At 44.1% G+C, this 133,577-nt stretch overlaps 6 protein-coding genes across 13 annotated transcripts in view; 2 read left to right on the forward strand and 4 right to left on the reverse strand.

Moving 5' to 3' along the window:
- LOC121570257 (stonustoxin subunit beta-like) overlaps nucleotides 1-1,253 on the reverse strand; it is a gene marked incomplete at both ends in the record, with an annotated part of 14,295 nt that extends 13,042 nt beyond the window's left edge. The window contains one exon of the mRNA XM_045221646.1: nucleotides 1,102-1,253. Coding sequence (XP_045077581.1) covers nucleotides 1,102-1,253 — 152 coding nt within the window. The remainder of the gene's footprint in view (nucleotides 1-1,101) is intronic.
- A 33,870-nt stretch (nucleotides 1,254-35,123) lies between these two features.
- pih1d1 (PIH1 domain containing 1) lies at nucleotides 35,124-64,048 on the forward strand. 4 transcript variants are annotated; one of them, XM_041880951.1, is made up of 11 exons: nucleotides 35,124-35,209; nucleotides 43,915-44,003; nucleotides 48,355-48,415; nucleotides 48,526-48,714; nucleotides 59,551-59,612; nucleotides 59,689-59,770; nucleotides 59,954-60,050; nucleotides 60,337-60,369; nucleotides 60,523-60,601; nucleotides 63,690-63,833; nucleotides 63,952-64,048. In XM_041880951.1, exons 2-11 carry the CDS (start codon nucleotides 43,923-43,925, stop codon nucleotides 63,985-63,987), a joined length of 864 nt encoding a protein of 287 aa, XP_041736885.1. In that variant the 5' UTR covers nucleotides 35,124-35,209; nucleotides 43,915-43,922; the 3' UTR covers nucleotides 63,988-64,048. The 4 variants fall into 4 exon arrangements, with proteins under 4 accessions (XP_041736885.1, XP_041736886.1, XP_041736883.1 ...); XM_041880952.1 differs by having other exon boundaries at nucleotides 35,134-35,209; nucleotides 43,920-44,003; XM_041880949.1 differs by lacking the exon at nucleotides 35,124-35,209 and adding an exon at nucleotides 41,252-41,282.
- A 492-nt stretch (nucleotides 64,049-64,540) lies between these two features.
- LOC121570602 (troponin T, slow skeletal muscle) lies at nucleotides 64,541-74,770 on the forward strand. Of its 4 annotated transcripts, XM_041882070.2 has the most exons (14): nucleotides 64,541-64,684; nucleotides 69,302-69,329; nucleotides 69,481-69,497; nucleotides 69,959-70,024; nucleotides 72,075-72,098; nucleotides 72,614-72,635; nucleotides 72,772-72,832; nucleotides 73,001-73,117; nucleotides 73,345-73,422; nucleotides 73,534-73,647; nucleotides 73,863-73,975; nucleotides 74,115-74,205; nucleotides 74,348-74,388; nucleotides 74,541-74,770. In XM_041882070.2, the coding sequence occupies exons 2-14, from the start codon at nucleotides 69,304-69,306 to the stop codon at nucleotides 74,584-74,586; spliced, it is 816 nt and encodes a 271-aa protein (XP_041738004.1). In that variant the 5' UTR covers nucleotides 64,541-64,684; nucleotides 69,302-69,303; the 3' UTR covers nucleotides 74,587-74,770. The 4 variants fall into 4 exon arrangements, with proteins under 4 accessions (XP_041738004.1, XP_041738007.1, XP_041738005.1 ...); XM_041882071.1 differs by lacking the exons at nucleotides 64,541-64,684; nucleotides 69,302-69,329; nucleotides 69,481-69,497 and adding an exon at nucleotides 70,801-70,818 and having other exon boundaries at nucleotides 70,019-70,024; XM_041882073.1 differs by lacking the exons at nucleotides 64,541-64,684; nucleotides 69,302-69,329; nucleotides 69,481-69,497; nucleotides 72,075-72,098 and having other exon boundaries at nucleotides 69,991-70,024.
- Nucleotides 74,771-84,633: 9,863 nt separating this feature from the next.
- Nucleotides 84,634-102,964, reverse strand: LOC121569771 (synaptotagmin-2-like). Of its 2 annotated transcripts, XM_041880954.2 has the most exons (10): nucleotides 102,841-102,964; nucleotides 94,196-94,354; nucleotides 94,047-94,061; nucleotides 91,113-91,291; nucleotides 90,839-90,928; nucleotides 90,037-90,204; nucleotides 89,707-89,874; nucleotides 89,462-89,579; nucleotides 85,605-85,738; nucleotides 84,634-85,378 (listed from the first exon to the last, which is right to left on the reverse strand). In XM_041880954.2, the coding sequence occupies exons 2-10, from the start codon at nucleotides 94,347-94,349 to the stop codon at nucleotides 85,169-85,171; spliced, it is 1,236 nt and encodes a 411-aa protein (XP_041736888.1). In that variant the 5' UTR covers nucleotides 94,350-94,354; nucleotides 102,841-102,964; the 3' UTR covers nucleotides 84,634-85,168. The 2 variants fall into 2 exon arrangements, with proteins under 2 accessions (XP_041736888.1, XP_041736889.1); XM_041880955.2 differs by lacking the exon at nucleotides 94,047-94,061.
- Nucleotides 102,965-103,601: 637 nt separating this feature from the next.
- LOC121569773 (ferritin, middle subunit-like) lies at nucleotides 103,602-106,035 on the reverse strand. Its single transcript, XM_041880957.1, has 4 exons — nucleotides 105,730-106,035; nucleotides 105,340-105,486; nucleotides 104,442-104,567; nucleotides 103,602-104,105 (listed from the first exon to the last, which is right to left on the reverse strand). The coding sequence occupies exons 1-4, from the start codon at nucleotides 105,829-105,831 to the stop codon at nucleotides 103,950-103,952; spliced, it is 531 nt and encodes a 176-aa protein (XP_041736891.1). The 5' UTR covers nucleotides 105,832-106,035; the 3' UTR covers nucleotides 103,602-103,949.
- Nucleotides 106,036-113,431: 7,396 nt separating this feature from the next.
- Nucleotides 113,432-116,231, reverse strand: LOC121569772 (ferritin, middle subunit-like). The gene is made up of 4 exons (XM_041880956.2): nucleotides 115,740-116,231; nucleotides 115,148-115,294; nucleotides 114,018-114,143; nucleotides 113,432-113,682 (listed from the first exon to the last, which is right to left on the reverse strand). Exons 1-4 carry the CDS (start codon nucleotides 115,839-115,841, stop codon nucleotides 113,527-113,529), a joined length of 531 nt encoding a protein of 176 aa, XP_041736890.1. The 5' UTR covers nucleotides 115,842-116,231; the 3' UTR covers nucleotides 113,432-113,526.
- Nucleotides 116,232-133,577: the final 17,346 nt, after the last annotated feature.

Raw genomic sequence — 133,577 nt, forward strand, 5'->3', positions numbered from 1 at the left:
TTGAAAGTCGACACTGTGGAGGAGCTGCAGTGTAGTGGACTACATTCCAGTGTTATATTCTTTCTGTATTAATTTTTGAAGAATTATGTTTTCTGTTGTTGAATGCATGTGGGGACCTCAGATGTTTTTGTTTATTCCGATGATGCTTAGGGATATTGGGTCTAGGCAGGGACAGAGAGTATCCACAGGAGGGTCCGATGGGTCGACCAGCCTGAATGTGGACATTTTTGATTGTATTTTGTTTTCTGAGGTTTTCATGTGTATTCAATTGCATCATAGCTTGAAATGCATTGATAAAGATATATAAATTGATCTGGAGTACTTAGGTGGTCGCCTGGGGCAGAGGGGCCGTGAGAGAATTTTCCTGTCTTGATTGATTGATGGATATTTGGAATGAAAGCTGCCAGACAGGTTTTTCGCTCTTACACTCCATAACAATCTGTTTACACTCCACAAAAATGTGTCTATATAAAAATGTGTTTACTCTCCATACATTTTGGTTTATTGCTTAAGTTACTCAAGAAGAAAAATTGCTATTTGTCATAATCCTATTATTTTTGTTTTCGAGACTTAATTAGTCTCGAAGGGGGGAAATATGTAGTATCTGAACAGTTTATAATTTTGGCTGACGTTTGCAAATGGTGTGTTAGAGGAATTTGACTCTGCTTTGCTGAAACATCTGGGAAGCATTACTATAGGGGCCCCCTAAAACATAGGAGAGTTTGCTATGTGGAGGTTAGGGATTGGTCTATTAAGATCCACCCATATTATGTTACATAGGATATATATACCAGATTTTGAACAAAGAACGGAGAAAATAACATATTAGAGATTGGGTTAGTTGTTCTCCGGATTTCTGCAGAAGTTTGTAAATTGATACTGTAACCTTTGATGTAATGAACTTATAATCAAGGACAGTGTCAGCGGATTTCTTGTCATCACAGCATGTCAGCATCGTTGTCTCGACACCACAATATCACCAAATTTAAAACTGTAAGCTTCAGTGTCCAAACACATATGGTGTGGACTATGTGTGCCTGGTAAACACATGTGGATCTGGTGAACAGTTACCACTTGTTGACCAACTACAGGAATACTGACCTCAGAGTCTCCAGTTTACAGTGGGGATTCCCCAGTACATCAGAGAGCAGCTTCACTCCTGAATCCTTCAGGTCATTGTTACTCAGATCCAGCTCTCTCAGGTGTGAGGGGTTTGACTTCAGAGCTGAGACCAGAGAAGCACAGCCCTCCTCTGTGACTAGACAGCCTGACAGCCTGCCACAGTAAAATCATTTTAAAATCACACTGCTATTCTTCGGTGGTGAAAATATATTTTATTCAATATTTGCAGATACATCAGAGTCCTGAAACCTTCCATTTCTCTTCATACAGTGGGGAAAAAAAGTATTTAGTCAGCCACCAATTGTGCAAGTTCTCCCACTTAAAAAGATGAGAGAGGCCTGTAATTTTCATCATAGGTACACGTCAACCATGACAGACAAAATGAGAAAAAAAAATCCAGAAAATCACATTGTAGGATTTTTTATGAATTTATTTGCAAATTATGGTGGAAAATAAGTATTTGGTCAATAACAAAAGTTTCTCAATACTTTGTTATATACCCTTTGTTGGCAATGACACAGGTCAAGCGTTTTTCTGTAAGTCTTCACAAGGTTTTCACACACTGTTGCTGGTATTTTGGCCCATTCCTCCATGCAGATCTCCTCTAGAGCAGTGATGTTTTGGGGCTGTCGCTGGGCAACACGGACTTTCAACCCCCTCCAAAGATTTTCTATGGGGTTGAGATCTGGAGACTGGCTAGGCCACTCCAGGACCTTGAAATGCTTCTTACGAAGCCACTCCTTCGTTGCCCAGGTGGTGTGTTTGGGATCATTGTCATGCTGAAAGACCCAGCCACGTTTCATCTTCAATGCCCTTGCTGATGGAAGGAGGTTTTCACTCAAAATCTCACGATACATGGCCCCATTCATTCTTTCCTTTACACGGATCAGTCGTCCTGGTCCCTTTGCAGAAAAACAGCCCCAAAGCATGATGTTTCCACCCCCATGCTTCACAGTAGGTATGGTCTTCTTTGGATGCAACTCAGCATTCTTTGTCCTCCAAACATGACGAGTTGAGTTTTTACCAAAAAGTTCTATTTTGGTTTCATCTGACCATATGACATTCTCCCAATCCTCTTCTGGATCATCCACATGCACTCTAGCTAACTTCAGACGGGCCTGGACATGTACTGGCTTAAGCAGGGGGACACGTCTGGCACTGCAGGATTTGAGTCCCTGGCGGCGTAGTGTGTTACTGATGGTAGGCTTTGTTACTTTGATCCCAGCTCTCTGCAGGTCATTCACTAGGTCCCCCCGTGTGGTTCTGGGATTTTTGCTCACCGTTCTTGTGATTATTTTGACTCCACGGGGTGAGATCTTGCGTGGAGCCCCAGATCGAGGGAGATTATCAGTGGTCTTGTATGTCTTCCATTTCCTAATAATTGCTCCCAGAGTTGATTTCTTCAAACCAAGCTGCTTACCTATTGCAGATTCAGTCTTCCCAGCCTGGTGCAGGTCTACAATTTTGTTTCTGGTGTCCTTTGACAGCTCTTTGGTCTTGGCCATAGTGCAGTTTGGAGTGTGACTGTTTGAGGTTGTGGACAGGTGTCTTTTATACTGATAACAAGTTCAAACAGGTGCCATTAATACAGGTAACGAGTGGAGGACAGAGGAGCCTCTTAAAGAAGAAGTTACAGGTCTGTGAGAGCCAGAAATCTTGCTTGTTTGTAGGTGACCAAATACTTATTTTCCACCATAATTTGCAAATAAATTCATTAAAAATCCTACAATGTGATTTTCTGGAGAAAAAAAATCTCAATTTGTCTGTCATAGCTGACGTTTACCTATGATGAAAATTACAGGCCTCTCTCATCTTTTTAAGTGGGAGAACTTGCACAATTGGTGGCTGACTAAATACTTTTTTCCCCCACTGTATATGTATATATACACTACCAGTAAAACATTTTAACACATCTACTCATTCAAGTGTTTTTTTTAAACTATTTTTTACATTGTAGAATAATAGTGAAGACATCAAAACTATGAAATAACACATATGGAATCATGTAGTAACCAAAAAAGTGTTAAACAAATCAAAATATATTTTATATTTGAGATTCTTCAAATAGCCACCCTTTGCCTTGATGACAGTTTTGCACACTCTTGGCATTCTCTCAACCAGCTTCATGAGGTAGTCACCTGGAATGCATTTCAATTAACAGGTGTGCCTTCTTAAAAGTTAATTTGTGGAATTTCTTTCCTTCTTAATGCGTTTGAGCCAATCAGTTGTGTTGTGACAAGGTAGGGGGGGTATACAGAAGATAACCCTATTTGGTAAAACACCAAGTCCATATAATGGCAAGAACAGCTCAAATAAGCAAAGAGAAATGACAGTCCATCATTACTTTAAGACATGATGGTCAGTCAATAGGGAACATTTAAAGAACTTTAAAAGTTTCTTCAAGTGCAGTCACAAAAACCATCAAGCGCTATGAGGAAACTGGCTCTCATGAGGACCGCCACAGGAATGGAAGACCCAAAGTTACCTCTGCTGCAGAGGATAAGTTCATTAGAGTTACCAGCCTCAGAAATTGCAGCCCAAAGAAATGCTTCACAAGAGTTCAAGCCACAGACACATCTCAACATCAACTGTTCAGCGGGGACTGTGTGAATCAGGCCTTCATGGTCGAATTGCTGCAAAGAAATCACTACTAAAGGACACCAATAATAAGAAGAGACTTGCTTGGGCCAAGAAACACGAGCAATGTGTAACGATCCCGGCAGTCTGAGTCGGGTCCTGTCTGGTGACTAGTTTTTCTGTTCGTGATCTCCAGTTTCCCGAGGGTTCGGGAACGCTCCGGGGAGCTCTCTTGATTTCCGCACCTGCATCCCATCAGCAATCTGCACACCTGGTCCTGATCATCACCCTTCTTAGGCTCTGGCCTAACATCCATTCCCTGCCGGATCGTTAGCCATAAACAGTATGTTTTGCCAGCGTATCAGCCTCAGAGTACTAGCGTTAGTTTTGTTGTTTTTTGCACCTTGTTGACCTGCCTTGTACTTACCTCCGTTTGTTCTGTCTACAGTCATTCCCCCGGAACCTTCACCCAACCCCCTGCCGTGCCATCAGTTCATCTGCTACTTCACCACCACCTACTCATCTCCGCCACCCGCTCCGTCTACTGGACTATTCTGCACCTTTTGAATATGTAAATAAACACTCACCTTCGTTCAACTCTCCTTGTCCTGGTCTGCTTCTGGGTTCTGTCTTAGGGAACCGTGACAGAACGATCCGGCCAGTAATGAACCCAGCGGACCTGGACTCTGTTCGCCATGCCATTACCCATCAGGAGAAGATGTTGGGCCATCATAGCACGGAGCTACAGGAGATCGCGTTGGCAGTTCGGAACCTTTCTACCGGTCTGACGGAGGTCCAGGACCAGCGCAAGTTTCCGGCGGAGGATCCACTACCGGTTTCACCCATCCCGCCTGCCGCGTCTGGAGCGGTGTCCTTCCGTGAGCCCAAGGTTCCGACGCCGGATAAATATGAGGGGGAGCTGGGAAGATGCCGTTCTTTCCTCATGCAGTGTGGGTTAGTGTTCGATCTACAGCCCTACTCTTATGCCACAGACAAGGCTAGGATAGCCTTTGTGATTGAGTTGCTGCGTGGTCGAGCGCTGGAGTGGGCTTCAGCCGTTTGGGAACGACAAGACCCCTGCATGGCTTCATACCCGGGGTTCACGGCCGAGATGAGGAAGCTCTTCGACCATTCCGTCCGAGGGAGGGACGCAGCTAGGCGCCTGTTTTCGCTTCACCAAGGAACTCGCAGCGTGGCCGACTTCGTGATCGAGTTCAAGACGTTGGCTGTGGAGAGTGGGTGGAATGAGGAGTCTCTGCAAGCGGCCTTTACCAGGGTCTGTCGGAGCAGCTCAAGGATGAGTTGATCTCCTATCCGGAGCCTAGTGACCTGGACAGCTTGGTAGCCTTGTCTATCCGGGTGGATAATCGAGTCCGAGAGCGAAGGAGGGAGAAGCAATGGGGTCCGTCCAATCGATCAGCTTCTCAGGTTCCAGTCGGGTCGGGGATTGGACCAGAATACGTCGATCATCGTCCACCACACAGGATTAGTGGAGAGGTCCTGTCTTCCGATTCTGAACCAATGCAAGTAGGGCGGCACGGGTTAACCAAGGAGGAACGCCAACTCAGACGTAGGACTAACTGTTGCCTCTACTGTGGTGGTTCGGGACATTACCTCGCCACCTGTTCCCGGCGGTCGTCAAACTGCGCGGCTCGCTAAAGTTGGGAGGACTTTTAGCGAGCCAGTTTCGACCTCTCAATACCTCTGTCAGACCCCGTTTTCCGGCTACCCTTATGAACAGGAATCAGAGCTTAGCGATTAACGCTTTTGTCGATTCGGTGCCGATGGAAGCTTTCTAGATGCCGAGTTGGTGGAACAGCTGGGGCTTTCCAAGGAGCAATTGCCGGAAGCCATTGAAGCTACCACTCTGGACGGCAGTAGTCTGGCACGTATCACGATGAGGACTGAACCGGTTAAGATGCTGTTGTCGGGGAATCATTCTGAGATGATTTCATTCTTCATTCTGCCGTCTTCCCATGTTCCTCTGGTCCTTGGATACCCCTGGCTGAAGGAACACAATCCCACGTTCGATTGGGTGACGGGCAAGGTAACGAAGTTGGAGCCTTGATTGTCATGCTAACTGTCTCAAGACTGCCTGTCCCCATTCGGTTCCCAGTCAGGTGATTGAGGCTAAACCCCCAGATTTGTCCCTGGTTCCCGAGACATATCACGATTTGGGGGAAGTTTTCAGTAAGCAGAAGGCTCTGTCACTCCCTCCCCACCGACCATATGATTGTGCCATCAACCTGTTCCCTGGAGCTGTCTACCCCAAGGGAAGGTTATACAGTATCTCCCGACCTGAACGTGAGGCTTTGGAGACCTACATCAAGGAGTCCCTAGCTGCTGGTCTCGTTCGTCCCTCGTCATCACCCCTGGGGGCAGGATTCTTCTTTGTGGGTAAGAAGGATGGCTCTCTTCGACCGTGTATTGATTATCGGGGGTTGAATGACATCACGGTCAAGAACAAGTATCCCCTGCCCTTGATGAGTTCTGCCTTCGACTCCTTACAGGGTGCTACGGTGTTCACCAAGCTAGACCTACGCAATGCGTATCACATGGTCCGGATCAGAGAGGGGGACGAGTGGTTGACGGGTTTCAATACACCGATGGGTCGCTCGAGTATCAGGTGATGCCGTTTGGACTGACCAATGCTCCAGCGGTATTCCAGAGTATGGTGAACGACGTCCTGAGAGATATGATCGGTCTCTTTGTGTTTGTTTACCTGGATGACATTCTGATCTTCTCGAAGGAACCTTCCGACCACGTCCAGCATGTCCGGCAGGTTCTGCAGCGATTGTTGGAGAATCGCCTGTTCGTGAAGGCCGAGAAGTGCGAGTTTCACGCCCACACGACATCCTTTCTCGGGTACATCATCTCCAGGGGAGAGATTAGGATGGACCAGGAGAAGGTTAGAGCGGTTCTGGAATGGGCCCAGCCCGGTACGAGATTGCAGCTCCAGAGATTTTTGGGGTTTGCGAATTTCTACCGCAGATTCATCCGGGATTACAGCCGTGTGGCCGCTCCGTTAACTGCCTTGACTTCCAGTATCAGGACCTTCAAGTGGAATCCGGAGGCGGATCGAGCGTTTCTGGATTTGAAGAGGCGATTCACCAACGCACCGATTCTCTCTCAACCGGACACGGCCCGTCAGTTCTGTCGTTGAAGTGGACGCGTCTGATGTGGGAGTTGGCGCCATCCTGTCGCAGCGATGCTCCACGGACAGTAAACTCCATCCCTGCGCCTACTACTCTCGTCGCCTTTCGCCTGCGGAGAGGAATTACGATGTGGGTAACCGGGAGCTTCTCGCGGTGAAACTTGCCTTGGAGGAGTGGCGCCACTGGTTGGAGGGCGGAGCAACCGTTTATTGTCTGGACTGACCACAAGAATCTTGCTTACGTGCAATCGGCTAAACGTCTCAACTCCCGTCAGGCCAGGTGGGCGTTGTTTTTCGGACGATTCAAGTTTTCCCTGACGTTCCGACCTGGATCTAAGAACGGCAAGGCGGACGCCTTGTCCCGGATGTTCTCCAAGACGGAGGAGAGTGGGTCCAAGACCGAGACAATTCTCCCCCGGAACTGCGTCGTGGGAGCAGTTATGTGGAAGATTGAGGAGGAGGTGCTGGCGGCCCTTCGGACTCAGCCCGGTCCCGGTAACGGTCCACCCGGTCGGTTGTTTGTGCCTGAGTCGGTTCGTCCTGCTGTCCTCAAATGGTCCCACGCCAGCAAGATGGCTTGTCACCCTGGCGTGGCTCGGACAATGGCGTTTCTTCGCAGACGTTTTTGGTGGCCTGCCATGGCCGAGGATACTCGGGGTTTTGTTGCTGCCTGTCCAGTGTGTGCGCAGAATAAGAGTACCAATCGGCCCAGCTCTGGACTACTTCACCCCCCTTCCTATTCCCCGGCGACCATGGTCGCATCTGGCCCTGGACTTCGTCACTGGGTTGCCCGCTTCTGAGGGGAACACGGTCGTTCTGACTATCGTGGACAGATTCAGCAAGTTCGCCCACTTTGTGCCTATTGCCAAGCTTCCCTCTGCCTCGGAGACGTCCGAGATCCTGGTTAGGGAGGTTTTCAGGGTCCACGGTTTGCCCAGTGATATCGTTTCCGACCGTGGCCCTCAGTTTACCTCTGCTGTCTGGAAGTCCTTCTGTTTGGCCATTGGAGCTACAGTCAGTCTCACATCTGGTTTTCACCCCCAATCCAATGGTCAGGCGGAGAGAGCCAACCAGAAGATGGAATCCACGCTACGCTGCCTGGTCTCTTCCAACCCCACCTCCTGGGTCTCTCAGTTGCCTTGGGTTGAGTATGCCCACAATACTCTCCCCTACATCTGCCACTGGGATGTCTCCCTTCCAGTGCCTGTATGGCTATCAACCTCCCCTGTTCCCTTCTCAGGAGAAGGAGCTCTCAGTGCCTTCTGTTCAGGCCCATATTCGTCGTTGCCACCGGACCTGGCATCGGGCCAGAAAGGCACTCCTTAGAGTTTCGGACCGGTATCAGCTCCAGGCGAATCGTCGCCGGATCCCCGCTCCCACCTATTCCATCGGAGATAGGGTCTGGTTGGCCACACGGGATCTTCCGTTACGGACTGAGTCTAGGAAGTTGTTACCGAAGTTCATTGGTCCGTTTGTGGTGGAGAAGGTGATCAATCCGGTGGCAGTTCGACTCAAACTCCCGAGGACGCTCAGAGTCCATCCCACCTTTCATGTCTCCTGCCTCAAGCCTGTTTTCCTCAGTCCTCTGTTGCCTCCTCCGCCTCCTCCTCCTCCTCCTCGGATGATCGGAGGTGGTCCTGCCTACACGGTGCGTCGCATCATGGATTCCAGACGGCGGGGCCGGGGTTTCCAGTACCTCGTGGACTGGGAGGGGTATGGTCCTGAAGAGAGGAGTTGGATTCCGCGGCGACAGGTCCTAGATGCTGACCTCATCAGTGACTTCTACCGCCTCCATCCTGGCGCTCCGGGGAGTCCGCCCGGGGGCGTTCGTCGGAGGGGGGGTACTGTAACGATCCCGGCAGTCTGAGTCGGGTCCTGTCTGGTGACTAGTTTTTCTGTTCGTGATCTCCAGTTTCCCGAGGGTTCGGGAACGCTCCGGGGAGCTCTCTTGATTTCCGCACCTGCATCCCATCAGCAATCTGCACACCTGGTCCTGATCATCACCCTTCTTAGGCTCTGGCCTAACATCCATTCCCTGCCGGATCGTTAGCCATAAACAGTATGTTTTGCCAGCGTATCAGCCTCAGAGTACTAGCGTTAGTTTTGTTGTTTTTTGCACCTTGTTGACCTGCCTTGTACTTACCTCCGTTTGTTCTGTCTACAGTCATTCCCCCGGAACCTTCACCCAACCCCTGCCGTGCCATCAGTTCATCTGCTACTTCACCACCACCTACTCATCTCCGCCACCCGCTCCGTCTACTGGACTATTCTGCACCTTTTGAATATGTAAATAAACACTCACCTTCGTTCAACTCTCCTTGTCCTGGTCTGCTTCTGGGTTCTGTCTTAGGGAACCGTGACACAATGGACATTACACCGGTGGACATTTGTCCTTTGGTCTGGAGTCGAAATTGGAGATTTTTGGTTCCACCTTGTCTTTGTGAGAAGCGGTATGTGTGTGTGTCCAGTGTGTGTGTGTGTGTTTGTGTCCTGTGTCTGTGTGTTCTGTGTGTGTGTGTCCAGTGCAGTGTGTGTGTGTTCATTGAGTGATACAGGAATACTGACCTCAGAGTCTCCAGTTTACAGTGGGGATTCCCCAGTCCAGCAGAGAGCAGCTTCACTCCTGAATCCTTCAGGTCATTGTTACTCAGATGCAGCTCTCTCAGGTGTGAGGGGTTTGACTTCAGAGATGAGACCAGAGAATCACAGCCTTCCTCTGTGACTAGACAGCCTGACAGCCTTTAAAGATTCAATCATATTAAAACCACACTACTATTCTTTGGTGTTGAGTCATTTTCTTTCTAAGTGAGTAGATAACATGTTTCTAAACACTACTAAAGTAATCCTGATGATGCCATGATTTTGAAATATCATGAATGAATCATGAATAATAATGAGTGAGAAAGTTACAGAGGCTACAACAAAACATGCTAACCTCTCACCATTACCTTCAAATAAAAGGCGACATTCTGTAATGTCACCTAATATGAAACATTTTATCTCAAATCCAAAATGCTGGAGCATAGCACCAAATGTAAAACTGTAAGTTTCACTGTCTAAACACATATGGTGTGGACTATGTGTGCCTGGTAAACACATGTGGATCTGGTGAACAGTTATCACTTGTTGACCAACTACAGGAATACTGACCTCAGAGTCTCCAGTTTACAGTGGGGATTCCCCAGGAAGGCAGAGAGCAGCTTCACTCCTGAATCCTTCAGGACATTGTTACTCAGATCCAGCTCTCTCAGGTGTGAGGGGTTTGACTTCAGAGCTGAGACCAGAGACGCACAGCCTTTCTCTGTGAGTCCACAGAATGACAGCCTGCAAAGAGATCATCATGATTTCACAAACACACTGTTAATTTAACACCAGTAGTGTAGAAGGACAATGGCAGATGCATTTGGTTTATTCTCTTAAACAACATATAGATTCATCTTCCGTCTCCTAGAATTGCATGGTCATATTGTTATACTAATGTGAACACCAATGTACTGATTCAGTAAGTTCTTCAATTTAATATTATATATTATATACATATTATAATACATATATTTCTCTAAACTGAATATTTCTTCCTGATGATTAGTACTTAAATGTCATCTTATGTACTCACAGAGCAGCTCTGGAGGCTTTGACCACTGGCAGCAGCCTCAGAAGACCTTCCTCTGATCTGGAGTATTTCTTCAGGTCAAACACATCCAGCTCCTTTTCTGAAGTCAGCAACACAAAGACCAGAGCTGACCACTGTGCAGGTGACAGTTTGGCTTCTGAGAGACTTCCTGATCTCAGGTAGCTTTGGATCTCCTCCACTAGAGAATGGTCATTCAGTTCATTCAGACAGTGGAACAGATTAATGCACCTCTCTGGAGAGGGATTCTCCCTGATCTTCTCCTTGATGTACTTGACTGTTTCTTCATGGCTCTGTGAGCTGCTTCTTGTCTTTGTCAGTAGACCTCGTAAGTGCTTCTGATTGGACTCCAGTGAGAGGCCCAGAAGGAAGCGGAGGAAAAGCTCCAGGTTTCCCGTCTCACTTTGTAAGGCTTTATCCACAGCACTCTTGTAGACAGTAACTTCAGGCTTGTCTTCAAGCAGCGCAGAAAAGTTGCTGGATGTTGATTGCGGTTTGGCCATTAGATTCTCATTGTTGTTGATGAATGAGAGGAACACGTATACAGCAGCCAGAAACTCCTGAATGCTCAGATGCACGAAGCAGAACACCTTGTCCTGGTACAGCACACATTCCTCTTTAAAGAGCTGTGTGCACAATCCTGAGTACACTGAGGCTTCATTTACATTAATGCCAGCCTCTTTCAGATCTTCTTCATAGAAAATCAGATTGCCATTCACAAGCTGTTGAAAAGCCAGTTTTCCCAGTGACAGAATGCTCTCTTTATTCCAGTGTGGAATTGTCTCTTCTTTCCCAAGATACTTTTCATTCTTCTGTTTGGTATGAAACACCACAAGGTGTGTGTACATCTCAGTCAGAGTCTTGGGCATCTCTTCTCTCTTATGTTTCAGCATGTGTTCAAGGACTGTTGCAGAAATCCAACAGAAGACTGGAATGTGGCACATGATGTGGAGGCTCCTTGATGTCTTTATGTGTGAGATGATTCTGCTGGCCAGGTCCTTATCATTGAATCTCTTCCTGAAGTACTCCTCCTTCTGTGGGTCATTGAACCCTCGTACCTCTGTCACCTGGTCAACACACCCTGAAGGGATCTTATTGGCTGCTGCAGGTCGGGTAGTTATCCAGAAGAGAGCAGAGGGAAGCAGATTTCCCTTGATGAGATTTGTCAGCAGAACATCCACTGAGGTTGACTCTGTGACGTCACAACAAATCGTGTTCTTCTGGAAGTCTAGGGGCAGTCGGCACTCATCCAGACCATCAAAGATGAACAGAACTTTGTACTTGTCGTAGTTGGAGATTCTTGATTCTTTGGTTTCATTTGAGAAGTGATTGAGAAATTCAATCAAAGTGTGTTTTTCCCCTTTCATCAAATTCAGCTCCCGAAAAGGGAATGAAAATACAAATTGGACATCCTGATTTGCTTTTCCTTCAGCCCAGTCCATAATGAACTTCTGCACAGAGACTGTTTTTCCAATGCCAGCGACTCCCTTTGTCAGCACAGTTCTGATAAGTTTGTCTTGTCCAGTTAAGGGTTTGAAGATGTCGTTACATTTTATTGCAGTCTCTGGTCTTGCTTGTTTCCTGGTTGTTGTCTCAATCTGTCTCAGCTCATGTTCATTATTGACCTCTCATTTTCCACCCTCTGTGATGTAGAGCTCTGTGTAGATCTTGTTGAGAAGTGTTTGGTTTCCTTGTTTAGCGATCCCCTCAAATACACATTGAAACTTCTTCTTTAGATTAGATTTGAGTTCACGTTGGCAAATCACAGCAAGCTCATCTGAATCTAGAACTAACACAGAGGATATTAATATTACATCTGTTTTAATGACTACAGTATTGTAAGACTGTGTTATACAGTTTAAATTGTAATCATTTATTCTCTTAACTGTCTGTATAAATGTGTAAATGTTTTCATAATGCATTACGCACTGGAGTGAATGATTATATTATTATTATTATTCGATATTACTGATGGTATCATTCATGTTGTCTATCGCTCTCTCTGTCTCTTTCTGTCTATCCTCTTCTCTCTGTCTAAATTAATCAACACAACACATCCCTGCTGCTACTTGATGAGGTCACTAGGTGTTGTGTTAAGGCTGCTACAATATCATTGAGTTACACAGCTACTTTAGCTGTACTTTAGCTACAGCTTTTAAATGTTTGTTCTAAAACAGCATTCAACATGAGGCAGACAGCTCTTACTTTTCTCCAGTGTGTCAGCAAGCTCCTTCTGGTTCATTTTCCTCAGGACGTGCAGTGTGATCTTCAGAGCCCCCTCTCTGGCACTGCTCTCCTGCGTCTCATCTTCAGCATCCACCACTTCCTTATCCTGCTTCTGACTCTCAAAGCCTTCTGGGAGTTCTGGACTAAGAATCCTCTTCAACATCTTCAGCTCGTTCTTCACAAATGTTATAATATTCTCCTCAAGCAACTGAAATAAATAAAGCAAATAAGTTAAGCAAGAGAAGGGATGCTTTCTCATTAACACATTAATGAATGATTGACAGATCAACTTTACTTGAGGTAAACAAAAACAAATGTACATATAAGAGGACCACATACACTGAATATGGAGGCCAGGTCTGTTTGATGACTCTGGGAAGACTGACCACTGAGAATCTCTGACTCTGATCTCTCCTGTTGGTTTCTGTGGAGAAAACATGAGATTACATTTCCTCATCCAGGGAGTGCCACACACACACACACACACACACACACACACACACACACACACACACACACACACACACACACACACACACACATATACACACACAGGGAGGGAATGTTGTGTTTGTTTAATATTGTTTTAGGACTATGAAAATTGAAAAAATTATTTGCCTATGTATTATGAAAACAACCAAAATAAATGGGAAAATGGGAGAGGAGAAATGACTAGAGACAGTGTTTTTAACTCACTGACCTTGACCCATGAGTTCTTCTTACCTTTGTTCAATAGAAAAGTCTCCCTCTCTAAAGTTTATAGGTTCAGACATAGACCAGTCACTCTTCATGGACACACAGCTGGGTACAGGGGAGGCTGGTCTCTCCTGCTTGATTGGACTTCAACACAAGAGAAGAAAACATTTGATTGCTCATCTACTCTGAGCTCAGATGTGGAAACATAAGAAGCGTTTTATTCCAAAATGTTATATATCCATTTTCAGATATGTTATTAAATTAGCTTTTATTGTTTAAAGAAATTATTAAACCACTACAAGGCTTTATAAAGGCTTCTAAAGTGTCTAATTTGTGTGTGTAATATCCACTTAAAAATGTCAGACTTGATTTGCCCTAATGAAAAATGGATTAGCCCCTACAGAAAATGTCCCTTAATTATAATCCACATAAAAATCCACATTTGCTGTTGCTGCAGGATTATTTTCCTGCTGTGAGGAACTGGTTCAAATTAAGATATGGCATCTGTAAGTGTCTGTGTATACATTGAGTTCATCAGGAAGTATATGGGATGTTGTTGCCACTGTGACTGTTAAAACCTACCCAAACCAGAAACCGTGGATAGATGGCAGCATTCACACTAAACTGAAAGCGTGAACCACCACATTTAACCATGGCAAGGTGACTGGGAATATGGCAGAATACAAACAGTGTCACGGTTCAGACAGACGACAAGGAGGACCACAATTGCGTCACACCAGAAAGTTTATTTAAACTTAAGGGGAAAGGGATGTAGGGAGTGAGTGAAGGCTCCAGGGGTTATCCCGTCTGATGTGCTGGGTCTGTGCCTCCCCCAGTGGCAGCGACGTGCGTCCGATGACGCCCGGTGGTTGGTGGTCCAGAAGTCCTGGGGGGAGGAAACACAGACACAACGGGGCGGATGAAAACAGGCAGAAGTACAGTTCAAGGGAAATCCAAAATACGTAGTAGCAAGGCAGAAGGCTGGTCAGAGTTACCGGGATTGAAGAGTAGTCAGGAGTCGTAATGGCAGAAGCAGGTCTGGATCTCCTGAGGCAGAAGAGTATCCAAAAACAGGCAGGTCCGGGGGTCACAAAACCAGGGTGAGCCAGAAGCGCGAGCAAACAGGTTCCGGGTGTGAGCTTTGCAGACGATCTGACACCGGAGAGCTGAAAGACAGGGCCTTAAATACTGGGAGAGGTTAGTGGGTAATGCAGCGCAGCTGGCAGAGTAATTAGAGCCGAGCAGAGCAGGGACAGGTGGAGCTAGTTAGGCTGAGTAGAGAGAGGGAGGTGAGCAGAGTGGAAGATAGTGGAAACCAATTAAGGTGGTAACCCGGTGGAGTGAGAGGGCTCATGACAGAACCCCCCCCAAGGGACGGCCCCAGAAGTCCCAAGAGCAACACCACGCCGGGCGGGAGGAGGGGAGCCGGAGGAGGGCTAGAACTCCTCCGAACGGTCCGAGTGAACGTCCTCATCCTCGGAGGAAGCCGGAGGGCCGTGGTCGGGAGATGGGACAGGTCCCGAGACAGGATCAGGCACAGGACAGGAAGCCGAGCGGGCCGGACGGTTAGGGACCCTCTGGGGCGGCCCCCTACGGATTGCAGGTTGATCAGGATGCCGTTGGTGGAAAGCGGTGATGAGAGTCCTATCCACAATCCGACTAGCTGGCACCCAGGTCCTTTCCTCAGGTCCATAGCCCTCCCAGTCAATGAGGTACTGGAGACCCCTACCCCTCCGTCTGGACCGAAGCAGGCGGCGGACGGTGTAAACCAGACCACCATCGACGAGCCGTGGAGGAGGAGGACCAGGCGCAGCAGGGACCAGCGGACTCTCATGGATGGGCTTAATCTTAGACACATGGAAAGTGGGGTGCACCCTCAGGGAATTAGGCAGTTGGAGCCGGACAGCAGTTGGGCTAATCACTCTTATGATAGGGAATGGGCCAATGAACCGAGGTGCCAGCTTCTGCGACTCCACCCTGAGTGGCAGGTTCTTCGATGACAACCACACCCTTTGACCAACATGGTAGGTGGGAGCAGGAATTCTCCGACGGTTGGCCCCGGTAGTGTAGCTGGCAACGGACCTGAGGAGTGTGGCTCGGGCTTGTGACCAGGTGCGCGACATCGACGGGAAAAAGCAAGTGCAGATGGGCAAGTAACCTCCTCCTCCTGGCTGGCAAATAGAGGAGGCTGGTATCCATAAACACATTGAAAAGGGGACATACCGATGGCAGAGCAGGTCAGAGAATTGTGTGCGTACTCCACCCATGTCAATTGCTGCGACCAGGAGTGGGGGTTACGTGAAGTCATGCATCGCAGTGCCTTCTCGAGCTCCTGATTAGCCCGCTCTGACTGCCCATTGGATTGGGGATGGAATCCGGAAGTCAGACTGACTGTGGCTCCCAGCAGGTGACAGAACTCCTTCCAAAAAGCGGAGGAGAATTGTGGACCACGGTCAGAAACAACATCCCTTGGCAGTCCGTGGATCCGGAAGACGTGTTCCAGGACCACCTGGGCGGTCTCCTTGGCGGTTGGGAGCTTGGGGAGGGGAATGAAGTGTGCCATCTTGCTGAAACGGTCAACGATGGTGAGAATGACGGTCATGCCACTTGAAGGGGGCAGCCCCGTGACAAAGTCAAGGGCGATGTGAGACCAGGGACGTCTGGGCACAGGCAGGGGCTGCAGCAATCCGGCTGGGGGGCTGGCAGGACGACTTGTGTTGGTTGCAGATGGGGCAGGCTTGGACGAATTCCCGTACATCCTTCCTCAGAGAGGGCCACCAGAACCTCTGGGCGAGCAGGTTGTAAGTGCGGGTGGAGCCAGGGTGACAAGCTAGGCGGGAGTCATGTCCCCACTGAATGACCTGGGACCTCAGGTCTTCGGGGACAAAAAGGCGGTCAGCTGGGCAAGTGCTGGGACCTGGCTGGTTACGGAGAGCCTCCAGCACCTGTTCCTCAACAGCCCAGGTCAGAGCTGCAACGATGCAGGGACTTGGCAGAATCGACACTGGGTCCTTGGAGGGGGTGTCATCCTTCTGGAATTGACGGGAGAGGGCGTCTGGCTTGGTGTTGCGTGATCCAGGCCGGTATGACAGAGTGAAATTAAACCTGGTGAAGAACAGGGCCCAGCGGGACTGCCTGGAGTTCAACCGTTTGGCCGTGCGGATGTACTCCAAGTTCTTATGATCGGTCCAAACGAGAAATGGAATGGTGGACCCCTCCAGCCAGTGACGCCACTCCTCCAAGGCAAGCTTCACAGCCAGCAGCTCACGGTTCCCTATGTCGTAATTGCACTCAGAGGGGGACAACCGACGTGAGAAAAAGGCACAGGGATGGAGCTTCCTATCCTCCGCAGCCCACTGAGAAATCACAGCACCAACTCCCACATCCGAGGCGTCCACCTCCACAATGAATTGCCGGTCCACATCAGGCATCTGGAGGATGGGAGCGGAGGTGAACCTCACCTTGAGGGTACTGAAGGCTTTGTCGGCTGCTGGGGTCCAGGTGAAGGGTTGCTTGGTGCTGGTTAGAGCAGTGAGAGGGGCAGCAACGGTACTGTAGTTCCGGATAAACTTCCTATAGAAGTTAGCAAACCCCAGAAACTGTTGCAGCTTCTTTCTGTTCTCCGGAACTGGCCATGAAGTGACTGCTGATACTTTGGCAGGATCCATTTGGATACTTCCTTCTGCCACTATGTACCCCAGGAAGGCCACTGTCTTGACGTGAAACTCACATTTCTCTGCCTTGGCGTAGAGGGAATTCTCCAGAAGACGATGAAGGACTTGCTGGACATGGCGGGTGTGTTCAGACAGGTTTCTGGAGTAAATTAAGATGTCATCCAGGTAAACGAAGACAAACTTGTTTAACATGTCCCGCAGTACATCATTCACTAGAGCCTGGAACACAGCAGGAGCATTGGTGAGGCCAAAAGGCATAACCAGATACTCGTAGTGGCCTGTTGGTGTATTGAATGCGGTTTTCCATTCATCTCCCTCCCGGATCCGCACTAGGTGGTAAGCGTTTCTGAGATCCAACTTGGTAAAAACAGTGGCTCCCTGGAGCAACTCAAAAGCAGAGGTGAGCAGAGGCAGAGGGTAACGGGTTTTTCACTGTGATGTCGTTGAGTCCCCTGTAGTCGATGCAGGGGCGAAGAGATCCGTCCTTCTTCCCCACAAAGAAGAAGCCAGCACCAGCAGGAGATGAAGATGAACGGATTAATCCTGCGGACAGAGAGCCATTGATGTAGTCCTCCATGGACTTTCTTTCAGGAGCAGACAACGAATAAAGACGACCCCTTGGAGGAGCTGTTCCAGGGAGGAGGTCGATGGCACAGTCGTACGGTCGGTGAGGGGGCAGAGATGTGGCTCTTGCTTTGTTAAACACCTCTCTGAGACCATGGTAGCATTCTGGGACATTGGAGAGGTCAGGAGCGGAGTTAGTAGGTACTGGCCGAGGGGGTAGTGCGGCAGCAAGCAGGCAGGTTCGGTGGCAGTCCTCTCCCCACTCCCTGATCACCCCGGTCACCCAGTCGAGCTGAGGGTTGTGCCGGCGGAGCCATGGGTAACCCAGGATGAGGGGTTGGCCTGGAGAGGGGAGCAGGTGAAACTGGATAGTTTCTTGATGGTTACCGGACAGACCCATCGAGACCGGGGCCGTGACATGAGTGACCGATCCGAGTAAGTGTCCGTCCAGTGCCCGGGCAGGAATAGGAGGTGTCAAACGGAGGTTCTCCAGTCCCAGTTGGCGTGCCAGCTTGATGTCCATTATGTTGGCTTCGGCGCCAGAATCCACCAGAGCAGCCAGGGTGTGAGTTGAGTCAGAGAGGCGGAGGTGAACTTGCAGCAGGGGTTTGCGGTCGGAGGACTGGATGGTCATAGAACTCGACCGGACTCCCCCTACGCCCGGTGAGCTTCGGCCCTTTAAAGGGCAGGTTACCACACGATGTCCATCACCTCCACAATAGAGGCAGAGGTTAGAGGTGAAGCGGCGCTGGCGCTCTGCAGGAGTGAGGGAGGCTCGCCCAATCTCCATAGGCTCAGACTGATCAAGCTGACCTGGGTGAGTGGCAGTAGATGACAGGAGCCCAGTCGGATCTCTCCGAATGCCGGTAGTAGGTGGACCTTGGCGCCCCCTCTCACGACGACGGGTCTGTATCCTTCTGTCGATCCTGACAGTCAGTGCGATGGCTTCATCAAGAGTGGAAGGCAGTTCATGGGAGACCAACTCGTCCTTGATATAGTCAGCCAAACTATGGAAGAACGCGTCCCACCAACGGTGGTGTGTTCCAAGAACTTCGTCTAGCCAGGGTTCGGAAGTCGATGGAATGGTCTGCGACTGTACGTCTGCCTTGTCGAATACTGAACAGTTCACGAGACGCTCTGCGGTGGGTGAATCCAGGTCAAACACCTTCAGCATCTCCTCAGCAAACAGGTCGAAGGTTGCACATGCGGGGGTTTGACGTTCGAACTCTGCTGTTCCCCAGAGTCGAGCTCGGCCCGTCAGGTGAGTGATGGCATACCCAACTTTAGCCCCCTCCGTGGCGAAGGTCCTTGGCTGCAAGGAGAACTGAAGTCGGCAGCTAGTCAGGAATGGCCGGACCTGGGTTGAATCGCCGTTGAACCGCTCGGGGTTTCCAATCTTGGGTTCCGGAGCAGCGGCTGCAATGACCGGGGCAGGTAACTCGGGGGCTGGGCTGGTGGGCAGACTGGCTGGGGTAAGGTCGGTGAGGAGTTGAATGATCATGGCGAGTTGTTGTTGCTGCTGCTGGAACTGCTGCTCATGCTCATCGGTTTCCATGTCGGGGAAAGTGTGCGCTGAGTCCATAATGGTCAGATCGTACTGTCACGGTTCAGACAGACGACAAGGAGGACCACAATTGCGTCACACCAGAAAGTTTATTTAAACTTAAGGGGAAAGGGATGTAGGGAGTGAGTGAAGGCTCCAGGGGTTATCCCGTCCGATGTGCTGGGTCTGTGCCTCCCCCCAGTGGCAGCGATGCGTCCGATGACGCCGGTGGTTGGTGGTCCAGAAGTCCTGGGGGAGGAAACACAGACACAACGGCGGATGAAAACAGGCAGAAGTACAGTTCAAGGGAAATCCAAAATACGTAGTAGCAAGGCAGAAGGCTGGTCAGAGTTACCGGGATTGAAGAGTAGTCAGGAGTCGTAATGGCAGAAGCAGGTCTGGATCTCCTGAGGCAGAAGAGTATCCAAAAACAGGCAGGTCCGGGGTCACAAAACCAGGGTGAGCCAGAAGCGCGAGCAAACAGGTTCCGGGTGTGAGCTTTGCAGACGATCTGACACCGGAGAGCTGAAAGACAGGGCCTTAAATACTGGGAGAGGTTAGTGGGTAATGCAGCGCAGCTGGCAGAGTAATTAGAGCCGAGCAGAGCAGGGACAGGTGGAGCTAGTTAGGCTGAGTAGAGAGAGGGAGGTGAGCAGAGTGGAAGATAGTGGAAACCAATTAAGGTGGTAACCCGGTGGAGTGAGAGGGCTCATGACAAACAGAGTAGTTATTGCCTATGTAAGGCAATCAAACAGGCAAAACGTCAGTACAGAGACAAAGTGGAGTCTCAATTCAACGGCTCAGACATGAGACGTACAGTACCAGTCAAAAGTTGACACACCTACTCATTCAAGGGTTTTTCTTTATTGTTACAATTTTTTACATTGTAGAATAATAGTGAAGACATTAAAACTATGAAATAACACATATGAGATCATGTAGTAACCAAAATAGTGTTAAACAAATTAAAATAGATTTACCCTTGCCTTGATGAGAGCTTTGCATACTCTTGGCATTCTCTCAACAGCTTCACCTGGAATGCTTTTCCAACAGTCTTGAAGGAGTTCCAACATATGCTGAGCACTTGTTGGCTGCTTCTCCTTCATTCTGCCGTCTGACTCATCCCAAACCATCTCAATTGTGTAGAGGTCAGGGGATTGTGGAGGCCAGGTCATCTGATGCAGCACTCCATCACTTCCTTTTTGGTAAAATAGCCCTTACACAGCCTGGAGGTTTGTTGGGTCATTGTTCTGTTAAAAAACAAATGTCTCACAAAGACACGGCGGTTTGAACCAAAAATCTCAAATTTGGACTCCAGACCAAAGGACACATTTCCACCGGTCTAATGTCCATTGCTCGTGTTTCTTGGCCCAAGCAAGTATTTTATTCTTATAGGTGTCCTTTAGTAGTGGTTACTTTGCAGCAATTCGACCATGAAGGCCTGATTCACACTGTCTCTTCTGAACCATGAGGTAGTCACCTGGAATGCATTTCAATTAACAGGTGTGCCTTTTTAAAAGTTAATTGGTTGAGAGAATGCCAAGAGTGTGCAAAGCTGTCATCAAGTCAAAGGGTGGCTATTTGAAGAATCTCAAATATAAAATATGTTTTGATTTGTTTTACACTTTTTTGGTTACTACATGATTCCATATGTGTTATTTCATAGTTTTGATGTCTTCACTATTATTTTACAATGTAATTTTTTTTATATATATATAATAATAATAAAGAAAACCCTTGAATGAGTAGGTGTGTCCAAACTTTTGACTGGTAGTGTATGTGGCAGGGTTTACAGACAATCACGGATTACAAAGGGAAAAACAGCCACGTCGCCGACACCGACGTCTTGCTTCTGGACAAGCTAAACACCTTCTTCGCCCGCTTTGAGGATAACCCAGTGCCATCGGCGCGGCACACTCCGAAGGACTGTGGGCTCTCGTTCTCCGTGGCCGACGTGAGTAAGACATTTAAGTGTGTTAATCCCTCGCAAGGCTGCCGGCCAAGACGGCATCCCTAGCCGCATCCTCAGAGCATGCGCAGACCAGCTGGCTGGAGTGTTTACGGACATATTCAATCTCTCCCTATCCCAGTCTGCTGTCCCCACTTGCTTCAAGATGTCCACCATTGTTCCTGTACCCAAGAAAGCAAAGGTAACTGAACTAAATGACTATCGCCCCGTAGCACTCACCATGAAGTGCTTTGAGAGGCTAGTTAAGGATCATATCACCTCTACCTTACCTGACACCCTAGACCCACTTCAATTTGCTTACTGCCCCAATAGATCCACAGACGATGCAATTGCCATCGCACTGCACACTGCCCTATCCCATCTGGACAAGAGGAATACCTATGTAAGAATGCTGTTCATTGACTATAGCTCAGCCTTTAACACCATAGTACCACAAGCTCATCATCAAGCTCGGGGCCCTGGGTCTGAACCCCGCTCTGTGCAACTGGGTCCTGGACTTCCTGACGGACCACCCCCAGGTGGTGAAGGTAGGAAACAACACCTCCACTTCATGGATCCTCAACACAGGGGCTCCACAAGGGTGCGTGCTCAGCCCCCTCCTGTACTCCCTGTTCACCCATGACTGCGTGGCCACACACGCCTCCAACTCAATCATCAAGTTTGCAGACGACACAACAGTAGTAGGCCTGATTACCTACAATGACGAGACAGCCTACAGGGAGGAGGTGAGGGCCCTGGCGGAGTGGTGCCAGGAAAATAACCTTTCTCTCAATGTCAACAAAACAAAGGAGATAATTGTGGACTTCAGGAAACAGCAGAGGGTGCACCCCCTATCCACATCGACAGGACAATAGTGGAGAAGGTGGAAAGCTTCAAGTTCCTCGGCGTACACATCACTTACGATCTGAAATGGTCCACCCACACAGACAGTGTGGTGAAGAAGGTGCAACAGCACCTCTTCAAATCAGGAGGCTGAAGAAATTTAGATGGGCCCCTAAGACTCTCACGTACTTTTACAGATGCACAATTGAGAGCATCCTGTCGGGCTGTATCACCGCCTGGTACGGCAACTGCACCGCCCGCAACCGCAGGGCTCTCCAGAGGGTGGTGCGGTCTGCCCAACGCATCACCGGGGGCACACTGCCTGCCCTCCAGGACACCTAAAGCACCCGATGTCACAGGAAGGCCAAAAAGATCATCAAGAACATCAACCACCCGAGCCATGGCCTGTTCACCCCGCTATCATCCAGATGGTGAGATCAGTCCAAGTGCATCAAAGCTGGGACAGAGAGACTGAAAAACAGCTTCTATCTCAATGCCATCAGACTGTTAAATAGCCATCACTAGCCGGCTACCACCCGGTTACTCAACCCTGCACCTTAGAGGCTGCTGCCCCATATACATAGACATGGAGTCACTGGTCACTTTAATAATGGAACACTAGTCACTTTAATAATGTTTACATACTGCTTTACTCATTTTATATGTATATACTGTATTCTATTCTACTGTATTTTAGTCAACATTGCTCGTCCAAATATTGATATATTTCTTAATTCCATTATTTTACTTTTAGATTTGCGTGTATTGTTGTGAATTGTTAAATATTACAGCACTGTTGGAGATAGGAACACAAGCATTTTGCCACACCCGCAATAACATCTGCTAAATATGTATATGTGACCAATACAATTTGATTTGATTAATCTTAAGGTAGCTAGGTGAGACAACCACATATCACAGTCAAAATTACAGGATACGAACATTACATTCCAGCTAAACAATGGATATATAGCGTTTTGCAAAAAAAAAAACATTTTCATGCACATCTAAAATCTGGAACAGAAATATTGAAGGTACCAATAAGCAATCATTTCTGATGAAAAAACACACATGAATTTTCTTTGTATATAGCGTTTTGGAATATAAATTCTTCAACAATATTGTCCGCTCACCTCTTAGTTTTGGTGTCATGTCCCCCAGAGAGCCTCCTTTTAGAGGCAGGGCCCTCCTCCTCTCTCTCCCCAGAGAGACTCATTTTAGAGGCAGGGCCCCCCTCCTCTCTCTCCCCAGAGAGACTCATTTTAGACCACTGACCCCTAAACAGAGATCCAGCATGTTGGTTGTGGTGAACACAGTGACAACTCATTCTAGAATGTCAATTGTTCTCTTTTATTCATTATCTCTCAGAAATAAAACATTTACTAACAGACACATCCAAACAGTCAGGTTATTTAATGCAATTACTTTTTCTAGCCCAATGACTACTCAAAACCCGCCCACAAGGCCTGAAAACTAGGCCAAAACATAGCCCCTGATAGGCCTACATCTTATTTCAGATAGCCTCCAGTAGCCTGGGCAACATGTAGGCAAGATGTAAGATGAATGATTTAGCAGCTTGCTTAGTTCAAATTGACAGATTATTTTATTTAACATGAGTAGCAAGGCGATTTTGAGGTAGGAAGTGCTTCTGTTGCCCAGTAGCCTACTGAGAATGGGGTCGTAATTTCAATCACTGAATGAAATATTAATAATATGGATATGAACTGAATAGGTCCATGCTTGTCAACAACAGCAAGGTTATTTTTTTTACCTGTAGCCTAATCTGACTGACTGTTACCTTCAATCTAATGCATTCTAACATCTGATCAGCAATTACAATAGAACTGTGACCATGGTGACACTTGATAACTTCCAATTTAATTAACTAAACATGGCCATTAATAATTGCATAATAACACAAGGCTACAACAACAATAAACTGAAGTTATAGGCTTACTTTAATGACAATCTAAATAGCCTACCTCATAACATGTAGGCCTACTGATTAGTTTCCACTTTGAAAACTGCTGTCTGTCAGCAACTCAGCTCAAGTAGCAGTTCTACTAACTAGTAATATCTCATTCCAGGTATTCATTCTCTTACTCTGTCCTTTAGAATAGATTATTGTTCAGAAATACTTAGAAATACTCACTTTATTTTTTTGTTCTCTCCATATAGTGTTTTCTGCTCTATCGTCTCAAAATGGACACATTTACTTTCTGTTTCACTCAGCCATCTCTCCACCCTGATCTTACAAGTGTTTTATTGGTATCTTCCACTAGATGGCAGTAAATACCTGCTGTAACTAGACTTTACAACAGTAAGGGTTCGGTTTCTTGGTCCTGGTAACTCCTGGGAAGTGTCTCAGAGGAGGAGTGCTGACCTAGGATCAGGTCTCCCTGTCCATGTAATCTTATTCATTATGATTGTTTTGTCTCATGTCTCTTTATATTCATATACCCTGGGGACTATGTAGCTGAATTGAAATCAACTTGTTTTATAACCTTCTTTGTTGCTCAGTGGTACTTCAATTGGCCTGACCATGCCCAATTCTTTCACACAGTAATGCTCCAGCATCCACTGAGAGCTTATGCATCTAATGCATTCCTCAAATACTGCAGAGTTGTTTAGCAAGTCCCTGAGATCGTCATGTTCAACCATTTATTTGCTTTTTTGTAAGATGAAACCTGAGGGGATCACTGTAGTGTGTCATAAATGCATCAAAAATGGTTCTGAGGTCCTCAACAATGCTATTCTGTACCGTAGCTGGGATGCAGTATTCTTTCCTGATTTTAAAAATAAAAAGACAGATCGTTTTTGAGACCTTCAATTAGCTACTCAGAGTTGATCTCTGTGGCTTGAACATATTCAGCCTCTGGCAGACTCTCTACATCGCTCATGTCATCTTCAATGGGATCAGTCCCCGTCTCAAATTCATCATGAGGGCAATTCTCATCTAAGTTGGCGCTTAAAAGATCTGTGGTTTTGGTAGATGTGTGACCGATAGGCGCTGAAACATCTATTTGTTTTCCCACACCCATTAAGTCCACAGGTAATTAGACAATGTGGTTCATGCTGGTGATAGAGGCCAATATGTGTGAGTGGTCTGAAATCCAGACTTTTTCCACAAACGTTAATCAAATACAACCACCAACTTTTTGCTCCTTTCTGTTTCTTGAAGGTGGAAACTCAGCGCGAATGAGCATGTGTCAATTGAATATCCAATGACGTAGGCCTAGGTCTCCAAATACTCGTTGTCCAATCAAATCACACAATCTACACATCATGTCTTATGTGTATAAGGATTTGAAGACAGGTGCAGGAATAGGTAATAGGGGTTTTATTTTCTCCCCCCAACACAAGGTACGTCATGACCAACGACGGGGACGAAGCCCAAAACAAACACGTATATATATATATATAACACAGGGATGTAACCCAAACAAAAGAGTGAGGTGTAAACCTCTAAACAATAGACAGGACGAGACCCGTAATAACAAGAGCACAATACACGGTACTCAGGAGACCAACGGACATGGGACAATAATGGACAAGGACAATGGGGAACAGAGGGGACATATATACACATACTAATCAGGGGGAACCAGGTGTGGTAATGAGACAAGACAGTCCGGGGTTGGTGGTAATGATCCAGGTCAGTGGCGCCTAGAAGGCCGGTGACGTAGACCTCCGGAGCTGGTGAACGGAATGAGCAGCAGTACCTGGGGGGATCCGTGACACTACAGATGGGGTGTCAACCAATCAAAATTTCGCAGATCATTACAGGCGTCAGGAAACACAAAATGTGGCGCATAACTTTATTGACTTGGCACATTTTCTGTCCTGAGACACTGAGAAATAACAACCAGGAAATATATGTTTATTTTACGTATTACAATATTTGTATAGCCTAGGTTTCATTTACAAACAGACACATTAACTACATTTGTTTCATTATTCACTAAATTACTTATTATTTTCAGTAAACTCTTATTCTATAACATTTACACTGCTAGTTTTACACATTATATTCTATATATATATATATGTCATTTATATATATATATATACTATATAATGATCAATATATAACCATATAATATATATAGCATTTACTATATAGACACACACACACACACACACACACCTAAAGTGAAGAAGGTGAGATTGGCTGTTACACCAGCTAAGGTGAAGAAGGTGAGATTGTCTGGAAGACCAACAAAGTCCCCTGTCCCCGAGGTGAAGAGGACACCTCCAGTCTATGGGTCTGGTCCCCTTGCCAGGGCCAGATATTACCTGGATTGCCATCAATACCTCCATGCTTTGTTTATGAGGTCACATGTGAAGAAGTACAAAGAGGTCATCATCAAGAGGTAAGGTAGTAGAAGTATGTGATAAGAGTGATTGTTTTTTAGACTTGAGATTATAATTCAGTTGATATGCCATTCCATATATCTACAATGTAGGATCATAGGTTTGTGTGATTTCTATGTACTTTCAGAGAATGGAGTTAGTGCAGGAAAAATATGTTACCTTGTCCCAACTGGTGGAGACAGAGGTCTTTCGGACCTTTTCCTGGAGGGAGACTCTGGCGTGGGCAGAGGAGAAGGCACCTTTGATGACCACCTGTTAGAGGGCAACCCTTCCCCAGGCCAGAAACCTCAAAGTAGACGTCATCAAAGGTAGAGAAATCACCACAATGTGAGGATTAACCCAATATCATGTTCACACTAGATGTCCAATATCAATAATTTCACAATTGACATGTTGTATATAGTTGTACCGTTTCTACAAGTAAATTAGTAAAGTAAGTACAACTCTGACATGTAAGCCTTGTCCGAGACAAAAGACAAAACTAAGAGAAGAAACCTTCTAATGTCTCCTCTTTTCAGAGACGACTTTCAACGTAAGAAGCAGGACCTCTTTGACAGAGGGACATGGATGGTGCTGTCAATGGCCTTGTTCACCAGCAGGCAAAATAAAATGAAGTTTGTACCAACATGCCTGGAGATGGAGCTGTGGAGGGGAGGATGCTGTGAGAAGATATTCTTCACTCTGAACTCCATGGCCATCTGCCTATGTTCTGATGCCACTAGAGGACATGTTAACAGGTTGAGGGTCGGCAATGATACCAAGATCATGAAGTGGAAGAACAGGCTGAGGTAAGTGTGAGTCTTAAACATATGTAAACACAATTTGATTCAGCCTATTTCATAATTCTATTATTTCATTGAATTTCTCTTGGCAGTTGTGGCTCCCAGGTCTACAGCCAATCAAGGACTAGCTACCCATCCCCCACTGCTGCTCTCACCCCCCACCTAAGTATCTAACTTCCACCTCCTAACACTTCTAGCATGGGCTTCCTAGGCTAAGTTCCTTTTACACTATCCCATGTGTGTAGAAAACATGAGTCTGTCTCATGATCTGGTAATGAGGTAGTCCTGCCTTCAACTTCAAAATAAGTGTCACCCTCAGGTCAAGAAGGCATTACCTCTTGGCCTAATGGTCAAGACACTGGTTTTTTCCATGGGACACCTGGGTACAGATCCCGCCCATGAAATGTGCACACCTCTCCCAAGGCACCATTCCACTGCTTCCACAAATGTAGTGTTTTTTTGCAAACAGCAACGGTGTAATCCCCCTTTCGTCTCAAACCCGGGTCTCCCTGCCCGTAGGGAAACAAATATATTGTAGTGAATTCAGGGGGTAGCCCCAAACAGGTTTTGAACCTGGGTCCATCAACTATCAAGCCAACACCTTAAGCGTGTTAGGTTCTAAATGAACCTAGTAAAACTCAGGGACGTTTAGTAAAGATCAAACCAAGTTTATTCACCCATTGGATCATACAGCTGCATAAGACAAAGAACATATTCACACAAGCACTGGTATTTAACCCTTTCTCCTATGCTGAGCCCCTCCTTACACACCAGAAGATTAGTGATATATGTTCTTCCTCACTTCATCTAACCTGACCTCTGCCCAAATTGCTCACTCCTCCCCAACTCACGGCTGTCATGTTGACTTGTACCAGACTGTGTCTCTTCTCCTCCCATAGGATCCCTGATGACTAACAATAACATATCCTGACAGAATGGAAACGTTATACATTTCCCTGTCTCCCTCAGAGACATTAATAAGTATATTTCATGTTTTGAAGTCAGAACCCAACAAGCGCTAAGCCAAGAGGTCCGAACCTCTCGATGATGTGGTTAGGTGTTGGATTAAGGTCGCTACATTACCCCCTTCCTTGGGGAAAGCATGCCCCCACACTTCTTTATAGCAAGTCGCTCACGTGTACACACCTCTTTGATGGCCTCACAGGCACTATCCCACTTCTGACACCAATGTAACGAATTAAGGGATAGCTCCAACCGGGACTCAAACCCAGGTCCAGCGACTATCAAGCCAACACCTTATCCATTACACCAAGAGATCAGAAGGTGGTAATTGGTAGGTGTTGGGTTCAGCTTGCTACAGTATATACTTATATAGGGCAATGTGTGATCTTGGAGCGGCAGCACTACCACTAGTGCTCCTGACACAGCCTAACATAATCTTTACCTTCTGAACCTTAAAAACTGACCTAAAGTCAGATACATTTAGACAAACCACCATGTGAGCAGCAAGTGTAGGGTTAATGGAGTGAAGTGGGGGATGGGTAGGACCACCAGTATCAACTATATGTCTATGAATGCATTACTATTAATGCGTTACAAAACGGATGGATGCTCTTCATCAACACCATCTCACCTGTGAAACTAGATATCAGCAATCAATCAACAAGACTAATGAAATGGAGCAAATTAAGATATTAGAACTGCTAAAGGTCAGATATTATATTCTAACACCAATTTCCTACTGGTAGATTTTGTACATGATCTGTCAATCCTGAGAGCAACGCTCTCTCTCCTCCTCTTCCCCCATCTCTCTTTGCTGGGGTGAAGTTCCCCTAGATACAGATCTAGGATCAGCTTCCCCTCCCCCAAACCTAACAAGGATCATTAGTGGGAGGAATCTAAACCTGATCCAAAGCCAGTGTCTATTTGGGAAACTTGTCCCCTCCCCCACAACTCTACATGTGGATGCGGCTTCCTCCATCTCAACATGTTCACAAAGAAAACGGCAGTGTATTTCAGCTGTAAGTATTTTGAAGTTACTAGCTATATTATTTGAATTGAATTCACCTAGCTTCATTATTATTCAACAATAACTCTGCCAATGTAGCATGTTATATTTTGTCGAGGCATGGAAAAGTATTAGCTATGTTGAAGCAGGAATTAAACACAGTGGGTCAATTTCCACAACAACTAAGAGTGTTGATGCTCAAGGACAAACTTTTCCTCTGTTTTGGTCTCGTAGCTCCCACGTTGTAGCAGATACTCTGCTTGACTGTGTGTGAGCAACTTCCCACTGGGCACTGACGTCAATTCAACGTCTATTCTACGTTGAACCACATAATTTTATTGAAACAACATTGATTCAACCGGTGTGTGCCCAGTGGGATCTTGCACCGCACTCATTGCAATACCTGGTGTGCTGCTCATTACAACGTCATCTGGCTGAGTGAAGGAGGGAGAGAGAAAGACTGTTGAGGTGGAAGTAGAGGGAGAGAGACAGACTGTTGAGGTGGAAGTAGACGGAGAGAGACAGACTGTTGAGGTGGAAGTAGAGGGAGAGAGACAGACTGTTGAGGTGGAAGTAGAGGGAGAGAGACAGACTGTTGAGGTGGAAGTAGAGGGAGAGAGACAGACTGTTGAAGTGGAAGTAGAGGGAGAGAGAGAGAAATACTGTTGAGGTGGAAGTAGAGGGAGAGAGACAGACTGTTGAGGTGGAAGTAAAGGGAGAGAGACAGACTGTTGAAGTGGAAGTAGAGGGAGAGAGAGAGAAAGAGAAAGACTGTTGAGGTGGAAGTAGAGGGAGAGAGACAGACTGTTGAGGTGGAAGTAGAGGGAGAGAGACAGACTGTTGAGGTGGAAGTAAAGGGAGAGTGACAGACTGTTGAGGTGGAAGTAGAGGGAGAGAGAAATACTGTTGAGGTGGAAGTAGAGGGAGAGAGACAGACTGTTGAGGTGGAAGTAGAGGGAGAGAGAAATACTGTTGAGGTGGAAGTAGAGGGAGAGAGACAGACTGTTGAGGTGGACGTAGAGGAAGAGAGGAAGACTGTTGAGTTGGAAGTAGAGGGAGAGAGGAAGACTGTTGAGGTGGAAGTAGAGGGAGAGAGACAGACTGTTGAGCTGGAAGTAGAGGGAGAGAGACAGACTGTTGAGGCGGAAGTAGAGGGAGAGAGACAGACTGTTGAGGTGGAAGTAGAGGGAGAGAGATAGACTGTTGAGGCGGAAGTAGAGGGAGAGAGACAGACTGTTGAGGTGGAAGTAGAGGGAGAGAGATAGACTGTTGAGGCGGAAGTAGAGGGAGAGAGACAGACTGTTGAGGTGGAAGTAGAGGGAGAGAGAAAGACTGTTGAGGTGGAAGTAGAGGGAGAGAGAGAGAAATACTGTTGAGGTGGAAGTAGAGGGAGAGAGACAGACTGTTGAAGTGGAAGTAGAGGGAGAGATAGAAAGTATTCAGACCCCTTCCGTTTTTATAATATAATATAATATGTAAATATAATATAATATAATAATATATAATATAATATGCCATTTAGCAGACGCTTTTATCCAAAGTGACTTACAGTCATGTGTGCATACATTTTTACGTATGGGTGGTCCCGGGGATCGAACCCACCACCCTGGCGTTACAAGCGCCATGTTCTACCAATTGAGCTACAGAGGACCACATTTTGTTACGTTACAGCCTTATTCTAAAATGAATTCAATAAAATAAAAATCCTCAACAATCTACACACAATACCCCATAATGATGATGCGAAAACAGGTTTTTAGAAATGTTTGCAAATGTATTAAAAAAAAAATTTGAAATGCCTTATTTACATAAGTATTCAGACCCTTTGCTTTGAGACTCGAAATTGAGCTCATGTGCATCCTGTTTCCATTGATCATCCTTGAGGTGTCTTTACAACCTAAACTAAATGGATACGTAATACATCAAAATGTATGCAAAAATGTAATGCAAAAATGAAAATGAAATGTTCTCGTTATTTGAAATGGGTGCATTATTGTTATGGTCATCAAAGAGGCCAGAAGGATGGCTGAGCAGCTGATGAAAAACATGTAATATACCCCCTCTAACCCAGGGTCTTTGGGTGGGACGGAGAGGTTCCAGAGAGCTATAGCTGAAGAAACAGGCCGCAGGTTAAGCGATGATCAAGTGAATGATTGGCTAGCAGAGCAGGATGCTTACACTTTGCATAAACCTGTGCGAAAACAATTTCCTTGAAATATATATTTTTTCTATTCATCCCTTGTCACAGTTTCAGGCTGATCTATGTGACATGCAGACACTTGCTGATAAAAATAATGGAAATCTATACACGCTAACGGTTATAGACATTTTACTCTAAAATAGCTTTTGTAAGGGTCTTAAAAAATAAGAGTGGGGCAGAGGAGACCCGGGCCTTTGACTCTATCTTGGAGGAGGTAAAGAATTTTTCAGAAACTCATTAAGAAGCACAATATCGTGCATTTTGCTACAGTCTCGGATTTGAAAGCTTCAGTGGTTGAGCGCTTTAACAGGACTTTGAAGGAGAGGATGTGGAAATGCTTTACGGCTCACAACACCTGTAGATATGTGGATATAGTTCAAGATTTAGTAAAGGGGTATAACTACAGCTACCACAAGAGTATCCGTATGAAGCCCTATGAGGTGTCTTTGGATAACTCTTTTCAAGTCCTAAAAAATCTGTATGGGTTGTTCCCCCTTCGCCGTGAGAAAATAATTGATTTTAAATTGATAGTGGGTGACTTGGTACGTATCTCCAAGTTGAGGGGTGTTTTCGACAAAAAATATGACAAGGTTACAGTGATGAGCTGTTCACAGTTACATAATGTTTACCCCGCATACCTCCTATCTACAAGTTAAAAGATTATGATGGGGAGCATATAGAGGGGTCCTTTTATGAGAAGGAACTCCAGAAGGTAAAGATGGGTAAAGACAAAGTCGTTCATGTGGAGAAGATTCTGGATCAAAAGAGAGAAAAGTGGAAAAAATGGGTGTTGGTCCGTTGGAAAAACTGGCCCCAAAAGTTCAGCATTTGGGTATTAGAGGAAGAGGTAGTGGAGGCAGGAGGCGTAAACTTAAACCCTAATGCATGATAAAAACACTTCCATTCGAGTGTACACTAGAGTGCATCATGGAGCACAGTGGATTTTACCCGACTCTCCCCAGTAATTAGTCTGCAGATATATATAGGAATAACACAAGTTTGGATTATACAACCAATTTTCCAAAACCTATCGAGTTATCAGAGGCCTGGGAAGTAGGTCTCAGCGAGATTACATACCCCCATAGTTGGTATAATGTCAAGGGAAAAGACAGTGATCTTTATTTTTAAAGGATATCTGAACCCCCTAAACCTATTAAGCTTAAAAAAGGATTCTATAGAACTGTAGAGAGGATGGTCTTTGAGATGAACGGCCTCCTAGCCCTGAACCATATGAAAATAGTGTTGACCTACAACCCTATTCAAAAATGTGTATAAATCACAGGGGATGATGAGCTAGCTATACAGACCAGTGGTAATTTATCCTACATGTTGGGGACGACGCCCAATAAATGGGTGGCTGTTACAGATAGATTATTCCCATACCCTGTGGATATACACTGTTCAAAAAAATAAAGGGAACACTTAAACAACACAATGTAACTCCAAGTCAATCACACTTCTGTGAAATCAATCTGTCCACTTAGGAAGCAACACTGATTGACAATACATTTCACATGCTGTTGTGCAAATGGAATAGACAACAGGTGGAAATTATAGGCAATTAGCAAGACACCCCCAATAAAGGACTGGTTTTGCAGGTGGTGACCACAGACCACTTCTCAGTTCCTATGCTTCCTGGCTGATGTTTTGGTCACTTTTGAATGCTGGTGGTGCTTTCACTCTAGTGGTAGCATGAGACAGAGTCTACAACCCACACAAGTGGCTCAGGTAGTGCAGCTCATCCAGGATGGCACATCAATGCGAGCTGTGGCAAGAAGGTATGCTGTGTCTGTCAGCATAGTGTCCAGAGCATGGAGGCGCTACCAGGAGACAGGCCAGTACATCAGGAGACGTGGAGGAGGCCGTAGGAGGGCAAGAACCCAGCAACAGGACTGCTACCTCCGCATTTGTGCAAGGAGGAGCAGGAGGAGCACTGCCAGAGCCCTGCAAAATGACCTCCAGCAGGCCACAAATGTGCATGTGTCTGCTCAAACGGTCAGAAACAGACTCCATGAGGGTGGTATGAGGGCCCGACGTCCACAGGTGGGGGTTGTGCTTACAGCCCAACACCATGCAGGACGTTTGGCATTTGCCAGAGAACACCAAGATTGGCAAATTCGCCACTGGCGCCCTGTGCTCTTCACAGATGAAAGCAGGTTCACACTGAGCACGTGACAGACGTGACAGAGTCTGGTGACGCCGTGGAGAACATTCTGCTGCCTGCAACATCCTCCAGCATGACCGGTTTGGCGGTGGGTCAGTCATGGTGTGGGGTGGCATTTCTTTGGGGGGCCGCACAGCCCTCCATGTGCTCGCCAGAGGTAGCCTGACTGCCATTAGGTACCGAGATGAGATCCTCAGACCCCTTGTGAGACCATATGCTGGTGCGGTTGGCCCTGGGTTCCTCCTAATGCAAGACAATGCTAGACCTCATGTGGCTGGAGTGTGTCAGCAGTTCCTGCAAGAGGAAGGCATTGATGCTATGGACTGGCCCGCCCGTTCCCCAGACCTGAATCCAATTGAGCACAACTGGGACATCATGTCTCGCTCCATCCACCAATGCCACGTTGCACCACAGACTGTCCAGGAGTTGGCGGATGCTTTAGTCCAGGTCTGGGAGGAGATCCCTCAGGAGACCACCCGCCACCTCATCAGGAGCATGCCCAGGCGTTGTAGGGAGGTCATACATGCACGTGGAGGCCACACACACTACTGAGCCTCATTTTGACTTGTTTTAAGGACATTACATCAAAGTTGGATCAGCCTGTAGTGTGGTTTTCCACTTGAATTTAGAATGTGACTCCAAATCCAGACCTCCATGGGTTGATAAATTTGATTTCCATTGATAATTTTTGTGTGATTTTGTTGTCAGCACATTCAACTATGTAAAGAAAAAAGTATTTAATAAGATTGTTTCATTCAGATCTAGGATGTGTTATTTTAGTGTTCCCTTTATTTTTTTGAGCAGTGTATATACACACTCAATCACACACACTACACTGACACTCTCACACAAAACCCACACACATTCACATACACTACATACGCACACACATAACGCATACCGATACCACACACACACACACACATACACATACACGCACACGCACACACACATACACACACTTTCACAATCATCATATGCTGCTGCCACTGTTCTTAAAAAAAAAACTATTATTATTATCTACCTGATGCCTAGTCACTTTACCCTGCCTTTATGTACATATCTAACTCAAACACCTCTTACCCCTGGATATTGATCTGGTACTGGTACTCCCTGTATATAGCTTCATTCTTGTGTATTTGATTATTCTTTTGTTATTAATTTTATTAAAATTTGTTTAACTCTGCATCGTTGGGAATGGGTCATAAGCAAGCATTTCACGGTAAAGTCTACACCCTTTTGTATTCGGCGCATGTGACAATACACTTGGTTTTAAACACTTGGTTGTCAGTAAAATGTTGTAAATAACGTTCTCACAGTGCCATATAAACAAATATGTGTCCAGGGGTGAGGAGAGGCTACATGAGATACCATTCCTGTGATATGATAATATACAATTAATGACCCACTGATCTAGATTAACTCAGGCTGAAAATCTCCTTTTGCAATGATAAGTGTTTTTCTTCACATTAACACAGATTTGTATAACTAACACTGATTCTTCTATCTGTGATTATAATAAATAATTAATGCAAAAATATGCAAGAAAAACGGTACACATGCATTTCAAAAGCATTTGACAAATATAATGCATAATAACCCCGGGGGAAATGCATAAAAGTATAAACATGCATTTCTAGCTTGCACTGTAAACTTTTATTTTGACATTTAATTGTAGGATTTAGGTTCCGCCTCCCGGAAGTTGTAGCTAGCTTCTGAAATCAAGCATCACGTGAAATAAGGTAAGCGTTATCCTCATTTAAAACTAACTAACCCGAATGCATTGCATAGTAATCGCACACATTTGTATATACTGACGTTGAAATACTTATTGTTCGCCAGCTGTTACATAGCTAGCTAAGCGAACTAACGTTAGTTTATGCTAGCTGGGCTAGCATTAGCTAACGTTAACGTACTGTAATGACCCAGCTGGGTCATAAAGTAAAAGAGAGACGGGCACCAGGTGTACAGGCAGAACACAGGTTTATTCCTAAATGGGCTATTGTTCAGGCCACAACCCACGCCGCTAAACCTCGAACATACACAAATAGAACATGTCAAAATCAAGGGTCCCGAACCGAAGAGAAGAGATATGAGACCGTAACCCCTATTTAATCATTCCCAAAATCCCGCGGGATTACCCATCATACCCCCAACCTTTCCATCTGTCCTGGCATATTTAACCCCTGCTAGTACCCATGAGAACGATAACACATCCATGAACACAGAACACAATACAGGGTCGTTACATAGCCCCCTCCTTTCTAAACCCTAGCCCCTAGGGTTACAAAACAAAATCCTTAAAACGACCCGGAGGTCGCATCAGTCTCTTGTGCCTCCCTTGACTCCCACTGGTGGACCCCCAGAACACTCATCTGCCCCAATGTCATTTCCAGCACCCCCGAAGAGGCAGCCCCGTCCCAGGCTCAGCTTGCATTAGAGTCTCCTCGCTAGACTGTCCCCGTGTGCTCACATCAGAGTCCTCACTTCCATTCCCTACCGTTTTCCTCCCTCTGTAGGGCGCCAATCGGTCCCGGTGGACCACCACCTTCCTGCCCCGTGGGGGAACCTCCACCCGGTACGTCACCTCCCCCACTCTCTCTATCACCAGGCACGGCCCCACCCAGGCACTGTCCAACTTTGGGCACCGCCCCTTCTTGCGCGTGGGGTTGTGAAGCCACACTCGTTCTCCCGCTCCAAAGTGCCTCCCCCTAGCGCGTGAGTCATAGTGGCGCTTTTGGCGCATTCCTGCGTTCTCGAGTTGCTCTCTTGCGAAGGTGTGAGCCGCTTCTAACCGGTTCTGCAGTCGACGAACATAGTTCGGGCCAGGCAAAACCCTGTCGTCGTTATCAGGAGGGTGGCCAAACGTCAGTTCGGCTGGGGTGCGCAACTCACGACCTAACATTAGTAGCGCTGGGGAGCACGCAGTCGATTCCTGAACAGCCGACCTACATGCCATGAGAATAAACGGTAAGTGGGTGTCCCAATCTCTCTGGTGTTTTGAGGTAACGATAGCCAGCTGTTGTGCTAATGTTCTGTTAAATCTTTCCACCAGCCCATCACTCTGGGGATGAAGCGGAGTAGTGCGCGTCTTCTCCGCGCCTAACCGTCTACACAACTCTGAGAACACCCGTGACTCAAAGTTTCTCCCCTGGTCGCTGTGTATAGACTGTGGCACCCCGAACCGACTGATTATTCCCCCTACCAATGCATCAGCTACTGTTTCTGCCTCCTGGTCTGGGAGAGCGTAAGCCTCTGGCCACTTGGTGAAGTAGTCCATAGCAGTTAGAATCCACCTGTTACCGCTGTCTGTGATTGGAAACGGTCCAACTATGTCTACCCCCAGTCTCTCCATGGGCTCCCCTACTGGGAATTGTTGTAGGAGGGCGTGTGACTGACCTGGAGGTCCTTTCTTAGCAGCACACTCATCGCACTGCCTGCAAAAGTCCTCCACATCCCTCCTGTGCCTGGCCCAATAGAAGCCTTTACGTACGCGCTTTAACGTTTTGGAGACCCCAAAATGCCCTGCGCCTACTCCCCGTGAAGCTGCTGTAACACGCTCCCTTGCAGCCTTTTGGGAACCACTACCTGCCACGTCATTTCTCCAGTAGCTGGCTTTTTCCACCCCCCTCTGGAGCACTCCCTCAGCCACTCTAAGGACTGAGAATTTAGCCCAGAGGCCTTTGGTGACTGGTGATAGAGGGGCTACTTCCCCCCATGGCGGTCGTCTTCTCTCTTCCACCCACCCCAGCACAGGACGCAGCTCTGCGTCCTCCTCCTGGCGACGCCTCCACTCCCCGACGTCCACAGCCTCAAGCTCCCGGCACTCTGTCACCCTCAGCTGACTCACCGTGGCGGTGACTCCCTCCTCCATGCACAGTTCCCTCTCTCGCTCCACCCGTTTGGCGCAGTACCCACAGCCGTCCCTCAGCACACGGGCGGCGGGACAAGGCGTCTGCATTGCTGTGGCGAAGGCCGGCCCTGTGCTCCACCTGGAAGTCGTAGGGTTGCAGCTCCTCCAACCAGCGGGCGATCTGACCCTCTGGCTCCTTGAAGGAGAGAAGCCACTGCAGGGCGGAGTGATCCGTCCGCACCACAAACGGCAGGCCCCCAGGTAGTACTTGAAATGGCGTACTGCTGCCACGACAGCCAAAAGCTCCCCTCCTTGTCACGCAGTAGCGTTTTCCAGCCTTATCAAAAGTTCTGCTGTAATAAGCTACTACGTGCTCCCCGTCAGAACCACGCTGAGCCAGCACGGCCCCCAAGCCCTCATTGCTTGCATCGGTGTCCAGAATAAACGGACGGTTTGGGTCTGGTGAGGACAGGACAGGGGCCTCCACCAGGGCACGTTTGAGGGCCTCAAACGCCCGCTGGTGCTCTTCGGTCCACTGAAAGACAGTGTCCTTCTTGAGAAGGTGGTTCAAAGGAGCTGCTATCCCCGCAAACCCTTTCACAAACCTACGATAGTAGGATGCCAGACCCAGGAAGCTCTTAACCTCTTTTTTTTTCCTTTGGAATTGGCCACCCCCTCACAGCCTCCACTTTGTCTGGCAACGTGCTGATACCCTCACCACCCAGCTGATGACCCAGGAACGCCAACTCCCTTTGCATGAAATGGCACTTTTCCGGGTGTAATTTTAGCCCCGCCCCGAGATCCTCTCCAGCACTTCGCCTAAGTGCCCCCAGTGCCCCCTCAAACGACGTGCCGTGTACCAATATGTCGTCTAGGTACACGACACACTCGTCTCTCGGAACCCCCGCCAGCACTCTGTCCATGAGCCTCTCAAAGGTGGCAGGAGCATTACAAAGCCCGAAGCACAGCACCTTGAACTGCCAATGGCCCCTATCCGTGGAGAAGGCCGTTTTTCACGTGCCCCAGGCGAGAGGGGCACCTGCCAGTAGCCACTGCGCAGATCAAGGGAAGAGAACCACGAGGACCCTCTGACGTGGTCTAGCGACTCATCGATCCTCGGTATGGGGTAAGAGTCTTTAATGGTGACAGAATTTAGGCCCCTGTAGTCCGCACAAAACCTAAGTTTACCCCCCTTTCTTAGGCACCATGACGACCGGCGCGGACCACGGGCTGTCTGATGGCTCAATGAAATCAGCCCGCAACATGTCAGCAATAGCTGTGGCTGCTGCTTCCCTCTTGGCAAGGGGAATGCGACGGGGCCGAATTTTAATGGGTTGGTTGTCCCCAGTGTCGATGTCGTGCTGAACCAGGTGCGTTTGCCCTACCTCATCTTCCCCCCAAGCGAAGCTATCTTTAAAGTCAAACAGCAGCTGCTTTAATTGTCTCTGTTGTCCCTCGTCCAGACCTTGACAGTTTTTCAGCCACACAGCCTCAACGGCGTCGATAACTTCCTCCTTCCCCCGTCGGGCTGATGGGGTGAAGGAGCCAGTGTGTTTTGGGCTACTGGGATGCCTGTGCTTGCACCATTATGGGGAGTGAAGGTCGTTGCCGCCGGAGACAGCTGCTGGGATGGAACAACGACCAAGGGAGCAGCCGGGACGACCAGTGGAGTTTCGGCAAGCTTGGAGGAAGACGGAGGGACAGCCCTGCCCCCTGCTGGCCCTCCCGTAGGCGACATTCCCACTGTGGGCCCCCCGACAGCCTCAAAGTGCCCGAAGCTAAGTCCAACTGAGCCCCACAGTTTTTCAAAAAGTCCATTCCTAGTATACAGGGGTCCTGTACCGCTGCTACCCACACCGGACACCCCACAGTTCTCCCCCCACAGTCACAGACACCCGACACTTCCCTAACATGGGGGCTAGCTCCCCCGTGACAGTCCGTAGCTGGACAAAGGTCGGCTCCACCCGCACCCCAACAGGTAGTATGTCTGGTCTCACCAGGGTTACTGTAGAGCCCGTGTCGACCAGGGCCAAACATTCCACCCCCTCTACCTTGACGATGACATTGCAGAAGTCCCCAATGGTGGTACGTCCCACCACAACTACCGGACTAGGAAACACGTTGGCACTACACCCTGGGGAAGCAGGTCCCCACCCTCTTGCCTGCACTGCTGGGTACATCTTCTGCTTACTGTGGGTTCGGGGGCGGAGGAATGGGCCCGCGCTGCCCCCTGCGCGAGAACCCGCTGTCGTTTCCCTGTTGACTGGAGAATCTGCCACACTCCCGCTGAATGTGGCCAGTCTGGCCACAACCCCAGCAGACAATGGAAGTTGAGCTGACACTGCGATGTTGTCTGGAGCCCTTCTCAATGACAAGCGAAGCGGTCTTGACTAACCCTCCCAACTCGTCGACCCACTCTGGTTTGGTGACCCCCAGCACCCCGGCCGCCGCTGCTCTCACCTCTGGTTGACTGGCAACCTCCACTCTCACTCCCTCACCCCAGATCAGCTCCCTCTTCCTGGCTATCTCCACTGCAGCCCGCAGAGATGCTGGGTCCGACATCTGCACATGCTTACCCAGTTCGGTGGAGGAGAGCGCTCTAATGAAACTGTCCCGTGCCAGCTCGTCTTGCACCCCAATCGACATATTTGCATAAGCCCGCCTGGTCAGGCTCAGAATATCACTTGCCAACGCCTTTAATGATTCCCCCCTGAAGTCTCTTTTTGTTATTCAGTTCAATCCGCAGCATGTTGGGCTGTGCATCGCTGCCGAAACGGCCCCCAATGCCTCCACTAGCGCACCGTAGTCGCCCCTCTCGTCCGGGGCTAGCGTTAGCAGGCATTCCGACGCCTCCTCTGACAGGCTCAGGGCAAGCTGTAACCCTTTCGTCTCGTCAGACCACCTCCCGGCTCTAGCCAACAACTCGAATTGAGTGAAAAAAACTTCCCATTTACCTTGTCCATTGAACTTTGGAAGTTTAGCCGCTACCGTGGCTAATGGCAATAGGGGCGCTGCCATCTCTGTTTACATAAGGAGGTCCAGCCATTTCGCACGCGGTGACGTCGATATCTCCGTCGCCGTGACGTCTGTTCTGGTCGAGCGGTTTGAAGGAAAACCCGCCCGTTCTGCCATCTTGCTGACTGACAATTTAACTCCCGCCATGTGGCTCTCCAGCTCCTCTACAGCCGTCCTCGCCTGACCCTCCCGACCGGGTACACCCGAGCCCCCAACGGCCACTTTGTCCGACTCTTCCTTAACTTTCCGCCTCGCCCCGATCATCCTGACCGTAGATGCGAGTCACGCTAACGCTAACCACGGCCTATACTGAAACAGCTAACTCGCCTAATCTCGATCTATCCCGTCGTTCGAAAGCACTTCTGACACCAATGTAATGACCCAGCTGGGTCATAAAGTAAAAGAGAGACGGGCACCAGGTGTACAGGCAGAACACAGGTTTATTCCTAAATGGGCTATTGTTCAGGCCACAACCCACGCCGCTAAACCTCGAACATACACAAATAGAACATGTCAAAATCAAGGGTCCCGAACCGAAGAGAAGAGATATGAGACCGTAACCCCTATTTAATCATTCCCAAAATCCCGCGGGATTACCCATCATACCCCCCAACCTTTCCATCTGTCCTGGCATATTTAACCCCTGCTAGTACCCATGAGAACGATAACACATCCATGAACACAGAACACAATACAGGGTCGTTACAGTACATTGCTAACTTGTCCCTAGCAACGCTCTCATGTGATCCTCATTTATAACGGTTGCGTAGATTTTACAGTAATCTGCTCGCGCATTTTCTGAAAAGACTGTGCACGCACACACATATTGAGATTTATAGACGTGATAGCGATGTTGTGTTTCCATAAGTGGATGAATTGGTCTAATTTATGTATGGTAAAGCTTCAGCCTTAGCTATCTCTTCCAATTCAAATGAACTCGAAAAAAAGTAAATGATGACATTTTTATTGTTTTGTGTGACTACAGCTAATTGAGCGAGGAGTCAAAGGGGACAAACCGCCCGTCCGGCTTCGGTTGGGTCATTATAATTCAAAAACAATGCTTTCTAAATTATAAACTGGGTGGTTCGAGCCCTGAATGCTGATTGGCTGAAAGCCGTGGTATGACAACATTTCTAATTACGTCGGTAACCAGTTTATAATGGCAATAAGGCACCTCGGGTTTGTGGTAGGCTATATATACAAAAGTAGTATGTGGACACCCCTTCAAATGAGTGGGATTCAGCTATTTCAGCCAAACCCTGTTGCTGACAGGTGTATAAAATTGAGCACACAGCCATGCAATCTCCATAGACAAACATTGGCAGTAGAATGGCCTTACAGAAGAGTTCAGTGACTTTCACCATGGCACCGTCATAGGATGCCACCTTTCCAACAAGTCAGTTTGTCAAATTTCTGCCCTGCTAGAGCTGCCCCGGTCAACTGTAAGTGTTGTTATTGTGAAGTGGAAACATCTAGGCCACACAAGCTCACAGAACGGGATCACCTAGTGCTGAAGCACGTAGTGTGTAAAAATCATCTCCTCGGTTGCAACACTCACTACCGAGTTCCAAACTGCCTCTGGAAGCCACGTCAGCACTGTTCGTCGGGAGCTTCATGAAATGGGTTTCCATGGCCAAGCAGCCGCACACAAGCTCACCATGCGCAATGCCAAGTGTCGGCTGGAGTGGTGTAAAGCTCGCCGCAATTGGACTCTGGAGCAGTGGAATCGCGTTCCCTGGAGTGATGAATCACGCTTCACCATCTGGCAGTCCGACGGACTATTCTGGGTTTGGGGGATGTCAGGAGAACGCTACCTGCCCCAATGCATAGTGCCAACTGTAAAGTTTGGTGAAGGAGGAATAATGGTCTGGGGCTGTTTTTCATGGTTCGGGCTAGGCCTCTTAGTTCCAGTGAAGGCTATATACAGGCTATATACAAGGAGTACCGGGTGATTGATTGAGGTAATATGTACTTGTAGTTTTGGTTAGGTGATTAATTGAAGTAATATGTACATGTAGGTAGGGGGTGAAAGTCCGGGTAGCCTTTTAATTAAATGTTGTGCAGTCTTATGGCTTTGGGGGGGAAGCTGTTCAGGAGCCTTTTGGTCCTAGACTTGGCGCACCAGAACTGCTTGCCATGCAGTAGCAGAGGGAACAGACTGTGGCTGGAGTCTTTGACAATTTTTAGGGCCTTCCTCTGACACCACCTGGTATAGAGGTCCAAGATGACAGGGAGCTCGGCCCCTGTGATGTACTGGGCCGTACACACTACCCTCTGTAGCGCCTTGCGGGCGGATGCCGAGCAGTTGCCATACCAAGCGGTGATGCGTTGTTGGGCGGCAGGTAGCTTAGTGGTTAAGAGCGTAGTGCCAGTAACCGAAAGGTCGCTGGTTCTAATCCCCGAGCCGACTAGGTGAAAAATCTGTCGATGTGCCCTTGAGCAAGGCACTTAACCCTAATTGCTCCTGTAAATCGCTCTGGATAAGAGCGTCTGCTAAATGACTAAAATGCTAAATGTAAATGTTGTAGGCCTATAGGCTATTTCGCGAGTATGAAACTATCATAGTCAGAATAGGTGCAGAATTTATTTTGCAATGATCATGGAAATTAAATAAATAATAGGAAAATGGATGCCTAGTTCTAATTATTTTAGAATGCAAAGATATAATATATAGATTTTCGCTCTTCTCACTAACGGCAAATTATTGCATTTTGTTAATATATTTATCTACCAGTTTTTTTGTTATGAATAAGAGTGTCATATATTCCTGCACAAGTGTACTTTTGCCTTCTTGCAATGCAGTACTTTAACCACTAAAAACGGTTTCTACGCATGCTCTAAAGCTTGTGGGAGGATAAGCACATTCTCATGTCATGTTCAGTTTTTATAAATGCCAACTTTTGTGTGAAGTGGCATGTCTTCGGACAAATTCTGTGCGTAAGCAATTTTTATAAATGAGGCCCCTGTTGACAGCCTTTGCCCATGTTTGGCCCAGCTAATAACGCTTAGAAATGAAAACTTAGCCTATGTAGCTAACTAACTAGCTAGCTACTATAATGCCATATCTTCTAATAACAGTGCTTGGACATGTTAGATTCGAAATAAACAGAGTAAAACTCACGGACGACAAGTAAAGCTCAAACCAAGTTTATTCACCCACTGGGTCACACAGCTGCATAAGACAAAAATATGTTTCCACCATCACAAGTATTTATACCCCCCTTTAGGCGGAGTCTCCTCCTTTTCTAGGCAGGAAGATAAGTGATGTGGGTAATAAACTGTTCCTTCTCCCTTCATGTGACCTGACCTGACCTCGGCCCACATTCCTCACTAATCCACAGCCATCCACCCTTATCAGTGACCGCAACCATGCGATTGCCTTTTCCCTTACTTAGTAACATTCCAAGCCCCTGGCTCTTATCCAACCTCCAGTGACCCCACCATATACATTCCTCATACATGTACCCATTAAGTTCTAGTATAGCAAGTATTTCAAACTAGAACCCAACAGACCTAAGAAGTAGACTTTTGGATCTTGTGAAGATTCTTCCAGATTAATATCTTGCTCTTTCTTCGTAGAACAGAAGATGGAGGCAGACTCGTCTCTCCTGAGCTCGGAGATGGATCTGCAACAGCAAGAAGAGCTCTACCAACAGCTTTTGCTACAGGTTTGGATGAATGTGTTAAAAGCAATTTAAAGTGTGCACCTTATGAAAGATGAACAGGATTGACATCAAATTGCTGCCAAGAGGGCATACACATTGGGTAGGCCCAAAGTCAAATATGACTCTGGCCTACAGTGCCTTCAGAAAGTATTCTCATCCCTTGACTTTTTCCACATTTTGTTGTGTTACAAAATGGGATTACAATGTTTAATTGTCATTTTTTTGTCAACGATCTACACAAAATACTCTAATGTCAAAGTGGAAGAAAAATTCAAACATTTATACAAATATATATGAAAAATTAAATGCTAATATACCTTGATTAGATAAGTATTCAACCCTCTGCGTCAATACATGTTAGAATCACCTTTGGCAGCGATTACAGCTTTGAGTCTTTCTGGGTAAGTCTTTTAAGAGCGATGCACACCAGGATTGTACAATATTTGCACATTAGTCTTTTAAAATTAATCAAGCTCTGTGAAGTTGGTTGTTGATCATTGCTAGACAGCCATTTTCAAGTCTTGCCATAGATTTTCAAGCTGATTTTAAGTAAAAACTGTAACCAGTCCACTCAGGAACATTCAATGTCATCTTGGTAAGCAACTCCAGTGTATTTGTCCTTGTGTTTTAGGTTATTGCCCTGCTGAAAGGTGAATTTGTCTCCCAGTGTCTGTTGGAAAGCAGGCTGAACCAGGTTTTCCTCTAGGATTTAGCCTGTGCTTAGCTCTATTCCATTTCTTTCTATCCTAAAAACTTCCTAGTCCTTGCCGATGACAAGCATACGCATAACATATTTTTATTCTGTACAGGCTTCTTTCTTTTCACTGTCATTTAGGGTAGTATTGTGGAGTAACTACAACGTTGTTGATCCATACCCAGTTTTCTCCTTTCACAGCCATTAAACTCTGTAACTGTTTTAAAGTCACCATTGGCCTCATGGTGAAATCCCTGAGTGGTTTCCTTCCTCTCCGGCAACTGAGTTAGGAAGGACGCCTGTATATTTGTAGTGACTGGGTGCATTGATACACAATCCAAAGTGTAATTAATAACTTCACCATGCTCAAAGGGATATTCAATGTCTGCTTTTTTTTACCCATCTACCAATAGGTACCCTTCTTTGCTAGGCATTGGAAAACCTCCCTGGTCTTTGTGGTTGAATCTGTGTTTGAAGTTCACTGCTCAACTGAGGGACCTTACAGATAATTGTGTGTGGGGAACATAGATGAAGTAGTCATGTTAAACACTATTATTGCACACAGAGTAAGTCCATACAACTTATTATGTGACTTGTTAAGCACATTTTTACTCCTGAACTGATTTATGCTTGCCATATTGACTCAAGACATTTCAGCTTTTGATTAATTTGTTAAAAATTCTAAAAACATAATTCCACTTTGACATTATGGGGTATTGTGTGTAGGCCAGTGACACAACATCTCAATTTAATCCATTTAATAGTCAGGCTGTAACACAACAACATTTGGAAAAAGGCAAGGGATGTGAATACTTTCTGAAGGCACTGTATATATTGCCATGTGTTAAAGTAAATCCACATAATGTAGCTAAGTGAGGAATCTTACCTATTTTCAGCCATTTGTGATGTTGGTTTGACAGCTTCTATCAAGATTATGACTTGCTTTGGCTCTCAATTAAGCTAGAGATGAGGGCCTAGGTTAAATGCATTTGTGGCCATCCCAATTGTTCTTCAACCATGAGCATAGGAAGGATGAAGTGAATGTGTAATTGAGCTGTAGCTCTTGAAATTAGAAAAACAACTGTTGAGAATTGTAATTTTAGCATCATACCCGAACTGTGCTTCCGCAGAGGTAGGGGAGCCAGTAGGCCAGAGGTGGATGAACGCAATGCCCTCGTTTGGGTGTAGGGACTGATCAGAGCCTGAAGGTACGGAGGTGCCGTTCCCCTCACAGCTCCGTAGGCAAGCACCATGGTCTTGTAGCAGATGCGAGCTTCAACTGGAAGCCAGTGGAGTGTGCGGAGGAGCGGGGTGACGTGAGAGAACTTGGGAAGGTTGAACACCAGACGGGCTGCGGCATTCTGGATGAGTTGTAGGGGTTTAATGGCACAGGCAGGGAGCCCAGCCAACAGCGAGTTGCAGTAATCCAGACGGGAGATGACAAGTGCATGGATTAGGACCTGTACCGTTTCCTGTGTAAGGCAGGGTCGTACTCTGCGAATGTTGTAGAGCATGAACCTACAGGATCGGGTCACCGCCTTGATGTTAGCGGAGAACGACAGGGTGTTGTCCAGGGTCACGCCAAGGCTCTTTGCACTCTGGGAGGAGGACACAACAGAGTTGTCAACCGTGATGGCGAGATCATGGAACGGGCAGTCCTTCCCCGGGAGGAAGAGCAGCTCCGTCTTGCCGAGGTTCAGCTTGAGGTGGTGATCCGTCATCCACACTGATATGTCTGCCAGACATGCAGAGATGTGATTCGCCACCTGGTTATCAGAAGGGGGAAAGGAGAAGATTAATTGTGTGTCGTATGCGTAGCAATGATAGGAGAGGCCATGTGAGGATATGACAGAGCCAAGTGACTTGGTGTATAGCGAGAATAGGAGAGTGCCTAGAACTGAGCCCTGGGGGACACCAGTGGTGAGAGCACGTGGTGCGGAGACAGATTTTCGCCACGCCACCTGGTAGGAGCAACCTGTCAGGTAGGACGCAATCCAAGAGTGAGCCGCGCTGGAGATGCCCAACTCGGAGAGGGTGGAGAGGAGGATCTGATGGTTCACAGTATCAAAGGCAGCAGATAGGTCTAGAAGGACGAGAGCAGAGGAGAGAGAGTTAGCTTTAGCAGTGCGGAGAGCCTCCGTGACACAGAGAAGAGCAGTCTCAGTTGAATGACCAGTCTTGAAACCTGACTGGTTTGGATCAAGAAGGTCATTCTGAGAGAGATAGCAAGAGAGTTGGCTAAAGACGGCACGCTCAAGAGTTTTTGAGAGAAAAGAAAGAAGGGATACTGGTCTGTAGTTGTTGACATTGGAGGGATCGAGTGTAGGTTTTTTGAGAAGGGGTGCAACTCTCGCTCTCTTGAAGACGGAAGGGACATAGCCAGCGGTCAAGGATGAGTTGATGAGCGAGGTGAGGTAAGGGAGAAGGTCTCCGGAAATGGTCTGGAGAAGAGAGGAGGGGATAGGGTCAAGCGGGCAGGTTGTTGGGCGGCCGGCCGTCACAAGTCGCAAGATTTCATCTGGAGAGAGAGGGGAGAAAGAAGTCAAAGCATAGGGTAGGGCAGTGTGAGCAGGACCAGCGGTGTCATTTCACTTAACAAACGAGGATCGGATGTCGTCAACCTTCTTTTCAAAATGGTTGACGAAGTCATCCACAGAGAGGGAGGAGGGGGGGAGGGGGAGGAGGATTCAGCAGGGAGGAGAAGGTGGCAAAGAGCTTCCTAGGGTTAGAGGCAGATGCTTGGAATTTAGAGTGGTAGAAAGTGGCTTTAGCAGCAGAAACAGAGGAAGAAAATGTAGAGAGGAGGGAGTGAAAAGATGCCATTTCCGCTCGGCTGCCCGGAGCCCTGTTCTGTGAGCTCGCAATGAGTCGTCAAGCCATGGAGCAGGAGGGAGGACCGAGCCGGCCGGGAGGATAGGGGACATAGTCAAAGGATGCAGAAAGGGAGGAGAGGAGGGTTGAGGAGGCAGAATCAGGAGATTGGAGGGAGAAGGATTGAGCAGAGGGAAGAGATGATAGGATGGAAGAGGAGAGAATAGCGGGAGAGAGAGAGCGAAGGTTGGCGACGGCGCATTACCATCTGAGTAGGGGCAGAGTGAGTAGTGTTGGAGGAGAGCGGGAGAGAAAAGGATACAAAGTAGTGGTCGGAGACTTGGTGGGGAGTTGCAGTGAGATTAGTAGAAGAACAGCATCTAGTAAAGATGAGGTCAAGCGTATTGCCTGCCTTGTGAGTAGAGGGAGAGGGTGAGGTCAAAAGAGGAAAGGAGTGGAAAGAAGGAGGCAGAGAGAAATGAGTCAAAGGTAGACGTAGGGAGGTTAAAGTCACCCAGAACTGTGAGGGGTGAGCCATCCTCAGGAAAGGAACTTATCAAGGCGTCAAGTTCATTGATGAACTCTCCAAGGGAACCTGGAGTTTGTTGATTAACCATGTCTATCCCATAGTCCACTGAACAATCAAATGGTTAAAATCTAACAGAGCCATTTCCTGGCACTGTTTCAGGCCTCTTCTTGTCATGTTGTGATAAACTATTTAACCATACATTTTTAGCTTGTCATGATGTAATTAACTATGCTTAAATGGAAAATCTGCATTGAACTAATTTGATTCTCTCTTTTTTTCTCTCTCTCGCTCGTCTTACTCTCTCTCTCTTTCTCTTTTAGACGATGGGAAAAATGCAAAGTGAAAATCCTCCTGATTCTAGAGTCATTCGGCCACAGCCTGGTCAGTCTCCCTTTCCACACACACACACACACACACACACACACACACACACACACACACACACACACACACACACGTAAATAACAGCTGTGTGTGTGTTGAATCCGTAGGTCTGTGTGTGAAGACTCTCACCCTGCCTGACAAACGGAAGGTATTTGTCAACATCTGTCAGTCTGCTGCCGTCCCGCCCCCGCCCCACCTCTCCAGGGAGGCACTAGTGGAGCTCCTCGAATCAGAAGACCCCACAGGATACAGAGTACCCATGAGCATCGGAGAGGCCCACACAGAGGTGGACAACAGTGAGTGAATGGCTACTTTCTGAGGATGTCTTGACTTGACAGTTAATGCAGTTTCTGTATTTTGATCATGGAGTTCCGAACATATCATGCGTCTACACCTACACTACCGGTCAAAAGTTTTAGAACACCTACTCATTCAAGGTTTTTTCTTAATTTTTTTACTATTTTCTACATTGTAGAATAATAGTGAAGACATCAAAACTATGAAATAACACATATGGAATCATGTAGTAACCAAAAAAGTGTTAAACAAATCAAAATATATTTTATATTTGAGATTCTTCAAATAGCCACCATTTGCCTTGATGACAGCTTTGCACACTCTTGGCATTCTCTCAACCAGCTTCACCTGGAATGCTTTTCCAACAGTCTTGAAGGAATTCCCACATATGCTGAGCACTTGTTGGCTGCTTTTCCTTCACTCTGCGGTCCAACTCATCCCAAACCATCTCAATTTGGTTGAGATCAGGGGATTGTGGAGGCCAGGTCATCTGATGCAGCACTCCATCACACTCCTTCTTGGTAAAATAGCCCTTACACAGCCTGGAGGTGTGTTGGGTCATTGTCCTGTTGAAAAACAAATTATAGCCCCACTAAGCCCAAACCAGATGGGTTGGCATATCGCTGCAGAATGCTGTGGGAGCCATGCTTGTTAAGTGTGCCTTGAATTCTAAATAAATCACAGACAGTGTCACCAGCAATGCACCCCCACACGATAACACCTCCTCCTCCATGCTTTACGGTGGTAAATAGACATGCAAAGATCATCCGTTCACTCACACTGCGTCTCACAAAGACACGGCGGTTGGAACACAAATCTCACATTTGGACTCCAGACCAAAGGACAAATTTCCACCGGTCTAATGTCCATTGCTCGTGTTTCTTGGCCCAAGCAAGTCTCTTCTTCTTATTGGTGTCCTTTTAGTAGTGGTTTCTTTGCAGCAATTCGACCATGAAGGCCTGATTCACACAGTCTCCTCTGAACAGTTGATGTTGAGATGTCTGTTACTTGAACTCTGTGAAGCATTTATTTGGGCTGCAATTTCTGAGGTGCAGTTAACTCTAATGAACTTATCCTCTGCAGCAGAGGTAACTCTGGGTCTTCCATTCCTTTGGCGTGCCTCATGAGAGCCAGTTTCATCATATAGCGCTTGATGGTTTTTGCGACTGCACTTGAAGAAACTTTCTTGACATTTTCCATATTGACTGACCTTCATGTCTTAAAGTAATGATGGACTGTCGTTTCTCTTTGCTTATTTGAACTGTTCTTTCCATAATATGGACTTGGTCTTTTACCAAATAGGGCTATCTTCTGTATACCCCTCTACCTTGTCACAACACAACTGATTGGCTCAAGCGCATTAAGAAGGAAATCAATTCCACAAATTAACTTTTAAGAAGGCACACCTGTTAATTGAAATGCATTCCAGGTGACTACCTCATGAAGCTGGTTGAGAGAATGCCAAGTGTGCAAAGCTGTCATCAAGGCAAAGGGTGGCTATTTGAAGAATACATTTTTTTGGTTACTACATGATTCCATATGTGTTATTTCATAGTTTTGATGTCTTCACTGTTATTCTACAATGTAGAAAATAGTCAAAAATAAAGAAAAACCCTTGAATGAGTAGGTGTTCTAAAACTTTTGACCGGTAGTGTACATTTAGATGTGTCTACCTGGTCCACATTGTGTCCGGATTCACTTTTCCCGCGCTATATTCAAATGCCAGTATGCATTCTGCAAACGATGGAATAGGCAACAATTGCTAATAACACAACAACAACAACAACAACAACTTGATAGCAGTAGCTAACTAATGTAGCTAGCTAGCTAGCCAGATAACCTCTGTAGCTAGCCAGCTAGCTAGCAAAGCTAAAGGGATAGCAAAAGGGTTAGCATAACTGTAGCCGGAGAAGGCGGAAGTGGGGGTGCAGACATTTCTGTATTTCATTTTCAACAAATTAGAAAAAAAATCTAAAAATATGTTTTCACTTAGTCATTATAGTGTATTGTGTGTAGATGGGTGAGAACAAAATGATATTTAATCCATTTTGAATTCAGGCTGTAACACAACAAAATGTGGAATAAGCCAAGGAGTATGAATACTTTCTGAAGGAACTGTAAGTGTAAGTTGTAGACATGCGCTGATTCTCTACGCTTCTCCCGATGTGTGCACTCGTACACTGCCCCTCTTGGATTTAAGAATGGACTGGTGTGAGGAATATGGTGGAAACTATCTCCAGCCTTCCTTGCTTTTCAAAGCAAGAGTGGAGGGAAGGAGTGCACACTTCTGGAGAACAGTAGAGAATTGGAACGCAGCCATGTAGCCCAATATTCCTGCATGACTTCCTCTCCTTGTTTAATATTCTCCTTTAACCCGCTTCACTTATCCCTGAAGTGTGCACTTGTACCAGAACAGTTTTTCCCAACCATTAGTTATTTTTTCACCCAAACCTTTACCCTAAATCGGGGTTATTCAATCGGCTACACCATATACAGTATAGCAAAATAAATGCTGCAGTAGCTGTTTTCAAAGTTTTTCTGTCGTTTTGTTTCATAGTTGGTTACTAATCACACAAAGAACTACGAATCTTACAATATATCCCACCTCGCGCTATGCGCAGCAACAAACTGCCTGGCAGGGGAGCTGTGCGCACTGTGATTGATTCATTTTTAGAAGCGCTGTGCACAGGCATAAAAGTTGGTCTAATTTACTTGAAAGTCTAGTAAAGTGAGACTTTGTCCTTGTTTCTTGTCAATTTACATTGCTTAGGTTGTTTTTCAATGTTTGAATTTGCTTCAACTGCTACTAGTCAGAATCTCACAGGCACACTGTCACTGATGACTAGAGCTGCTCGAATGCCCCTCATGGCCACGGTAACCTTCTGCCCTTAAAGGGGCAGCTGAACATTTTTGTCTCATCTGTGATATTTTGGTTAAAAGACTCAGTCACAAAAATATGAACTATAATGTAGCAATATACCACATAACTTTTAACTAGTAACACATTTATTGGTTTAGAAACATTACAAAGCATTCTCATCTTTTTTTGTTATGTAAAGAAATGTGAGTGGCTGGTGGACCAAAAAGTTAGTTTCAGGCCCTGAACTGACTTATTGCGGATAAAAGGCTGTGCGTGATGACATGGTGCACATAATAACTTTTGCATGTCAATTCTCATGTACCTAGTTCTCAAGTTACATCAGTTTTCAACTCTACTGATGATTTTGTCACAAACTGTTGCATTATCAGTGCATTCGGAAAGTATTCAGACCCGTTGACTTTTTCCACATTTTGTTACGTTACAGCCTTATTCTAAAATTGATTAAATAGTTATTTTCCCCTCATCAATCTACACACAATATCCCATAATGACAAAGCAAAAACAGGTTTTAAAACCCCCCTGAAATATTACATTTACATAAGTATTCAGACCCTTTACTCAGTACTTTGTTGAAGCACCTTTGGCAGCAATTACAGCCTCAAGTCTTCTTGGGTATGATGCTACAAGCTTGGCACACCTTTCTTTTTTTTTCTTTTTTTTTCACCTTTATTTAACCAGGTAAGCCAGTTGAGAACAGGTTCTCATTTACAACTGCGACCTGGCCAAGATAAAGCAAAGCAGTGCAATAAAAACAACACAGAGTTACATATGGGGTAAAAAAACAAAGTCAAAAATACAACAGAAAATATATATACAGTGTGTGCAAATGTAGCAAGTTATGGAGGTAAGGCAATAAATAGGCTATAGTGCAAAATAATTACAATAGTATTAACACTGGAATGCTAGATGTGCAAGAGATTATGTGCAAATAGAGATACTGGGGTGCAAAAGATCAAAATAAATAACAATATAGGGATGAGGTAGTTGGGTGGGCTAATTTCAGATGGGCTGTGTACAGGTGCAGTGATCGGTAAGGTGCTCTGACAACTGATGCTTAAAGTTAGTGAGGGAGATAAGAGTCTCCAGCTTCAGAGATTTTTGCAATTCGTTCCAGTCATTGGCAGCAGAGAACTGGAAGGAATGGCGGCCAAAGGAGGTGTTGGCTTTGGGAATGACCAGTGAGATATACCTGCTGGAGCGCAGACTACGGGTGGGTACTGCTATGGTGACCAATGAGCTAAGATAAGGCAGGGATTTGCCTAGCAGTGATTTATAGATGGCCTGGAGCCAGTGGGTTTGACGACGAACATGTAGTGAGGACCAGCCAACAAGAGCGTACAGGTCACAGTGGTGGGTAGTGTATGGGGCTTTGGAGACAAAACGGATGGCACTGTGATAGACTACATCCAATTTGCTGAGTAGAGTGTTGGAGGCTATTTTGTAAATGACATCGCCGAAGTCAAGGATCGGTAGGATAGTCAGTTTTACGAGGGCATGTTTGGCAGCATGAGTGAAGGAGGCTTTGTTGCGAAATAGGAAGCCGATTCTAGATTTAACTTTGGATTGGAGATTCTTTATGTGAGTCTGGAAGGAGAGTTTACAGTCTAACCAGACACCTAGGTATTTGTAGTTGTCCACATACTCTAGGTCAGACCCGTCGAGAGTGGTGATTCTAGTCGGGTGGGCGGGTGCCAGCAGCGTTCGATTGAAAAGCATGCATTTAGTTTTACTAGTGTTTAAGAGCAGTTGGAGGCTACTGAAGGAGTGTTGTATGGCATTGAAGCTCGTTTGGAGGTTTGTTAACAGTGTCCAATGAAGGGCCAGATGTATACAAAATGGTGTCGTCTGCGTAGAGGTGGATCTGAGAGTCACCAGCAGCAAGAGCGACATCATTGATATACACGGAGAAAAGTGTCGGCCCAAGAATTGAACCCTGTGGCACCCCCATAGAGACTGCCATAGGTTCAGACAACAGGCCCTCCGATTTGACACACTGAACTCTATCTGAGAAGTAGTTGGTGAACCAGGCGAGGTATTTGAAGAGTTTCTCCCATTCTTCGCTGCAGATCCTGTCAAGCTCTGTCAGGTAGGATGGGGAGTGTTGCTGCACAGCTATTTTCAGGTCTCTTCAGAGAAGTTTGATCAGGTTCAAGTCCGGGCTCTGGCTGGGCCACTCAAGGACATTCAGAGACTTGTCCCGAAGCCACTCCTGCGTTGTCTTGGCTGTGTGCTTAGGGTCGTTGTCCTGTTGGAAGGGGAATCTTCACCCCAGTCTGAGGTCCTGAGCACTCTGGAGCAAGTTTTCATCAAGGATCTCTCTGTACTTTGCTCCGTTCATCTTTGCCTCGATGCTGACTAGTCTCCCAGTCCCTGCCGCTGAAAAACATCCCCACAGCATGATGCTGCCACCACCATGCTTCACGGTAGGGATGGTGCCAGGTTTCCTCCAGACGTGACGCTTGGCATTCAGGCCAAATAGTTCAATGTTGGTTTCATCAGACCATGCACTGTCAACTGTGGGACCTTTATATAGACAGGTGTGTGCCTTTCCAAATCATGTCCAATCAATTGAATATACCACAGGTGGACTCCAATCAAGTTGTAGAAACATCTCAAGGATGATCAATGGAAAGAGGATGCACCTGAGCTCAATTTCGAGTCTCATAGCAAAGGGTCTGAATACTTATGTAAATAAGGTATTTGTTTTTTTATTTTTAATACATTTGCAAACATTTTTAAAAACCTGTTTTTGTCATTATGGGGTATTGTGTGTAGATTGCCGAGGATTTTTATTTATTTATTCCATTTTAGAATAAGGCTGTAACGTAACAAAATGTGGACAAAGTCAAGGGGTCTGAATACTTTCCGAAGGCACTGTATACACAATTATGCCCATTCTGGGCCTGGCATGGGTAGTCTACCTACATGATGAGATAATTATGGATGAGAGAGATTATATTTTTTTGTCAAAGGCAGCCAAGCATCAATCATCATGTCACCAGAATAAGACCCCTCGATATTTATTATAACTTTTTTAAACTATATAAAAATAGCTTACATAAAGCCAACAAAAACATTGCATCCTGCAGGAAGAAAATATCCTGATAAAAATAAATAACCTATAAATCAAATTAGGTACGCGTGGCCTATCTGCAACGAACTTGAAACATTGTATCAACTATCAAATGGGTCCGACCCTAAGCTCGCCCTAGCAAACTTGGAACATTGTATAAAATATTCTGGGGCCCTCAGAGTTTCCGTGCAAGCGATAAGAAGTAATCAGGTATTTTATGACGTTTCCACTGGATCAGAGCATTACATTTTTCCCTTTCATGCAGAATGGTTATCAAAAGGGAGAGAGATTTAAAATATTTTTCTAATACATTAAGGAACTATTGTCATTCTCAATGGATTCTAAAAACCGACTTTGTTTACTTGCTGTTTGAGGTGAAGAAAAAATTACTGAGAAGCTCCACAGCTCATTAGTGGTGGTGAATTAAGACAATCATAAATACTTTTAGACATCCCCAAATGGGCACATTTATAGGCCTACATTTGCGCGCAGGTCAGGTAGCCTAGGCCTACTTCAATATGCGTAATCAGGTGCGTGTCCTTACTCAATATTGACAGGAGCACTCCAAACAAAAGACAATTAATAAATTGACAAAACTCGTAAATGGAATGAAATAAACCAAAACTTGTTTCTCACAAGTATAGCATGGGTTGTGAGCTCTGCAAACAACATGTCCACTCCGACAATGGGACTGGTAAACGACTTTAATAATAATATATATTGAATGCATTACCAGAAATTACCGTAACCAAACAAACATTGTACATTTGAAATGATGGGAATTAACGGTAAATGTAGTACTGGTGATATGTAATGGGGAATTGATAGACACTAACAATCAAAGGGCAAACAATTCACACAATGAAGTGATGAAACAATTAATTAATTAATTAATATGCAGTTCCAAAAATAGTTTGGTGATCAAGAACATTAACTGTTTACTTTGTAAGCTCACCCGCAATGGAGCATCAAGCAACAATTAGGCCTACTAGCATAGGCCTACTGTTTTTTTGGTATGTCAAAATTGCCATAGACAAAGTACCCATTTGTCATAGTGCCTTCAGAAAGTATTCATACCCCTTGACTTATTCAGCATTTTCTTGTGATACAGCCTGAATTCAAAATGAATGAAATGCAGATATATATAATTTACATAAGTATTCACACCCCTTTGCTGTGGCACTCCAAATTGAGCTCCGGTGCAGACAATTTCCTTTGATCATCCTTGATGTCACTACAACTTGATTGGAGTCCACCTGTAGCCAATTCAATTGTTTGGACATGATTTAGAAAAAAACACCTGTGATGGTCTCCATCATTGGGAAATTGAAAAAATATGGAACTGCCTAGAGCTGGTCGAACGACCAAACTGAGCAACCGGGCAAGAAGGACCTTGGTCAGGGAGGTGACCAAGAACCCAATGACCACTCTGACAGAACTACAGAGTTCATTGGCTGAGATGGGAGAACCTGCTAGAAGGGCAACAGTCTCTACAGCACTTCACAATCTGGCCATTATGGGAGAGTGGCCAGACGGAAGCCACTCCTGAGAAAAAGGCACATGACAGCACGCCTGGAGTTTTCAAAAAGGCAAGTGAAAAACTCTGAGGGTGGGTTGCACCAACATGGATTAACTCTTAAACTGGGTTAAATCAAGGTTTATCTATTAATCTTGTTGCACCAAATTTTAAACCTAGATTTTAAATTAATCCTAGTTAAATTAAATCATTCCTCTAATCTAAGTTTAGTTTTCACTTTAAACCTAGATTTATTTTAAGCCTGTTGCTAAATTTAGATTGGAGATTAATTCTAAACTGCCACTTGAGGTGGTTTAACTGATAAAATGGCAGCATATCTACTGTGGAGAGACCAAAACAACAGAGTTCCTCAGAGAATAATTAGAGACTGGTTAAATCCTGTTGAATTTTATGATGATAATGAGTTTAAGGCGATACCGCTTCTCCAAGGTCTGTAATGCAACTGGAAAGAAAGGTTGGACCAACCATTAAGCATGGGAGTGATAGGAACGCGGCTGTACCCCCACTACTTCAGCTCTTGGTGACCCTATGGTTCTACGCAACTGGATGTTTCCAGATGGTGGATGGGGACCTTTTTGGACTCCACAAGTCAACCGTCTGCAGGATTATAGTCAGTGTCCAGTGCTATTGCCAGTCTGAGGAATCAGTACTTAAGTTTCAAGCCTACAGAGGAAACAGCAGCTGGATTTTACAGGAGAGCTAGATTCCCGGGTGTACTAGGGGCAATAGACTATACACACATTCCTATTCCCAACCCTGGTGGTGAGAATGGAGAACTATTCCGTAATTGGAAAGGTTACTGCTCACCAACATCGTAGCTAGATGGCCAGGATCCACCCATGACAGCATAATCTTTGACAATAGTTGTCTGTGTGCAATGCTGGAAAGAGGGGCATATGAAGGCCACCTACTAGGTGACAATGGATATGCCTGTCATGAGTACCTTATACTCCCCTTTTAAACCCCCAGACACCTGAAGAGAGAGAATACAACACCTCTCATATCCTGGCAAGAGGTCTCATAGAGAGAGATTTTGGAGTGTGGAAAAAAATATTCCTGTGCCTAAAGGAGGGGCTCCGCACGAAGATAGACACTACACTGACAATCATTATTGCAGTGGCAGTTCTGTATAACTTTGGCAAGAGACAAGGAGACGAGCTACCTGAGGAGGACCTACCTGAGGAGAATGCAGAAGATGGCCAGGTGCAACATGCTGCCAATGCAAATGGGAATGCTGTGAGGAGAACTTTGATTGAGAACCATTTTGCAGCCTAAGGTTTATAAAATGTAACATTGGTAACATGTAAAAAGCAATATTATATTTTGATCGACACATACAATTCCTAATTAGGCTATCTGTATTCAAAAGTATTATTTAGACTTTGTTATTCTCAATACCATACAGGGTGGAACTGGAAGCACCAGAACACAAGAGTGGGGACAAGACAGGAGGACACCAAATTGCTTGGGAAAGCATTGTTTTAATAAATAATTGCTTAAATAAATAAAAAGATCAGCATTCTTTACTCAGTGGGCATTTGTTTCCCTGAAGGAGTTTCTGTTTCTGAATTTGCAGTAGCTCTTTTTGTAAATTCAGGACCTCAATCTGCAGTAGATTTTTCTCTCTCTCCAGCTCCAAAACATAAATATGAGCTTGGTTCATGTCAGTTCTGGGGCGTTTGCTTGGCCTGTCTGGTGTTTTTGCTGCTGGTTCAAGATCCAGGCAATGCTGTTTCTCCACGGCACAGGGTGTCAGCTCAACTAAAGCAAAGGAAAGAAAGAAAATTAACTCATTATTAGTAGGCTATTTACGTACAACAATTGAATTGGGGCTTATGATATGCCCAGCCTTGGTACGAATGATGATGTTATGCAACATGCTGTAATGGGCATGATAACGGTAACATTGTAGTGAAGTAGCATTAACGTTAGTTTTAACGTGCATTATAGTAATTGATATTTACCAGTTATTTATGCGTACTAAATATTGGTGGGTCGAGTTGTCCGTCGTCATTATAGGGGTTAAGGAGAGGGGCAAACTGCTGGGAATCATCTCACATATCTTCTGGGAGAGAGGATCAATTCCCTTGGACGGAGGCTCGGTCTGAAATAGCCCCCGCCTCTCCTTTGCCGCATCCTTTTTGGCTTTCGCTTTTAATTTTTTCCAGCATGCCTTCATACGATTTTGGTCCCTCTTCTCTTTTAATCCGTGTCGATCCATTAAATCTGTCGCATAAAATGGCCCAGGTGTCTTCCTTCTTTTTGACAGTCGTGTTGTCTGTCTTTTTATCCTCCAGTACGTTACTAAATTCCTCCATCAGCTCCGACAAGGTTTTTTTTTTAAGCAGAGAAATTTGAACTGCTTTGACGTGCCATGATCAGGTGGCTAGCGGACAAATTAATTAATGGCTAAATAAGTAATGACAATAAAAAAAAATATATGCTCGCTAACTTGGTTTATAAACTAACTAGCTAGCTACAGTAGCTACATTAGCTAACAAAATAGTTTTCTGTCTAGTACTGGTAAATAACGGAATTTATTTCAAATCAGCCAACCCATGAGAACCTTTCACAATGGAGTTGCGGTAGTTCTAACGTTACATTGTTATTATTTTATCAAGGAACAGCAACTTTGTGGCCTCATTTGTCAAGTAGGCTAGCTAGTTCATTTCAACTCACGAAATACCTCTTATATTGGTGTGACGTCACTCATCATAGTTTAAAACCGTTAATCATAGATTTACTGATACAGATTTAAAATTAATTGGTGCAACACATCTCTGATTTTAATTATAAACCTAGATTTACAAAACCTAGATTAGCTCTAATCCTAGATTAATAAAAAAAAATGGTGGTGCAACCCACCCTGAGAGCATAAGGCAAAAGATTCTGTGGTCAGATGAGACAAATTGAACATTTTGGCCAGAATGCAAATGTCTGGAGAAAACCAGGCACAGCTCATCACCCGTCTAACACCGTCTCTGAGCACGTCAACCAGCCTTGCCTTCTGCTGATTTCATGCCCCTACGACTGCTACAAGGCCCCTATTTTACAATTACATAATCAAAATGTGTTGTGGACAAAATAATGAAAAGGCTGGTCTGGTAGCCTCAGTAAATAAAGAGTTTCAGTCATTGCATGTATAGATATTTTTTTTACTTGACTTGAGACTAAAAAACGTGTGACTTGACTTGCTCTTAGAATGCACGACTTGGACTTGACTCGAGACTCGACCTGTTCTACTTGGGACTCGACTTGAGACTCTGACCTTGTGACTTGAGACTTGCTTGTGACTCGAATAATAGTGACTTGGTCCCACCTCTGGTTCTGTCCTGTCCCCACAGACTCCCAAGGCTGCACAGCCTATGACGTGGTCATCAGTGAAGAGTTCTTCCAGAAATGCCAGGTGTGTGTGTTTTTGCGCATTTGTTTGCGTGTGTGTGCGGGGGTGTGTGTGTAACTCCTGTTTGTGTGTTTTTTAGAAGGATCCTCTATTCCAGCAGTTTCTGATCGCTGTGTCATTAGAGGGGCTGGAGAACAAATACAACCTGGAGCTCAGCCGAGGTGTGTGTGTGTGCGCCTGTATCTTTAGTGTGTGTAAGCTTGAATATGGATCTATTTAATTTTTTCATGTCTGTGTCTTGGTGTGTGTGTGAGCATTAATCAGACACGTGTTCTGTGCCAGATGAGGTAATATCCCTCAGTTTTTCTCCTTACTTCATGTTTATTTCTCTCCTTCCCTCCCAGACTGGAAGGTTCTGAAGAACAGGAAGTTTCTGGGCTCTGTGAACGAACAGAATATTCGCACCAAGAGCAAACCTGTGATTCAGGAAATAGACCCCAAGTATGTTTTCGCTTGCTCTTTCTTTCTCCCGCTCTCATTCTTTCTTGCGCGCGCTCTTTCTTTCTTGCACTCTCATTCACACACACACACACACACACACACACACACACACACACACACACACACACACACACACGTCACTCAAAACTCACTTCTGTTATCAATACTTCACCACTAGAGGGTGGTGTAGAGTTAGCTACAGTCTGTATGTGGAAGAGTTCAATCTCCTCTCTCTCCCTCCCTCCCCCTTCAATCACTCTTTCTCTCTCAATCTCACTTTCCACAGGGATACTCACACACCCCCAGAACCAGCCAAACGGTAGGTCTGTCTGAGTTGTCCACTGTGGATTTGATTGTCACATACCAAACTGGAACATATTTATTTTCTCCTTCTTTCTCACTCTTGCTCTAACCCACCTCTCTCTCCCTCTCCTCTCGTCTCATCTCCTCTCCTCTCTCCATCCATCTCCAGGCCAGAGTTCTGTCTGCTGGTGGAGCCCCCTGTAGGTGATCCAGAGTTTCTGATAGCAGAGATTCAGCTGCCTGGAGTGGTGAGACACAAGCCCAGTCCTAAACACATCCCTCTCCACCTATACTCTGTGTTTAACCTCTTCCCCTTCCCCTATAGCAGGGGTGTCAAAGTCATTTTGCCCCAGGGGCCGCATTCGGAGGGCTGCACAGAAAATCGGTTATATTTCCTCACCTTCAAAATGTGCAAAGAATAGTCCTCTATCCATTGTTTTTGGAATTTTCGATGCTCCCTGACTATCTAGTGATTATTAGCGAGCTGGACAGTCAAGAAACTGTATGAATGTAGGTCCATTATCATTTCTACACAGTTTCGATTTGGTTTTAGTCATTTTAAAGTATATTGAGTTTGTTTTTTATTTAACTCAAACCACCCGGGGGCCGGATTACACCCCCTCGCAAGCCATATCATATCATTAGCATTTATACCGTTTCGACACCCCTGCCCTGTAGACTATGTCCTAAACGCATCCTTCACCACCTATACTCAAACCGTTTCCTCACCCTGTATCTATATACTTTATTCTTAATTCCATATACTCAATGTGTTAAACTGTTTCCTCACTCCCTCCCTATACTCTATGCCAGTGTTCTTCTTAGCTGGTCCTGGGGACCCACAGGATGTGCTGGGGTTTGTTCCAGCCCAGCACCAACACAGCTTTTTCAAATAATTATCCAATCAACATACAGTGCCTTTGGAAAGTATTCAGACCCCTTGACTTTTTCAACATAAAATGGATTAAAAATATATATATCCTCAGCAATCTACACACAATACCCCATAATGACAAAGTGAAAAACAGGTTTTTAGAAATTTTTGCAAATGTATTCAGACCCTTTGCTTTGAGACTCGAAATTGAGCTCAGGTGCATCCTGTTTCCATTGATCATCCTTGAGATGTTTCTACAACTTGAATAGAGTCCACCTGTGGTACATTTAATTGATTGGACATAATTTTAATTGATTGGACATAATTTGGAAAGGCACAAACCTGTCTATATAAGGTCCCACATTTGACAGTGCATGTCAGAGCAAATACCAAGCCATGAGGTCGAAGGAATTGTCCATAGAGCTCCGAGACAGGATTGTGTCGAGGCACAGATGTGGGGAAGGCTACTAAAACATTTCTGCAGCATTGAAGGTCCCCAAGAACACAGTGGCCTCCATCATTCTTAAATGGAAGACGTTTGGAACAACCAAGACTCTTCCTAGAGCTGGCCGCCCAGCCAAACTGAGCAATCGGGGGAGAAGGGCCTTGGTCAGGGAGGTGACCAAGAACCTGATGGTCACTCTGACAGAGTACTTCTGTGGAGATTGGAGAACCTTCCAGAAGGACAACCATCTCTGCAGCACTCCACCAGATGGACGCCACTGAATACCAAGCGTCACGTCTGGAGGAAACCTGGCACCATCCCTACGTTGAAGCATGGTGGTGGCAGCATCATGCTGTGGGGATGTTTTTCAGCAGCAGGGACTGGGAGACTAGTCAGGATCGAGGCAAAGATGAACGGAGCAAAGTACAGAGAGATCCTTGATGAAAACCTGCTCCAGAGCGCTCAGGACCTCAGACTGTGGCGAAGGTTCACCTTCCAACAGGACAACGACCCTAACCACACAGCCAAGACAACGCAGGAGTGGCTTCGGGACAAGTCTCTGACTGTCCTTGAGTGGCCCAGCCAGAGCCCGGACTTGAACCCGATTGAACATCTCTGGAGAGACCTGAAAATAGCTGTGCAGCGACGCTCCCAATCCAACCCGACAGAGCTTGAGCGGATCTGCAGAGAAGATTGGGAGAAACGCCCCAAATACAGGTGTGCCAAGTTTATAGCTTCATACCCAAGAAGACTCAAGGCTGTAATCGCTGTCAAAGGTGCTTCAACAAAGTACTGAGTAAAGGGTCTGAATACTTATGTAAATGTGATATTTCCGTTTTTTATGTGTAATAAATTAGCAAAAATGTCTAAAAACCTATTTTTGCTTTGTCATTATGGGTTATTGTGTGTAGATTGATGAGGGGGAAAAAACAATTTAATAAATTTTAGAATAAGGCTGTAACCTTAACAAAATGTGGAAAAGGGGATTGCAGTGATTGCAGCTGTAAGTCTTTCTGGGTAAGTCTCTAAGAGCTTTCCACTCCTGGATTGTGCAGCATTTTCCTATTATTCTTTTCAGAATGTTTCAAGTTCTGTCAAATTGGTTGTTGATCATTGCTAGACAACCATTTTTAGGTCTTGCTATAGATTTTCAAGTAGATTTAAGTCAAAACTGTAACACGGCCTCTCAGGAACATTCACTGTCTTGGTAAGCAACTCCAGTGTAGATTTGGCCTTGTGTTTTAGGTTATTGTCCTGCTGAAAGGTGAATTCATTGCCCAGTGTCTGGTGGAAAGCAGACTGAACCAGGTTTTCCTCTAGGATTTAGCCTGTGCTTAGCTCCATTTCGTTTCTTTTTTATCCTGAAAAATGTCCCTTGTCCTTAACGATTACAAGCATACCCATAACATGATGCAGTGGTACACAGTAATGTGTTGTATTGGATTTGCCCCAAACATAATACTTTGTATTCAGGACGAAAAGTGAATTGCTTTGCCAGATTTTTTGCAGTTTTACTTTAGTGCCTTGTTGCAAACAGGATGCATGTTTTGGAATATTTGTATTCTGTACAGGCTTCCTTCTTTTCACTCTGTCAATTAGGTTAGTATTGTGGAGTAACTACAATGTTGTTGATCCATCCTCAGTTTTCTCCTATCATAGCCATTAAACTCTTTGCGAGGCATTGGAAAACCTCCCTGGTCTTTGAGGTTGAATCTGTGTTTGAAATTCACTGCTCGACTGGAGGGACCTTACAGATAACTGTATGTGTATGGAAAATGTATGCACTCACTAACTGTAAGTTGCTCTGGATAAGAGCGTCTGCTAAATGACTAAAATGTAACGTAAATGTCAAAATATTTTCCGAAGGCACTGTAAGTGGCAGTGACTAATAGCGCCCAGAGTTTTTTTCTGGTCAAGTCAAGCGCAGTCAGGGAAAACTTGGGGTGCTTGTTATGACATTAATACGTAAGCCAGCAACCTTCTCTTGTCCTCACTCCCTCCCTCCCCCTCTTTCCAGGCCTCCTCTCTCTCCCTCGTTCTGGACCTTGGGGAGGACAGGCTGGTTCTGAATGCCCGGCCCTCCCTCTTTCATCTAGACTGTTTCATTCCCTTCTTCATTGACCAGGAGGGCAGCGTAGCACAGTACAACACCAACACACAGGTACACACACATTCTAAAACACAGTACAGCTATTCCCTTACACATGATGTCTGATATTGACACTCTTTTCTTCTCATCTCTCTCTCTCTCTCTCTCCCTCCCCTTTCTCTCGCCACAGATTCTCACGGTGACAATGCCAGTGGTGTCTTCATGAAGAAACTGAATGTCAGATGTTTATCCATTTGTTGTAAATGAAAATAAAACTGTTATTATTATCACGGTCTGTGACTGCTTACGTTCAAATCACTTCAGTTCATCTTTGATAAATTAAGAGTTATCACACTAAACATTAGCCATGCATTATCATTATCACACCAGCCATATTAAGCCGTAACAATCATTCAAACACTCAACATGTATCCCAACAAATACCCCATTCAACTGTCTCTTTAGTATGGGTTTTACTACTTGTTTCCCGGAGTCCCTCTATGAACGGAAGACCCTATTCGTGGAAAGAGAAGGAAGAAAATACTCATCCCACCTATTTCTGGCCTGTTATTTCTGGCCCTGGTCTGCTCCTCTCATCCCCCTTTTGTCTCCCCTTTCTCTCTCTCCCCCCTTTCGCTCTCTGTGTGTCTCTCTGTCTCTCCCTCTCTCTCTCCACCTGCCCCTCTTTTGTTCAGTGAGGTCATTCCCTCGTTCTCTTAATCCCAGGAGGTGGTTGTCTTTCTCTCCCAAAGTTCTCTCCTAATCCGCCCATGGCCCTCTGCCCTACACCTACACACACTGCCCATCACCACCCCTCCCCTGTATAAAGCTCCCATTGTCTCTCACTACAATTGTCATTCTCCTGGGCTCCTCTGTCTGTCTGTCGGTATCTGTCACACCATTGAAACCTCACCTTGCTCTCGGTAAGTCTTTCTCCAACTCTCCTCCTGTACATCCAGGTTCTGAATGACCTTTCACCTCTTGATGCTGCTCTCTTTGTTTAGTCCAAGACTCCGTTTAAGCTGTGTCTGGGAAACTGGCGTCCTATGTATCGTTTTGCTAGGAATATCTTATCTGTCTGTCTGTGGGATCAGTTTTTGTACCTGTTAGATCAAACTTATACCCTGTCAGTGTTTTTAGTTGGTGCATATATTTCTTGCATGTACTGATCAATGTCAGTCTGTGTGTTTTTTATTAGGCCTGGTCATGAATGATGGTTTGTGTTTTGAGTATATTGTCTTCTGTGGATGATTATAGATTGTACTTTAATAGCAGCGGCTGGGATAAGGCCAGGACCCTCGCACTTGTAGCCATCCCTAATGTCCAGTCAGCTAGTCAGTCATACTGTGCAAACTGTCTCTTCCTCCCTCCTCCTCGTTCCCACCAGGTTAGATAGATAGATTGATAGATAGATAGATAGACAGACAGATGGCTAGGAGCAGTGATCCCCGCTCTCCCTCCCTCCTAGGACTATTAATACGGTCCTCTCCCCTATAGCAGTGAAAATGAGCCGGTGTGACTCACCCTAATCTCCCACCCTGCCTCCCATCCTCTCTCAAGGTGTCCTTGACTAAAATTAACCCATCAGAATTCCACCGTTAATGCTCCCTCCGCTGATATCCCGGAGTAACTTTACACTTCCCTCAAATCCCGGCTGTTAGTCTTGGCAGACCACTTACCAACCATCTGCCATTTAGCTCCAAATGGTGGGCTTCTGCTGCCTCGCCTGTTAGGTCTACTGCTAGGCTGGCATTCTAAACCCTCCCTCCCTCAGCTGAGCTCACACCCTTTTTCCATATCCATTCTAGCTTCTCCTGGGTCGGTCATTGGGGCACGCAATGGAAAATGTTTTTAAATGTTTTGCAACAGGAAACCAAAATGTATGTTTCTTATTGGACAGTTCCAGGTTGTCTCTCCCTGTTTGTCTGTTTTTTACCTTGTTGCCTAATGAACATGACCCTGTTCCTGGTTGGAGTGGAATAAGCTTGGGTATAGGCAGTGGTGTAAAGTACTTAAGTCATTTTTTGTGGTATCTGTACTTTACTATTTATATTTTGACTACTTTTATTTTGCTACATTCCTAAAGAAAATTATGTACTTTTTACTCCATACATTTTCCCTGACACCCAAAAGTACATGTTAAATTTTTTGAATGCTTAGCGGGACAGGAAAATGGTCTAATTCACACACTTATCAAGAGAACATTTTTACTTAGGAGTCATTTTTTATTAAGGTATCTTTACTTTTACTCAAGTAGGACAATTGGGTACTTTTTCCACCACTGGGTATAGGCCTAGATCTATCATAAGTCAGGTCTAAAACACTGGTGGATTTAATATGTAGGCCGGTAAAAACAGGGAGAACTGATTTAGCATTGATAATTGTCTTAAAGTGAATGTGGTAATGGTTAGGGAGAGGGAAGCAGATCCAGGACCAGCTTTTAGGAGCACATCATAAAACTTAACCTAATACATTGAAAAAAGAAAGGACGTCAATCAACTCATGACAATGTAGTACCACAAACTAACGTGAGCAGTTAAACAGGACACAGTGGAGCTTTGGAAGCAAGGTAATGACAGGACCAACTCTATCAGCACTGGACCTCCACCAATGTTGTCACCCGCCATGTGTCCCTTCGTCCATCCGTCAGTGCGTCTCATTGTCCCTTCTGTTGGCGAGGTAAACACACTGAGTAACTCATTAGCCGTGACACCCGTTGGAAAGGGGGATGGATTAATCTCCGCGAGGCGCCGATGGCATTTTAGGATGGCCGACATTGTTTCAGGCACAAAATCAAGTGAGGGAGAGGCGCGACAACAGCTATGTGCACTAAAAATATTTCCTGGGCAATGCTATGCTATATATTGTTTCAGGATGACACCATTGTGGAGAGACCTCACCGGGAAAAGAGAAGAGGGGTTAATAGACAGACGAGGAAGAGAATAGGGGTTGATAGACACAAGAATGAATAGGGGTTGATAAACACAAGAAAGAATAGGGGTTGATAAACACAAGAATGAAAAGGGGTTGATAGACACAAGAGGAAGATGAGAAAGAAGGAATGGGGAAAGAAGGACCAGGAATCAATCTAATTAACTCCGATATGTGCTGGAACCAACCCCAGGCCACAAGTGTAAAGTTTTATAAAGCTATTATATTCAATGACAGCATGTATTGCTGAGGACTAGACCTATAGGTTTTGATTATACAAACCCAAGTATAACCAACCACGACTATCACAGTACATTTTGCAGTATTAAATCAACACTTAGAGTACATTTTAACACTACCTCAGATAACATATGGGGCCACTCTACGGAGTGTAAAATGTATTCTGATTATAGTGTTACATTTTGTGTGTTAATGTAACACTTGGTAGTGTAAAAAATTAACACATTTGCCAGTGTTACTCAAATGTAACACTATGGGGTAATTAATCCTGTGTTATTTCTATTCAACACTAGTGTTGATCTAGAGTTAACTCCTATTAGTGTTAAATTCTTGTTGAATTCTTTCTATTTAAAGGCCTGTGGCTTTCACCAAATGAGTACCGAGGTGAATGTTTTACAAATTTAAACTTTATGACACTACATTACATATATTATAAGGCCTTACTTTGATGGCCTAGTTTTACTCCAACACAGTGTTAGGAAATTCCTGGTTTACAGGCCACATCAGGCCTGCAAGTCCTATTATGCTGGCTGGCAAAGTAATGTGTAATTCCTATTGGAATCCAGCCAGAGTTAGGATATCCTACAGTTTGAATTTGTATTAACCTGCATTCGTAATGACTGTCAGGGTTAGGAAGCTTGATAAAATAAAAATAAAAAGACTAAACCAGAACAACCATTTCAGTAAGGAGTGCAATAAATCCTACTAACTGATTGGATTAGTTTAGTAAAATATATGTTATTTATATTTGTCCAGTTTAAGATTAATCAATCAATCAATGCAAAGACACAGATATTAAAAACAATCCTAAAAAAATCTACCTGCAGTATAGCATGCTGGGAAATATAATAATGATAGGCGTGGTTTTGATGGAACTGTTTAACTCTCCACAGTGTAAAACAAAAATGTTGGTTATTAAAAACCAATGCTGGGGATTACACCACTGAGTGTTGATTTCACGCTTACAGGGTGAATTTAGTTCTTGAATCAATGCTAAAACTTTTACACAGAAATATTAACACTGGCCAATTTGCTGTGTACCATCAAGTTTACTCTTTACTCCTTCACACCAAAGTCATCTATTGGTCTATTGTTCAAGATGACAAATAGGAAGGGAAAATAGAGGAGAGAAATGAAGAAGGGGAACTGAAGAAAGTGATAGAAACTGTATCTCCCTCTGTGTTTAGGGCCGTAACATTCTCACCTGTTCACACTGTCAATCTCTCTGCTTGTCAGCCAGGAAGATGTCAGCACCATGGGATAATTTATAGCAGAAACCCCCATGGTCCAACATGCACAATCCCTTTGTGAGTGTGTGTGTGTGTGTCTTTCTCTATGTCGTGTGAACACCCATTATTTTCTTATATATAGATTTTTATTGGAAATATAAAGGCATACAATTTACAGTTCGTGGCATAACTACAAATATATCATTTTCTTATTGTATCAAGACCCCCACCCCGCCCTCCCCCACAACAAACAACAAAGTGAAAAAAAACAAAAGGAACACACACAAAAAAATAATAATAATATGAAAATAATATTAAAACACATCACAACATATTGTCCCCTCCCTTCCCCTGTCCCTTGTTGGCCCAAATTCTTACTCCTGATCAACAGAGGGTAATTGTTTAAAAAATGAAATTAAAGGTCGCCATCTCAGGAAAAAGTCATCAGTACATCCTCTGAGTGTATTTAATTTTTTTCTAAATGAATAAAATACATTAGGTCCTTCAACCAGGCTGATACAGTGGGTGGTTTGGAGGACATCCAATTAAGTAAGATCTGTCGGTGGGCTACAGCATGCTACAACATCTGCTTTACTTTTGGTGAGACTGCAATTACAAAGTTTTGCTTTGATGTAGTCCCGAGTGGCGCAGTGGTCTAAGGCACTGCATCGCAGTGCTAGCTGTGCCACTAGAGATCCTGGTTCGGGAGACCCATGGGCGGCGCACAATTGGTCCAGTGTCGTCCAAGGTAGGGGAGGGTTTGGCCGGCAGGGATGTGGGTTTGTTTCCCACAGGGGGCCAGTATGAAAAAAAACAGAAACAAAAAAATGTATGCATTCACTAACTGTAAGTCACTCTGGATAAGAGCGTCTGCTAAATGACTAAAATGTAAATGTCAAAAAATGTAGTGAATTCTGTGCAAGACTTTGAACTGAATTAAACCTAAGTGAGCACAGGGGGGAAATGGTTAAGCCATCAAATTGACTGTCAAAAGAGGGCGGAAATCACCTATTTAATTTTTTTATAGTGGTAGTGTGTGATAGTTGCTAGATAATCAGTCAGAGTATTGTCTTGTAAAGAGGTTGGTGATTTATATATGACATTTATATTGACTCTCCTTTCGGTCTTCTTTTAATGCAGCCATGTCTGATGTAGAGGAGGAATACGAGTGAGTATGGAAATAGTATACACCACCGATGTAATGCTGTGATGGCCACTTTCTTGGTTTAAATGTAAATACTGAATTGGTAACTGAATCTCTCTCGCTCTCTCAAACACACACACTATTGCCCCCCCTTATCTCTCTCTCTCTCTGGTAGGGGGGAGCAGGCAGAAGGTGAGTGGGCTGCTGTGCTAAGGCGTTAGTGTTGTTATTAATGTTGGACCACACCTGGCCTTGCATGTGGAAGTCTATGACCCTGTTATTATTAGCTCCTATTGCTTTCAACACATGGTTTTTAAGGCCCCAAGCCTCTGCCATCTATTAGCCACACACTCTCCATCTCTCTTTTCATCTCCCTCCATTCCTTTAATCCTCTATCTCTTTCATTATCATTCTAATGTCTCTCTCCATCCCCTCGTCTCATTTGTGTCATTTTCTTCTCCACACTTGTCTTTCTTAGTTTTTTCCCCTATGTCTACCGCATTGCCTTGATTTTGTCATTGCCCCATGTCCCTTCTCTTGTCCTCTGAACTGCTCTCTGACTTTCTTTCTCCCCATTTGGTTCTACTCTCTCTCTCTCTCTCTCTCTCGCGCGCTCTCTCTCTCTCTCTCTCTCTCTCTCTCTCTCTCTCCAGAGGAGGAGGAGCAGGAGGTGGAGCCAGAGGAGCCAGAAGGAGAACCGCAGGAGGAGGATGGAGGAGGTGAAACTAGTTGTCTCTCAAATGACACCCTATATGTACAATAACACTGCATTACTTTTGGCTGTGTTTCAAATGGCAATCTATATCCCCTACAACACAACAGTACTTTAGACTGGTCGTGTCCCAAATTACACCCTATATCCCCTACAACACTCTACTACTTTAAAGTAACTATGGCTGTCTCAAATGACACCCTATATCGTGTATAACACTACACCACTTTAGACTAGAACCATGTGACTTGCTCTATGTGACTTTGGCTAGAGGTAGTCCATTAGTGCTATTTGGGTTCTTAATTGGATTCGTTCCGACATTTCTTGATTTCTTGTTGTGTTTATCTGTATATTTTTTAAATAATTTGTGTACTTGTTTGACAAGTTACTGCATTGTTAGAGGCTAGTAACATAAGCATTTTGCTGCACCAGCTATAACATCTGCTAAACTGTGCGCGCAACCAATTAACTTTGATTTGATTACATGGGAATTGCCTAGGATGTCATGCCAAATGATGATTAGCCCACTGTCTAGAAATAGCCAATCAGAATCTAGAGATGAACAGACCTCACAAATCATCATCAGCGACAGAAACTGTCTGTCCAATCAAACTGACTTCAGAGCCGAGGTCACTCAGATGAGACACTGATGACATCCGTAGTATCTTAATGAGCAAGGTATTCTGTTCATAATGCCTGACTAGTGGGTGATACACTCTGACCTGTCAATATGCTTTATGTCCCGCTTCCATTGGCTGACCCTGTGCTGGTCCTGGCCATCAGAGCAACAAGAGTACACAGGTAGGGTGAGAACACATTATACCATCTATTCAAATACCACCAATTGCTTACAGAAAGAAATATAAACTAAATAAACGCCAATAAAATAAAAAATCATTATATGATCTATATCTATGGATTACATATAGGGTTATTCCATTCTATTTAGCCTCAATCTAATTTTGGTATGTTTTTCACAGTTGTTGTTATTGCTGCAGTACTTTTCAGTGTTCAACTGCTTGTTTTTGTTGCTTGCTGCTTAGTATTTTACTTTTTTATGCTCTGCACTTCCTTATGTGGAGACAATGTACAATATACATGGAGTGTGCAAAACATTAGGAACACCTTCATAATATTAAGTTGCAACTCTTTTGCCCTCAGAACAGCCTCTATTCGTAGGGGCATGCACTTTACAAGGTGTCATGCGTTCCACAGGGAAGTTGGCTGGATGTCCTTTGGGTGATGGACCATTCTTGATACACACGGGAAACTGTTGAGCGTGAAAAACCCAGCAGTGTTGGAGTTCTTGACACACTCAAACCTGTGCGCCTAGCACCTGCTACCATACCTCATTCAAAGGCACTTAAATATTTTGTCTTGCCCATTCACCATATGAATGGCACACATACACAATCCATGTCTCAATTGGCTTAAAAATCCTTCTTTAACCTGTATCCTCCCCTTTATCTACAGTGATTGAAGTGGATTTTACAAGTTACATCAAAAAGGGATCATAGCTTTCACCTTTATTCACCTGGTCAGTCTATGTCATGGAAAGAGCAGCGGTTCCGAATGTTTTGTACACTCAGTGCATATCCTCATGTGTAGAACATTTGCGATTACTTCTTGTGTGTACGTAATTATGAACGTTTGTACATTACAAGTCTCAAAAAACTACATTTCCCTCTAGTAGCTGTTGGGGTCACACAGTTGTAGTCAATGATGTGGCCCTCAGTGCATGATGGGAAATGTGAGTTTTCCTAAGCTTGTTGGCACCACTGCATTAAACTTACTCTCTCTTCAATCGTTCCATATCTCTCTTCTCGCACACCTCCCTCCTTCCCTCTGTTTTTCCTATTTGCACTTGTTTTTACCTCATTTTTTATTTTCTAAATGTTCTCCTTCAATCTTTTATCCTATCTCTATCTCTCTCACCATTCCCATCTCTCTCTCTCTCTCTCTCTCTCTCTCTCTCTCTCTCTCTCTCTCTCTCTCTCTCTCTCTGCTCTCTCTCTCTCTCTCTCTCTCTCTCGCTCTCTCTGCCTTTGGCACATCAGAGCAGGAAGCTCAGGAGGAGGAAGGTGAGATTGATTGTGGGAGTGATTCTAACACACCTGAGGTACACATTGATTTTGTTGGTTTTTAATCACATTAAATCTAACCTATATTTGAAATGCCTGTATGAAGGAGGAATCATGTGCTCTCTTTAACTCATGGCCTCATCAACAAAGCTGTACTGTTGCTGTAGCTACACACACTGACACTTCATTGATGATGATGATGATGATGATGATGATGATGATGATGATGATGATGGTGCATGCTATTGCTCCTGTTGTACTCTGGAGGTCAAATACTAACTTCAGATCTGCAGGCGTAACTCAAATCTTTTTTTGTACACCCTTTTGACATCAATTTATGATTTACGCAAAACGTATTGCCTTGTCTTTTTGTCCTGTTTTTGAGAATTGTGACCTCTATTTTCTTCAGGACTATGGATTTCAAATGACATCTTCAGAATGAGAACAAAAGCTATATTTCTGTTCTTTCATGTGTTAATACTTCTCTCTCTCTTTATCTCTCTCTCTCTCTACAGAGGAGAAACTCCCCATACCCAAGTATGTTCACTTTTGTATGTGGCAATTTTGCTTTGTGTGCATGTGTGACAAATAGGTCAAAACATTTATTTCTCTGTTCATCCTCAATTTCACTTATTTTCTCTCCTCCTTTCTCCTCTCTCTCTCTTTCTCTAAGGCCCATGGTGCCCCAGCTAGCCCCTCCCAAGATTCCAGAGGGGGATAGGGTGGACTTTGATGTGAGTGATGTCATCTCATATCAAGGAATTGGCCCACTATTGGGTCCTGATTGGCTGTTGCCCTTAAATTTCCAAATCCACTACAGAACATTACACCACATCTCTGAATAAGAATCTATTTAATCTCAATCCTCTCCTTTTCTCTCTTTCCCTCTCTCCCTCTCCCAGGACATCCACAGGAAGAGGATGGAGAAAGACCTCCTGGAGTTGCAGAGTCTGATTGACGTCCACTTTGACCAGAGGAAGAAGGAGGAGGAGGAGCTCATTGGGCTGAAGGACCGAATCGTGAGTCAACTTCCTGTTTACTTCATGTTAAAGTGTTGAAATGGAGGAAGTACAACCTTAACTATCTGAACTTGTCCAATAACAATGCTCATATATTTTTTATTTAACATTTCGTCCCAACAGAACACAACCCTGGTCAAGGAGTGGACAAGCTCATGATAGAAAAAGTTGATATGAAAAAGTCAAAAGTCCTGTCCTCTCATCCTTTCCCTCTCTCATCCCCACAGGAGAAGCGTCGGTTTGAGAGGGCAGAGGTGCAGCGAGTTAGAGCGGAGAAGGAACGGGACCGGCAGAACAGGATTGCGGTAGGTCAAAACACACCCTTGCGGTACCTCAGGATTGTGGTAGGGCCGGGTACACACCTGTGGTACCCCTAGTACTTTTCCTTTCTAACTTTAGCATTCTCTCGTGCTCAGGAAGAACGGCAGAGAAAGGAAGATGAGGAGGCTAAAAAGAAAAACGATGACGAGGCCAAGAAGAAGAAGGTTCTTTCCAACATGGGGGCCAACTTTGGGGGCTTCCTGCAAAAGGTATTTATGTCCACTGTCATTCGCTTGTTAGCTTTAGGAACAGCTCTTTGGATTTATACAGTATTTCATTAAGATAAATATCTATTTGGTTGCTCAACTTACAGTTGCGGGCATGTTCTGTCAGACTGTTTTAAACATAGAAATAGAATTAGAACATGTAATTCTATATGGTTTGAAGTTTGTGAAGTTCTAGGTGTGTTTGACATATATTTCAGGCAGAGCATCGTGGGAGGGGGAAGCGTCTAACGGGGAGAGAGATCAAGAGGAAGACCTTGGCTGAGAGACGACCCCCACTGGAGATCGACAACCTGAGAGAGGACGCCCTGAAGTGAGTCCTGGCCGATCACACCTGGGCCAAAATCTTCCTCCCACCACCACATCAGAGTTTTCAAGAATTCATGTCCAAAGCCCACACACCTGGCTGCCAACTGTGTTGCTATGGTTACCCCTCTCTCTTGGTCTCCCAGGAAACAAGCTCAGGAGATGTGGAACTGGATCTACACGCTGGAGTCTGATAAGTTTGACTTCATCGATCACATGAAGAAACAAAAATATCAGGTGGGAAGACCTGGACAGATGTACCAAAGGCAGAATCCATAGATGTTTAGGCTTGTGTGTAAGCGACTGTAGACGTCTGTTGTGTAGTATTTGTGAAATCACTGATGCAATGTGATCTCTTGTGTAATTTTTTTGTGTGCAGATTATCGTTCTCTTGAATAGAATCACGAGTGCCCAGAAATTGTAAGTACAGTAACCCTATTCAATTTCTTGGTTTCTTTATGTGAACTTTTTTTGCCACTTTTTCAGTAACGTGTTTGTATGGTATGTGCATTTATCTACGAATAGTTGTTTCTGAACTTATCTCTCTTTCTCCCTTTCTCTCTCCCCTGTAGTAAAAAGGTCCATGGTAAGGGGAAGGTCGGTGGTCGTTGGAAGTAAAGATACTCCCGCTCTCATAGGGCAGAAGGGAGAAGACGACTTTGGAGGGAAGAAGAAAGGAGGGAGATCCCACCCTCCCCTCTTCCATCTTTCCTCTCTTATTGTGGCCACCCTCTCCTTTGGCATGTCCTCATGTGTTTCATTGCAAAATACAAGTTATTATAATATGTATTGATAATAAAAAACGGTGTACACTCACTGAGGTTGCTAGCTTGATGTTCCTCTGGAAATTGTCACACATACACTTTTATTACTTTATTGGGAGTGTGGGAGAAAGTATAATGACTCAAAATCGACCTTAGATCAGTGTCTAGGCTGGCCAACGTCACTCCCACATTACTCAACTAGGGAAACGCTGCCCTCTGCTGGAGAGATGTGTAACACCCTCTGTAGCGCTAGATACTGTAGGTACAGTACACCAGGATTACCACTAATTAGACACACGCATTGGTTTAAACACATTCAACACACATATTACCGGACACTAGAAACCATTATTACAGCACACACTAGTAATCATCAACACATACTAGACAGGCAGAAGGGAGTTATAGGCCTGATCTACTTGCAGAGAGCTCAGTAATTACATTGTCTCACGTGTGTGGAGGAACACATAAACACACACACGTACACACACACACGCTCCATTCAATCTGTATCGCTGAAGCGTAACATATTCTGCAATAGAAATGTAAAAGTCATTTCCGATTGAACCAACATGTTTAATGTGAATGCAGTTTCCGCTAACGCGAGAACATTGCATTTAAATGTCAATCACGCTGTATGAAATATGAAATTATCTTAAAATGTTAACGTGGATCTTCCGGGCTCTATTCAATCCATATCACGGAAATTTCAGCATTACAGCGTGTTGACTTTTAAAGGCAATGTTCCCCCGTTAGCGATTGGTCCAATGTCAGTGTAGCTTGTACATGTGTGGCTGCGGGGGTGTGCTTGTTGTGTGTCCCCTTACAGAAAAACCACATGATTTGACATGTGAAAACGTGTTTTTGGAACACTTCACGTGATATTTCACATGTGAAAACAAGTTTTTGGAACACTACACATGAAAAAATGTCTTTATGATACACACAGTGTTTTCAACTTACACATTTGACATACAGTACCAGTCAAAAGTTTGGACAAACCAACTCATTCAAGGGTTTTTCTTAGTTTTTACTATTTTCTACATTGTAGAATAATAGTGAAGACATCATAACTATGAAATAACACATATGGAATCATGCAGTAACCAAAAAAGTGTTAAACAAACAGCCATCCTTTGCCTTGATGACAGCTTTGCAAACTCTTGGCATTCTCTCAACCAGCTGCACCTGGAATGCTTTTCCAACAGTCTTGAAGGAGTTCTCACATATGCTGAGCACTTGTTGGCTGCTTTTCCTTCACTCTGCGGTCCAACTCATCCCAAATCATCTCAATTTGGATGAGGTCAGGGGGTTGTGGAGGCCAGGTCATCTGATGCAGCACTTCTTCGCTCTCCTTCTTGGTCAAATAGGCCTTAAACAGCCTGGAGGTGTGTTGGGTCATTGTTCTGTTGAAAAACAAATTATAGTCCCACTAAGCCCAAACCAGATGGGATGACGTATCGCTGCAGAATGCTATGGTAGCCACGCTGGTTAAGTGTGCCTTGAATTCTAAATAAATCACAGACAGTTTCACCAGCACGCCCACACCATAACACCTCCTCCTCCAAGCTTTACGGTGCGAACTACACATGTGGAGATCATCCGTTCACCCACACCGCGTCTCACAAAGACACAGCGGTTTGAACCAAAAATCTCAAATTTGGACTCATCAGACCAAAGGACAAATTTCCACCTGTCTAATGTCCATTGCTCGTGTTTCTTGGTCCAAGCAGGTCTCTTCTTATTATTGATGTCCTTTAGTAGTGGTTTCTTTGCAGCAATTCGACCATGAAGGCCTGAATCACACAATCCCCTCTAAACAGTTGATGTTGAGATGTGTCTGTTACTTGAACTCAGTGAATAATTAATTTGGGCTGCAATATATTTTGATTTGTTTAACACTTTTTTGATTACTACATGATTCCATATGTGTTATTTCATAGTTTTGATGTCTTCACTATTATTCTATAATGTAGAAAATAGTAAAAATAAATATATATATATGTATACTGTACATTCAGAAAGTATTCAGACCCCTTGACCTTTTCCACATTTTGTTACGTTACAGCCTTACTCTAAAATTGATTTGATTCATTGTTTTCCTGATCAATCTACACACAATACCCCATAATGAAAAAGCAAAAATAGGTTTTTTGAAATGTTTGCATTTATTACAAATAAAAACAGAAATACCTTATTTACATAAGTATTTAGACCCTTTGCTATGAGACTCAAAATTTAGCGCAGGTGCATCCTGTTTCCATTGATCATCCTTGAGATGTTTCTACAACTTGATTGGAGTCAGCCTGTGGTAAATTCAATTAATTGGACATGATTTGGACAGGTACACACCTGTCTATATTAGGTCCCACAGTTGACAGTGCATGTCAGAGCAAAAACCAAGCCATGAGGTCGAAGGAATTGTCTGTATAGCTCCGAGACAGGATTGTGTCGAGGCAAAGATCTGGGGAAGGGTACCAAAAACATTATGCAGCATTGAAGGTCCCCAATAACACAGTGGCCTCCATCATTCTTCAATGGAAGAAGTTTGGAACCACCAAGACTCTTCCTAGAGCTGGCCACCCGGCCAAACTGGGCAATCGGGGGAGAAGGGCCTTGGTCATGGAGGTGACCAAGAACCCAATGGTCACTCTGACAGCGCTCCAGAGTTCCTCTGTGGAGATGGGAGAACCTTCCAGAAGGACAACCATCTCTGCAGCACTCCACCAATCAGGCCTTTATGGTAGAGTGGCCAGACGGAAGCCACTCCTCAGTAAAAGGCACATGACAGCCCACTTGGAGTTTGCCAAAAGGCATCTAAAGGACTCTCAGACCATGAAAAACAAGATTCTCTGGTCTGATGAAACCAAGATTAAACTCTTTGGCCTGAATGCCAAGCGTCACGTCTAGAGGAAACCTTGCACCATCCCTACGGTGAAGCACGGTGGTGGCAGCATAATGCTGTGGGGATGTTTTTCAGTGGCAGGGACTGGAGCAAAGATGAACGGAGCAAAGTACAGAGAGATCCTTGATGAAAACCTGCTCCAGAGTGCTCAGGACCTCAGACTGGGGCGAAGGTTCACCTTCCAAAAGGACAACGACCCTAAGCACACAGCTAAGACAACGGAGGAGTGGCTTCGGGACAAGTCTCTGAATGTCCTTGAGTGGCCCAGCCAGAGGCCGGACTTGAACCCGATCGAACATCTCTGGAGAGACCTGAAAATAGCTGTGCAGCGACGCTCCCCATCCAACCCGACAGAGCTTGAGAGGATCTGCAGAGAAGAATGGGAGAAACGCCCCAAATACAGGTGTGCCAAGCTTGTAGCTTCATACCCAAGATGACTCGAGGCTGTAATCGCTGTCAAAGCTGCTTCAACAAAGTACTGAGTAAAGGGTCTGAATATTTATGTAAATGTTATATTTCCGTGTTTTATTTGTAATAAATTAGCAGACATTTCTAAAAACATGTTTTTGCTTTGTCATTATGGGTTATTGTGTGTAGATTGATGAGGGGAAAAAACAATTTAATCAATTTTAGAATAAGGCTGTAAAGTAACAAAATGTGGAAGAATTCAAGGGGTATGAATACTTTCCGAATGCACTGTATATCTGTCTCTCCCCCAGCTTCCCCCCCCTCCCTCCTCTCTCTCTAAATCCCTGCTCACATGTTTGGCTGAGGCCAGTCCAGCGCGTCAGACAGACAGACAGACAAAGAGGGAGCAAAGAGGACACAGAAATAATCCAGTCTTTTTGGGCTCTATTAAATCCGTATCACGTAAATTCAGCATTACAGCGTTACCCTTCACGTGACACTTCACATGTGAAAACATGTTTTTGGAACACTACACATGAAAAAATGTCATTATGATACACACAGTGTTTTCAACTTACACATTTGACATACAGTACCAGTCAAAGGTTTGGACACACCTACTCATTCAAGGGTTTTTCTTTGTTTTTACAATTTTCTACATTGTAGAATAATAGTGAAGACGTCAAAACTATTAAATAACACATATGGAATCATCTAGCCACTGGGATTTTTGCCCATTCTTCAAGGCAAAACTGCTCCAGCTCCTTCAAGTTGGATGGGTTCTGCTGGTGTACAGCAATCTTTAAGTCATACCACAGATTCTCAATTGGACTGAGGTCTGGGCTTTGACTAGGCCATTCCAAGACATTTAAATGTATCCCCTTAAACCACTCAAGTGTTGCTTATGCTTAGGGTCATTGTCCTGCTGGAAGGTGAACCTCCGTCCCAGTCTCAAATCTCTGGAAGGCTGAAACAGGTTTCCCTCAAATATGTCCCTGTATTTAGCGCCATCCATCATTCCTTCAATTCTGACCAGTTTCCCAGTCCCTGCCGATTAAAAACATCCCCACAGCATGATGCTGCCACCACCATGCTTCACTGTGGGGATGGTGTTCTCGGGGTGATGAGATGTGTTGGGTTTGCACCAGACATAGTGTTTTCCTTGATGGCCAAAAAGCTCAATTTTAGTCTCATTTGACCAGAGTACCTTCTTCCATATGTTTGGGGAGTCTCCCACATGCCTTTTGGCAAACACCAAACGTGTTTGCTTATTTTATTCTTTAAATAATGGCTTTTTTTCTGGCCACTCTTCCATAAAGCCCAGCTCTGTGAAGTGTACGGCTTAAAGTGGTCCTATGGACAGATACTCCAATCTCCGCTGTGGAGCTTTGTAGCTCTTTCAGGGTTATCTTTGGTCTCTTTGTTGCCTCTCTGATTAATGCCCTCCTTGTCTGGTCTGTGAGTTTTGGTGGGCGGCCCTCTCTTGGCAGGTTTGTTATGGTGCCATATTCTTTCAATTTTTTAATAATGGATTTAATGGTGCTCCATGGGATGTTCAAAGTTTCTGATATTTTTTTATAACCCAACCCTGATCTGTACTTCTCCACAACTTTGTCCCTGACCTGTTTGGAAAGCTCCTTGGTCTTCATTGTGCCGCTTGCTTCGTGGTGCCCCTTGATTAGTGGTGTTGCTGACTCTGGGGCCTTTCAGAACAGGTGTATATATACTGAGATCATGTGACAGATCATGTGACACTTAGATTGCACACAGGTGGAGTTTATTTAACTAATTATGTGACTTCTGAAGGTAATTGGTTGCACCAGATCTTAGGGGCTTCATAGCAAAGGGGGTGAATACATATGCATGCATGCACCACTTTTCCGTAATTAATTTTTTTGAATTTTTTGAAACAAGTAATTTTTTTTATTTCACTTCACCAATTTGGACTATTTTGTGTATGTCCATTACATGAAATCCAAATAAAAATCAATTTAAATTACAGGTTGTAATGCAACAAAATAGGAAAAACGCCAAGGGGGATGAATACTTTTGCAAGGCACTGTATATCCACACATTCTTGAAAATAAGAGTATGGTTATGGTACAATGAAGTTCCCTGGTTTACAAAAATGTCAAAGGTACACATAAGGTACCTTCAGAAGTACACATAGGGATTCACATGGTCGGTACCTTTAAGGATACATGTGCAGATAATCTAGTATAATGGTACATTTTTCTACACAATATATTCAATATAAGGTACAATAAAAAAAATAAAAAAAATATGCCATTTAGCAGACGCTTTTATCCAAAGCGACTTACAGTCATGTGTGCATACATTTTTGTGTATGGGTGGTCCCGGGGATCGAACCCACTACCCTGGCGTTACAAGCGCCGTGCTCTACCAGCTGAGCTACAGAGGACCACAATCATTACTGAACTTCAAATGTAGGTGAGGGCAATGTGCTGGCACATGTTATGTTTTGTGCCAACCATCAGCTGAAATGTTGTATGAGTTTAAGTGGTTTATCTTTACGTTGATGAAGGTTGAGCTCCTCTTTTATACTGTCAGTGCTGCAATCTTTGTGAGAACTTGTGACAGTCAAGAGCTGCACTGTTAAGAGATTACTGTGCAGTTTCCAGTAGTGTAATAGCAGCTGATTCACGGAAAGTTAATGTAAAAATTTGATTAACTTATCGGTGGTCAGTTATTGTAAAGTTCATAGGAATTTGCTGTAACTAATTTGTCATGATCACTGACCTGAGTGAGTATAACAATGACATGGTTACCAGATGTATTGTATGGCTTTTTGATATCATATGCACTTATATCAGCCTTTAATATGGTTTGAGAACTTCCACTGTACATGACCAGAATACAATATATCAAATTAACTGGGATGACATTCCCTCTCATGGGAGACCAAAAAGAGCTATCTGGAAGCCACGCCGCCAATAAGGTACACCTGCAATATTCTGATAGGCTGCAGCTGCTACAGTATGCTGCCAATTAGCAAGTAATGTTGCATGTTGTCAACAGAATAGTCAGTGAAGGCACAGTAGGTTACTGGCATGTATTGCTAGTGGCACCAAGTTGCTTGTAGGTTACTGGCAACATTTTGCCAGTAAGTTATTGTGAACTACGATCATGGATATCCTACCAACGGGACATTAAAAACTGTAATATCTTATGTTTCACCGAGTCGTGGCTGAACGACATGGATAACATACAACTGGCGGGATATACGCTGCATCGGCTAGTTAGAACAGCTGCCTCCGGTAAGACAAGGGGTGGCGGTCTGTGTATATTTGTAAACAACAGCTGGTGCACGAAATCTAATATGAAGGAAGTCGGTAGAGTATCGTATCGCATGATAAGCTGTAGACCACACTATTTACCAAGAGAGTTTTCATCTATATTTTTCGTATATATCTGTCTATTTACCACCACAAACCGATGCTGGCACTAAGAATGCACTCAATGAGCTATATAAGGCCATAAGCGAACAGGAAAACGCTCATCCAGAGGCGGCGCTCCTAGTGGCCGGGGACTTTAATGCAGGGAAACTGAAATCCGTTTGACCTAATTTCTACCAGCATGTTAAATGTGCAACCAGAGGGAAAAAAACTCTAGACCACCTTTACTCCACACATAGAGATGCGTACAAAGCTCTCCCTCGCCCTCCATTTGGCAAATCTGACCATAACTCTATGCTCCTGATTCCTGCTTACAGGCAAAAACTAAAGCGGGAAGCGCCCGTGACTCAGTCAATAAAGAAGTGATCAGATGACGCAGATGCTAAGCTACAGGACGGTTTTGCTAGCACAGACTGGAATATGTTCCGGGATTCTTCCGATGGCATTGAGGAGTACACCACATCAGTCACTGGCTTCATCAATAAGTGCATTGATGACGTTGTCCCCACAGTGACCGTACGTACATACCCTAACCAGAAGCCATGGATTACAGGCAACATCCGCACTGAGCTAAAGGGTAGAGCTGCCGCTTTCAAGGAGAAATCTCTAACCCGGAAGCTTATAAGAAATCCTGCTATGTCCTCCGACGAACCATCAAACAGGCAAAGCAGGACTAAGATTGAATAGAACTACACTGGCGTTGACGCTCGCCGGATGTGGCAGGGCTTGCAAACTATTACAGACTAAAAAGGGAAGCACAGCCGTGAGCTGCCCAGTGACACGAACCTACCAGATGAGCTAAATTACTTCTACGCTCGCTTCGAGGCAAGCAACACTGAAGCATGCATGAGACCATCAGCTGTTCCGGACGACTGTGTGATCACACTCTCCGTAGCCGATGTGAGTAAGACCTTTAAACAGGTCAACATTCACAAGGCTGTAGGGCCAGACGGATTACCAGGACGTGTACTCCGAGCATGCGCTGACCAACTGGCAAGTGTCTTCACTGACATTTTCAACCTGTCCCTGACTGAGTCTGTAATACCAACATGTTTCAAGCAGACCACCATAGTCCCTGTGCCCAAGAACACTAAAGTAACCTGCCTAAATGACTACCGACCCGTAGCACTCACGTCTGTAGCCATGAAGTGCTTTGAAAGGCTGGTCATGGCTCACATCAACATCATTATCCCAGAAACCCTAGACCCACTCCAATTTGCATACCACCCCAACAGATCCACAGATGATGCAATCTCTATTGGACTCCACGCTGCCCTTTCCCACCTGAACAAAAGGAACACCTACGTGAGAATGCTATTCATTGACTACAGCTCAGCGTTCAACACCATAGTGCCCTCAAAGCTCATCACTAAGCTAAGGACCCTGGGACTAAACACCTCCCTCTGCAACTGGATCCTGGACTTCCTGACGGGCCGCCCTCAGGTGGTAAGGGTGGTTAACAACACATCTGCCACGCTGATCCTCAACATGGGGGCCCCTCAGGGGTGCATGCTCAGTCCCCTCCTGTACTCCCTGTTCATCCATGACTGCATGGCCAGGCGCGACTACAACACCATCATTAAGTTTGCCGACGACTCAACAGTGGTAGGCCTGATCACCGACAATGATGAAACAGCCTGTAGGGAGGAGGTCAGAGACCTGGCCGTGTGGTGCCAGGATAACAACCTCTCCCTCAACATGATCAAGACAAAGGAGATGATTGTGGACTACAGGAAAAAGAGGACCGAGCACGCCCCTTTCTCATCGACAGGGCTTTAGTGGAGCAGGTTGAGAGCTTCAAGTCCACATCACCAACAAACTATCATGGTCCAAACACACCAAGACAGTCGTGAAGAGGGCACGACAAAGCCTATTCCCCCTCAGGAGACTGAAAAGATTTGGCATGGGTCCTCAGATCCTCAAAAAGTTATACAGCTGCACCATCGAGAGCATCCTGACTGGTTGCATCACTGCCTGGTATGGCAACTTCTTGGCCTCCGACCGCAAGGCACTACAGAGGGTAGTGTGCATGGCCCAGTATATCACTGGGGCCAAGCTTCCTGCCATCCAGGACCTCTATACCAGTGTCAGAGGAAGGCCCTAAAAATTATCAAAGACTCCAGCCACCCTAGTCATAGACTGTTCTCTCTGCTACCGCACGGCAAGCGGTAGCGGAGCGCCAAGTCTAGGTCCAAAAGGCTTCTTAACAGCGTCTACCCCCAAGTCATAAACTCCTGAACAGCTAATCATGGCTACCCGGACAATTTGCTTTGTTCCCCCACCCCCTCTTTTACGCTGCTGCTACTCTCTGTTTATTATCAATGCATAGTCACGTTAATAACTCTACCTACATGTACATATTACCTAAATTACCTCGACTAACCTGTGCCCCCGCACATTGACTCTGTGCCGTTACCTCCTGTATATAGCCTCGCTACTGTTATTTTACTGCTGCTCTTTAATTGTTTTTTATTTATCAATTTTTTACTTAACACTTATTTTTCTTAAAACTGCATTGTTGGTTAAGGGCTTTTAAGTAAGCATTTCACTGTTCACCTGTTGTATTCGGCACATGTGACAAATAAAAATTGATTTGATTTGATTTTAAATGGTTTCCAGTTAAAGAAATTACAAATTCACAGCAACTTCTAGCAACAAGTTACCATTAAATTACTGGAAAATACACAATAACCTCTGCTCTTACAAAGTTTGCAGCACAGACAGTGTCAAAGGAGGTGCTCAACTTGCATCGGCATAACCATCAAAAGCTTAAACTCCTACAACACTAAATGATGCCTTTTAATGTAAAATATTCTCAATTACATTTGACATCTGGGTTTTCACATATGCTCAAATGTTGCATCCCCATGTTGTAAGATCATGAGATCATCTTTTCACATGCGCTATCGTTTTCACATGTTATCACATTAACTTCACCTAAAATCCCATGTGATCACGAGATCACATGAGATCACATGTGAAATTCATGTGGTTTTTCCCTAAGGGGTGTGTGTGTGACCGTGAGCATGTGTTCATACTCTTGTGGTTTTCTTTCTTTCTGCTTGCATTTTGTTTTTATATTTTTATGTGTGTATTTTCTGTCATTTATGTAATTCAGGGCTCGCTCATCTGTAATAAAGGTTAAATAAATAAATACTCAAGCTTCCAAATCTATCTGACCATCTATCTGGTAATTTTTTTAATTATTTATTTAGCTATTTACAACCACTCACATTACTACATTCAGGAGGTAAAACAGAGAAAGCTTTCACGTACTACGGTTTAACAAGAACACACGTTCATACACACAATACTGCCTTCTCTCACACAAAAAAAGCACAAAACAGTCAGCCATACTCATAACTTAACATCAAAATGGACACAATAGTAAAAACGTACAGTACAATTAGTCAATAGGCCAAAAATGAATAATAAAGAAGGAGAGAGTGCAGAAAGAACATATCAGAAATGTTATTCCAGCACTGCAGCGATGTACAGGTGGGTTGTAGTGTTTTGGCGGTAGTTACATTTTGCTTTCTTGGAGTTTCTATGTGAGTAGTGTGTTGTGTCATGATCAGCACTATTGTGGTCTTCGGGTGGAGCTTATCCACTGTTGTTTAGTTTTCAGGTCTTATGTTGTTTGTTTTAACATGTACAGGAATGTTCTGTGGCTGTGTGTGTGGGTGTGTGTATGTGTGTGTGTGCTTTTAGCGGATGGGTTTCTTCAGGGCCTCATCCACCTCCTCCTCAGGACACAGGGCGTGCCACTGGGCCACGGGACGTCTTGGATTGGCCAGCATGTCTGACCAATGGCGGAGGCCCACCCCTGAGGCGCCGAAGCCGATCCAAACCTTCCCGATGGCGTCGTTGCTGCCCAGCTTGTCGTAATCGTACACCGTGATCAACACTTGGACTTTCTGCAAGAGGAAAGGGAAGAGTGAAAAAAGCGTCAAGTTAAAATAGTCAGCTGAAACCAAAATACCACCACATGTACAGTGCTGTTCAACATACAGTAGGAAATGGCGGGAGAGTGCAATGTTCTAGAGAAAAGACGGGAGAGTCCTCAAACACAGGTCGCCCGATCCACAGGAAAACCCGTTATCACGACCCCAAGATGTCTTATGGGAAGTTTGGTGTACACACCTGTATTTGTCCGAATGGGATCTCGAAGCTGAAGCTTTCGTTGAAGTAGGGGTTCAGAGTGTTCTGTTTGACTGTCGTCTTCTTCTTCTTCAGCCGCTTGCCTTGGTACTGCAGCACCACTTTAACAAAGGGATCTGGTCGGAGAAGACATGGGGTAGAGAGGAATGTTAGTTACAGAAAACAGAGGTCAAACAGAGTGTGAGCCACTTCGATGAAGAACATTTAGGACGAATGATTGTGCAGTAAATTAGTGTGTACCGTCTGCAATGCCGTAATGCTTCCCAGTGGTTTAAGTTTTAATTACTTCAACAAAATGTAGGCAACCATATGTCATTAATAGGTCACAGCATGGCTAGTATTGACTAGTTGAGTGTAATGTCACAGCATGGCTACTATTGACTAGGAGAGTGTACCGCCACAGCATGGCTAGTATTGACTAGGAGAGTGTACCGCCACAGCATGGCTAGTATTGACTAGGAGAGTGTAATATCACAGCATGGCTAGTATTGACTAGGAGAGTGTACCGCCACAGCATGGCTAGTATTGACTAGGAGAGTGTACCGCCACAGCATGGCTAGTATTGACTAGGAGAGTGTACCGCCACAGCATGGCTAGTATTGACTAGTTGAGTGTAATGTCACAGCATGGCTACTATTGACTAGGAGAGTGTACCGCCACAGCATGGCTAGTATTGACTAGTTGAGTGTAATGTCACAGCATGGCTACTATTGACTAGGAGAGTGTACCGCCACAGCATGGCTAGTATTGACTAGGAGAGTGTAATATCACAGCATGGCTAGTATTGACTAGGAGAGTGTACCGCCACAGCATGGCTAGTATTGACTAGGAGAGTGTACCGCCACAGCATGGCTAGTATTGACTAGGAGAGTGTACCGCCACAGCATGGCTAGTATTGACTAGGAGAGTGTAATATCACAGCATGGCTAGTATTGACTAGGAGAGTGTACCGCCACAGCATGGCTAGTATTGACTAGGAGAGTGTAACGCCACAGCATGGCTAGTATTGACTAGGAGAGTGTAATATCACAGCATGGCTAGTATTGACTAGGAGAGTGTACCGCCACAGCATGGCTAGTATTGACTAGGAGAGTGTAATATCACAGCATGGCTAGTATTGACTAGGAGAGTGTACCGCCACAGCATGGCTAGTATTGACTAGGAGAGTGTAATATCACAGCATGGCTAGTATTGACTAGGAGAGTGTACCGCCACAGCATGGCTAGTATTGACTAGGAGAGTGTAATATCACAGCATGGCTAGTATTGACTAGGAGAGTGTAACATCACAGCATGGCTAGTATTGACTAGGAGAGTGTAACGCCACAGCATGGCTAGTATTGACTAGGAGAGTGTACTGCCACAGCATGGCTAGTATTGACTAGGAGAGTGTACCGCCACAGCATGGCTAGTATTGACTAGGAGAGTGTACCGCCACAGCATGGCTAGTATTGACTAGGAGAGTGTAATATCACAGCATGGCTAGTATTGACTAGGAGAGTGTAATATCACAGCATGGCTAGTATTGACTAGGAGAGTGTAATATCACAGCATGGCTAGTATTGACTAGGAGAGTGTAACGCCACAGCATGGCTAGTATTGACTAGGAGAGTGTAATATCACAGCATGGCTAGTATTGACTAGGAGAGTGTAATATCACAGCATGGCTAGTATTGACTAGGAGAGTGTAATATCACAGCATGGCTAGTATTGACTAGGAGAGTGTACTGCCACAGCATGGCTAGTATTGACTAGGAGAGTGTAACGCCACAGCATGGCTAGTATTGACTAGGAGAGTGTACCGCCACAGCATGGCTAGTATTGACTAGGAGAGTGTACCGCCACAGCATGGCTAGTATTGACTAGGAGAGTGTTATATCACAGCATGGCTAGTATTGACTAGGAGAGTGTAATATCACAGCATGGCTAGTATTGACTAGGAGAGTGTAATATCACAGCATGGTTAGTATTGACTAGGAGAGTGTAATATCACAGCATGGCTAGTATTGACTAGGAGAGTGTAATATCACAGCATGGCTAGTATTGACTAGGAGAGTGTAATATCACAGCATGGCTAGTATTGACTAGGAGAGTGTACCGCCACAGCATGGCTAGTATTGACTAGGAGAGTGTAATATCACAGCATGGCTAGTATTGACTAGGAGAGTGTAATATCACAGCATGGCTAGTATTGACTAGGAGAGTGTACTGCCACAGCATGGCTAGTATTGACTAGGAGAGTGTAATATCACAGCATGGCTAGTATTGACTAGGAGAGTGTACCGCCACAGCATGGCTAGTATTGACTAGGAGAGTGTAATATCACAGCATGGTTAGTATTGACTAGGAGAGTGTAATATCACAGCATGGCTAGTATTGACTAGGAGAGTGTAATATCACAGCATGGCTAGTATTGACTAGGAGAGTGTAATATCACAGCATGGCTAGTATTGACTAGGAGAGTGTAATATCACAGCATGGCTAGTATTGACTAGGAGAGTGTACCGCCACAGCATGGCTAGTATTGACTAGGAGAGTGTAATATCACAGCATGGCTAGTATTGACTAGGAGAGTGTAATATCACAGCATGGCTAGTGTAATATCACAGCATGGCTAGTATTGACTAGGAGAGTGTACCGCCACAGCATGGCTAGTATTGACTAGGAGAGTGTAATATCACAGCATGGCTAGTAATGACTAGGAGAGTGTACCGCCACAGCATGGCTAGTATTGACTAGGAGAGTGTACTGCCACAGCATGGCTAGTATTGACTAGGAGAGTGTAACGCCACAGCATGGCTAGTATTGACTAGGAGAGTGTACCGCCACAGCATGGCTAGTATTGACTAGGAGAGTGTAACGCCACAGCATGGCTAGTATTGACTAGGAGAGTGTAATATCACAGCATGGCTAGTATTGACTAGGAGAGTGTAATATCACAGCATGGCTAGTATTGACTAGGAGAGTGTACCGCCACAGCATGGCTAGTATTGACTAGGAGAGTGTAATATCACAGCATGGCTAGTATTGACTAGGAGAGTGTAATATCACAGCATGGCTAGTATTGACTAGGAGAGTGTACCGCCACAGCATGGCTAGTATTGACTAGGAGAGTGTAACGCCACAGCATGGCTAGTATTGACTAGGAGAGTGTACCGCCACAGCATGGCTAGTATTGACTAGGAGAGTGTAATATCACAGCATGGCTAGTATTGACTAGGAGAGTGTAATATCACAGCATGGCTAGTATTGACTAGGAGAGTGTACCGCCACAGCATGGCTAGTATTGACTAGGAGAGTGTAACGCCACAGCATGGCTAGTATTGACTAGGAGAGTGTACCGCCACAGCATGGCTAGTATTGACTAGGAGAGTGTAATATCACAGCATGGCTAGTATTGACTAGGAGAGTGTACCGCCACAGCATGGCTAGTATTGACTAGGAGAGTGTAACGCCACAGCATGGCTAGTATTGACTAGGAGAATGTACCGCCACAGCATGGCTAGTATTGACTAGGAGAGTGTAATATCACAGCATGGCTAGTATTGACTAGGAGAGTGTACCGCCACAGCATGGCTAGTATTGACTAGGAGAGTGTACCGCCACAGCATGGCTAGTATTGACTAGTAGAGTGTAATATCACAGCATGGCTAGTAATGACTAGGAGAGTGTAATATCACAGCATGGCTAGTATTGACTAGGAGAGTGTAACGCCACAGCATGGCTAGTATTGACTAGGAGAGTGTACCGCCACAGCATGGCTAGTATTGACTAGGAGAGTGTACCGCCACAGCATGGCTAGTATTGACTAGGAGAGTGTAAGGACTAATAGAGGGTCACCTGACAAGCCTCCACAGTCCATCGCCTTCAGGTGCTTAGCCTCCATGATGTTGATGGTCAATTTACCGGCCGTGGGGACGTAGCGCAGAGAGATACAGATGTCCCCTAGCTTCTCTACCTGTGACCAGACAAACACACAGTTCGATATAGGTTGATATACAGAGACAGACAGACAGACACAGACAGGTAGATGTAAAAAAAACATGCACCCAAAACCCAAACAGACTGTATTCATCCTTCCTCACCTCCTCTTTCTCTCCTCCAACCAGATCCCTCCATTCGTGGAGTGGCTGAGCCAGGTCCACACTGTTCATAGAGATGGAGATCTGTCCAATCACGTCGTGTTTACCAAAGCGATCAAAGTCAAAGACCTGCAGGACCAGAGTCTGACCGCCCAGCTCCTGGTAGGGGATCTGTGGAGGGACACACAGAACAGGGAGGAGACGGTCAGGACTGAGAATTATTGACTACAGAAACCTCAGTACTGTAAGAGCTTTTCTAAGGGATTTACATATACACATGAATGAATACCACATCTCACTATCGCCATCTGTTCTCCAGCACCACAGACTGACCTTGAAGATGAAGGTCTCGTTGAACACAGGGCAGAGGTTCTTGCGCTGGACTTTGGTCTCAAACTTCTTCTTCTTGTCTGGCAGCATGTAGACTTTGACATAGGGGTCCGAGGTGCCGCCCATGTCCATGGCTGGCAGGTTCTCAGCCTGCAGGATGCCCACGATCAGCTGGAAGAGGGGGCAGAGAGGGGGAAAAGGTCAGAGGTAAGCAATGGCCTTCAAAATATTTTTAACAATGTCCGTAAGAACTGAACGCAGTGATAATTTAGGCGGATTTAGGCCGGGAATCAATCCATATAGGGCTATTGCGATGCAGCTTTTAAAGGGAACGATAAACGCAACAAATGACGTCTCAATCGGAAATTACATTTAAAAGTCAGTTGAAGTGCACTGTGCTATTATGCGGCTTGAATTGAATCCCGGTAAACATTGCATATATGTGACAAATTAGATGTGTACTGCAGCAGCACTCCAAAATAATTTTTGGGATGAAGTAGTGTTACGTTTGTGTTTGGTAAAATCTCAGGTATGTTGCGCACGGCAAGAGCGGTTTAGCAGATAGGAAATGTCCCCTGTAAAGGTCACAGCTTAAAGGTCATAGGTCACTGAAGACAAAAATAAGAGGTCAGAGGTTAAAGCTGAGATCTGAGCAGACAAAGAGCAGAGGTCAGAGAGCCTTTAGACATGTCAATAGTCAGACACTTCACATCCAGAAGGTAAAATGCCAGGGAGGACAAGACACACACACGCACACGAACGCATGCACACGAACGCACACACGGATACACACACACACACACACCTGGTTGTCAGTGAAGTTGTAGTCCAGGGTGAACTCCAGTTTTCCGAAATTCTCTTTTTCTTCCTCCTCTCCTTCCTTACCCTCTCCTTCCTTCATGACAGAGAACATCACATCAATCATTAATCACAGGTATCATTACACAGCCACTGCATTAGTCTCTCCCGTCACACAGATACTGTCACTACATCTGGAAATCACTTCAGATAATTTGAAAACCAGGTACTTGAACCCATTACACCACCCACTATATTGCCCTCCCTCCGTTTCCTCACACCTTGCCCTCCTCTCCTTCTCCGGCTCCCTCCTTCTTTCTTCTGCCTCTGCCTCCTTTCCTCTCGCGTACTTTCTTGGGCTTCTTGCCCTTGTTGATGCACTTCTTCCAGATACAGAAACCTAGACAGGCCACCAGAGCCAGCACCACCACCACTATGGCTCCTATTGCCCACATGGGCACTGGGGGAGAGACAGACATAGGCCTTATGTAGCCTTATGACATCTATAATACAACATACAAAACAACATACATATAACATACATACAATACTTATGTAGCCTTATGACATCTATTATACAACATACATAGGTCTATGTAGCGTTATGACATACAGTGGGGGAAAAAAGTATTTAGTCAGCCACCAATTGTGCATGTTCTCCCACTTAAAAAGATGAGAGAGGCCTGTAATTTTCATCATAGGTACACGTCAACTATGACAGACAAAGTGAGAAAAAAGAATCCAGAAAATCACATTGTAGGATTTTTTATGAATTTATTTGCAAATTATGGTGAAAATAAGTATTTGGTCACCTACAAACAAGCAAGATATCTGGCTCTCACAGACCTGTAACTTCTTCTTTAAGAGGCTCCTCTGTTCGCCACTCGTTACCTGTATTAATGGCACCTGTTTGAACTTGTTATCAGTATAAAAGACACCTGTCCACAACCTCAAACAGTCACACTCCAAACTCCACTATGGCCAAGACCAAAGAGCTGTCAAAGGACACCAGAAACAAAATTGTAGACCTGCACCAGGCTGGGAAGACTGAATCTGCAATAGGTAAGCAGCTTGGTTTGAAGAAATCAACTGTGGGAGCAATTATTAGGAAATGGAAGACATACAAGACCACTGATAATCTCCCTCGATCTGGGGCTCCACGCAAGATCTCACCCCGTTGGGTCAAAATGATCACAAGAACGGTGAGCAAAAATCCCAGAACCACACGGGGGGACCTAGTCAATGACCTGCAGAGAGCTGGGACCAAAGTAACAAAGCCTACCATCAGTAACACACTACGCCGCCAGGGAATCAAATCCTGCAGTGACAGACGTGTCCCCCTGCTTAAGCCAGTACATGTCCAGGCCCGTCTGACGTTTGCTAGAGTGCATTTGGATGATCCAGAAGAGGATTGGGAGAATGTCATATGGTCAGATGAAACCAAAATAGAACTTTTTGGTAAAAACTCAACTCGTCGTGTTTGGAGGACAAAGAATGCTGAGTTGCATCCAAAGAACACCATACCTACTGTAAAGCATGGGGGTGGAAACATCATGCTTTGGGGCTGTTTTTCTGCAAAGGGACCAGGACGACTGATCCGTGTAAAGGAAATAATGAATGGGGCCATGTATCGTGAGATTTTGAGTGAAAACCTCCTTCCATCAGCAAGGGCATTGAAGATTAAACGTGGCTGGGTCTTTCAGCATGACAATGATCCCAAACACACCGCCCGGGCAACGAAGGAGTGGCTTCGTAAGAAGCATTTCAAGGTCCTGGAGTGGCCTAGCCAGTCTCCAGATCTCAACCCCATAGAAAATCTTTGGAGGGAGTTGAAAGTCCGTGTTGCCCAGCGACAGCCCCAAAACATCACTGCTCTAGAGGAGATCTGCATGGAGGAATGGGCCAAAATACCAGCAACAGTGTGTGAAAACCTTGTGAAGACTTACAGAAAACCTTTGACCTGTGTCATTGCCAACAAAGGGTATATAACAAAGTATTGAGAAACTTTTGTTATTGACCAAATACTTATTTTCCACCATAATTTGCAAATAAATTCATTAAAAATCCTACAATGTGATTTTCTGGATTTTTATTTCTCATTTTGTCTGTCATAGTTGACGTGTACCTATGATGAAAATTACAGGCCTCTCTCATCTTTTTAAGTGGGAGAACTTGCACAATTGGTGGCTGACTAAATACTTTTTTCCCAAACTGTATACACTGAGTGTACAAAACATTAAGGACACCTTCCTGATATTGAGTTGCAACCCACCCCCCCACCCCTTTTTGCCTTCAGAACAGCCTCAATTATTCGGGGCATGGACTCTACAAGGTGTCGAAGACATTCCAGAAGGATGCTGGGCCATGTTGACTCCAATGCTTCCAACAGTTGTGTCAAGTTGGCTGGATGTCCTTTGGGTGGTGGACCATTGTCGATAAGCATGAAAAACCCAGCAGCGTTGCAGTTCTTGACACAAACCGGTGCGCCTGGCACCTACTACCATACCACATTCAAAGGCACTTAAATATTTTGTCTTGCCCATTCACCCTCTGAATGGCACACATACACAATCCATGTCTCAATTGTCTCAAGGCTTAAAAATCCTTCTTTAACCTGTCTCCTCCCCTTCATCTACACTGATTGAAGTGGATTTAACAAGTGACATCAATAAGGGATCATGGCTTATTTTATTTTTTTTGTAAAGCAATTCAAAATATACAATATAGAAAAACAAACAGAGTATACTATAGAGTATCCAAACATTACAAACAACAGTCATAAAATGTAGATAGTAAGTATAAGCTGGAAGTAGAGGCCTAAGCATTGTTGTTCACTAATTTACCCCAAGTAGGGAGAGGATGGCGGGGTTGAAAAGTAATAAAGGGGAGTATATATATAAAAAACATGGGGGATTGGAAGTGATGTAGACAATTACATTGATGGAAGTTACAATCTATCTGCAATATTAAGCTGATCTACCCCCCAAAAAATAAAATAAAAATAAAAAAATAAAAAAATAACAACAGTCAGGGGAATACAGACTATACATTATATAAAGCCTTTGTAAAACTTACAAACATTCAAAGGGATCATAGCTGTCACCTGGATTCACCTGGACAGTCTATGTCATGGAAAGAACAGGTGTCCTTAATGTTTTGTACACTTAGTGTATAACACAACATACATAGGCCTTGTGTAGACAATATTAACTTACTTTTGAGTTTATGATCTGTGGTAAGTGGAGGAAAAGCAGGGGATGAAATGAAAGAGAAGAAATTATGAGAGGACATTATGTGAAATGAAATGACACACACAGAATGAGTGTGTGTGTGTGTGTGTGCATTCATTGTGTTCAGGGCTCACTTGGCATGTGGGTGAGTTCGTTGAAGAACTTGCTCTTCATGTTCTTGAACTGGTGGTCAGAGTGGTGGGTGGAGGGAGGGGCGGGGCCTGGGGGCGGCTTATCTCTCTCCTCAGCCGCCCGACGGGCCCGCGCTTGCACACTGGCCAATCGCATCTCAGCTTAGATAAAAGGCAGGGGAGACAAAAGAGCAATCACTTTAGAGCAGTGTAAGAAATATTTTAATATGCCATGAATTCTAAACATCCTGGTAAGTAAGTCAACTGGATAGGGTTAGGGTTGTGGCTAACCAACTCAGTGGCCTTGTGGTTCGAGTGTCCGCCCTGAGACTGGAAGGTTGGGAGTTCGATACACTGAAATAAATGAAGGTTCTTAAATGGTTCTTCCTCAGCTCTTAAGGTTCCTTGGAGAACGTTTGCCCATTAAAGAACCTTTGAGTTAAGTGTGGGGTCCTTGACCTGGCATCTACGGTTCTTCAGAATTCTAAAAGGTTCTTGAAATGTGTGGAAGCCTGCAGATGTGTCCCATTCACAGCAAATTGGTTAGTGTTAACTAACTGTTTATTTTCCAGTGTAACATTTCTAATGTTGATTCAAGAGTTAAATCAACACTCATTGGTGTAAAGGAACCCCAGTGTTGGTATTATTATCATATTTCCCAGCATGCTCTATTGTAGGTACAATTTTGCATGAACATTGATTCATTAATTAATCTTATGCTACTCAAATATAAATAACATACATTTTTCTAAAGTATTCCAATCTCTTACTATGACTTATTGCATCCATTACTGAAATGGTTGTTCCTGTTTAGATGTTTAAGGTAGTCTCATATCTTAGTCTTCCCAACCGTGGCAGTCATTCTGAATAGCCAACATTTTAAAAATAAATGTTGGCTATCCCCACTCTGCCTGGATTCCAATATGAATTACACATCACTTTGCCTGATGTGGCCTGAAAACTATTAATTATAGGCCACTTCATTAGGATAAAACTAGGTCTTCAGAAGAAAACCTTATGAAATACGTATCCCATTGTCTTAAATAATTGTATCTTAATGACAACATATTCACTTAGATTACATAATTTTTCTAAATCTGTCAGTAGTTGGACTTTTTGCATCCGTCACTGAGGTGGCTGTTCCAGTTTATATGATTTCGGTAGTCTCAATAATTAATCTTCCTTACACTGGCAGTCATTCTCAATATAGGTTGCAGGTGATTAAACGTTCCAATTGTTGGATATCCTCACTCTGGATTTCAATAGGAACTACACATCACTTTGCAAGTCAACATTGAGGTTTGAATCAATTGTAAGGCAACCAGCTGCGATAGGATTGTGAGTTTGCTCAACAAAATGTCATTGAGGTTGATTCAACCTACAATTGTAAGACAACCATCTCTCGCTCTCGTGTTGTCCCTTCATTTAAAGCAAAGCCTAAGGGATAAGGCTTTGCCTTGGCTTCCAATCTGTCTCGCCTACTTGTTGTGTGTATGTACTGACATGTATGTGTAACTGATAGATACACACACACAACACACACACACACATCTGGAATGTCTACATGTTAATGGTTTTAAATGTATGTAGATTGTAAAGTATTTTTGTCTGTAATGTCTTTTTCATTATGTGTCAGACCCCAGTAAGACTAGCTTTCACCATTGGCTTCAGCTAATGGGGATCCTAAATAAAATAAAATCTCCCTCTCTGTCTCTCTCTCCTTCTCTCGTTATGATTTTTTTAGTCTGCGTTCCCCTTTCTTGCAATCCATTATCCAGCTCATCAACATATCTCTCTTTCTCCTCTCTGTTTCCTCATACTCATACTCCCTCACCCTTTACCTCCCAACTTCCTATACACTCTTTCCCCCCTCCAATACTAAACTTCCTACTCATCCCACTCTCCTCTTGAGACTTTCTTCCCCCTCCTCACCCACTGCCTCCCTCTCACTCCACCCCTTTCTCTCATCAGTTTCTCTCTCTATCTACTCGCTCGCTCTCCTCCCGTCTGTGTCCCCTATCCCCTCCCTCCCTCCATGCCTCCCTCCTCACCCCCTGCCTCCCTCTCACCACCCCTTTCTTTCATCAGTTACTCTCAATATCTCTCTCCTCCCTTCCATGTCCCCCTATGTCGTTCTCCCTCCCTTCCTCCCCCTCCTCCTTTCCCTCCCTCCCTCCGTCCTCTCTTGGTTCATGGCGTGAGTGTGTCGAGATACAGTGAAACTCTCATTCCTGTGCCCACTGTGTCCATCACTAATCCCCCACACACACCAACCCTCCTCCATCTGCTGTCCTCCTCACTGTGCACAGACACGTAACAAGATGAATTGCCAAAGGTAATCCCCAAATCCCAGAGTTTAACTCAATTAGGGACAGTTCAGTTTGCTCTCTACTCCCATCCCTCTCCTATCCCCTGCTATCCCTTATCCATCCTAAGCTACTACCAATAACCCCCCACAACATCACCTGCTGTCAAACAGACAGATCCCACCTAGTTATCCAACCAACAATCACCTTTCTATAACAATATCTAATTTGTGGCTTGTCAAATGAACCTGTTCAATCCCAACAGATAGAGTGAATAAGCGCAGGATTAGTAAGCACAGCTATGTGACGGTGAGTGAGGGGAGGCAAACATCAGAGTTTATAGACTGCTGGCTAATAGGCTTGTGACTTCACCAGTCAAGGTCACACACACACACACACACACACAAGCACACACACATGCACAGTGCGGTGAAAGGGGGGCTAGCTTGGTTGAGTAGCAAACGGTCGGCCACCACCTCTCACTCACTGTGGTATACCCCCTTAAGCTGATCATGGTGGCAGAATGCAGGGAGTCAGGGCCGGACCTTACTGATTAGATACTGGTTAACTGGTAGATCACTGTGTCAGTGATTAGGGCTTTCATGCCTATCTGACCACTCTGTTGGAGGGTTCTTTCTTCGCTTCCGGTCTTGGCGAATGTCACTGTTATTCCAAGGGTTTTATGGTCATATACTAGTATAAGCCTTTGGATTGGTTTGTGCTGGCAAAGGTCATTGGAATAGGCCTAGCTAAACAGCTGTAGTTTGCAAAGGTTAAGGTTAGGATCGGGGATGCGAGGACTGATATTGTGACCAATACTTCACATGACATACTATATACAGTTGAAGTCGGAAGTTTACATACACTTAGGTTGGAGTCATTAAAACTTGTTTTTCAACCACTCCACAAATTTCTTGTTAACAAACTATAGTTTTGGCAAGTCGGTTAGGACATCTACTTTGTGCATGACACAAGTAATTTTTCAAAAAATTGTTTACAGACAGATTATTTCACTTATAATTCACTGTATCACAATTCCAGTGGGTCAGAAGTTTACATACACTAAGTTGACTGTGCCTTTAAACAGCTTGGAAAATTCCAGAAAATGATGTCATGGCTTTAGAAGCTTCTGATAGGCTAATTGACATAATTTGAGTCAATTGGAGGTGTACCTGTGGATGTATTTCAAGGCCTACCTTCAAACTCAGTGCCTCTTTGCTTGACATCATGGAAAAATGAAAATAAATCAGCCAAGACCTCAGAAAAAAAATGGGATACCTCCACAAGTCTGGTTCATCCTTGGGAGAAATTTCCAAACGCCTGAAAGTACCACGTTCATCTGTACAAACAATAGTACGCAACTATAAACACCATGGGACCACGCAGCCGTCATACCGCTCAGGAAGGAGACGCGTTCTGTCTCCTAGAGATGAACGTACTCTGGTGCGAAAAGTGCAAATCAATCCCAGAACAACAGCAAAGGACCTTGTGAAGATGCTGGAGGAAACAGGTACAAACGTATCTATATTCACAGTAAAACAAGTCCTATATTGACATAACCTGAAAGGCCGCTCAGCAAGGAGGAAGCCACTGCTCCAAAACCGCCATAAAAAAGCCAGACTACGGTTTGCAACTGCACATGAAGACAAAGATCGTACTTTTTGGAGAAATGTTCTCTGGTCTGATGAAACAAAAACAGAACTGTTTGGCCATAATAACCATCATTATGTTTGGAGGAGAAAGGGGGTGCCTTGCAAGCCGAAGAACACCATCCCAACCGTGAAGCACGGGGGTGGCAGCATCATGCTGTGGTGGTGCTTTGCTGCAGGAGGGACTGGTGCACTTCACAAAATAGATAGCATCATGAACAAGGAAAATTATGTGGATATATTGAAGCAACATCTCAAGACTTCAGTCAGGAAGTTAAAGCTTGGTCGCAAATGGGGGTCTTCCAAATGGACAATGACCCCAAGCATACTTCCAAAATTGTGGCAAAATGGCTTAAGGACAACAAAGTCAAGGTATTGGAGTGGCCATCACAAAGCCCTGACCTCAATCCTATAGAATATGTGTGGGCCGAACTGAAAAAGCGTGTGCGAGCAAGGAGGCCTACAAACCTGACTCAGTTACACCAGCTCTGTCAGGAGGAATGGGCCAAAATTCACCCAACTTATTGTGGGAAGCTTGTGGAAGGCTACCCGAAACATTTGACCCAAGTTAAACAATTTAAAGGCAATGCTACCAAATACTAATTGAGTGTATGTAAACTTCTGACCCACTGGGAACGTGATGAAAGAAATAAAAGCTGAAATAAATCATTCTCTCTACTATTATTCTGACATTTCACATTCTTAAAATAAAGTGATCCTAACTGACCTAAGACAGGGAATGTTTACTAAGATTAAATGTCAGGAATTTTGAAAAAAACTGAGTTTAAATGTATTTGGCTAAGGTGTATGTAAACTTCCAACTTCAACTGTATATATATAAAGTACCAGTCAAAGATTTGGACACTCCTACTCATTCAAGGGTTTTTCATTATTTTTACTATTTTCTACATTTTAGAATAATAGTGAAGACATCACAACTATGAAATAACACATATGGAACCATGTAGTAACCAAAAAAGTGTTAAACAAATCAAAATATATTTTATATTTGAGATTCTTCAAAGTAAACACCCTTTGCCTTGATGACAGCTTTGCACACTCTTGGCATTCTCTGAACCATCTTCATGAGGAATGCTTTTCCAACAGTCTTGAAGGAGTTCCCACATATGCTGAGCACTTGTTGGCTGCTTTTCCTTCACTCTGCAGTCCAAGTCATCCCAAACCATCTCAATTGGGTTGAGGTCGGGTGATTGTGGAGGCCAGGTCATCTGATGCAGCACTCCATCCCTCTCCTTCTTGGTCAAATAGCCATTTCACAGCCTGGAGGTGTGTTTTGGGTCATTGTCCGGTCATTGTTTTACACTTTTTTGGCTACTGTGTTATTTCATAGTTGTGATGTCTTCTCTATTATTTTACAATTTAGAAAATAGTAAAAATGAAGAAAAACCCTTCAATGAGTAGGTGTGTCCAAACTTTTGACTGGTACTGTATTTTTAAACTCAGCAAAGAAAGAAACGTCCTCTCACTGTCAACTGCGTTTATTTTCAGCAAACTTAACATGTGTAAATATTTCTGCTGTCTCACAGCTGACCGGTGTGGCATATCAAGAAGCTGATTAAACAGCATGATCATTACACAAGTGTACCTTCTGCTGGGGGACAATAAAAGGCAACTCTATGTGCAGTTTAGTCACACAACACAATACCACAGAGGTCTCAAGTTTTGAGGGAGAGTGCAATTGGAATTGAATTGGAATTGAATGTTCATTTCTCTTCCATAAGCCGGTTCCAACGTCGTTTTAGAGAATTTGAAAATGTATGGCTTCGTGTGGGCGAACGGTTTTCTGACGTCAACGTTGTGAACAGAGTGCCCCATGGTGACGGTGGGTTTATGATTTGGGCAGGCATAAGCTACAGACAATGAACACAATTGCATTTTTCGATGGCAATTTCAATGCACAGAAATACCGTGATGAGATCCTGAGGCCCATTGTCGTGCCATTCATCCGCCGCCATCACCTCATGTTTTAGCATGATAATGCATGGCCCCATGTCGCAAGGGTCTGTACACAATTCCTGGAAGCTGAAAATGTCCCAGTTCTTTCATGGCCGGCATACTCACCAGACATGTCACCCATTGAGCATATTTGGGATGCTCTGGATCGACGTATACGACAGCTTGTTCCAGTTCCCGCCAATATCCAGCAAATTCGAACAGCCATTGAAGAGGAGTGGGACAACATTCCCCAGGCCACAATCAACAGCCTGATCAACTCTATGCGAAGGAGACGTGTTGCGCTGCATGAGGCAGGTGGTCACACCAGATACTGACTGGTTTTCTGATCCACAACTCGTACCTTTTTTAAGGTATCTGTGACCAACAGATGCGTATCTGTATTCCCAGTCATTTGAAATCCATAGATTAGGGCCTAATGAATTTATTTCAATTGACTGATTTCCTTATATGAACTCAATAAAATCTTTGAAACTGTTGCATGTTGCGTTTATATTTTGGTTCAGTGTATATATACAATAATTGTGTATTTCCGGTGACCAATACCTGTGACAGTTACCTCCTTTTTTGTCATGTGAAGTATCCGTCACAATATCAGTACTCCATTCCCAATCGATCCTAACCTTAAAGACATCCTCCATTGATTTATTTTACTTTTGAAAAGTACACACACTAAAGGGTAAAAAAATATGTTTTGAGCAACATAGTGTTTTTTAGACACAAATTCAAGGAGTAGGGCATTCAAGGATTTGGTTTGATGGGAAGTTGTCATCGGCCTTCCCCCTTGCTTGAGGAACAGTAGAGCAGCAATAAAGAACAAGAGGAAAGCCCCCCCCACTTGTGCCATGTCATGACTTACCTGAACCACCTATTGAGATGTGCCTTTTTTAAAGTAAATTGCATGATAAATTAGCTGAAAATGAGACTGGAGTAGGACTTCAAGTAACGCAGGTGTTAAATGATATGAAAAGGAGAATGGAGTGCCACTTTCACCTTAGACCAACACTTTCCAACATGAGTTCATCAACCCAAATTATTGAGGGGCCATCACAAAATGAGACCTTGACCATCTGAAATGTTTCTGACTTCCTCTGGAAAAAATGTTGGGTAACCAGATTGCCAAGAACCATCATCTGCCTTCTATGTTTAGATCCTGAACAACAAGAGTATGTAGGAAACAATCATGGCACACATCATCATCACACCTGTCTGTTTTGTGGGTTAGAGACCAAGAAGACCATGTAGGCCAGTGTTTCCCAATCCTGGACCCCATGAGGTGCACATTTTAGTTTTTGCCCTAGCACTACACAGTGACCTGATTCAAATAATCAAAGCTTGATTATGAGTTGATTATTTGAATGCAGTGTTAGGGCAAAAACAAAAATGTGCACCCCTTGGGGTCCCCAGGACCAGAATTGGGAAACACTGCAGTAGGCCTATACTGGGCCATCTGTTATAGGTGGTAATATCCTATGCCCAATCCCAAACTGATTCCTCACCCCTAATTATAGGCATTTACCGACACCTTTCTGCAGACCTGAAAGAATTGGATGGCTATCAGGGATATGGTTAGCCCTTAGGTAACCTGGTCCCCAGGCTACTACCAGCTGGTATAGGGGACGCTGCTATTGTCTACACCCATCCAGCTGTCTTTTAACTACAGGGGGAGGGACTAGTTTTGGGATTGGTGATTTGGGTCATATCTCCATGGGAGCACAGACCAGACACAATGCAAAACAAGTAGGTACAAACATGGAAACTGAGGACAGAGTAGCCTACTAGCTGTGGTAGCGAGATGACTGGAGAGGTGAACAGCTGGCAGTGGGATTTTGAGAGGGTTCAAGTCTTAGTAGCTATGTGGTGACCTAAAGACAGTTCCATTATGGCCAGGATGTTTATGGCTGACTGTATGGCCCTCTCTATTGTGCGAGTCAGTGAAATAAAATAGAAGTTGACCATCTGAGACTGGAATGCACTGTCTCATCTTCATCATCACCATTGTCATCATCATCATCAAGCCTGCCTCGTGCACAGCGCATGCATGGTGCAAACTGTATCCAATATTATAGCAGTACATCTCCTCTAATTTGGTGCTTTTGCCCCCACTAACTGATACAACTACAGGATTTAACGGCTTATCAAGCAAACATCGCAAAAGACACAAATGTACCCGTCCAAAATGATTAAAACCCCAAATAAGCCCAAGGTTGTCACGCACGCAGGGAGCTTTGGAGGGGGGAGGGGGTGGACATTAGACATATGCACAGACAAAAAAATCAGAGTTGAGGTAGCTACGGTAACATAATTGTTCAGAGTTGTTTTTCACCTAGTGAAAGTAAACTGGGATAAAAATACATTATCAATCCAATTAAAGAAGTGTCGCCAACTTTGGACCAGTGGAACGGCTAAGCATCTTATGCGTAAAGGCTTGGATAGGCCTATGGCTCAGAATATGGAATAGAATGTGAATGGTAGGCTACTCAAGTATTCATTTAAAGAAGCAGTAGCGTATGTTAGTTTTAAGAAATATATTAATCAGATATGGCAAATATTGTGCCCATCAACCGGTAACCCTGGACTTCCCATGCGCCATAACCGCTCGCTAGCGGATTTACCGAGCATAGCAAGGGTTTGAATGACCTCTAGGCCGTCTAATTATACACTTTTAAAATGCAGTGGAGTATAGGCTACGCCGCGAACATACACCAACAGAACTCACCCGATTGAAATCCCCAATTTAAACCCAAAGTCTTCCTTTTGTTAAAAACGATGAATTGTGGACTCCGTGTTGGAGAGAACTGTTGTGCTGCGCACCACCCCTCTCTCCCTCCCCTGTCCGTTAATCTCGCTCTGCCAACTACTTATCATCCACGTTATAAGCCATTGCCCTCCCTCACTTGAAACGCATGTTAAACACCAAAACCCGACTTCACTCAAATTAAGCTTTCCATCCCAATCGGTTTGGCTAATATTTATCGCGTGCAATGCCTGGAAACTATCCATTGCTGTGAAAGAGAACTACTTTAAAGGCCATTTGTCAGTCTGTGCTATTGTCATGGTTCAGCTTTAGACTGTGGGAGGGGAGCCAATGATTGGGGTAAAGAGCCCAAGTTATTGATAGCCAATTTCAAAGGATGTCTGGTATCATGTAAATAGGTTATCAAATTGTATTATGCACGTAACATACGTTTCCACAGACCACTATGTGATCTAGTAAAGGTGGTTACCCTAGTTAACGGTTGTTTTATGGGTCCCGTTTAACGCACTGTGACAATATATGTAATGGCGCCGTTCTGTGGTCATCAGAGGGAGTGTCCCATAAACCTCATGTCAACCTTTCCCAATTATTATGACCCTCAGTCACTGTAGTAGGCCTACAATTGTCAGTATTTATTTATATGAAGAGAAAATTCATGAAGTATGCTTTGGGCTCATGGCAACTAACAGTCAACAGTTAGCTAGCATTAAACAAACAGTCAATCAAGCTCAAAATGTTTTATTCTTCAGATTCAGGGCAGATAAAAATGACCAGTTATACTTAGTGAAAAGTACCCTTGTGTTGGGTATTGAGCTGCTCAGTAAGAAAAGCACCAGCATAAACTGAGACAACATCCATTACGCCACAGCAATACTTTTGTGATCTTTTTACTAATTTGTTTCACAACATGCCTTGCCTCCCAAACCTAGTACAGGGTTGTCAAATTGAACAGCTGTATTGCTCTGTACCACTTCAACACACTCTCCTCCTTATAGATGCAAAGGCAGCAGGATAGAGCAGAAAAACCAGGAGTCCTTGTAGAAGGCTGGAGGCTGTAGCCTGGACATGGTTTAGCTCTGGCCTCCCAGGGTGTGCTTGTCAAACAGGTACTCGGCCATCTTGTTGTTGACAGCATCCATCTTGGTGAGGTTGGTGACATAGTCACCCAGCTTCTTAATGGCCTCCACCTGCTCAGTCAGGTAGTGGGACTCCAGGAAGTCACACAGCTAAAGAAGGAAAACATAGGTGAGACAAGAGAATAACTACAGACACTATTGTAGATGCAGTTACACACAAGAGCCTGGTGGTATTGACATAAGGGTAGATAACTAACTCAATGAGGTGTTTGCAGCGGTCCAATTTATGCATTAGCTGCATCTTTTTGTATAGTGTGCATTCTTGTACGTCTGTGGGCTATTGTGTTTGTGTGAAGAGGCAGGCTTCATTCGTTAGCAGAGCTATAACAACCTGATCAGCTCCTGGGACAGTACAGTGGCTGTATTCTATGTGTTGTATACATGTAATGTGTGTGGTTCCACCATAACGTGGGGGACATTACTTACATGAGGGTCAACCTTGTCAGAGGCAATCTTGTGCAGGTCCAGCAGGGCCTGGTTGACGTTCTTCTCCAGCTGCAGAGCACACTGCATGGCCTCCAGCCCATTGCCCCACTCGTCACGATCTGGCTTCTACTCAGGACAGAGGGAACACAGGAGGGTTAGAGACTTCTAGCAGACGTTCCTATGCATACCTACTAACAGTCAACAGTTAGCCAGTATATCTGGCACATAAGAGGCTAAAACAAACGAACCAATGAAGCAAAAAGTCAAGATAGGGTCAAGTTAACAGTCAATACAAAAAAACCATGTTTGAGTTTATGAAGCACAAATCATCCGGTGTGGTTCAGTCGGTAGAGCATGGCACTTTCAACGCCAAAGGTCATGGATTCACTTCCTACTGGGGCTACCTATATGTGAAATGTATGCGCGCATGACTAAGTTGCATTTGGAAAAAAAGCACCTCCTAAATGGAGTAGGCCTGTCTATTAACATTGGCAGAGTCGGGATAGTTATACCCCTCAGGCTGTTTTAATTCAGTGTTTATGGAGGCAGCAGTCAGGCCATTTCTCATCTGAGCACCTTGCTCTAATACCAGGGCAGCTACATATGGCGTGCCTTACAATAAACTCTGCATTAACATGAATACTAATTCAAAACAATGACGCCAAAATGTCAAGTCTCCAGTATTAGAAAAAAGTTATATCGAGGGCCATAGAGCTTGTCCCTATATATTCTAGATTAACCATTTGGTTCCTGGTAAAACCTTTTCAACAGATCTTCTTAAAGGATTCTTTCTATCATAGAGAAATTTTCAGACAACCCTCGTCTATGGAGGAGAAGCTAAAGAACCCTTTTTGCCCTTCTAACAGTCTACAATGCAAATTTGTGTTTCGACACTCACCTTGATGTCGTGGAGGAAAATGCGTCCACCTCTCTTGTTCTGGAAGGAGAGTAGCTTTTCGGCGTGTTCGCGCTCCTCGTCGCTGTTCTCCTTGAAGAAATGAGCGAAGCCAGACAGAGCCACGTCGTCACGGGAGAAATAGAAAGCCTAGGTTGATAGACAAAACAGTGTGGTTAAAAAAATATGCCAAACATGACTCAGTATTCCGTTCTTGCAGTATTGCAATGCCATTTTTTTCCGTAAGGGTGTACTTCAGAGTTCAGTTTTATTTGGCTATTGCCTACAGAAAACAGTCAGAATAAAATAATGACATTTAGACCCATGCATAATACACAATACTGCGTAGAGCAAGAAAATGGTCCTCTTGGTAGCCAATTACAGTCTACTTGCCATTGAAGTGTAGGTGTAAGAGGCAAACATCTCCATGTTGATCATCCGGTTGATGGCAGCTTCGCAGTCGCTGTGGTAGTTCTGGCGGACCTGAGACTCCATTTTAGCAGATTTTCTTATTTTATATCAAACTTAACGGTACAAAAATAGAGTTTCTTAGACTATTTTGCTATTACAGTTCAAGTACGTGTTAAGTTATAAATCTGGAATGTTATACAGTGCGGGACGAAGGCAGAAGAGTTCCGTTCAATCACTGTTGAAGCAAGAACTTCTAGATGCGTCTTCCCAGAGTTGTGAAATAGAAGAAGTCTTGTTCGCTCTATTTATTGTTCCAAACAGAGCGCGTCAGTGAAATTGAGCCTCACAGAGCGCAGCCAATCACGTTTAGAATTTCAACAGGAAATAGTCGGATCATTTGATGATGATCTCACTCACTCATACGCAAATCAATGCAAAGTAACATTTTATTGGTAACATCTAAAACAATATCAAACAAAACAGTGCTACAGTTTAAATACAGCTGTTATTGTTGCAAAATGTGTGTGTATTATATCCTTAGAAGAAAATTGTAGTAATTTGACAATTATTTCGGATAATATGCTAATTGAGAAATAGCCTAGGTCTACGTTTTATTTAGGCTATAAAAGGAATTGAATTTGCTCCTCTATGGTTGTGACGCAGTTCTGAAACTTCTGTTTAATTCTGTAATAGCGCATGTTTCAATAGCATATGTAGCTTAATAATTTACCTTTTTCAGAATGCAGTCAAAAGAAAAACTGTTGGGTTTGATGGCTTTTGTATACATTTTATTTGACAATACACCTTTCGGTTTGAAATGGCATATTTTAGTTGACAAATGGTTTATCAAAGTTGATCACATTAGCCTCCAATAACTACACAAAATCAGTAGCTACATACACCTAACCATAGACAGGTTATTAAGCTAAAACTGTGAAGTGGAAAACAGTTATCAGCTAATGAAATAACAGACCACAGTAATAAGGTAACCTTCCTAACAACCTCAGTTCACATGACCTGATTTTCCATAACTGCTGACAGGGTGCTTTCAGGGTGCTGGGCTATTGCTCAATACATCCATGTAGTTGCAACATCATTGGGATTCATAAGAACTAGATCTTCTGGGGCAATATGCATCAAGCGTCTCAGAGTAAGATTGCTGATTTAGGATTAGTTTTGCCTTTTAGATCTTATTGAATAATATCCCTTTCATTCATAAACCGCGTCCCACTAATTGACCATGCCTGCTCCTTTTTGCCAGATTTTTTGTGAAAGGGATAGGTTGTAAAAAAAACAAGGAAAAATATAACCCACCTAAAGACCTAGTCATGATTCCTGCATTTTCACAGACCCTGTAACCAAAATACAGGTATCAGGTCTGTGTGAATGGTTCTCTGCTTTTTTTTGCAGGTAAATTCATTAACATTCCATTGTTTAATATCTCCCTAATTTGATGCAAACAGCCCCCATGGTTTAACAACACCCCCCTGCTCCCACCCCTCCCAATTTGCCAGTTACCCACTGATATGTATAAAAAGTGTATAACTGCAAAAATGTGTTAAATAAGGGGCTGTTTGAAATGGCATCATACACTGCTCAAAAAAATAAAGGGAACACTTAAACAACACAATGTAACTCCAAGTCAATCACACTTCTGTGAAATCAAACTGTCCACTTAGGAAGCAACACTGATTGACAATACATTTCACATGCTGTTGTGCAAATAGAATAGACAATAGGTGGAAATTATAGGCAATTAGCAAGACACCCCCAATAAAGGACTGTTTTTGCAGGTGGTGACCACAGACCACTTCTCAGTTCCTATGCTTCCTGGCTGATGTTTTGGTCACTTTTGAATGCTGCCGGTGCTTTCACTCTAGTGGTAGCATGAGACGGAGTCTACAACCCACACAAGTGGCTCAGGTAGTGCAGCTCATCCAGGATGGCACATCAATTCGAGCTGTGGCAAGAAGGTTTGCTGTGTCTGTCAGCGTAGTGTCCAGAGCATGGAGGCGCTACCAGGAGACAGGCCAGTACATCAGGAGACGTGGAGGAGGCCGTAGGAGGGCAACAACCCAGCAGCAGGACTGCTACCTCCGCCTTTGTGCAAGGAGGAGCAGGAGGAGCACTGCCAGAGCCCTGCAAAATGACATCCAGCAGGCCACAAATGTGCATGTGTCTGCTCAAACGGTCAGAAACAGACTCCATGAGGGTGGTATGAGGGGCCGACGTCCACAGGTGGGGGTTGTGCTTACAGCCCAACACCGTGCAGGACGTTTGGCATTTGCCAGAGAACACCAAAATTGGCAAATTCGCCACTGGCGTCCTGTGCTCTTCACAGATGAAAGCAGGTTCACACTGAGCACGTGACAGATGTGACAGAGTCTGGAGACGCCGTGGAGAACGTTCTGCTGCTTGCAACATCCTCCAGCATGACCGGTTTGGCGGTGGGTCAGTCATGGTGTGGGGTGGCATTTATTTGGGGGCCGCACAGCCCTCCATGTGCTCGCCAGAGGTAGCCTGACTGCCATTAGGTACCGAGATGAGATCCTCAGACCCCTTGTGAGACCATATGCTGGTGCGGTTGGCCCTGGGTTCCTCCTAATGCAAGACAATGCTAGACCTCATGTGGCTGGAGTGTGTCAGCAGTTCCTGCAAGAGGAAGGCGTTGATGCTATGGACTGGCCCGCCCGTTCCCCAGACCTGAATCCAATTGAGCACATCTGGGACATCATGTCTCGCTCCATCCACCAACGCCACGTTGCACCACAGACTGTCCAGGAGTTGGCGGATGCTTTAGTCCAGGTTTGGGAGGAGATCCCTCAGGAGACCATCCGCCACCTCATCAGGAGCATGCCCAGGCGTTGTAAGGAGGTCATACAGGCACGTGGAGGCCACACACACTACTGTGCCTCATTTTGACTTGTTTTAAGGACATTACATCAAAGTTGGATCAGCCTGTAGTGTGGTTTTCCACTTTAATTTTGAGGGTGACTCCAAATCCAGACCTCCATGGATTGATACATTTGATTTCCATTGATCATTTTTGTGTGATTTTGTTGTCAGCACATTCAACTATGTAAAGAAAAAAGTATTTAATAAGATTATTTCATTCATTCAGATCTAGGATGTGTTATTTTAGTGTTCCCTTAATTTTTTTGAGCAGTGTATAAACATTGCCTTATATTTTTTACAGGTAATGTACCCAAGAGTACGTGGACAGGGAGGATCTGATCCTAGATCAGCACTCCTACTCTGACAACAGGCTTGCTAAATGTCATACAGCCCCTGGTCTGTCCTGGCCTAGTATGTAAGGTAGCAACTCTACTCCAATTGTTTGAGAACAGAACCCCTCTTTTCCTAGTATGTAACCCAAAACAGGCTCTATATATCAGGCACTACTATCTAGGTTTATTGTTTGTTGAAAAATGATAAAGCTGCTTCAAATGGGGTAAGGGTCTTTGAACATAGATATCCCTTGAAGTGTGTGCTCTCTGTTTGACAAAGTCTTCTAGACTGAACCTCACTTTATGTTTTCATTATGAGTGCAAACAAAGTTTTGGAGACAATGAGACAAAGCCTCTTCTGACTGTTGGGAGTGACAGTAGACGTATGCTTAAACCTGTGTTACAAAACGGCTGTGACATACTTGGCATTCCTTTTCTTGCGAAAAATTAAGCATATAGGCCTAGATATAAATAATTACCCTGACAGTAGGCCTAGTCTATGGGCCAGGAAAGACTGTAATCCATGGTTCAGATCAGGAGGATTTTGAGAGTAATTTTCATAGTATCACAAAAGGACAAATGTCCCTGTCATTTCTGTAATCTCAACTGTTTTTAGTCAGCAGCAACCCTTATGAACTGTTGTTAGTCAGCAGCAACCCTCACTCATTCAAAGTGACCTTGTTTTAGCAGAAGGGCAAACATAGCATTAAAACCCTGGGGACCTGTGTTGTTGTTAAAGTCACAACCGGGTCCATCATGTGACCAGCCGCACAGAGTTATAAACAGAAGTGATACCAATACAGTAAATTATTAACCATTACAAAACTCTTTCTATTTTTTTGTTCTGAAGGGTGACACAACGTTTTTAGTCTTTACTTTTCCCCCCTCTCCCTATTTCTCTCCCCCCTTCCCACTCTTATTCCTGTCATAACCTCCTGTTTGTTTTACTATGTTCATTACACAGGTGCACCTTGTGCTGGCCATGATAAAAGGCCACTCTAAAATGTGCAGTTTTGTCACACAACACAATGCCACAGATGTCTCAAGTTTTGAGGGAGCGGGCAATTGGCATGCTGACTGCAGGAATGTCCACCAGAGCTATTGCCAGAGAATTGAATGTTCATTTCTCTACCATAAGCTGCCTCCAACGTTGTTTTCGAGAATTTGGCAGTACGTCCAACCGGCCTCACAACCGCAGACCATGTGCATGGCATTGTGTGTGCGAGCGGTTTGTTGATGTCAGTGTTGTGAACAGAGTGCCCCATAATGGCGGAAGTGTTATGGTATTGGGCAGGCATAAGCTACGGACAACGAACGCGATTGCATTTTATCGATAACAATTTGAATGCACAAAAATACCGTGACGAGATCTTGTTGCCCATTGTGAGGCCCATTTGTTAAAAGTATCTGTGACCAACAGATGCATATCTGTATTCCCAGTCATGTGAAATCCATAGATTAGCGCTTAATGAATTTATTTTAATTGATTGATTTCCTCAGTTAAATCTTTTAAATTGTTGCATGTTGCGTTTCTATTTTTGTTCAGTATAGTTTGTTAAACAGCTTACAGAAATTAAATAAAATGTAGACCCATCCCATCTTTGCTAAATATGTTAACTTGAACCTGTTTTCAGTCAACATTCTTCTAAGTAATTGCATGGCTTCAATGTGGAAATAAATACATACAGTGCCTTGCAAAAATATTCACCCCCCTTGGCGTTTTTCCTATTTTGTTGCATTACAACCTGTAATTTAAATGGATTTTTATTTGGATTTCATGTAATGGACATACACAAAATAGTCCAAATTGGTGAAGTGAAATGAAAAAAATAACTTGTTTCATAAAATTCTAAAAAGTAAATAATGGAAAAGTGGTGTGTGCATATGTATTCACGCCCTTTGCTATGAAGCCCCTAAATAAGATCTGGTGCAACCAATTACCTTCAGAAGTCACATAATTAGTTAAATAAACTCCACCTGTGTGCAATCTAAGTGTCACATGATCTGTCACATGATCTCAGTATATATACACCTGTTCTGAAAGGCCCCAGAGTCTGCAACACCACTAAGCAAGGGGCACCACCAAGCAAGTTGCACCATGAAGACGAAGGAGCTCTCCAAACAGGTCAGGGACAAAGTTGTGGAGAAGTACAGATGAGGGTTGGGTTATAAAAAAATATCTGAAACTTTGAACATCCCACAGAGCACCATTATTAAAAAATGGAAAGAATATGGCACCACAACAAACCTGCCAAGACAGGGCCGCCCACCAAAACTCACGGACCAGGGAAGGAGGGCATTAATCAGAGAGGCAACAAAGAGACCAAAGATAACCCTGAAGGAGCTGCAAAGCTCCACAGCGGAGATTGGTGTATCTGTCCATAGGACCACTTTAAGCCATACACTCCACAGAGCTGGGCTTTACGGAAGAGTGGCCAGAAAAAAGCCATTGCTTAAAGAAAAAAATAAGCAAACACGTTTGGTGTACGCCAAAAGGCATGTGGGAGACTCCCCAAACATATGGAAGAAGGTACTCTGGTCAGATGAGACTAAAATTGAGCTTTCTGGCCATCAAGGAAAACGCTATGTCTGGTGCAAACCCAACACCTCATCACCCCGAGAACACCATCCCCACAGTGAAGCATGGTGGTGGCAGCATCATGCTTGGGGATGTTTTTCATCGGCAGGGACTGGGAAACTGGTCAGAATTGAAGGAATGATGGATGGCGCTAAATACAGGGAAATTCTTGAGGGAAACCTGTTTCAGTCTTCCAGAGATTTGAGACTGAGACGGAGGTTCACCTTCCAGCAGGACAATAACCCTAAGCATACTGCTAAAGCAACACTTGAGTGGTTTAAGGGGAAACATTTAAATGTCTTGGAATGGCCTAGTCAAAGCCCAGACCTCAATCCAATTGAGAATCTGTGGTAAGACTTAAAGATTGCTGTACACCAGCAGAACCCATCCAACTTGAAGGAGCTGGAGCAGTTTTGCCTTGAAGAATGGGCAAGAATCCCAGTGGCTAGATGTGCCAAGCTTATAGAGACATACCCCAAGAGACTTGCAGCTGTAATTGCTGCAAAAGGTGTCGAATATTGTAGAATATTGGCCCCGTGTAGCTCAGTTGGTAGAGCATGGCGCTTGCAACGCCAGGGTTGTGGGCTTGATTCCCATGGGGGGCCAGTATGAAAAAAAAATGTATGCACTCACTAAGTCGCTCTGGAGAAGAGCGTCTGCTAAATGACAAAAGTGTAAAAATGTAGAATGGCATGAAATAGCGATTTTTTTTCCTGGACCGCAAATAAGATAGATTAATGCAGTGCTTTTATTATAATGGAGATATTTTCACCCCTACCCTTGTCAGCAGTGGAATGTGAATCGAGAACCTTCTGGCTACTTTGTTTTGTAAGCATTAGCCTACATCGCAAAGAACAGTTTCTAAAATTGCATATCTAAAGGCTCTGGTCTGTCCTAGGAGTGAGGGTAGGCATGTTCTCTGCTATCCACTTTGTTTTTATTATTTTGGATATAGGGGTCACTTGTTTTTTCAAGCATTCAGGGAGGGTTGAGTAAAATTATATTTTGCTTAAGTGAGGGCCATCCATTTTTCTCCAGGTATCCCTCAAATAACACAGTCCCTAAGCTCCTAATGCATCAAGACTTGGATAGGCATATGGCTCAGAATATAGAATATAATGTGAAGAGTAGACTACTCAAGTATTAATTAAAATAAGCAGTAGCATGTCAGTTAAGAAATATATTCAGAACACAAATATTGTCCCCATCAACCGGTAACCCTGGGACAACCTGTGCGTATTAACCGCTTGCTAGTAGATTTACACAGGTTTGAATGACCTCTAGGCCATCTAATGAGATACTTTTAAAATGCTCAGGCTAAATCGACTGTAGTGAATGTGGTTACCCATTTCACTGTTACAGGCCTAGAGTTTAGTTGTTTTATGGGACCTGAATAGACATGGCACTATTACAAGATATGGTAAAAGCCCTTATAAACCTCATGTCAACCTTTTCCTAATATGACCCTCAGTCACCGTAGTAGGCCTAAAATTGTCAGTATTTATCATTTCTATGGAGAAGTGAAAGATGGTGGGCTTTGGGCTCATGTACACTGAACAAGAATATAAATGCAACATGTAGTGTTGGTCCCATGTGATTGATATATATAGTCCCATTTAGTAACAAACAGTGAATCCAGCTCAAAAAAGGTTTTATTATTCAGATTCTGTGCAGATTGAAAATGACCAGTTACACCTAGTGAAGAGGACCCTTGTTTTAGGTATTGAAATTCAGTAAGACAGTGCAAAGCACCTGAATAGACGAACATCCATTACTACAGCTGGCAACATTTAGAAAACATCAGCAACAACTTGTGATCTTTTTCCAAACTTGTCAACGTCACAGCTGTTGTGCATTGCGCTGTACCAGTTCAAAACCCTCCCCTCCTTACAGATGCAAAACCAGCAGAATAGAGCAGAAAAGCCAGGAGTCCTGGTCTGAGGCTGGAGGCCGTAGCCTGGTGGTGGAAGTGGTTTAGCTCTGGCCTCCCAGGGTGTGCTTGTCAAACAGGTACTCAGCCATCTTGTTGTTGACAGCATCCATCTTGGTGAGGTTGGTGACGTGGTCGCCCAGCTTCTTAATGGCCTCCACCTGCTCATTCAGGTAGTGGGACTCCAGGAAGTCACACAGCTAAAGAAGGAAAACATAGGTGAGACAAGAGAATAACTACAGACACTATTGTAGATGCAGTTACACACAAGAGCCTGGTGGTAATGACATAAGGGTAGATAACTAACTCAATGAGGTGTTTGCAGCGGTCCAATTTATGCATTAGCTGCATTTTTTTTGTATAGTGTCCATTCTTGTACATCTGTGGGCTATTGTGTTTGTGTGAAGAGGCAGGCTTCATTAGTTAGCAGAGCTATAACAACCTGATCAGCTCCTGGGACAGTACAGTGGCTGTATTCTATGTGATGTATACATGTGACGTGTAGTTCCACCATAACGTGGGGGACATTACTTACATGAGGGTCAACCTTGTCAGAGGCAATCTTGTGCAGGTCCAGCAGGGCCTGGTTGACGTTCTTCTCCAGCTGCAGAGCACACTGCATGGCCTCCAGCCCATTGCCCCACTCATCACGATCTGGCTTCTACACAGGACAGAGGGAACACAGGAGGGTTAGAGACTATTAGCAGACGTTCCTATGCATACCTACTAACAGTCACCACAGTTAGCCAGTATATCTGGCACATAGGTTGATAAAACAAACTGGAAACAATTCAGCAAAAAGTCAAGATGGGGTCAATTTAACACAGTCACTACAAACAACCACATATGCTTTAGTTTATGAAGCACATATCATAGGTCCTGTGTGGCTCAGTCGGTAGAGCATGGCGCTTGCAACGCCAAAGGTCATGGTTCACTTCCTGCTGGGGCAACCTATATGTAAAATATATGCACACATGGCTAAGTCGATTTGGAAAAAAGCATCTGCTAAATTGCATATCAATTTATTAACATTTGGATAGAGTGAGTTGAGTTACACCCCTCACGCTTTTTCAGTTCAGTGGTTATAGAGGCAGTGTGTTCAGGACTACTCCAGGTTCTCTAGATCAACTTGGCACTGTAGACACTTAACGCAATTTCCTCCATGGAGTAGAGAGAAATCTTTGCAGTTTTAAAGCCAATGTCCTGCAATTCTACACATTTTGCCATGCAGCAGAGAGAAAATGTATCGGGTTTTAGTTTATACTAAAAGTGTTTTTCCATTCTAGAAATATACATCTTAAAATACAATCCATATTTTTTCCCCTACTGTTTGGACTAGGCAGCCCACCCAATGATTTCAATGGCAGAAAAATCCCTGTACTCATAGGCCTACGCAGTCAGGACATCTCCTTTGGCCACCTTGCTCTAATACCAGGTCAGTCACATAGGGCGTACCTTTCAATGAACTAACTCAGCATTAATGACTACTCATTCAAAACAACTCCCATACTTGAAGTCTACAGTTTAGAAAAAAGGTTCCATCTAGAACCATAAAGGGTTATTCGGCTTGTCCCTATAGATGAACCATTTGGGTCCATGTATAACCTTTTCAACTGAGAACCCTCGTCTATGTAAATGAGTGTTTTCGACGCTCAGGGGCCCCACCTTGATGTCCTGGAGGAAAATGCGTCCACCTCTTTTGTTCTGGAAGGAAAGCAGCTTCTCGGCGTGCTCGCGCTCCTCGTCACTATTCTCCTTGAAGAAATGCGCGAAGCCAGGCAGAGCCACATCGTCACGGGAGAAATAGAAAGCCTGGGTGGATAAACATAACAAAACAGTGTGGTTAGAAAAAACAAGAAAAACATACTAAACATGACTCAGCATTCTGTTCTTGTTGTGGCAACTAAGCTTGATGACAAAGGCATGAATCAGTCTAGTCTAGTCCTTAGTCTACTTTGAAACCAGCCAATTAACCTGTCAAGGAGATGTTACGCCCTCTATCCTAGGTAGGATAGAGTCCCAGCGTCATTTGAACGCCTGAAGGCTCTTAATAGCCTAGCCAAGTAAAACTCAAAGATGTACTTCACGGAGTTGAGGTTCTTGGCTATTAATTGCCTAGGCCTACAGAAAAGTCACGAAATTGGGGAGAAAAAGGGGGTAGAATACAAAAATAATAATAGCATTTAGACCCAGGCATAATAATACACAGGTAGATCAACAAAATGGTCCTCTTGGTAGACTATTGTAGTCTCCTTACCATTGAAGTGTAAGTGTAAGAGGCAAACATCTCCATGTTGATCATCCGGTTGATAGCAGCTTCGCTGTCGCGGTGATAGTTCTGACGGACCTGAGACTCCATTTTGGCAGATTTTCTTCTTTTATATAAAAATGAACGGTACAAAAATAGAGTTTCTTAAACTATGTTGCTATTAGAGTTCAAGCAAGTGTTACGTTATCAATCCAGAATGGTATATAGTGCGGGACGAAGGCAGAAGAGTTCCGTTCAATCACTGTTGAAGCAAGAACTTCTTCATCTGTCTTCCCAGAATTGTGGAGGTGAAGAAGCCTTGTTCGCTCTATTTATTGTTCCAAACGAACCGCGTCAGTGAAATCGAGCCTCACAGAGCGCAGCCAATCACGTTTAGAATTTCAAAAGGAACATTTGATGACGATCTCTCATACGCATGACCTAAGGCAAAGATTATTTATTATATTGACAAGATAGCCGAGTGACCGCTCTAACAATGGAAATACATGTGCTCAATGATTGAAGACAGGCAATATCAGGTGGGACCATTCTAGCCAATGAGAGGGCAGGTACGCGTGTGAACAACACGAACAAAGTTGCCGGAATGCCACGTTCATCCACATATATCAGTACATTTGTAAAAGCATAAACATTACGAAACTTCTAATCGATCAAAATCCTCAGGTAATTCGACACTATCTTATATACCTCCACACAAAAATGGGCTTATATCACGCGGACAGATTTTGGGCGGAGTAAATCGTCTCGCTTCGACCTCTTCATCTCAGCCTGAAGAAATCATTATTTATTACAAAGTAACATTTTATTGGTAACGTCTAAAACAGTAGTATCAACCAAAAGCAATGCTACAGTGCAGGTCTAACTACAGCGGCTATTTTTTCAAAATGTCTGTGTATTATGTCGTGAGAAGAATTTTAACATTCATTCTAATAATAGGCTAATTGAGAAATATCGTAGGTCTACATTTTATTTAGGCTATAAAAGGAATTGAACTTTGTGACGCAGTTCAGTTAACTTCTGTTTCATTCTCTAAGAGCACATGTTTCAATAGCATATGCAGCCTAATTATTTTCCTTTTCCAGAATGCAGTCAAAAGAAAAACTGCAGGGTTTTAAAACATCAATTCAATTTGCAGAATGATGTATGGGAATACAGTAAGTGGACAGAGACAGAAATGTTGGCTTTTGTAGAAATGGTATTTGATGATACACCTTTTGGTTTCAAATGACATATTGTAGTTGACAAATGGTCTATCAAAGTTGCTCACATTAGCCTAGAAATAACTACACAAAATCAGTAGCTACATCTAACCATACACAGGTTATTAAGCTAAAACTGTGAAGTGGAAACCGTTTTACAGCTAATGAAAATCAAAGACTACAGTAATAAAGTAACCTTCCTAACAACCTCAGTTCACATGACCTGATCTTCCACAACTGCTGGCAGGGTGCTTTCACAGTGCTGGGTTATTGCTCAATACAGCCATGTAGTTGGAACATCATTGGGATTCATAAGAACTAGGTCTTCTGGGGCAGTATGCATCAAGCGTCTCGGCGTAAGAGTGCTGATTTAGGATCAGTTTTGCCTTTTAGATCACATTGAATAACATTACATGGACAGGGAAGACCGGATCCTAGATCAGCACTCCTATTCTGACAACAGGCTTGATACATTTATACCAGTGGAGGCTGGTGGGAGGATGGGCTCATTGGAATGGTTGAAATTGAGTAAATGGAATGGAGTCAAACAAGTGGCTTCTATCAGTTTGTCATTGCTTCTATCTAGGTTCATTGTTTGTTGCACAATTATAAAGCTGCTTCAGATGGGGGTAAGGGTCATTCAACATAGATAGCCCTTGAAGTGTGTGCACTGCTCTCTGTTAATTTGATCAACTGTTCTAGACTGAACCTCATTTTATAGTGTAATGTCTTCATAATGAGCGCAAACAAAGTTTTGGAGACAATGAGACAAAGCCTCTTCAGACTGTTGGGAGTGACAGTTGACGATATAAACCGATGTTACAAAAGGTCTGTGACATACTTGGCATTCCTTTTTTCGGACTAAATGATGTGTCATGCTTAAAGGATAAGTTTGGGTGAGCATATAACGCGAACGTCTAGCATCCCAAAGGTTGCTTGTTTGAAACTCATCACATACAACTTTAGCATTCCCTCCCCTACCCTGGACCAATTGTGCGCCGCCCCATGGGTCTCCCGGTCGCGGCCGGCTACAACAGAGCCTGGATTCGAACCAGGATCTCTAGTGGCACAGCTAACACTGCGATGCAGTGCCTTAGACCACTGCACCACTCGGGAGACACAAATCAGTGTAGTCCCCACCTTGTGTGTAACATATCACGTTTAGCAAATTCCTAACATATTGTACAAATTGTAATTCGTAACATATTGTACGAATTGCAATTCCTAACATATCATATGAAATGAATGATGGACATCCACAAACTAATTAAAGTATTCCAGATTTACTTTTACTATGTTACGTCTACCCCTGAGTCCAGGTTGTTCTAAGTGACCTTGTTTTAGCAGAAGGGCAAACATAGCATTAAAATTGCATCTTACAACGAATTGTCAAAATTGTTTTATGCAAATATTTTCTGTAATGTTCAACCCCAGGAACATGTGTTACGTTGTTAAAGTCAGGACCAGGTCCATCATGTGACCAGCCGCACAAAGTTATACACAGTAAGTAATACTGTAAATGGTTAACCATTACATAACTTTTTCTATTGAAGTTCTGAAGGGTGACACAGTGTTTTTAGTCGGTACTCTTTCGCCCTCCCCGTCTCTTCCTATTGCTCCCTCCCACTATTATTCCCAGGGGTTCAACTTTGGTTTTAGAAGTGGGAGGGACATATATATATATACTTTTTTTTTCTCTCTTTTTTTCTCGGAGGCGTCCGTATGGTCCTAACACACACCATTGCCTCGATTTGTATCAACAGTGAAGCGGCGACTCCGGGATGCTGACCTAGGCAGAGTTGCAAAGAAAAAGCCATATCTCAGACTGGCCAATAAAAATAAAAGATTAAGATGGGCAGTCTGAGATATGGCTTTTTCTTTGCAACTCTGACTAGAAGGTCAGCATCCCGGAGTCGCCTCTTCACTGTTGACGTTGAGACTGGTGTTTTGCGGGTACTATTTAATGAAGCTGCCAGTTGAGGACCTGTGAGGCGCCTGTTTCTCAAACTAGACACTAATGTATTTGTCCTCTTGCTCAGTTGTGCACCGGGGCCTCCCACTCCTCTTTCTATTCTGGTTAGAGCCAGTTTGCGCTGTTCTGTGAAGGGAGTAGTACACAGCGTTGTACGAGATCTTCAGTTTCTTGGCAATTTCTCACATAGAATAGCCTTAATTTCTCAGAACAAGAATAGACTGATGAGTTTCAGAAGAAAGTTATTTATTTCTGGCCATTTTGAGCCTGTAATCGAACCCACAATTGCTGATGTTCCAGATACTCAAGAAGGCCAGTTTTATTGCTTCTTTAATCAGTACAACAGTTTTCAGCTGTGCTAACATAATTGCAAAAGGGTTTTCTAATGATCAATTTGCCTTTTAAAATGATAAACTTGGATTAGCAAACACAATGTGCCATTGGAACACAGGACTGATGGTTGCTGATAATTGGCCTCTGTACGCCTATGTAGATGTTCCATTAAAAATCAGCCATTTCCACTACAATAGCCATTTACAACATTAACAATGTCTACACGGTATTTCTGATCAATTTGATGTTATTTTAATGGACAACAAAATGGCTTTTCTTTCGAAAACAAGGACATTTCTAAGTGACCCCAAACGTAAGAACGGTAGTGTATACTTTTTAATGAATTGATACTGCAATTAAATTGTGTAACCACGTCAGCAGTTTCTTGACTTTGATTGCCTCGACTCCTTTTAAGTTAACTGAGTATTAGACATTATTAATTCTGTGCCATAGTCTGGTCTAGTAGTAATGCTGCTGACTCTGGACCACACATGGCCCTTTGCGGCATGGATTCAAACCCTGTATTCCTCTATCTCATTCATAACTTTATATCTCAATAAAGAGGGAGAAAATACTAATATATATAATCAAATGAGTAATTTGAAGACCATGTACTACCCAAACATGGTGAAGGGAACATAAATAGAATAATGGGTTTTGACATTTAAATGGTTTTAAACAAGGGGTTTGGTGTTGACTTTCTGAACTGTTATAGTTAGACCAACAGTTTAAAGTAATACAGAAAAAATATTGGTATTTGAGTTCTGATTGACTATATTGACACCATTTTCAGGAAGGTTGTTGTATTTTCCCTCAAATTCACAACCATTCACAGCTATTTGTTGAAAAATGCCTTTGTAAGTGACACAGTATATTTAAGTGATATAGTATATGTTCCTGCTGTTCCCTCCTTCCCTTTTTCATTTTCTTCAAATCTGGTCTCAGCCAGTCTTCACCCATTCATTACCCCTCAAGTCTGTTACTGTTACTATCAATTTTATGTTATTTTAATGGACAAAAATAATGGAAGGACATTTCTAAGGGACCCCAAACTTTTGAACGGTACTGTACATACATACATACATACATACATACATACATACATACATACATACAGTTGAAGTCGGAAGTTTACAGACACCTTAGCCAAATACATTTAAACTCAGTTTTTCACAATTCCTGACATTTAATCCTAGTAAAAATTCCCTGTCTTAGTTCAGTTAGGATCACCACTTTATTTGTGAAATGTCAGAATAATAGTAGAGAGAAGGATTTCTTTCAGCTTTTATTTCTTTCATCACATTCCAAGTGTGTCAGAAGTTTACATACATTCAATTAGTATTTGGTAGCATTGCCTTTAAATTGTTTAACTTGGGTCAAACGTTTCGGGTAGCCTTCCACAAGCTTCCCACAATAAGTTGGGTGAATTTTGGCCCATTCCTCCTGACAGAGCTGGTGTAACTGAGTCAGATTTGTAGGCCTCCTTGCTCGCACACGCTTTTTCAGTTCTGCCCACAACTTTTCTATAGGCTTGAGGTCAGGGCTTTGTGATGGCCACTCCAATACCTTGACTTTGTTGTCCTTAAGCCATTTTGCCACAACTTTGGAAGTATGCTTGGGGTCATTGTCCAATTGGAAGAGCCATTTGCGACCAAGCTTTAACTTCCTGACTGAAGTCTTGAGATGTTGCTTCAATATATCCACATAATTTTCCTTCCTCATGATGCCATCTATTTTGTGAAGTGCACCAGTCCCTCCTGCAGCAAAGCACCCCCACAGCATGATGCTGCCACCCCTGTGCTTCACGGTTGGGATGGTGTTCTTTGGCTTGTAAGCCACCCCCTTTTTCCTCCAAACATAACGATGGTCATTATGGCCAAACAGTTCTATTTTTGTTTCATCAGACCAGAGGACATTTCTCAAAAAAGTCAGATCTTTGTCCCCATGTGCAGTTGCAAACCGTAGTCTGGCTTTTTTATGGCGGTTTTGGAGCAGTGACTTTGTCCTTGCAGAGCCGTCTTTCAGGTTATGTCGATATAGGACTTGTTTTACTGTGGATATAGATACTTTTGTACAGTGAGGGAAAAAAGTATTTGATCCCCTGCTGATTTTGTACGTTTGCCCACTGACAAAGACATGATCAGTCTATAATTTTAATGGTAGATTTATTTGAACAGTGAGAGACAGAATAACAACAAAGAAATCCAGAAAAACGCATGTCAAAAATTTTATAAATTGATTTGCATTTTAATGAGAGAAATAAGTATTTGACCCCTCTGCAAAACATGACTTAGTACTTGGTGGCAAAACCCTTGTTGGCAATCACAGAGGTCAGACGTTTCTTGTAGTTAGCCACCAGGTTTGCACACATCTCAGGAGGGATTTTGTCCCACTCCTCTTTGCAGATCTTCTCCAAGTCATTAAGGTTTCGAGGCTGACGTTTGTCAACTCGAACCTTCAGCTCCCTCCACAGATTTTTTATGGGATTAAGGTCTGGAGACTGGCTAGGCCACTCCAGGAATTTAATGTGCCTCTTCTTGAGCCACTCCTTTGTTGCCTTGGCGTGTTTTGGGTCATTGTCATGCTGGAACACCCATCCACAACCCATTTTCAATGCCCTGGCTGAGGGAAGGAGGTTCTCACCCAAGATTTGATGGTACATGGTCCCGTCCATCGTCCCTTTGATGCGGTGAAGTTGTCCTGTCCCCTTAGCAGAAAAACACCCCCAAAGCATAATGTTTCCACCTTCATGTTTGACGGTGGGGATGGTGTTCTTGGGGTCATAGGCAGCATTCCTCCTCCTCCAAACACGGCGAGTTGAGCTGATGTCAAAGAGCTCCATTTTGGTCTCATCTGACCACAACACTTTCACCCAGTTCTCCTCTGAATCATTCAGATGTTCATTGGCAAACTTCAGACGGGCCTGTATATGTGCTTTCTTGAGCAGGGGGACCTTGCGGGCGCTGCAGGATTTCAGTCCTTCACGGCGTAGTGTGTTACCAATTGTTTTCTTGGTGACTATGGTCCCAGCTGCCTTGAGATCATTGACAAGATCCTCCCGTGTAGTTCTGGGCTGATTCCTCACCATTCTCATGATCATTGCAACTCCACAAGGTGAGATCTTGCATGGAGCCCCAGGCCGAGGGAGATTTACAGTTATTTTGTGTTTCTTCCATTTGCGAATAATCGCACCAACTGTTGTCACCTTCTCACCAAGCTGCTTGGCAATGGTCTTGTAGCCCATTCCAGCCTTGTGTAGGTCTACAATCTTGTCCCTGACATCCTTGGAGAGCTCTTTGGTCTTGGCCATGGTGGAGAGTTTGAAATCTGATTGATTGATTGCTTCTGTGGACAGGTGTCTTTTATTCAGGTAACAAGCTGAGATTAGGAGCACTCCCTTTAAGAGTGTGCTCCTAATCTCAGCTCGTTACCTGTATAAAAGGCACCTGGGAGCCAGAAATCTTTCGGATTGAGAGGGGGTGAAATACTTATTTCCCTCATTAAAATGCAAATCAATTTATAACATTTTTGCATGCGTTTTTCTGGATTTTTATTTTTTTATTCTGACTCTCACTGTTCAAATAAACCTACCATTAAAATTATAGACGGATCATTTCTTTGTCAGTGGGCAAACGTACAAAATCAGCAGGGGATCAAATACTTTTTTCCCTCACTGTACCTGTTTCCTCCAGCATCTTCACAAGGTCCTTTGCTGTTGTTCTGGGATTGATTTGCACTTTTCGCACCAAAATACATTCATCTCTAGGAGACAGAACGCGTCTCCTTCCTGAGCGGTATGACGGCTGCGTGGTCCCATGGTGTTTATACTTGCATACTATTGTTTGTACAGATGAACGTGGTAACTTCAGGCGTTTGAAAATTGCTCCCAAGGATGAACCAGACTTGTGGAGGTCTACAAATTTTTTTCTGAGATCTTGGCTGATTTCTTTAGATTTTCCCATGATGTCAACCAAAGAGGCACTGAGTTTGAAGGTAGGCCTTGAAATACATCCACAGGTACTCCTCCAATTGACCCAAATTATGTCAATTAGTCTATCAGAAGCTTCTAAAGCCATGACATCATTTTCTGGAATTTTCCAAGCTGTTTAAAGGCACAGTCAATTTATGTCTATGTTAACTTCTGACCCAATGTAATTGTGATACAGTTAATTATAAGTGAAATAATCTGTCTGTAAACAATTGTTGTAAAAATTACTTGTGTCATGCACAAAGTAGATGTCCTAATCGACTTGCCAAAACTATAGTTCGTTAACAAGACATTTGTGGAGTGGTTGAAAAACGAGTTTTAATGACTCCAACCTAAGTGTATATAAACTTCCGACTTCAATAATTTCCCATAGTTGTATTGAAAGGATCCCAACCTGGATCCCACCCTGGTCACCAATGTAGCCAACCGATGTAAAGAGAGAGAAGTGCCTTAGTGGAATGCAAGATTGTGTGGTCCAGGGATGAGAACTCTACCATCTACGGCAAAAGCCTGGGCTCCTGACGGGGACAATAGAATTCCAATCACTGCATGTTACAATAGTAAAACAATCTCTTTGTCACCTCGTCACACGGATTCTATATTGAATTTAGTCTTCGAGATGGTCTAGAAAGCATGTGTATCTGTATTTGGTGCTCTTCAACTCTAAAATGTACTAGACTGTGTAAGGCAAAACCCGCAAAGAAAAGACAGGCAAATGCACAAACAATACAGAACACTCAGAAATATATATCTTTTTATTTCTAAAACCACCTGCAACTGGACACGGACATGTATAAGATAACTGGTTTCCAGAATTGAGAACAAAGACAGTATCGCCAGGTTAGTTGAATAATCTATTGCAGCGTTTTGATTAGGCAAACCTGTAACGTCCAGAAAAGCTGGATAACAACAATCTGTGGTTATATCATACAGTGGGGAAAAAAAGTATTTAGTCAGCCACCAATTGTGCAAGTTCTCCCACTTAAAAAGATGAGAGAGGCCTGTAATTTTCATCATAGTTACACGTCAACTATGACAGACAAATTGAGACATTTCTTTTCCAGAAAATCACATTTTAGGATTTTTATGAATTTATTTGCAAATTATGGTGGAAAATAAGTATTTGGTCAATAACAAAAGTTTCTCAATACTTTGTTATACACCCTTTGTTGGCAATGACACAGGTCAAATGTTTTCTGTAAGTCTTCACAAGGTTTTCAAACACTGTTGCTGGTATTTTGGCCCATTCCTCCATGAAGATCTCCTCTAGAGCAGTGATGTTTTGGGGCTGTCGCTGGGCAACACAGACTTTCAACTCCCTCCAAAGATTTTCTATGGGGTTGAGATCTGGAGACTGGCTAGGCCACTCCAGGACCTTGAAATGCTTCTTACGAAGCCACTCCTTCATTGCCTGGGCGGTGTGTTTGGGATCATTGTCATGCTGAAAGACCCAGCCACGTTTCATCTTCAATGCCCTTGCTGATGGAAGGAGGTTTTCACTCAAAATCTCACGATACATGGCCCCATTCATTCTTTCCTTTACACGGATCAGTCGTCCTGGTCCCTTTGCAGAAAAACAGCCCCAAAGCATGATGTTTCCACCCCCATGCTTCACATTAGGTATGGTGTTCTTTGGATGCAACTCAGCATTCTTTATCCTCCAAACACGACGAGTTGAGTTTTACCAAAAAGTTATATTTTGGTTTCATCTGACCATATGACATTCTCCCAATCCTCTTCTGGATCATCCAAATGCACTCTAGCAAACTTCAGACGGGCCTGGACATGTACTGGCTTAAGCAGGGGGGACACGTCTGGCACTGCAGGATTTGAGTCCCTGGCGGCGTAGTGTGTTACTGATGGTAGGCTTTGTTACTTTGGTCCCAGCTCTCTGCAGGTCATTCACTAGGTCCCCCCGTGTGGTTCTGGGATTTTTTGCTCACCATTCTTGTGATCATTTTGACCCCACGGGGTGAGATCTTGCGTGGAGCCCCAGATCGAGGGAGATTATCAGTGGTCTTGTATGTCTTCCATTTCCTAATAATTGCTCCCACAGTTGATTTCTTCAAACCAAGCTGCTTACCTATTGCAGATTCAGTCTTCCCAGCCTGGTGCAGGTCTACAATTTTGTTTCTGGTGTCCTTTGACAGCTCTTTGGTCTTGGCCATAGTGGAGTTTGGAGTGTGACTGTTTGAGGTTGTAGACCGGTGTCTTTTATACTGATAACAAGTTCAAACAGGTGCCATTAATACAGGTAACGAGTGGAGGACAGAGGAGCCTCTTAAAGAAGAAGTTACAGATCTGTGAGAGCCAGAAATCTAGCTTGTTTGTAGGTGACCAAATACTTATTTTCCACCATAATTTGCAAATAAATTCATTAAAAATCCTACAATGTGATTTCCTGGATTTGTTTTTCTCAGTTTGTCTGTCATAGTTGACGTGTACCTATGATGAAAATTACAGGCCTCTCTCATCTTTTTAAGTGGGAGAACTTGCACAATTGGTGGCTGACTAAATACTTTTTCCCCCCACTGTATCTAGTGTAGCTACAATCTATGGATTTTTTTGGCATGGGGCAGAGAGAAAAATGTTGCTGTTTTAGAGCTCAGGGATTCTTAAAAGACGGAACAATCAACTTTTTTTCTACAAATATTTGTCTTAATATTAACAAAATGTGAAGTATATATTTTGACAGACCAAAGTATAAGCTATCACACCATGTAAAGGAACAACCTCCTATTTTTTTCATAAAATGCAACTAACTGGATTTATGTCAACTCTGTCAGACACCATAAAAGGCATTTCATTTGTACAATTATTGTCCAATAAGTGTTTAAAGGCCTTGATTGTTTAATGCTAACATTAGATTATTCAAAAATGTGTAATACAAATCTCCAAACATCTTTTTGTTTTATTTTATAGCACTATTAAATGCTCCTGGGCTAATTTAGTTAGCAATTTGGCATGGTTTTCTAGATTTGGAACATAAAATAACAATTATAAAGCTAACATTATCCCTTAGGTCTAGCACAGCAAATACATTAATTGTTGAAGCATATGTTGCAGAACAGTGATGACAATATTTTTTTCAGAATATTGACAAAGAAATATCGATCTTAAGGGGGTTAGCCTTCAGTGACGGATTTGACAAGCCACTGACGTAGTTAACAGATACTCAAAACAGACATACTACAAGCTTGGCACACCTGTATTTGGGGATTTTCGCTCATTCTTCTCTGCAGATCCTCTCAATCTCTGTCAGGTTGGATGGGGAACGTCGCTGCACAGCTATATTCAGGTCTCTCCAGAGATGTTAGATCGGGTTCAAGTCCTGGTTTTGGCTGGGCCACTCAAGGACATTCAGTGACTTGTCCCAAAGCCACTGTACTTAGGGTCGTTGTGCTGTTGGAAGGTGAACCTTTGCCCCAGTCCGAGGTCCTGAGCGCTCTTGAGCAGGTTTTCATCAAGGATCTTGTAGTGTATTAAGATTATGACTTTCTTAATGGGTTTAAGTGGAACCTTTGAGGATGTTTATTTTAGTATCAATAGGGAAAGTTTTAGTGTAACGCCACATACAACAGACAGGAAGTGTGTGTTGTAGACAGGGGATTGGACAGTAGAGGGAGCCACCCACATCTTGGGAAGATTATATATACTGGGTAAAAAGCGAAGAAGAGGTTAGAGCGGCCATTGCAATCTGGGAAGTCGCTCTCCGGGTGGTCATGACATCCGTCACTTATGCTGGAATCTTGTGATATGAATAAAATTATGATCAAAGGTTCAGTATGAGCGGACTCCTTTGTTTATCAGCAATAATTGCCAGCATTTACTCGATACTACAATCTCTCTGTATTTTGCTCCGTTCATCTTTCCCTCGATCCTGACTAGTGTCCCAGTCCCTGCCACTGAAAAACATCCCCACAGTATGATGCTGCCACCACCATGCTTCACCGTAGGGATGGTGCTAGGTTTCCTCCAGATGTGACGCTTGGCATTGAGGCCAAAGAGTTCAATCTTGGTTTCATCAGACCAGATAATCTTGTTTCTCATGGTCTGAGAGTCCTTTAGGTGCCTTTTGGCAAACTCCAAGTGGGCTGTCATGTGCCTTTTACTGAGGAGTGGGTTCCGTCTGGTCACTCTACCATAAAGCCCTGATTGGTGGAGTGCTGCAGAGATTGTTGTCCTTCTGGAAGGTTCTCCCATCTCTACAGAGGAACTCTGGAGCCCTGTCAGAGTGACCATCGGGTTCTTGGTCACCTCCCTGACCAAGGCCCTTCTCCCCTGATTGCTCAGTTTGGCTGTGCAGCCAGCTCTAGGAAGAGTCTTGGTGGTTCCAAACTTCTTCCATTTAAGAATGATGGAGGCCACTGTGTTCTTGTTGGACCTTCAATGCTGCATATATTTTTTGGTACCCTTCCCCAGATCTGTGCCTCGACACAATCCTATTTTGAAGCTCTACGGACAATTCCTTCGACCTCATGGCTTGGTTTTTTCTCTGACATGCACTGTCAACTGTGGGACCTTATATAGACAGGTGTGTGCCTTTCCAAATCATGTCCAATCAATGTAATTTACCGCAGGTGGACTCCAATCAAGTTGTAGAAACATCTCAAGGATGCACCTGAGCTCAATATCGAGTCTCATATCATAGGGTCTGAATACTTATTTAAATAAAGTATTTTAAAAACCTGTTTTCGCTTTGTCATTATGGGGTATTGTGTGTAGATTGATAAGGATTTTTATTTATTTAATCCATTTTAGAATATGGCTGTAACATACCAAAATGTGGAAAAGGTGAAGGGGTCTGAATACCGAATGCACTGTAGATGGATGTGGTGGATTGAGACACAGCCCATGCAAAAAAACACATCTCTTAAACTGAGTAATTTTTAATGGGGATTTTTTTTATTGTGTTACTTAAATTGACGCACCGGTGTGTCAATAGACTATAAGGGGTTTTAAACAAACAATATTGGAATCGCCATGTTCACAAATATAAACTGTCAACTCCATCTGCCTGATAGATTCAAATATATTATTAATTTTGGTTCAAATACACTATACTGTATAAACAAAAGTATGTGGAGACCCCTTCAAATTAGTGGATTCGGCTATTTCAGCCACACCCGTTGCTGACAGATGTATAAAATCGAGCACACTGCCATGCAATCTCCATAGACAAACGTTGGCAGTAGATTTGCCTTACTAAAGAGTTTAGTGAATTTCAATGTGGCACCGTCATAGGATGCCACCTTTCCAACAAGTCAGTTCGTCAAATTTCTGCCTTGCTAGAGCTGCCCCGGTCAACTGTAAGTACTGTTTTTGTGAAGTGGAAACGTCTAGGAGCAACAACGGCTCAGCCGCAAAGTGGTAGGCCACACAAGCTCACTGAACTTGCCTGCACAGAGTCCTGACCTCAACCCCATCAAACACATTTGGGATGATTTGGAACGTCGACTGCGAGCCAGGCCGAATCGCCCAACATCAGTGCCCGACCTCACTAATGCTCTTGAGGCTGAATGGAAGCAAGTCCCCGCAGCAATGTTCCAACATCTAGTGGAAAGCCTTCCCAGAAGAGTGGAGGCTGTTATAGCAGCAAAGGGGGGGGGACAAACTCCATGTTAATGCCCATGATTTTGGAATGAGATGTTTGATGAGCAGGTTTCCACATACTTTTGGTCACGTAGTGTATGTTACTTTTAATAAGGTTTTAGAGTCATAAAGCAACTGAGGACAAACTAAATTATTACTGTCCCACTTGTATTTTTGTTAACTCCATAAAACATCAACTCTGGCAGATTTCTGTCTAACGTCAACTCCGTCAGAGGGCTGAAAGAATTGATAGATTGGTGGTTTTTATTGGAGATTTTCAAATGAATCATTTTCCATATTTTACAAACTTTTATTTTTGGAGGCAAAAATATGTCTGTTTTGAGTATCTGTTAACTCCGTCAGTGGCTTGTCAAATCCATCACTGAAGGCTAACCCCCTTAAGATCGATATTTCTTTGTCAATATTCTGAAAAAAATATTGTCATCACTGTTCTGCAACATATGCTTCAACAATTAATGTATTTGCTGTGCTAGACCTAAGGGATAATGTTAGCTTTATAATTGTTATTTTATGTTCCAAATCTAGAAAACCATGCCAAATTGCTAACTAAATTAGCCCAGGAGCATTTAATAGTGCTATAAAATAAAACAAAAAGATGTTTGGAGATTTGTATTACACATTTTTGAATAATCTAATGTTAGCATTAAACAATCAAGGCCTTTAAACACTTATTGGACAATAATTGTACAAATGAAATGCCTTTTATGGTGTCTGACAGAGTTGACATAAATCCAGTTAGTTGCATTTTATGAAAAAAATTCCTCATGAAAGCATTCCTCATGAAGCTGGTTGAGAGAATGCCAAGAGTGTGCAAAGCTGTCATCAAGGCAAAGGGTGGCTATTTTGAAGAATTATATTTTGATTTGTTTAAAACTTTTTTGGTTACTACATGATTCCATATGTGAAATTTCATAGTTTTGATATCTTCACTATTATTCTAAAATGTAGAAAATAGTAAAAATAAATAAAAACCCTTGAATGTGTAGGTGTGTCCAAACTTTTGACTGGTACTGTATGTATGTACAGTGGGGGAAAAAAGTATTTAGTCAGCCACCAATTGTGTAAGTTCTCCCACTTAAAAAGATGAGAGAGGCCTGTAATTTTCATCATAGGTACACGTCAACTATGACAGACAAAATGAGAAAAAAAAATCCAGAAAATCACATTGTAGGATTTTTAATGAATTTATTTGCAAATTATGGTGGGAAATAAGTATTTGGTCAATAACAAAAGTTTCTCAATACTTTGTTATATACCCTTTGTTGGCAATGACACAGGTCAAACGTTTTCTGTAAGTCTTCACAAGGTTTTTACACACTGTTGCTGGTATTTTGGCCCATTCCTCCATGCAGATCTCCTCTAGAGCAGTGATGTTTTGGGGCTGTCGCTGGGCAACACGGACTTTCAACTCCCTCCAAAGATTTTCTATGGGGTTGAGATCTGGAGACTGGCTAGGCCACTCCAGGACCTTGAAATGCTTCTTACGAAGCCACTCCTTCGTTGCCCGGGTGATGTGTTTGGGATCATTGTCATGCTGAATGACCCAGCCACGTTTCATCTTCAATGCCCTTGCTGATGGAAGGAGGTTTTCACTCAAAATCTCACGATACATGGCCCCATTCATTCTTTCCTTTACACGGATCAGTCGTCCTGGTCCCTTTGCAGAAAAACAGCCCCAAAGCATGATGTTTCCACCCCCCATGCTTCACAGTAGGTATGGTGTTCTTTGGATGCAACTCAGCATTCTTTGTCCTCCAAACACGACGAGTTGAGTTTTTACCAAAAAGTTATATTTTGGTTTCATCTGACCATATGACATTCTCCCAATCCTCTTCTGGATCATCCAAATGCACTCTAGCAAACTTCAGATGGGCCTGGACATGTACTGGCTTAAGCAGGGGGACACGTCTGGCACTGCACGATTTGAGTCCCTGGCGGCGTAGTGTGTTACTGATGGTAGGCTTTGTTACTTTGGTCCCAGCTCTCTGCAGGTCATTCACTAGGTCCCCCCGTGTGGTTCTGGGATTTTTGCTCACCGTTCTTGTGATCATTTTGACCCCACAGGGTGAGATCTTGCGTGGAGCCCCAGATCGAGGGAGATTATCAGTGGTCTTGTATGTCTTCCATTTCCTAATAATTGCTCCCACAGTTGATTTCTTCAAACCAAGCTGCTTACCTATTGCAGATTCAGTCTTCCCAGACTGGTGCAGGTCTACAATTTTGTTTCTGGTGTCCTTTGACAGCTCTTTGGTCTTGGCCATAGTGGAGTTTGGAGTGTGACTGTTTGAGGTTGTGGACAGGTGTCTTTTATACTGATAACAAGTTCAAACAGGTGCCATTAATACAGGTAATGAGTGGAGGACAGAGGAGCCTCTTAAAGAAGAAGTTACAGGTCTGTGAGAGCCAGAAATCTTGCTTGTTTGTAGGTGACCAAATACTTATTTTCCACCATAATTTGCAAATAAATTCATTAAAAATCCTACAATGTGATTTTCTGGAGAAAAAAAATCTCAATTTGTCTGTCATAGTTGACGTGTACCTATGATGAAAATTACAGGCCTCTCTCATCTTTTTAAGTGGGAGAACTTGCACAATTGGTGGCTGACTAAATACTTTTTTTCCCCACTGTATATATATGTATGTGTCATGCCTACTCACGCTCCCTCTCTCCAGCGCTTGACGTTGCCGGTCTACTAACCACCGGCCCTGGCAACAATTATTACACTCACCTGCTCCCCATCATTACGCACACCTGGACCCCATCATCACCTTGATTACCTTCCCTTTATTTGGCCCTCAGTAGTCTCAGTCATTAGGCAGTACTGGTTTGTTTTCATGTTCAGTAAGCATCCCCTGTTTTGTTCATTTGCCTTGCATCATTGTTATTAAACTCTCCTTCTGCACCTGCTTCCTGACTCCCTGCGTATACATGACAGTATTTAAATGTTACGTTTTTTATTGTTTTTGTCCATGTATGTTTTTTTGTTTGTTGTAAAAAATATATATATACACTGCTCAAAAAAATAAATGGAACACTAAAATAACACATCCTAGATCTGAATGAATGAAATAATCTTATTAAATACTTTTTTCTTTACATAGTTGAATGTGCTGACAACAAAATCACACAAAAATTATCAATGGAAATCAAATTTATCAACCCATGGAGGTCTGGATTTGGAGTCACCCTCAAAATTAAAGTGGAAAACCACACTACAGGCTGATCCAACTTTGATGTGCTCCTTGGTCCCCGGAGCCTGCTGGTACAAGTGTTTTGCGCCCCGGGGAGCCAGCACTTTGTGCCTGCTCTGGTCGCTATGAAACCCAGACTCATCGCAGTTATAGATTTGTCTGGGTTTCTCCCTCAACCCACTCTCCTCCAAGTGCTTCTCATAAGAAGTGAAGGTGTCCATCGTCGGACGTGTGGCACACTCAGCTCTCCCCCTATCCAGGGTGTCCGGCCTCCTCATGCTTAGGTTCTTGTGCCTCCTCCTGAACATTTCCCACCACCTCTTCCCCAGTGGTGGGATTGTTTCCCCTGGGTGCCGAAACCTACAATAGAATAGAATATATAATTGTCCATCCAGGATGAAAATGTTTGTTTTGACATTTTTTTTACATTTACATTTTTAGTCATTTAGCAGACGCTCTTATCCAGAGCGACTTACAGTTATGAATACATATTTTTTTATACTGGCCCCCCGTGGGAATCGAACCCACAACCCTGGCATTGCAAACGCCATGCTCTATCAACTGAGCTACATCCCTGCCGGCCATTCCCTCCCCTACCCTGGACGACGCTGGGCCAATTGTGCGCCGCCCATGAGTCTCCCGGTCGCGGCCGGCTGCGACAGAGCCTGGATTCGAACCAGGATCTTTAGTGGCACAGTTAACACTGCGATGCAGTGCCTTAGACCACTGCGCCACTCAGGACATCACCATACACATCCACATTTACATCACACACATTGAGAACATTCAGTCCACCAATCTACATACATAAACACATAGAACACAAAATACCTGCGTATTTTGTCGGCGTATTTCATCAGCCTCTGTCTGGTGAAGGGGAACCCATGGCTGGCGCAGTAGATACAGTACTGCACCAGAGACTTTTCATCCTCTGGTGCAAGCAATGTGGGTGGTCCACTGCGACAACCATGGGTCACCCGGCCGCTCAGCCTGTCCGCCAGCTGCCGAGGTACACCATGCACCTTGGTAGATAAGAAAATAAAACTGTTACTAGCAGATAAAATTCACATACACATGGTAATCTCCTAAAAACAAAAGATGCCTAACCTTGGCAGCCTGGCGGATAGCCATCCCGCCCCGCAGTCCTCCATGGCATGGAACATGTCCACCTCACTCCACTGCTTCCTCTTGACTTTCTCCATGCTGCAGTGGTAAATACATGTAGCTAAATAACTTGGCATACTATACACATTTTAGAACGATAACTCAATCTGAATATGTATAAACATTTACATTTAAAAGCTAAGGCATTGAAAGGTGATGAAAGTTTTCACAATAACTGAAAGTGTACCCACGTTTTTTGTTTGATGTTATCTGTAATGAAAATTAGTGTCCCAATTAGTGTAATATTGATGCATACATTGTACCATTTGACTAAATACTGCCTCTATGTAGTTGTTGTAAGATGAAACATAGCCAACAGTGATAGGTGTCAATAAGTTCATGGTTCAAAGTTCCAAATACATTTT

The sequence above is a fragment of the Coregonus clupeaformis genome, chromosome 7 (genome assembly GCF_020615455.1).
Source record: "Coregonus clupeaformis isolate EN_2021a chromosome 7, ASM2061545v1, whole genome shotgun sequence".
Lineage (NCBI taxonomy): Eukaryota > Metazoa > Chordata > Actinopteri > Salmoniformes > Salmonidae > Coregonus > Coregonus clupeaformis.

Coding starts and splice junctions, on each gene's coding strand:
- pih1d1 (XM_041880949.1), top strand. Junction 48,715..59,550: donor CCACACAGAGGTGGACAACA/GTGAGTGAATGG, acceptor CTGTCCCCACAG/ACTCCCAAGGCTGCACAGCC. Junction 59,613..59,688: donor AGTTCTTCCAGAAATGCCAG/GTGTGTGTGTTT, acceptor TGTGTTTTTTAG/AAGGATCCTCTATTCCAGCA.
- LOC121569773 (XM_041880957.1), bottom strand. CDS start 105,831: ATGGAGTCTCAGGTCCGCCAGAACTACCACAGCGACTGCGAAGCTGCC. Junction 104,568..105,339: donor TTTTCCTCCACGACATCAAG/GTGAGTGTCGAA, acceptor TGTCCTGAGTAG/AAGCCAGATCGTGACGAGTG. Junction 104,106..104,441: donor CTGACAAGGTTGACCCTCAT/GTAAGTAATGTC, acceptor TTCCTTCTTTAG/CTGTGTGACTTCCTGGAGTC.
- LOC121570602 (XM_041882070.2), top strand. CDS start 69,304: ATGTCTGATGTAGAGGAGGAATACGA. Junction 72,833..73,000: donor GGGATAGGGTGGACTTTGAT/GTGAGTGATGTC, acceptor TCCCTCTCCCAG/GACATCCACAGGAAGAGGAT. Junction 74,206..74,347: donor TGAAGAAACAAAAATATCAG/GTGGGAAGACCT, acceptor TTTTGTGTGCAG/ATTATCGTTCTCTTGAATAG.
- LOC121569772 (XM_041880956.2), bottom strand. CDS start 115,841: ATGGAGTCTCAGGTCCGTCAGAACTATCACCGCGACAGCGAAGCTGCT. Junction 114,144..115,147: donor TTTTCCTCCAGGACATCAAG/GTGGGGCCCCTG, acceptor TGTCCTGTGTAG/AAGCCAGATCGTGATGAGTG. Junction 113,683..114,017: donor CTGACAAGGTTGACCCTCAT/GTAAGTAATGTC, acceptor TTCCTTCTTTAG/CTGTGTGACTTCCTGGAGTC.
- LOC121569771 (XM_041880954.2), bottom strand. CDS start 94,349: ATGCGATTGGCCAGTGTGCAAGCGCGGGCCCGTCGGGCGGCTGAGGAG. Junction 90,205..90,838: donor ACAACTTCACTGACAACCAG/GTGTGTGTGTGT, acceptor CCCCTCTTCCAG/CTGATCGTGGGCATCCTGCA. Junction 89,580..89,706: donor TTGGAGGAGAGAAAGAGGAG/GTGAGGAAGGAT, acceptor GTCTGGTCACAG/GTAGAGAAGCTAGGGGACAT.